At 45.3% G+C, this 143020-nt stretch overlaps 4 protein-coding genes across 7 annotated transcripts in view; 1 reads left to right on the forward strand and 3 right to left on the reverse strand.

The window, feature by feature from the left end:
- Positions 1–16350: 16350 nt before the first annotated feature.
- NODAL (nodal growth differentiation factor) lies at positions 16351–27851 on the reverse strand. Its single transcript, XM_079955144.1, has 3 exons — positions 26995–27851; positions 23455–24269; positions 16351–20433 (listed from the first exon to the last, which is right to left on the reverse strand). Exons 1-3 carry the CDS (start codon positions 27302–27304, stop codon positions 20281–20283), a joined length of 1278 nt encoding a protein of 425 aa, XP_079811270.1. The 5' UTR covers positions 27305–27851; the 3' UTR covers positions 16351–20280.
- Positions 27852–39427: 11576 nt separating this feature from the next.
- On the forward strand, positions 39428–64839 carry ASH2L (ASH2 like, histone lysine methyltransferase complex subunit). 2 transcript variants are annotated; one of them, XM_079955052.1, is made up of 17 exons: positions 39429–39597; positions 42898–42967; positions 44414–44559; positions 47270–47358; positions 48263–48357; positions 49363–49458; positions 50422–50517; positions 51898–51973; positions 52869–52886; positions 55631–55724; positions 57226–57443; positions 59204–59371; positions 60589–60782; positions 61265–61357; positions 61456–61554; positions 62175–62234; positions 64694–64839. In XM_079955052.1, the coding sequence occupies exons 1-17, from the start codon at positions 39461–39463 to the stop codon at positions 64799–64801; spliced, it is 1857 nt and encodes a 618-aa protein (XP_079811178.1). In that variant the 5' UTR covers positions 39429–39460; the 3' UTR covers positions 64802–64839. The 2 variants fall into 2 exon arrangements, with proteins under 2 accessions (XP_079811179.1, XP_079811178.1); XM_079955053.1 differs by lacking the exon at positions 52869–52886 and having other exon boundaries at positions 39428–39597.
- A 4234-nt stretch (positions 64840–69073) lies between these two features.
- Positions 69074–77302, reverse strand: STAR (steroidogenic acute regulatory protein). Its single transcript, XM_079956170.1, has 7 exons — positions 77156–77302; positions 73853–73966; positions 73583–73710; positions 72346–72504; positions 71233–71417; positions 71033–71126; positions 69074–70148 (listed from the first exon to the last, which is right to left on the reverse strand). Exons 1-7 carry the CDS (start codon positions 77217–77219, stop codon positions 70026–70028), a joined length of 867 nt encoding a protein of 288 aa, XP_079812296.1. The 5' UTR covers positions 77220–77302; the 3' UTR covers positions 69074–70025.
- Positions 77303–94538: 17236 nt separating this feature from the next.
- The window catches only part of LOC307203860 (G protein-coupled receptor kinase 5-like), a 78647-nt gene continuing 30165 nt past the window's right edge, over positions 94539–143020 (reverse strand). Inside the window, exons 2-16 of one of the 3 annotated variants that reach the window (XM_079955065.1) lie at positions 127920–128015; positions 123461–123573; positions 116720–116797; positions 115612–115712; positions 115159–115251; positions 115003–115066; positions 110641–110781; positions 107345–107535; positions 105684–105721; positions 105119–105208; positions 104556–104764; positions 102652–102789; positions 102036–102173; positions 100988–101119; positions 94539–100088 (exon numbers count right to left, since the gene is read on the reverse strand). In XM_079955065.1, coding sequence (XP_079811191.1) covers positions 99999–100088; positions 100988–101119; positions 102036–102173; positions 102652–102789; positions 104556–104764; positions 105119–105208; positions 105684–105721; positions 107345–107535; positions 110641–110781; positions 115003–115066; positions 115159–115251; positions 115612–115712; positions 116720–116797; positions 123461–123573; positions 127920–128015 — 1712 coding nt within the window. In that variant the 3' untranslated portion in view covers positions 94539–99998. Of the gene's footprint in view, positions 100089–100987; positions 101120–102035; positions 102174–102651; positions 102790–104555; positions 104765–105118; positions 105209–105683; positions 105722–107344; positions 107536–110640; positions 110782–115002; positions 115067–115158; positions 115252–115611; positions 115713–116719; positions 116798–123451; positions 123574–127919; positions 128016–143020 lie in introns of those variants that run through there. The other 2 variants (XM_079955066.1, XM_079955067.1) reach the window with 2 other exon arrangements.

The raw sequence follows: 143020 nt of genomic DNA on the forward strand, positions 1-143020 counted from the left end.
GATAGTAAATCATAGAATTGTTAAGTTGGAAGGGATCATGAGGGTCGTCTATGCAATGCAGGAATATTTTGCCCTTTGTTAGAAACAGAGATATGAAAGCTAAGAGCCACAGTAAATGTCACCTTAAACCTAGGTTATGGGCACAACAACGGAATGTCTGGGCGCACTTTTTTTATAGAACAGGAAAACAAAGCAGAAAATGAATGAACTCAACTAAAATATTATGTTCATTTTTCACATGGTCTAGTCCTTCCTCTGCCCGCCCCGCCACCCCCCCCCCCCCAATATTCTTAAGAGGGTCTCTTCTTCAGTCTCCAGAGAGTAGCTGGAAGTGGGGAGACAGAAAAAGGTCCTCCTTTCCTTCCACTGCAGTTTTAAGCTGAAATCTTCGCTGCAGTACTGCACTCAGTGCTCAGAAACTGCTCTCGCTAATGAAATTCCCTGTCCCAAAATGCACCGAGAACAATGGGAGTTTTGAACACTTCTTTTGCCCAATGTGGTTCCCCATCCCTGAATTAGAATATCTCAATCTTTCCTTGGAAAATGTATAAGTTTCACACACACACACTACACTATAAATGGCACAATTCTACAAGCCATTTTTAAAAATGCTTCTGTTACCGTAGATTGTGTTTCCTGTAACTGATGAGAGATGGAACTTCAGTGATCTGTTTTTTTTCTTTGTTTAAAGCAAAAATGGAGAGAGTCTAATAAAGAGATTAGAGATTAAAGAGTTTAGAAAGGCTAATCTGCTAATGGCATAAAAAACAACAGTTGACAGAACTTTCAGATATATATGTACAGTGTTTTTTTCTGGGGGGATGAAGGGGTATGCATACTGCTAAACATTTTGTGAATCTAAGTTTGGGCTTAGGGGCAATATTTCAATATAAGCAGGAAAATGTACCCCTAAATGTTTTGGTTTTTTTAGAAAAAGAGCACTCTGTGTGTGTGTGTGTGTGTGTGTGTGTGTGTTTTAGGTGAGCTATCTGCCTTTGTGCATTCTCTTGTGAAAATGTCCTGAATTAGCTGTCAAGACAAGAGTAAGATGCTATTTGTAAATGAGTTTGAAGAATTTAGCAGCAAAATCCTGGATGGTTCAGTTAGTTATTTTTAACACTGATATTCTGCCCTTTGTCCAAAGACTCCAGTCCAAAGACTCCAAAGGCTGCAACAATAAAATATTAGCATCAATCTCAATAAAGACAGGCATCAATCCAGTGTATTAGATTTCTGTAATACAATCATCACTTAAAATTAAAGAAACTGGGTTTTTTCCCCTTTTCTCCAGGGAAAGGGGGGGTGGAATCCCCTTCTTTTAATTATATCTCCCTTTCTCTTTCTACTCTACTTTTCTGACATCTCTTAGACTTTCACTAACATTTTAATTATCATCCCATTTTTATTTTTTACCTTTATTTTCATTTTTTATTACAATTATTAAATATTTCAATACACCTTTTATCTTTTACTTCACACACACTATTACAACTATTTTTCTCCCTCCCCCTCTGCCCACCTACACATGTGCTCCTTTTTGCTCTTCAGAATATGGCAATTTTAGGCTATGCTCACCTGGTTTAGCCAGCTAAGCCAGTATGAATGATTATAAATGGTCATACTGGTGCCAAATGTACCGGTATTTCCTTTCCTCTGGACCACATTACTGAGGCTGAGAGAGGGGTCTTGTCATCTGGGCAGCCCACGATCTCCATACACGCTGCCCAGCCCTGGAAGTCCATTATCTCTTGAGACAGATGAATGCCAACATAACGGCTTGCAAGTTGCAAGAACTTCCATAAAATCCCCAACACTGCACTTCAAATATTCTTGTCTGAAAGAGCCATCAAATGCAATTTTATAATGCCCAAGTCATTTATATCCTGTCATTTCTTTCCCTCTGTCTCTGAAATCTTCCTTTATGTCTTTTATTTATCCCCCCCCCCTCTTTTTTGCATGTGTTCTCTTATCCCTTTCCTCTTTCAGTTTAGGAAAGGTTCCAAGATAGAGGTCCCTACAGATGGAATTGAGAATTGGGGGACCACGTAGTACATGGGTAGGCAAGCTAAGGCCCAGGGGGCTGGATGCGGCCCAATCACCTTCTAAGTCCGGCCCACAGATGGCCCAGGAATCAGCATGTTTTTACATGAGTAGAATGTGTCCTTTTATTTAAAATGCATCTCTGGGTTATTTGTGGGACATAGGAATTAGTTCATTTTTTTTCCAAAATATAGTCCGCCGCCCCCCCCCCCCAAGGTCTGAGGGACAGTGGACCAGCCCCCTGCTAAAAACCTTTGCTGACCCCTGGCTTAGTATAAATCATGTGTTATTATATCAGTGGTGACTGGAGCCCATTGGGTCTGGTAGGGTGGAAAGGAGGGAGGCCAACAGCAGGGGGAGCCAGAGCTAATGAGAAGTGGAACTACTGCAAGTGGAACCAACTATTTCTATTTTTGAGCTCCTCCCTGCTGAAGTCTACAGGGGCAACACTGAGGCAAAGGAGAAGGAAGGCAACCCTCCGCTCCTTGGACTGGTAAGACAGGCACATGGGCACTGGCTGAGGGCAGACTGAGTTTGGTGGGGCAGGGCTCCATTCACCCAAATGGACCCTTCTCCACTGTTGGAACTTCCTTAGCTCCATTAACATTTCTAAGCAATGTATATAAAACTACAAACAGAGAGAGAGAGAGAGAGAAAATAAGAGAAATAAAAATTAGTCACAAAGCCGCACCAAATGCTACCTTAAAATGCAAGCTGCAATAGGAAGTTCATCAAGGAGTGTGCCTGCCTAGGTTCAAGTGGGAGGAAGTTCCACAGGCTTGGGCCCACAACACTGAACACACAGTTTCTAGTAGTTACAACATGTGCACCTGAGCCATGGGGGATCACCCGAAGAGACTCCCCCAAAGTGACCTGGCAGGAATATAAGGGGTTAAGATGATGAGGAACAGAGACACACACTAAGATATGCAGGGCTCCGATTGGTATGCTAAATCAGGGGAGGTCAGAAGGCAGATCAGGGATCTACTGGGAGACCTCTAGGATGATTTGCAAAGGTTTCCAGCTCCCTATGTTTTAACAATGGCAACAAAAACAAAGCCTGCCTCCCCTTCTAAATGAGGCTGCTGCAATCAACAAGGTTGGTGAGAAACAGGAATGAATAGATAGATAGATAGATGATAGATAGATAAAATTTTGACTCTGCTTTATATTTTTTAGAAGAAGAAAAATACCTCAAAGCAGTTTACGACCTAAATTAAAGCATCCAATAAAGCATTACATAATATCAAAATAAAAGATTCCAGATAATGGTCAGATGAGAAACCCACATTTAAAGCAGGATTTAATTAACAGGAAAACAAAAATTCTCTTAAACATAAAAAAATTATGGATAAAAGTCATTTTCAAAAAACAGTTATCTCAAAATGCCATAATAACTGAACAGAATCGGTAGAAGCTGCCCCCACACTCACCCTCTGTGACAGTTTCCTCTCCTCTGGATCCAAAGCAAACATTTAGTCTGCAGAATTAGATAGCAGTATATTAAGCATCATTTATAAGCATTTATTTATATATAAATAAATAAATAAATAGCATGATCACTGCAGATGGTGACAGCAGTCACGAAATTAAAAGACCCCTGCTCCTTGGGAGAAAGGCGATGGCAAACCTAGACAGCGTCTTAAAAAGCATAGACATCAACTTGCCAACAAAGGTCCGTATAGTTAAAGCCATGGTTTTCCCAGTAGTGATGTATGGAAGTGAGAGTTGGACCATCAAGAAGGCTGATCGCCGAAGAATTGATGCTTTTGAATTATGGTGCTGGAGGAGACTCTTGAGAGTCCCATGGACTGCAAGAAGATCAAACGTATCCATTCTTAAGGAAATCAGCCCTGAGTGCTCACTGGAAGGACAGATTGTGAAGCTGAGGCTCCAATACTTTGGCCACCTCGTGAGAAGAGAAGACTCCCTGGAAAAGACCCTGATGTTGGGAAAGATGGAGGGCACAAGGAGAAGGGGACAACAGAGGACGAGATGGTTGGACAGTGTTCTCGAAGCTATGAACATGAGTTTGACCAAACTGCGGGAGGCAGTGGAAGACAGGAGTGCCTGGCGTGCTCTGGTCCATGGGGTCACGAAGAGTCGGACACGTCTAAACGAATAAACAACAACAACATAAGCAGCTCATTCAACCACTTTCCATCCGGAAGGATTTGTGTGCAAGCTTTGGAAGACCAATTCATGTGCTGAGCATGTGCTCAGGTTTGGTTTATTTGCTCCACTTCTATCTCCCCTGTCCTCCAAGGGGGGGGGGTTCCTCTCTCTCCCCATTTCATTCTCACAAGTGGTTTTCTGCTTGTGGTTTTCCAGCCGGATGACGATGTTTTATCAGCTGGGAAGCTTGATGTCTTCTTGATGAATGTTTGGTTCCGGTCAAGGTATTATAGGAAGACATGATCAAGGCAAACCAGTGGCTTTTATAGCTCATGATTGTCCACACTGGCTGGCTCCTAAAGAAGACTGGCAAGTTAAATTAATGGAACATGCTGAAATGGCAAAACTGACAATGAAATTAAGAGGCAGAGAAGACAAAGAATTTAAGGAAGAATGGAAGATGTTTATTGCATATATACAGAAGCATTGTCTCCTTCTGTAATCTTCTTGGAACTCTAGCCCAATGGTTGCCATTAATTTGATTCTGAATTGATTCTAGAATGTATTTCAATTAATTGATTGTGATTTTATGTAAACTGTACTATTTTTACTGTTGTTAGCTGCTCTGAGCCCGGCTTTGGCTGGGGAGCGCGAGATATAAATAATTTGTTATTATTATTATTAACAGGTTAATAATACATTAGCAGGGTTTTAAAAGTACAATGAATGGATAATAGGTGATTTAAATATGTTACAAACGTAACAATGGGCATGCAGTATGTTGACAAATAATGGTACCAGGGAAGGGATTAGAGGGAAGTCAATTTGTTTTGTTTTGTTTTCGTTTTATGTTATTTTGTTGGTTTTTTTATTTATTTCTGTTATTTTTGAAAAATCAATAAAAAAATTTTTTTAAAAAAAAAAAACCAACCAAACCACTGGCTGGCTCTAGCTGTCCTGGGTTTCAGGCAGGGGGTGTTCTCTAACCCTACCCAGGGCTCTGGGGACTGAATCTGGGACCTTCTGTGTACAAAGCAGATGCTCTACCACCAAGCTAATGGCTTTACTCCAAACCAACAATGCTTGTGTGGCATTAGGATGGGACTCCTTTGTCCCCCCGTGAAGTATTTTCCACCCAGTCATGGCTGATAGACGCCTTCCATTCAGTTCACTGGGACTTAAGCATGGATTGGTCAATAAACTGGGGATTTACTATCAATCCGGACTACAAACTAGTTTAACTGGATTATTCCGATTCAACGGGACTTAACAGGGCTTAAATCCAAATGCTGTCGACTCAATGATGTTGAGATGAGCAAGGCTATAGTTCAAGAGTGACACCCCCCCCTCCCCAATGAGATGGCAACAATCTGATTGAGGGAGCATCGCAGAACAACCGTGCAGAACAGAATGATGGATATATAAATCCAGCACTAAAGGACTCTTAATCTTTCAGTGACATGTTGTGGAATATACCTGCAAAAAAAAAAACACAACCAAAAATTTAAAAAACCTCACGAGTCTGAATGAACTTTAATGGATTACAGTCCTTAGTACAGTGGTACCTTGGTTTACAACCATAATCCATTCCAGAGGTCCGTTCATAAACCAAAACAGGTTATAACCCAAGGCACACTTCTGCCAATGGGGTTTCAAAAAAAAAAAAATTCGTAATCCCCCCAAAAAGGGTTGTAATCCAAAAAAAAGTTCACAAACCGGGTCACGCACTTCTGGGTTTGACATGTTTGTAATCCAAAACATATGCAAACCAGACTGTTTGCAAACCAAGATACCACTGTATATTATAGGTAAGCTTGTGGGAAAATTCAAGTAAAATCGCTAAAGGAGAAATCACTCTTGAACTGAGAAAGTCTGCGTGTGCATTTACACTGTAGCCACATCGTAGCAAGAAATAAAAATATGTTTCTGTATTTGATTAGAATATGACCTGAAGTTTGAAGGTCTTTCTCTTTTTAAAATTTTATTTAGTTTTTCAGATTTTAAAAAAATTACAAACAATTATCAAAATATCAACATAGAAAGGGAATTTCGAAGACTCTCCTGAATGTCCCTCCTCCCCTTTGTGGGTCCTTATATTAACCTTTTTCTCCTGCATCCTGTCTATTAATCAAATCTTTTAAATCTCCATTATACCCAAAATTCAACATTAAGATACAAGTGTTATTCCAGTCCTACTAATAATTGTAATTGTTTGCAATGGTTTTTAAGGTAAATTACATATTTCCCCCGTTCCTTCTTAAAATTTTGGTCTTCAGGAAGACCATGAAGTTTGAAGGGCTTTCACATAGGAGATTAATGGAAAGAAACAATATTAGGATCTACACAGAATGAAATACTAATAACAACTCTTTTTTCACTTTAAAGATGAACAAATTTATTGTGTTTGAATCTTAGCCACACGAGGAAGCATCCTTTATACATGGATATAGAAAAGTAAAAAGCTGTGATCATGGGGGTCAAGTTGTCATAAATGTAAAAAGTAGAGACCGATAGTATTCAATTAAAGCTTATATGTATAACAAATAAATACAGTGAACATAGATAATAGGAGTAATTGGTGGTAGCATAATCCTCATAACTCATGCAGTGTCAATTAATGCCTGTAGTGAGACACAGACATGGGGGAGATAGTATTAGTATTATTGCAAAGCAAAGGATAGAAAAAGAACACAAATACTTAGCCCCATAAAGGGCTAATTTCAAAATGATTACGCAAGAAAGAAAGCATAGGTGATAGAATAATTAATGGGATAAGGAACATTAAAGACAAAAGCGAAAGAAGGAAGGAAGGAAGGAAGGAAGGAAGGAAGGAAGGAAGGAAAGAAAAGAAAGAAAGAAAGAAAAAGCAAGCCTCAAATCTTTGACTAAATAATTAAGGCAAAGGAAAAAAACCCATACAAAGTTTAGGAAATCATGCAAAGCTTAGGCTCATCTGAAGAATATTTACTTCTCAGTTATCCAAACAAAAGAAAATCTGGGTCAATCAGGTTTCCTCTGAATTTACCACACAGTCTCATATCAGTGCAATGTTATGCTACCAATGCATTCCTGTTCATCAGAGAATTTTGATGACCCACATTTCACATGCCCAAAAGGCATTCAAAGAGGTGTGACAGCAATTTATGAAAAAATCAACAGTGCTAAAAAGGCCTCTAGGGAAAGGAAGATACTAACTGGTGGTCAATGGAGTCCAGCTCAGCAGGCATGTATTTCCCTGGCAGGGGGCACAAAGCTCAAAAAAATGCATTTGAAAGCAGGTGTGTAGCTGGGTTAGTAGCCTTTGCTTAGCACATCCCTGCTTCAGAGTGAGAGTAATGGCACTTGCGTGCATTTACATGCAAATGTCTCTCATCAGATCATTAGCACTTCAAACATGTTCCTACATGCTAAAGGTCCAGCGCAGTTTGGGAACATTTGCATCAAAGCTAGTCAGGCCTTTGCCCCTTAATCCTCAAAATAATCTGCCTTGTCTGGGTGTATAAGATTTAGGCTCATTATTGATGAGGTGGATGAGGTTAATCCTGTTGCTCGGTCCCTGCTCCTGCCAACCTAGCAGTTTGAAAGCACGTCAAAGTGCAAGTAGATAAATAGGTACTGCTCTGGCGGGAAGGTAAACGGCGTTTCCGTGCGCTGCTCTGGTTCGCCAGAAGCGGCTTAGTCATGCTGGCCACATGACCCGGAAGCTGTACGTCGGCTCCCTCGGCTGATAAAGCGAGATGAGCACCGCAACCCCAGAGTCGGTCATGACTAGACCTAATGGTCAGGGGTCCCTTTACCTTTACCTTTACCTACCTCGGGTTACATACGCTTCAGGTTACAGACTCCGCTAACCCAGAAATAGTACCTCAGGTTAAGTATTTTGCTTCAGGATGAGAACAGAAATCGTGTGGTGGTAGCGTGAGGCCCCATTAGCTAAAGTGGTACCTCAGGTTAAGAACAGTTTCAGGTTAAGAACGGACCTCCGGAACGAATTAAGTACTTAACCCAAGGTACCACTGTATACATATCGAGTCTGTTTTGACCTTCCAATAACCGTTTGAAGGTAGGCAGTAGTTTGAGCAGGTATGCTTTCATAAGAACTGAAACACAGAGGCTGTGGAGGTCATCTGCTCTAACCTCTTTATGGATCAGCAGTGCAGGATGCAGCTGCAAACCATCCCTGCCAGATGTTTCTGCAACCTCTGTTTAAATGCCTCTGGAGAAGGAGAGCCCACCCACCTCCTGAGCCAGTCTGTTCCACTGTCAAACAGCTCTCACCGCTGGGATCTTGCTCTCCTAACGTTTAGCCAACATCTGTTTCCCTACATGGTCCATGGATGTGGGCCACAAACATAAGGCTATGGGCAGTATAAGGATAGCAGCAGAAGTCTGCCAATCCCTGCTTCCCATAAGACACAAATACAAGATGGGTGACACCTGGCTTGAGAGCAGTACATGTGAAAAGGATCTAGGAGTCTTGGTTGATCACAAACTTGACATGAGCCAACAGTGTGATGCGGCAGCTAAAAAAGCCAATGCAATTCTGGGCTGCATCAATAGGAGTATAGCATCTAGATCAAGGGAAGTAATAGTGCCACTGTATTCTGCTCTGGTCAGACATCACCTGGAGTACTGTGTCCAGTTCTGGGCACCACAGTTCAAGAAGGACACTGACAAACTGGAACATGTCCAGAGGAGGGCAACCAAAATGGTCAAAGGCCTGGAAACGATGCCTTATGAGGAACGGCTAAGGGAGCTGGGCATGTTTAGCCTGGAGAAGAGGAGGTTAAGGGGTGATATGATAGCCATGTTCAAATATATAAAAGGATGTCACATAGAGGAGAGAGAAAGGTTGTTTTCTGCTGCTCCAGAGAAGCGGACACGGGGCAATGGATCCAAACTACAAGAAAGAAGATTCCACCTAAACTTTAGGAAGAACTTCCAGACAGTAAGAGCTGTTCGACAGTGGAATTTGCTGCCAAGGAGTGTGGTGGAGTCTCCTTCTTTGGAGGTCTTTAAGCAGAGGCTTGACAACCATATGTCAGGAGTGCTCTGATGGTGTTTCCTGCTTGGCAGGGGGTTGGACTCGATGGCCCTTGTGGTCTCTTCCAACTCTATGATTCTATGATTCTATGGTGGCCTCATGTTGTGCACCCCCAGCATAGCTGCTTGAAGCCAGCTGGAGTGGCAGGTGTCCACTAACACCTCTGCCCTGAAGAGAAAGGGGAACATATGGGCCCTTCCTCACTCTAGGATGCATAGGAGGAATGTATGGGGAGGTCACATGTGTGACACATGTGTAACTCTCCTGGTATGTCCCACAGAGGAACTTACAGTCTTCAAACAAAAACATCTTTAAGGTCCCAGGCCACAGAGAGGTTAGGCTGGCCTCAACCAGAGCCAGGGCTTTTTCAGCTGTGGCTCCAATCTGGTGGAACACTCTGTCACAAGAGACTAGGGCCCTGCGGGATTTGACATCTTTCCGCAGGGCCTGCAAGACGGAGCTGTTCTGCCAGGCCTTTGGTCGGGGCACAGCCTGACTCACTCCTTTAGCAATCTTCACAGAACTCTAGCCCAATGGTTGCCATCAATTTGATTTTAATTAATTTTATAATGAATGGTTTTAGAATGTTGTACTATTTTATTGTTGTTAGCCGCCCTGAGCCCGGCTTCGGCTGGGGAGGGCGGGGTATAAATAAAATTTATTATTATTATTATTATTATTATTATTATTATTATGGCTGTGCAGCTCAGGTAGGTGGCATCCATCTATCTATCTATCTATCTATCTGTCTGTCTGTCTGTCTGTCTATCTAGCAAGTTTAACAAAAACAGAAAGGAGAGAAGCAAGACAAAAAAATGGGAAAAGGGAAAAAAGAGTGGCAGACGAAATTAATGGACTATGCAGAACTGGATAAGATGACAGGGAGAATTCGAAACCGGTGGGACCAGAAATGCTTGAAAGACTGGAGTAAATATACGAACCATTTGAAAAACAATTGTATTCATTGTTTTCTAATATTCTAATGGATTAAATTAGAAAACAATGAATTGTTGGACTTAGAGGGGTTTGATAATAGATTTGGATGGCATGCGTACTTATGGCACGAGAAAAAGAGAGTCCATAATGGTTTTGAGAACCACATCTTCCAAGGTCCTTTAATTGAGGTATGGGATAGGTATAAAAAAACTATTCGAACCTAGAACGCCACGCTGGCTATCACCTCTAGAAGTTATGAGTGTAAAGAAAACTAATATGAAAAGTAAGTGGATAACATATGGTGAACTGCTATTTAAAGAGGGAGGAAAATGGAAAATAAAACCTTATGAGCAGGTTAAAGAACATGTATATGATTGGTTGCATTATTTCCAAACAAATGAGATGTTTAGAAAAGATGGTAAAGAACGAGGTTTTGAGGACAAGGATTCTAAATTTCAGAGTGAAATTATAGATAATGATGGTAAAAATCTATCCAAAATGTACAAGCTGTTGTTAGAATGGAATTTAAAGGATGAAGAAGTTAAATCGGTAATGATTCGTTGGGCCAGAGATGTGGGCTATAATATACAATTTGAGCATTGGGAAAAGCTATGGAAGGAAGGTCTAAAATTTACTGCATGTATGACGTTAAAAGAGAATGTGATGAAAATGTTTTATAGATGGTATATGACACCGGCAAAACTAGCAAAAATGTATAAGACATGTACTAAGTGTTGGAAATGTAAAGATAAAGAAGGTACTTTTTATCACATGTGGTGGGAATGTAAGAAAGTGAAAGACTTCTGGGAAAAGATATATAATGAACTGAAGAAGATCTTAAAATATACATTTATAAAGAAACCAGAAGTCTTTCTGTTAGGAATAGTAGGAAATGAGATAAAAAGAAAAGACTGTAAATTTTTTCAATATGCAATAACAGCAGCAAGAGTGTTACTGGCCCAGAAATGGAAACAACAAGAAATACCGACGGTGGAAGAATGGAGAATGAAACTGTTAGACTACGCAGAGTTAGATAAACTGACAGGGAAGATTAGATACTTAAGAGACCAAAAGTTCATCGAGGACTGGGGGAAATTTGTGGAATATCTGGAACATATAAGTGAGGGACAGATGACGCTAAAGGGATTTAAAGAAGCACTGTGAAAAAGTAAGGAGTATTGTCTAAAGGGAATAGGAAAAAAGAGATAAATAATGTCAATATAAATCTGAGAAATGTGTAATTTAAATAATAACTATGGATGATTTACGGAACAGCTGGAGGAAGTCCTAAAAAAGAAATAAGTTGTGAAAAACTTGATGTGAAACTAATGTTTTGTTTTGTTTTTTGATGTTAATTAATAAAAATTTATATATATAAAAAAAGAAAAACAATTGTATTCAAATTGACTACGCTCATAGGATTACAAGAGGTTTTGTAAGGAGAACTATATGAAATATTGCAGTAAAATTTATGATAAGGGACTTTAAGTTATGACTATTAAAGTAACAGTGAAAATATTGAAATGCAAGGCTAAGTGATGAAGGTTGAAAATCATTAGATGTGGTTGATGGAAGTCCTAGGCTTACAGCCAAAATGTTGTATAAGAGGAGAGGAGATGTTATGTTTTGTTTGGAAAATATATATAAAAACTAATAAAAATATTTTTAAAAATGGGGAAAGGAAACATCCGCTCGCCTTAGAAATGCAATGACCATCTAATCATCCATGTCATCCTAAACATGTAAGTCAACATATAGGTAAAAATTGCCATCCAAATGTTATGATAGATATCTGAACAAAACTGAAACAAAATATTGTACATTCAGCAGCAGCAAAGGGCAGTGAGGTCCTTGAACCATTGCAGAATGGATGGCGGGTGTTTGTCCTTCCAGGTTTCAATCAGAAGTCTCTTGGAAACCATAAGAGCTTGCAAAAACCACTTTGGTCGTCCTGCTGTTGGTCCCTGCACCACAAGCATATAATTTAAAAGTACATGGCCATCTGCAAATACCAAGGATTTCTCTGATACATAATAAATGTGGACAACTATTTTGGACCACAAAGAAAAATAAATCGCACCTCCAACATCTATCTGTATTACCTATGAAGATGTTGGTGAATCCAATCTACCAAAAGCATCTGTTGAATCTTCTTCCTTTTTATGACGAAGCCACAACACAACCCCCATTGGATCTCTTTGCTTGTGGTAGATGAGGGAAATGAACAAATTTCTATGCCCCACAAATAACCCAGAGGTGCATTTTAAATAAAAGCACACAGTCTACTCATGTAAAAACACGCTGATTCCCAGACCGTCCACTGGCCGGATTGAGAAGGTGATTGGGCTGCATCCTGCCCCCGGGCCTTAGGTTGCCTACACCTGAGATAGACAATTCAATTCCTAGATTTGGGGGAGAAGGAGGGGGAAATAGTGGGTTCATTCCTTTCTGGGAAGTCATTTTGGGTAACAGCTCTTGCAAATGAACCTCTAGCCACTCCTTAATTGCTAGAGGCTCACAGTGTGAAACTGCTGTCTGAATATGCAGCAATGCTACCCTCTCCTTTGTGCTGACAGGCAGGCCTCAGGGGTGAGAACCAGACACGCTTTGTTTATCTGCAAAGGCTGATGTGGATTGGAGCTAATCAGCCTTGAAAAACATGGTGGATTTGTGGGGAGGCAGTGCCAAAACAGCACCATCCTTCTCACAATGCGTGCTCCTTTTAATCCCCCCCCCCTTCCAATTTGGGGCCAGCGCAGATCATGGTGGAGAGAAACTGAGAGCTGGGCTCTATAATTGATTGGTCCTATAATGTTCATCCTTTATCCAGCCACAGATGTTGTTGCTAGACCAAAAAAGCTCAACAACTTTGATTCTCCAAAAAAAAGCTCAACAACTTTGGTCAATCCAGTGGGTAGATCATCGCCAATTCTTTTATTGTGGGAGTACCAACACCTGACCAATGAGGAATTTGTCAGCAAATGGCAGAAAACCATGGCTAAAAAAGCCACCTCTATTGGTCTGTCACCCCCCCCCCAACTGTATTACCTGGGTTATGAAGGCACGCTAAAGATGTTAAAGCAAAGATTATGGGATAATGCACACAGTGACTTGCGATCTCGATCACACGCAGTCTGTAGTCCGCTGGCAGTAGGAGTACAATATGGGCATGTCTTTAAGTTAACATCTTACATTAAAAACCTGACAGTACCAAACTATCAAAGGCTTTTCACCAAAGCCAGACTAAACGTCTTTCCTTCTGCAGTGTTGGATGGGAGGTTGAGAGGAGTTCTCTACCAGGACAGACTTTGCTCGTGTGCTCAAGACATTGATTCCATAAAACATATTTTGTTGCTCTGTGCAAAATATGAGCAAGCCAGGGCTGAACTGATATTACCCTTGCTGGTACCTTTCCCGGGAAAATCAGAGGCTGACTATGTCAGGTTCCTATTGGAAGACCGGACAAGCGCTAGAACATTAGCAGGGGCAAAGTTTTTATTGGTGGTTGCAAGAACCAATGATCCCTATATTCTGAACAAAATGCTTGTTTAACCTGGAGGTAGGCTGTATGAACTGTGTATTGCTTTGTAACTATTTGTTCAGTCTCTGGACCGTAATAAAGATTGATGATGATGATTTATTGTGGGAGTAGATCGCAGTCTCTTGGGAGTTGAACAAGCCTGCTCTAGATAACGTTGGGTGCCAACTCCCATCAGCCCCAGCCAGAACAGTCAATGATCAGGCATGAAAGGAACATAGGAAGCTATGATTTTAAAATCGGTTTGAGAACTGTAACTCTGTGAGAGGAATAAGGGTTTCCCAACAAGTCTCAGCACCCTTAACAAACTACAGTTCCCAGGATTCTTGCAGGGGAGAGGCATGACCGTTTAAAGTAGTAGAACAGCGCTTAAACTGTGTGGAGTGGATATGGCTAATCGCAGAATTTTAAGGGATCTTGGGGGATCAGTTAGCCCCTTCTTCATCACCTTTACCTTAGGGCAGGTAAAGTTTCGTCACATCTTTGCAAATACCATTACAGTATTATTCATTTATTCATTTTGTTTCCTTTATCCCACCTTGTTTTCCCAAGGAGCTCAAGGGGGCACACATGGTGTCCCCCCCCCCCCCCCGCTCCTCATATAATTCCCACAATGACTCTGTTTTTTTAAAAAAATAATATTTATTAAAGTTTTAAAGGTTACAAAAAGAAAAAGAAAGCACACCAAGTTAAACACAAACTTGCAAAAAACAGAAAAATAGAAAAATAGAAAAATAGAAAAATAGAAACAATTAAAAAAAGAAGAAAAAAAAACACAACAAACCTTCCCATAACTTATCTTTCATTTGCTTGTTTCCTTGACCTCCTCACACCTCCCTTTTTTGTATTCTAGTTCGGTTAGCTATTTCAACAAATCCTTTCCATCCTTCCCAATTTTTATCCTATAATTTATCTTAATAAAATGTAACTTTACCTTTCCTCCTTTCATCCATTAACAGTCTATTTTTACTTAGTCCTTTATAATATTTCTGCTAAAGCCTAATACCCACAATGACTCTGAAAGGTAGCTAGCCTAAGGCTGCGAGGCAATGAATAGCCCAAGGTGAGCTTTTGAACCCTCATCTTCCCAGGTCTTAGTCGGACACTCTAACCCAGGAGTAGGCAACCTAAGGCCCATGGGCCACAAGTGGGCCACAGGGGTCATTTTACCAGCCAACAAGCCACCCCCGAACCGAGCTGCCCACTCGGCGAGTCCCTGCACGCTTCGCTAAACCGGCGGCAGTGCGGGGGGGTGACTCGCTTCCATGGCGCCGGAAATCACATCTGCGCAGACACAGACACTGGAAATCGTGGGGGTGCCTGCTCATGCGCACGTGCAATCCGGCACACGGAGGGATCTCCACTGGAGTGAAACTTGCCAACCCCTGCTCTAACCACTACACCACACTGGCTCCCAATATACTCTCAGTATACTCTCTGAGTACTCCTTTTGAGTACTGCTGGTTACTGAACCATCACTGTACAGTCAATACAAACTACGGACTACTAGGGAGAAGCTGCTACTGATTTTAGGCAAGGGGTAAACAAGGGGCAAAGCACACTTTGTTTTTGTTTTTTTTAGGTGTCTGATGGGGAATTTGTACAACTGGAAAACCAGCTTAAAAAAAATAATCTGACCCAGTTCTTTCAACTGTCTCCTCAGGACTTGGATCCCAGACCACCTGCCATCTTGGCTGTCCTCTTCTGTCCCAGTTTGTCAATGTCCTCTTTAAAACATGCTCAGGACCCGGCAGATTAGTACAGTCATGGCTTGAACAACTCAAGGGTGCAAGCATGTTTCAAATCACCTTCCTGGGCTGGCTCTCTCATGAGAAGTGACCCTTAACTCAACTTTCGACAGGGGGTGGGGGTGTTTTGGCGATGATTAGCTGTTTATGAGCATGAATGATCTTTCCCCCTTGCTGCAGAGCTCAGCCTCCCTCAGGTGTCTGGATTCTCACTTTCCAGGATGACAAGACTCCCTGGGGAAACAGCTCCTTCCCAGTTACACAAACATCCACTACACAAAAGACCCCAGACTTAAGATCAAAGGGCATGACCCATAGCACAGTCTTCTGCATGGTATCCTGAAAGGGGGGGGGTGGAATTTAGCCTTGAGGACAGGGAGCAGGATTAGGCTTGGCTTGAAAATAAGAGATCATAAACTGCAGTTTCCCCCTTTTTGCCCAGAATTGGTTTGTTTCTTTTCTTTTTCTTTTATTACTGCCCCTGGTAAATCACTGACCTATGTTTTGCAGGTTTGGAGGGGTGCCTGGATAAACATAAGGATGTAAGAAGAGCCTGCTGGATCAGGCCAATGGTCCATCTAGCCAAGAACCCTTTTCTCACAGCAGATCTACGATACGATGCGATACGAGAATCTTTATTGTCATTGTCCCATACAGAACAACGAAATTGAAAAAATCTACATAAGACATTCAAAAACCAACAAGCCTGCTATCCCAGCTATCCTAACCTGGTTAGCCCCCTAAAAACTCTGATACCCCATTTTAAAATACAATATACTCCCATAGAGACTCCTTAAAGGTAAAGGTAAAGGGACCCCTGACCATTAGGTCCAGTTGTGGCTGACTCTGGGGTTGCAGTGCTCATCTCGCTTTATTGGCTGAGGGAGCCGGCATACAGCTTCCGGGTCATGTGGCCAGCATGACTAAGCCGCTTCTGGCGAACCAGAGCAGTGCACGGTTCGCGCCACCCACGTCCCTAGAGACTCCTTAAAAGGTAAAGGGACCCCTGACCATTAGGTCCAGTCGTGACCGACTCTGGGGTTGCGCGCTCATCTCGTTCTAAAGGCTGAGGGAGCCGGCGTTTGTCCACAGACAACTTCCGGGTCATGTGGCCAGCATGACTAAGCCGCTTCTGGTGAACCAAGGCAGCGCACGGAAACGCCGTTTACCTTCCCGCTGGAGCGGTCCCTATTTATCTACTTGCACTTTGACATGCTTTCGAACTGCTAGGTTGGCAGGAGCAGGGACCGAGCAACGGGAGCTCACCCCGTCGCGGGGATTCGAACCGCCGACCTTCTGATCGGCAAATCCTAGGCTCTGTGGTTTAACCCACAGCGCCACCCGCGCCCCTAGAGACTCCTTACACCGCGTTTAAAACCAAAATCACATTTGGACAGAAACTGTTTCTCAGGTGGCTAGTCCTAGTCTTTATAACCCTGGACCTTCTTCCAGAAGGCAGAAGCTGAAAGAGATCATTTCCGGGGTGCGCACTATCCTGCGCTACCTCTGCAGCTTTCTTATGGCACCTGGAAGCATAGGTTTGATCCAAGGTGGAAAGATTGCACCCAATTATTCTCTCCGCAGTCTTTACAACTCCTAGGGGAGTGTGACTGGTTTGGTTGCACCAGGGACAGAGCTTCTAGGGCGTCTCAGCAGGGACCACAACTATGACATCCAATAGAATTTTTTTTTGGGGGAGGGGTTGCTCCAGGGCACAGGGCACCACTGAAATTTGAGGCGCCAAGGTCTGCCCTGCTCACAGCAGCCAGCCAGGTGCCTGTGGAAACCCTGAAGCAGCATTCAAGCACAAGAGCCCTCTCCCGTCTTTTGCTTTCCAGCAAAAATACATACTCAGAAGCAGTGCTGCCTCCAACTGTGGCAGTAGAGCAGTAACCCCTCTTTTCCATGAATTTGTTCAGTCTTTTTAAAATTGGTAGCTACTAGGTGCTGCATGAAGAAGTGCCTTCTTTTAGCTGCTCTGAATCTTACCAACATTCAGATTCATTGGATGTCCACAAGTTTTAGCACGGAGAGGGAGAAAGAACTTTTATCCACTGCCTCACCTGCAGAAGCTCCCAGATTTAATCCCCAGCATTCTCAGAAGTGGAAAACCAGGCAGGTGGAATAGAAGGGACGATTGTGGAAGAGAGAATGGGTGGCTGGCTGGCAGAGGAGCACTCCACGCTGCAACATTTTGTTGCAGGAGCCATTTGTCCAGTCCAGTTACAAACCTCATCCCTTTCCATATCCACACACCCCTCGGCCTTTATTACTTATTTATAAAAAATATATTTACAACAATGTAAAAACATAAAACCATACACCGTGTTCTGTAAGCCCTGGTTTTTTATTTCCTTCCCTTGGTGCTCTAACTTGAAATGAAATCCCAGTTTTGACAACAGAACAAAGAAAAGCCCAAATGAATGGGACTGGAGCAAGATCTCCCTGGCAAATTGTAGCCCAAAACTGAGAAAACATGATAATGTTTGTAAATTAAAGGCAGCTGTGCATATTTAGCTATGCTGAAATGTTCTAATCTCAGAATGCAAGGGCAATTACATTGATCGTTTCATATGTAAAATTTTGTTTTCTGCTGAATTTTGGACCCTAGAAAGAATGGGGCACAATCTAGGTACTGCAGCGGAGATGCAAAAAAGGCAGAAAATAAAACACAGAAATCCTCCTTTCATCTCTGTATTGTCTTTATTTGAAGCATTGATGACAACCATACCATCCAAGATCTTTGGTTGTTACATAAAAGGTAAAGGACCCCTGACAGTTAAGTCCAGTCGCGAATGACTCTGGGGTTGCGGAGCTCATCTCACTCTATAGGCCAAGGGAGCCAACATTTGTCCACAGATAGTTTTTCTGGGTCATGTGGCCAGCATGACTAAGCCATGTGGCACTTATTATAACATCTCCATGGTGATTACTGGCACCTTCCCCCCTTTTTCAATAAAAAAGCCCAGCACTCAAGAGGCACTGCGCAGAAGTAACCCCCTTTTCCTCCTTAGCTCCCTCCCCTGTTTCTCTTCCAGCCATGCTGCCCCTGTTGGAAACTTATCCCAACAGGGAGGCAGAAAAATACATTGAGGCTGGATTTCGCAACGGTTGCCACTTTCCTGTTTCGGTTCGCCTGTTTCTAGAACGCTCCCGGTCCCCCGCAACCAAAAGCCATTGCCCTTCGCATCTGGGAAAACCATTTCAGAAATTCCAGGGGAATTTCTGCCGGACAATCAAGTGGTGATGGAGCATTTCCACTAACTGGCACATGAGGCAGTGCAGACACCAGATGCCTTCACGGTCCTCCATAAGGCCATTGGGGCCTGTGGCGGCGATCCAAGGGAATTCTCAGATCACTCCTTCCGTATTGGCATGGCCACCACAGCAGATGGACTGTTCAGTTACATCTCATGATGGGGAAGGGCCATAGCTCTCAGTGGGTTGAGCAAAGTAGCTGATAGAGAAGGTGGTCCTCAGAAAGCTGCTGACTGCCAGTCAATATAGCCAAATAGTCTGACCTGCTATACAACACTTCCCTTTGTACCCTATGATTTTAGTTCAGGTGATCTACACTGAAATTATGCATTTAAATCCCAGTGACATTGTAGGGGGAGCAGAATCTGTATTACAAAATGTTAACTCAGAAATTTGTTTATGATCTCATTTAAACTTTTAAATCTTCACAGAATAATCACACAAGACAGACAAAGTTTGAAAGAATGGAAGTTAGTTTCTTTAATACTAAAAAGAAGCTGGAGGTCAGCAGTATGACAAACTGTGGATTCTTTAATGCACATTTACTTGGGAGTAAGCCTCACTGAAGCCAGAGGAATTTTCTTCCAAATAAATGCACATTGAATTGACCTACATGACAGAATGGTTTAACAATCAATTCCACTTCCCAGGGAACTCTGGGTACTGTAGCTCTGTGAGAGAAATAATGGTCTCCTAACAACTCTCAGAACCCTTTGCAAACTACAGTTCCCAGGATTCTCTGGGGGAAGCCATGGCTGTTTGAAGTAGTGTAATAGTGCTTTAAACATAATAGTGCAGATGGGGCCTCTCATACCTTGAAAGGAGGGCTATATACCTTTTAAGGAATATATCACTACTTTCTCAAAACCAGTCAAGGAGGCTCTTTACAGACATGTACAAAACAACTGTCTTCACTAGTGGTTCAGCATGCGCCTATCATCCCACCGATCTCAGAAAAAAATTGGTAGACCTGTGTTTTGCATATAGGGGCTCTATTTATAAATAATCTCTCACAGGTGGGTCTTTTGGAAAGAGCTACAGATGTTTGAGCCAGCATGGACCACAACTGATGCCTACTCTGGAGCCCCCTTTAAACCAACTTCTGCACTGGGCAGGGAATTTCCCACAATTCCCTGAATTAACATTACATCAGGGGCATTGTGGGAAATTAAAAAGATGGCAGCATCGAGGCCTTCAAGCCACCAGACAAGCCCACCAGGGAGGCCTGTTGACATAGAAAGGGGCTCAGCTGATATTACTTTGCCAAGGGACCCCCAAAAAACCTGGAACCAACCCCAGGCGTGGGAGAGGGGTTATTTCTGTGAGGACCCTCTGCTTCTGGGAGCAGACTAAGTTCCATAAGAAAAGCATGACCCCTGTCATAATCCTCTGCCTATTCCATTCCCCCATTTTGATAAGGATTATATAGACAATACCCTAGAGAAACAGCTTGATCTCCAAGTGGCAAGGAGTCTAATTTTTCCTCCATTTAAGGTCAATGTTTCTTGGGCTTCTGCTGCAAGAGGAGAAGGTGCTTTGAGTTTTAGGGAGCTGGTATCTGGAGGAGGCCCCATCCACCAAGTAGCTAAGACTCATATGCATCAGTTGCAGCCACATTCCTCGATGATCATGTCGTCATGGTGACGGACCCTCACTTTCCCTTTCTCGTAGTACATCATAGACAGAGGGCTCATTTTGACAGGGGCACAAGATGGGCAAGGCACCCGGTTGGGTTGGTATAACTTCAGCAAGCTCTGAAAGGGAAAGAAGGAAGAGGAAAACATCATATCCAAGAACTGGCACAGTGTAGTTAAGGGCAGTAGGGCAGGGCGCAGTGGGGCTACACAACTTACCTGACCTCCCTAGCTGCTTCATACTACGACAGAGAGGGGCAAGTGAGGTGGTGAGGTCACTGCAGTGCAAATGCAGATTGGAGCACCAGATTGCCTCTGATGATGTGTTTGCACTGCGCTGACCTCACCGCCTCACCTCTCTCAATCCAGAACGCAGGAGCAACTCGGCTGGAGGGCAGTCAGGTAAGCAGTGCAGTCCCACCATGTCCAATTATGACCTGGCAGAATCTGGTGCAAATATTTTGTGACCCCCCTGCCCTACCCCACCCCAAATACATAAAAGAGTCTGGAATTTGACTAAGAGGAGGAATGGCCAGCCCAATCAGAAAGACCAGTGCCATAAACTATGGAAGGGATTTGACCCAGCCCCTGATACTGAGGGCTTGTGACAGGCCCCCAAACTGGGAACACCCACTGGGCTAGTTTCTTCTGAGGGACCAGCCTCTTCTACATCAAGGAAACCCAAGAGCAAAGAAGGAACCCAGAGGAAACTTGCTGATTGCTGACAGGGCTGGAGGAATTCCTCTTCAAGGCTCTCCATACTTCAGGAAGGAGCCAAGGAGTGCCACTCTGCCCCAAGAGGGATATAAAGCCTTGGCAGAGATCCAGCCTCCAGAGCTTATTGGAGCAAGCTACTAACTTGGAGCTCTCTCTGGTGATGTGGCCATGCCTGCCTAGGGCATTCTTGTGCCTTGTGCATGGTCAAAGCAGGACAAAAACACCTCCATTTTGAGGGATTGCAGGGCCAAGGAATGCACCAGCTCACAAGGAGCATTAATTTGCCCCCACCTGGAATGTTGTTGCTTAAAAATTAAAAATCCAAGGCTTTTAAAAAGCCAGTGAAATTTCTTCCTCAACAGTGAGAGCCTCTTTATAGAATTGTGAAGGGGGGTGGAGTCTGTCCAAACCAAAGCCGAGGAATTTGTGACCTTCTAGAAGTTGGGACTCCAACTCCCATCAGCCCTTGCCAGCACAGCCAACAGTGAGGGGTGAAGGGAGCTGTAGTCCAGCACCATCTGGAGGACCACAGCTTCCTCAGCCTGCAAGAACTGGCAGTCGCCCCTCCCCAAAGTGAAGGTGTTCCGAACCCCACACACTTTAGCTGTGAGCATAGCAGGCTGCTGAGATTGCTCAAGAAGTAAATCAAGGAAGCTCTTCATGTAAGGAAGGTGTCTGTTATGGGTGGACACAGGCTTCTTGGGTCGAGCTACATATGGCATTGATAGGTCCTGATCAACACCCCAGCACTATTTCCCTACCAAAATAGCCCCCCCACACACACTATATGTGCTCCCAGAGGTGCTTTTGTCTTCTCTCCAAAAGGCACCTCTGGGGGCAAATAGCCTTGGGGGCAGAGATGTGCAGTGCAATCTGGTACCACATCTATGCAAAAGTTAGCCCCAGTGAGTTCAGTGGAGCCTGTGCTGGGAATTCTATTCCACCTTTTGCTGCAGATATGTTGGGATTGTTACATGTCACATGTCTGTTTACATTCCAGCACAGGTTGCTGGCTTGAGCAGAACTTCTGCTCTGCATTGCTTTTGTTTTTCAGTCTCACTCCGAGAAGATGACAAGGGGAGAAGTCATGTTTTCTTTGTCCTGATTTATGTATAACAAATGTGTGGCCTTAGTATTGTATCTACGCCTCAAGCCTCTTCTGTTGTGCTGTTTACACTGCTGAGTAATGTGTGCTCAAGTCTGCTCTGCAGCTTGAGTCACTGACGAATGTCAGAGGAGCAGAAGTGGATCTCTGCAGCAGTGGAGAGGAGAGACGCTCCAGCTGGGACGCTCCAGCTGGGACCGAGCCAGCTGGCTTTTCATCCCCAGTTCTGACAGCCTGAACTTAAGTAAATGTACAGTATTTAGGACCAAAGCCTAACTTCTAGAGAGAGCTGGAGAAAGACAGTAATTAACTAACAACATGTTAACATGTTAACAGGAAATCAGGCCTGAGTGCTCACTGGAAGGACAGATCCTGAAGCTGAGGCTCCAATACTTTGGCCACCTTATGAGAAGAGAAGACTCCCTGGAAAAGACCCTGATGTTGGGAAAGATGGAGGGCACAAGGAGAAGGGGATGACAGAGGACGAGATGGTTGGATGGTCCATGGTCCATGGGGTCACGAAGAGTCGGAAACGACTAAACGACTAAACAACAACAATGTTAACAATTCATCCCAAAAAGCCAGTAGGGGAATAAAACAGGACTGACATTTCCTGATGGGGTGGGGAGAGAAACAGAGCCTTAGGACACAATCGTAGCCCAGTGCTATGTCACTGGGATAAGGCCTCCTTCTTATGGTCCCCCTGGAGGTAGCCCTAGGGTGGGACTCGTCATGCCCCCTCAGCCCTGCAGATTAGTAACAGGTGGCTTTTGAAAATGATGCTACCCACTGCTTTTTTCCCTAAAAAAATGTTTAGGGGTACTTTCATTATCCTACTCATATTGAAATACTGCCCCTCAATGAGGCCAAACCTAGATTCACAAAATGTTTAGGGGTATGTGTACCCCTTAATCCCCCCAGAAAAAACACTGATGCTACCTATTGCCTCAGCTGTCCTTACGATTTTTTTAAATTATACCACTGCCAGTTAGTGCCAGTAATACTGAGCTACATGGATCAATGTCCTGACTCCTCATGCCCTTTTCTTTCTCTTCATCATCACCAGTATTTATACATAAATGATCCCCAGTGTTAGTTAAATCATTGTTCTATACAGAACTAAGAGCTGAGCATACAAGCAACTAATGGATAGGAGAAAAAGAAAGGTTTTTGCAGGTGTATGAATATGGGCTTCACTTTCCACTGTTCTCAATGTGCTGTTTATAAAGCATATAAGACTGGACTGTGTAGTTGGATATACTGCATTGGACCCAGTTTCTAGTTTCCAAGACTCCTAAAATGCAAACATAAAGACAAACCTGAATATATGCATGATTTGTTGGCTTGAAGGTTTCATCAACAGGCAACGGGCACTCTCCCTCACACCGGTAGGCATTGTATTTCTTGGGGTGCACAATCCAACTTCCAAAGCCAGTCTGCTCAAAGTCCACAATCATATCTACCCTCCTGCACAGAGATCTCCCTTCTTTGCCAAAGTTGGCGGTGGAAATATTAGCCGCTTTAATCCTTTGCTTCTGCTTCCTGTTCCGCCGATGCCGACGGCCCCCAGTCTCCTTGAAAGTGTTGTCCATCATTATGTACTTGGACATCTCCACCGTCCTGATGAGACTTGGGCCCTGAGAGGGCTCCACCAGTTCCTTATCTTTGGAGAAGATAACCAGTAGGACTCTGTCAGTCATGCTATGGGTCAATACGTGGGCCTGTTGATCGTCATTGCACCCACATTTTCCCTGGAACCCACCAGCTGATCTTCCGTCATTGTCCTGAGATAGGTTCTCCTCCACCCAGTGCCGCTCCTGATCATCTGGAGCACCCATGCCAAATGAGACCCCCTGGTGGAGCCAGAAGCGGAGTATGCTGGTGGCATTGAAGACTTTCCAGGAGGAGTGGCTGGAGTTCCTGCTAATGAAAGAACCAAGGAAGATCTTGTCTGTGCAGGTCTGGTTCCCATGGCAGGTGCGCTCATGGCTGTGGTAGATGTTCAAAGTGACACTCCTGTACTGGGGGAAAGACATCAGGCAGACCCGGAACTCTGCCAGCCTCACATCAGAGCTGCTGGAAATGGAGGTCAAGTCAAAAGAGAAGTCCCAGTGGTCCTCAAACTGGAAATAATCTGGAAGGCAGAAGAATGGCACTGGTTGGGATGAATGGAACAAAGGAACACCATTTAATAATAAAGTCTCTTAACTCTATGACTCTCAAAAACAGTCTTGGGGAGAAGGCAGGATAAAGAGGACATGGGGTGGGAAAATAAAACAGCATCTGTGAAGGCCAGCATAGAACTGTGCCCCTGTGCAAGAGCACCCACTGCATTTTCTTCACTCAAAAAATTTCCTCTGAACTTCCGCCTGTTGCAGCTGAAGTTGCCTGTGTGCAGTACTGATTTGTTAGCACCTCTCATGCCACTAATCTACCCACTTTTCCCTGGAGTCTTTCAGCTTTTTCTTTTTTTAAAAAAGGGGGGATTGTATTATTATTATTATTATTATTATTATTATTATTATTATTATTATTGAAAAAACCAGCACAAACAAGTGAGAAAGAGGGGTCCAAGAGAACTGAGGGGGACTATAGCACATTGGTTAAGCATGTGTTTTGGTATATAGTTCCTTGGCATCTCCAGTTAGAAGAATTATGATCCTCTCCCTGGAAAGTTGCTACCAGTCAAAGTAGATAACAATAAGCTAGATAGACAAATCAAATAACCTTTGTTCTTACAATGGTAAATTTGAAATGGACCTGTAATTCTTGGCATATTGTTGAGCGTAGCAGTGACTGAGCTGTTCTCAAACTGGGAAGAGGGGATTTCCAGGAGCAGCCAGGAACATATCTAGAAGAATAGGATATGAGGCAGCATGGTGTAGCAGTTAGGGTCAGACTACAATCTGGGATACCAGAGTTCAAATCCCCACTCAGGCAGAAAGTGCACTGGGTGACTTTGGGCCAGTTACTATCTCTCAGCCTAACCTACCACACACAGGTGATGTGAGGATATAATGGGGTGATGAAACCTTGAATTCCTTGGAGGGAAAGCAGGATATTAATGTACTAATTACTAAAAATTAGTAATAAAAAAACACTTCACTTTCTTGCTGAGAAAGAAAGACCATAGAAAATTAACAGACACATAAATGAAGCTTAGATGCTCAGGAAATTATCAGAACTCCATTAATATCAATGGGTGCTAAGTGAACTCAATTTTTTGAAGAAAAATCAAGCCTTTACTGCCAGGTACCATGGAGCTGGTTTTTATGGTGGCAAAGAAAGTGAGATATGAATTAGTAATTTCCTTGCCTTAATGAAGCCACATCTATCTGCTTCAGCTCACCTCCCCAGGAACCTTCCCCCCCCCATCTGCAATATGGGGAAAGTACTGGCCTCCCTCACAGGGTTGTTGTAAGTATTACAGGGCAGCTTATATGAATGGCTGTTGAAAACTAGAGTGGTATATAGAATAATAAAATTGTAGAGTTGGAAGGGACCCTGAGAGTCATCTGCATGAACAACAGCTGAGTATTATAATTCTCCATTTCTAAGATATGGGTATCTTAGAATCCTTACTTTCCTTAATGTGTGTCCCTAACAACATCACTTCCAGATTAGCTGCACAAGCTCCAGCTGTCCATTTTATCTTCCCCTGGCCCTGCTGTCTTGAAGACAGCGATTAACTCATTGCATCAGCTAGTTAAGTGGTTGATTGGGTTATGGAAGTTCAAAGACTAAAGGCACGTAGCTCATTAAATTTCATTGTACTCCTCACACCCGTAGACCCTTTGATGCCCCCTCTTTGAAAGTGTTGATAACTAATTAGGACATTTAAAAAAATACCTTTCTGCTTTTGAAGTGCTAACAAAAGACTGAGGGGAAACAGTTGGTATTGACTGTATAAAATTATATTCCAACTCAAAAAGCTGAAACGGAAAGGCAAGAAAAGGAAGACAAATTCACCACCGCAGAGGCCATGACTGTTGCACATCATTTGCAAACATGTTCCAGGGTTTGAGGGGGGAGGTGAGGGTTGATATTGGGCTGAATGCACAATTAGTTTGACCTGATAAAAGGCAGCTTCCTATGGTCCTACGTGGGTACAGTGTAAATAAGTGGCGTTTCTAATCCCTAGAATAAAAATCAGCCATGGTGTATAAATGTATTCTAGAGTTCCTGAACCCCATAACCATCCACGGATCAGACAGAACACGCACAGCCATAATGGGAGAACAGTCAAGTCTGTACACAGAAAACTGTTCTCCCACCCCCACCGGTCTCTCTCCACCTGTTTCCCTTTCTTTGAACGCAGCTCAGACAATAGCATCTCCCAATACCATTCCAGGGAAAGTTGAGACGCCGCTTTCTCCTCCGCTGGCCATTTCCAGGTGCCTCGCTCCTCCCCGAGTGTAAGGCAACTTTTGGAGCGTGGCAACCTCTAGCTGCACCCTTCCTGGGCATCATGCGACACCCCCAGCCTCGCTTCTGCCCCCTCTCCGCTTTCCCATCTGGTTCCTGCCAGATGTCCTTAGTAGTAAGGGAAAGGGGATGTGGATTGCATCTCTCTCTTGGGGGGCTCCCTCCGTTGCAGACGTCTGGGGCCACAATCCACAAAAAAAGAGGCCCGGGAAGGAGAGGCGGGAGGCGGGTTGACTTAAGGCCAGAAGGACCACCACCCAGGGATGCTGATAAGCATCCATCCATCCATCCATCCATCCATCCATGATGTCCTTACAAACCCTGGGCAGGAAATCAGAATGGAAGTAACTCAAAATGGAAAGGGGCGAGGGGAGGCTTTTTGTGGCGGTGGGGGGGACGGAAAGGGGTCAACCGAGGCAAGGAGCAGGACTTACGTCGCGCCCCCAGGCTGAGGATGGTGTCGGATTCTCTCCAGGCCGAGGCTTCTGCGCTGGGCTGGCTGGGGGGGCTGCCCACGACGAGGGCGCGGTACAGCTGCAGCATGTACACCGGGGAGCGGAGCGCCGGGGGCTGCGGGCGAGGGCGGGCCGGGGCTGCGGCCAGGCCGGCCGGAGAGGAGGCGGCGGGCCGGAGATGGCCCTCGGCGGCCTCCTGCAGCAGCTCGACCGTCTGCGAGCAGGCTGCGCCCAGGAGGGCGAGCGCCCAAGACATCAGCTCCAAGAGCGAGGGGGTCCTGGGAGGCATCGCTGCATAGATTGCTCCGAAGTCTCTTTCCCTCTCTCTCTCAACTTCTAACCTAAGAGTCTTGTTTTCTATCTTGTGTCACCTAAATCCCCGTTCTCTCTCTCTCTCTCTCTCTCCTGTGCTCAGATCCGAATTGACTCCGAATTCAGGGAACTTAAGAGGGTTGACTCGGCTCAGAATTGTCTCGCTCCCATTCTCACTCTCTTTTTTCACCCTCGTCTAAATGAGAAGTCTTCAATCTTCTTTCTTTTCCTCTCTCTTCTCCCTCTCCCCGGAGGGGGTGTCTGCTCAAGCCCCTTACTCCGCTTCTGCTCGCTCCGAATGCTCCTCTCTCCTTCTTCGAGATGAGCACTTTTATACCTGCGGCTGCCTAATCTTGCGAGTCTTTGATGTCAACAAGCTGTCAAACTTTCTCTTGCCTTTTTTCCTCTGGTCCCTGTTCTCATGCAACTTCCCCACCTTCTCCCTCGCTCTCCAATGAGGAAAGAAGCAGGCAATTAATGACCGCTCTCTCATTAGACATCAGCCTCAACGTGGAATGTGAGCGAAGTGATTCTTTTTCACAGATGCTTGAAGATAGCCAGATCCCCCTGGCGGGTGTTATCCCCCCCTCCCAAACGCCTTATCCGACCCCCTCCTTCAGTCTTTGCATCCTGATTCTCTAATACCTTCATCTTTGACACTTTGCTGAGAAAGTCGAGATCTGGGTGGCAATGGATGAGTTCTGATCGTTTTTAATCGGGGGAGGGGGCTTGTGAAATGAGGCGTTTGTCTCTACAAATCTTCATACGTTTCTAGGAATCCCCCCCCCCCCCAGTTTGTGATTGTAATTTCTTTTAAACTGTCTTTAATGTCGTATTCTAAATCGTTGCAAGCTGCCCTGGGACCTTAGGGTGAAAAGGGTAGGGTAATAATAAGCTAAATAAATAAATAAATAAATACTTGTTTCTCTTCCTTCCACCTTTCGATTTCAGGACAGCTTGCAGTGTCGTTGCTGTTTTAAAAATATTTTTTATTAAAGATTTTCTTGGTTTACAAAAGTACGTGCATTGCCTTCTTTTTCAGGTTGTAAAGTCTTTTCTGCAGCTCAGTTACATTTGTTATGCGACAGTAAGTGTTGAGTACAGTACGCACTGTTAAAGCAACTAACTTCCTTTCCTTCCTATACACTGCAAAAAGGTACAAAGGAAAAACCTGTATATTTTGACCTTCTCCTCCAAAGGGAAATTTATTCAGGTAATGCAATCTTAAATCACTGGTGACAACAGAAACAGAATGACTGCCTTTGAAAGGGGAAAATAACCTATTATAATATATAACCTATTATATAATAACAGCAAATTCATCACCCCATGCCATATTTCTGCTTGGATGTTATGAAGAATGCAACAGACGGACAGAGGTTTTTGAGGATGCTTTTCTCAGCAACATACCACCAAAACTCCATCACATGCATTTCTGTGTAGTGTATAGTGTACTCCTTAAGGCCAACACTTTTAAGCAGAAAGAAATATGCCTTTGTTCTGAAATGCAAGGCTTCCGGAGAAAGCCTTTGATAATATCTCTTGGAAGTTCATGAAGAAGAATCTCCATGGGATGGGGGTAGGTCAAAGGTTTGAAAATGGTATAAGTGCAATATATTCTGAACAAATGGCTAAGCTAATTGTAAATAACGTGGTTACTGATGAACTTTCCATAGAAAAAGGGACACGGCAGGGGTGCCCGATATCCCCATTACTTTTTATATCAGTCCTGGAGGTTTTGTTGAACATGATTAGGGGGGACCAGCTGGTAAAAGGAGTTCAGGTCGGAGCTAAACACTATAAATTGAAGGCATTTGCAGATGACTTAGTATTGACTTTACAAGAGCCAGATACTAGTACAAAAAGAGTTTTAGAGTTAATTCAATTCTTTGGTCAGGTGGCAAGATTCAAGTTGAACAAACAAAAAACTAAAGTTCTGGAAAAAAAACTTAACAAATGTTGAAAGAGAGAGATTCCAAAACGAAACTGGGTTAATGGTGGCAAAGGAAGTAAAATATTTGGGGATTAACATGACATCTAAAAATGTGAATTTATTTAAAGACAATTATGATAAATGTTGGACAGAGGTAAAGAAAGATCTAGAAATATGGTCGAATCTGAAGCTTTCCTTGTTAGGCCGAATTGCAGTGATCAAAATGAATGTATTGCCTAGAATGTTATTTTTGTTTCAGACATTACAAATTGTGGATAAACTAGATTGTTTCAAGAAGTGGCAGAAAGATATATCTAAATTTATCTGGCAGGGCAAAAAGCCCAGAATAAAATTTAAGATACTTACTGATGCAAAAGAAAGAGGGGGTTTTGCCCTGCCGGATCTGAGACTGTACTATGAATCGGCAGCTTTCTGCTGGTTGAAAGAGTGGCTACTTCTTGAGAATGCAGATATTCTGGACTTGGAAGGATTTGATAATAGGTTTGGTTGGCATGCATATTTATGGTATGACAAGGTTAAAGTTCACAAGGGTTTTAAAAACCATATTGTTAGGAAAGCATTATATAATGTTTGGATTCGATACAAGGATTTGTTGGAAAATAAAACTCCTAGGTGGTTATCACCTATGGAGGCTAAGGAGGTGAAGAAACTTAACATGGAATCCAAATGGCCAAAATATTCTGAAATTTTAGAACAAGAAAGCGGTGAGTTTAAACTACAGAGTTTTGAGAAATTAAAGCCCAAGGTACGAGATTGGCTTCATTACTACCAAATAATGGAAACATTTAAACAAGACAGGAAAATTGGCTTCCAGGTGGAGAAATCGAAATTGGAAACAGAATTGTTAGAACCCAATACTAAGAATGTATCAAGAATGTATAATCTGTTGCTGAAGTGGAATACAATAGATGAGACAGTTAAATCAGCCATGATTAAATGGGCACAGGACATTGGTCATGACATTATGTTTGCTGACTGGGAACAGTTATGGACCACCGGTATCAAATTCACGGCAAGCAATGCCTTAAGAGAAGATATTATGAAAATGATTTATAGGTGGTACATGACCCCAGTCAAGCTTGCGAAGATTTATCATCTGCCCAATAATAAATGCTGGAAATGTAATGAGACTGAAGGTACCTTCTTTCACCTTTGGTGGACCTGCCCAAAGATTAAAGCCTTTTGGGAAATGATCTATAATGAAATTAAGAAGGTACTCAAATGTACCTTTCACAAGAAACCAGAGGCATTTCTCTTGGGCATGGTCGGCCAATTGGTGTCAAGGAAGGATAGGACTTTTTTTATGTACGCCACTACAGCAGCAAGGATCCTTCTAGCAAAGTATTGGAAGACACAAGAACTCCCCACACTGGAAGAATGGCAGATGAAAGTGATTGACTTTATGGGATTGGCAAAAATGACTAGCAGAATCCGTGACCAAGAGAAAGAGACGGTGGAGGAAGACTGGAAGAAGTTCAAAGCTTATCTTAAGAACTGTTACAATATTGATGAGTGCTAAAATGTCAAGGGAAAGGAAGATACAGAATTGCAGTGGAAATTGTTTGTTGAAATAAGATGAAATTGAGAAAGATAATAAGTTTTAATTAATTGGAGTAAAGGGTTGCTGAAAAATTGTAAAATATGGATGCAAAAAGGGTGAGGTATGGGGAAGTCCGAGAAAGAAGGCTTATGAAAATGAGGTTATGAAATTATATCTGTGTGTTTGTTTTTGTTTGTTGATGTGTGTATGTTGTTTTGTCTTAAAATTGGAAAAATAATAAAAATTATATATATATATTAAAAAAATGAAATGCAAGGCTTCCTTTCTCTGCAACCTCATCCTGAGTTAGCCACCCTTGAAGCTTGACCAGGAGTTCATTTAGAACACGAATGGGAACAGAGGTTGCCCATCACCCTCAGCTATTGGCCATATTGACTGGGACTGATGGGAGCTGGAATCTAGAGAGAGAGAGAGAGCCACAAGTTTAGTCACCCTGATGTAGACGCTGTGCAATGTGAGGTTAGAAAAGAGCAATGTGAGGTTAGAAAATTAGTATCAAAGTATTAAATTTGACAAATTACTGCTTACTGTTAAACAATCTTCAGCACAGGATGAGATACTTCCTTGAAGTAGCTCCCAAAGCCAGTTGTTGTTGTTTTTTAAGCATATAATGCAAACTTTTGTCATGTTTCACAATATTGTGAGGTGGGTTAGGCTGAGAGTTGATCACATTATCTTAGATCCCAGGGGTCATCTAGCAATGCAGGAATCTCAGGTAATGACTGGCCCAAGTTCACCTACTGAACTTCATGGCCAAGTAGGGATTCGAACTCTAACCACTACACCACACTGGAGCTTAAGAAGGTGGCCTCTAGGATGGCAGTGAGGACTGTGGTCATTCCCGGTTTGCCTATATTCAGGTAACAGCAGAAGCTCTGGCAGCTCTTGTTTCTCCCCTTCCTTACTGTTCTTCTCAGTAAGAAGTTATATCCCTTGTTTAAAATGTCTGGAAGTTTACAGCACAAGCCTAGTCGATGTTCCGTGGGGTTTGCTCCCCTGTAAGTGTGCACAGGATTGCAACCTGTCACTTTGCAATCAACCTGCTCAACAGCTTGAAAGAGCTTTCTGCCTCTTATTGGGACAGGTCCTTTCATCTCCAAAAGCAAAATCCCAAGGTGAAACAATGGACTTGCATTGATCTACTCTGTTATCCTCCCTTTGATCCCAGCTGATAACATAACACCATCAGACCACCCATTCTGAACCCAGTCCCGCCAACTGGAGTTGTGCTGTGCAAATTACTTATCTGGCACCCACAGCACACATACTCTTTATTAATTCATTAATTTTGAGCATTTTTATTACCCCAAGGGTTTCCCAAGAAATATTCCAGCACACAGGCTTTACAGTCTAAAAGGCATGACACAAAAAGAAAAGGTGTTGGCAGGAAGGAGGAAATATGCGAACCGGGGCACTAGCTCTGAGTTTCATATTTGGTTAGCTTCCAACAGATGAAGCACTTTCTCAAAAGTGGCTTCAGGGCAGCTGAATATTGAGCAAAGATCTGACAATGTCTGGTCAGTCCTTCCAGGAAGTACTGGGGGGGTCCAGGTGAGACCACACGCCCAGCCAGAACAGATGGGCCAGCTGTCACAGGCTGGTCACAGTTCAAAACAGGCAAACCAAGAAATACCCATGCATCACAAGCTTCCTGGGAGTGGCTGTGATGCAGCTGGAAGGTGGTGCCTTTGGGGGATTGGGGGGGCACGTGGGGACAGATGATGCCACCCACCCTAGAGCAGATGGTCCAGGTGCTCCCCCTCACAGGGCAGTTGGTTCCAGTAGCCTCTGTGAGAAAGAGAGACCCAGCCAAGCAGATGAAGTCTGCTGATAAAATCCTGTAGGTAGAATCACAAAACTTTGAATGAGGAATAAAGTTGCTGAAAAAGAATTGGGGGGGGGGTGAACCAGGAGTGGATATTGGTGCAGAAGGACTTGTGAGCTTAGTTCCAACACCAACCACAGATTTCTGGCCTGAGCATGTGCTCAGAGGCACCCTGTTCCGTAAAGGTAAAGGGACCCCTGACCATTAGGTCCAGTGGCAGACGACTCTGGGGTTGCAGCGCTCATCGCGCTTTACTGGCCGAGGGAGCCAGCATACAGCTTCTGCGTCATGTGGCCAGCATGACTAAGCCACTTCTGGCGAACCAGAGCAGCGCACGGAAACGCCGTTTATCTTCCCGCCAGAGCAGTACCTATTTATCTACTTGCACTTTGACGTGCTTTCGAACTGCTAGGTTGGCAGGAGCAGGGACCGAGCAATGGGAGCTCACCCCGTCGCGGGGATTCGAACTGCCGACCTTCTGATCGGCAAGTCCTAAGCTCTGTGGTTTAACCCACAGCGCCACCCGCATCCCTATACCCTGTTCCTTAATTCTTTGCAATTGTCTAAGCAGAGCTGGTGCTTTGCACCCAGATCTGGTTCTAGTAAAAATCAAAACAGGATACTTTGTTAAATCAAGGAAAATTCATCCATGGCCCATGGATGAATTGAGTGTAAGGACAACGCTAAACCATGTTTGGGCATTTGTCTGAACAAGCAAGTGCTTGAAATGTGGATGAGGACCAGTGGCGTAGCGTGGGGGGGTGCAGGGGGGGCCAGCCGCACTGGGTGCAACACCTGGGGGTTAGGGTTAGGGGGCGCAAATCCACGGGTTAGGGGGTGCAAATTACTTGCCTTGCCCCGGGTGCTGACAACCCACACTACGCCACTGATGAGGACAGCTATGACCCCAACGCATCTTCAGACCCTCACACATTTAGGCTTGTATCTGGTGTAGCATTTTAAGCATCCCATCAGTGCAAAGATTTCCACTTGCACAAGAGTATTTCCTCCCCCTTCCCCATGCCCATCCCTGTGCTACTTCCAGATTTAGCCTGGGTTTCCCCCTGAATCCACCAGAGCAGATTTGGGGAGGGTATGGGGTGCACAAGGAGAGAGGGAGAGAGGGGAATGTTCTGTTGCACAAGCAGAAATTGTCGCACAGTTGGGATGCTTACTTATCACTACACTGGGCACAAGCCTAAGGGCACACATCTGAAAAGATGATACGTAATCTGGTAAAGCTGGGACAAGTCGTGCATACTCATAATGTAATGTGCTGGAGAGGATGTAATCAGAGAGATTCGTGAATTTGGTGGACTTATAAGCCAGTGGCACACAGTATTTCATGAAATTAATGTAACCACCTAAACCTAACAGACAATACCTTCCAGCTGCCTTAGCTGAAAAGAATGTGAGCTGAAAAGAATGAGATTGCTACAGTAAACCCAAAGACTTAATAAGCTTTAGGATATCGGCAGCTTGACAGGTCACAGTGAAAAATTGGAAGATGCCTGACTGCTTAACTCTGACTCACAGGTAACAGGAATTATGGCAAGGAGCAATTACTGACACACAAGTGTTGCTCAGTCAAGGGAGAGGCAGATGATTTACATTTCTACACTGTACTGAATGGCTTCATAATCTTTTCTAAACAAATAAAAAGCAGGAGTTCCGGCATTTTTCAGAGGCAGTACTGTATGCATCTGAATAACAGTTTCTGGAAACCAGAGGAGGGAAGAATGCTATTGCGTTAAGAGTCCGGCTTGCAGACTTTCCCAGGCATCTGGTTGGCCACTGTGAGAACAGAGTAACTGCTTATCTGCCTATCTGCACCGCAGCCATGAACCATACAGAGGTGATACCAGGTAAAAACTCAGGATGCAGAAGGAAAGCAATACTACAAGCAGTGCTTTTTTCTGGGGGGGGGGGACACACAAGCCTCTTTCTCTATGAGACAGGAAGATTCAAGCTCAAATGGTACACAGATCAGCAATATTTGAGGGGGCTCTGTGGGTCCCAGAATATCTCAAAGACAGTTTGCAGACCCTCCTTCACACTCTCAATTCTTCTTCTTCTTCTTCCTTTGAGACAGGAGCAGAGGTATTGCTATTTATGGATTATTTTTTACTAAAGGAAATAAAAAAATAATAATAACTCCTTTAAGAAATGCATTTAGGGTTGTATCAAACTAACTTTTACTCAGAGTAGAGCCATTGGGATCTAATGAATTAGAAGTTAGCCATGTCTATTAATTTCGTTGGGTCTACTTTGAGCGTAACTAGTATGAGATACAATACTTGTACACCACTCTGGGCAGCTCACACCACAAAACATTGCACTTTTATAAAACAATTATAAAGAAGAGCTTTTTTATTTTAAAAAAAATTGTTAAAAACATTGCTTTCTCATAAAATAAAAGCCATTCAGATTAAAAAGGCATGCCCTGATTGGTGAAAAACAGTGAGGAAGGGGGCAGGGTATTCTATAACGAGCTACTGAGAAGATACTTTCTCTTTTTCCACTCAGCCATGCTTCAACTCTAAATATACAACCTGCTCCTGCTCTCACCCCTTGCACTTTCTGTATTCTAAACTTTCCTGGGATATATGTTTACTGCCACCAAGTGGTTCAATAATTTCCTTCCTTTTCCTGGCAAAAATGTGTGAAGATTTCACCACTTCACCCCTAGACCAGCTTGCAGTAATTTGCCTGAGTTGACCCAAGACCAACCAACCCCCACCAAAAAAACAACCCCCACCAAATATTTCCAGTCAATATTTGTGTTGTTGCTATTTATGTTTCTTAAATCTCAGTGCCATTGCCTCTGGGGGTGTTGTGATTAAGCACCACAATAGCTACTGACAACAGCTTTAACTACTTTGGAGCATGGGAGAGTTTTCCATGACCAAATGTGCTCACATGTGGTGGTTAGGCAAGAGGAAACCGGTGGTGCTACCTCTCATGCTAACTTCTTTCTGTTCTTGAACATTTAAAACATATTGATTTATAGGAGTATGCATAATCACTAGGTTTAAATTAATACTAGCAATATGCCAGTAGTGGAAAACTTGTTAACTGTGACAAGTGGAATTCTAATAACTTTCTGGATTTTCTTCTTTGGAAATATTTATATTTAGAAGGGGGAATCTGTGGCACTCCAGATGTTGCTGGATTCAAACTCCCATCAGCCCCAGCCAGCATGACCATCATTCCTAACCATGAGCCACAATGACCGGAGCCAATGAGAGTTAAAAATCCAACAATATCTGGAGGATCAAAGGCTGACTGCCCTAGATCTATGTCAAAGAGAAGGCAGTCCAGTGTATTACTGACAGTCAACCAATATGGGTCTGAAGTTCAACAGGAGATGGAGCATCAGGTACAAGGTTTGCAGGACCATGGACAGATCCCTGGCTACAAGGAACTTGATTCAACTCCAAATGATGCTCTATGTGCCTGGAACTGGGCACTTTGGCTCCTATTTCTCACCCAGTGAGCTGCAGAGCAGGCATTGAGCGGATTAGGAGGTGTTTGGCATGATGGGAATCAGTTCCTCTTGCTGAAGAGTAATAGTCTCTGATACCATCTTCCCACTAATGCATAAAAGACTAAAAGAAGGTGCATCTGAAGCTCTAGTGAAAACTTCAGAAGACACTTAGGGTTGTATCCAATGTTAACCCTGCTCAAAACAGACCCACTGAACTCAATAGATTTAAGTTACTTTTGCCTATTGATTTCAATAGGTCTAATCTGAGTAGAACTAGCATTGAATACAGCCTTGAATTAATGTGCACAGGGGATTAATCCTCTCCCCAGACCATTAACCTGCTGACAATTCCCTTCCCAAGCTGCTATTTTCCTCTAAAGCGTTGCTACTATCTTCTCCCCCCTCCTTTCAGAACAGTGCCTATTTGGACTGGAACCATCACAGCTATTATTATTATTATTTATTAGACTTGTTAGTCTTTTGTGACCCAAAGGTCTCCTAGCAACTTCCAATGCTGTTAAAAACACAAATAAATAAACAAAAATAACCCGAAAACAAGCCACCAAAACAGCCACAGGAAGTTTGAGCAGCACTACAGCGGTACCTCAGGTTACAGACGCTTCAGGTTACAGACTCCGCTAACCCAGAAATAGTACCTTGGGTTAAGAACTTTACTTCAGGATGAGAACAGAAATTGCACGGCGGCAGTGGGAGGCCCCATTAGCTAAAGTGGTACCTCAGGCTAAGAACAGTTTCAGGTTAAGAATAGACCTCTGGAATGAATTAAGTTCTTAACCCAAGATACCACTGTAATAGCAAAACAGCAGCATCTCAGTCGATCAAAAGCCTGGGAGGAAAAGTAAGTTTTTATCTGGTGCCAAAAGGACTTCAAAGAAAGTGAAGAGGGCATGGCCCTGTCCCTTGTCCCCACTCTCTGAGCCTCCCACAGAAGCTATCATTGATTTAAAAAAGAAAAGATACGGGACTCTTGGATGTATTTAATGCTATTGTCCTACTTTACCCTCAGTCAGCGATAATCAATTCAATGCACCTCAGTAACTTAGTCTTTATAATGAATTGGTACTTCAAAAGATTCCTGCAATGTTCTAGACTCAGAAACAATGGTAGTTATCAGTAACTTCAAAGAGAGGCCTAATGTATGAATGAATTAGTGAAAATGAAGCAATTTGAAGATGAAAGCTGCTTTCAGAGGCAAGACATTTGTTATTGGGTGACTGCCTGCTGGTGACTGAATATTCCTAGTAAGATTATGAGACCAAGCTGTAGGGATGAGTCACTTCCCCGGGGGGGGGGGGGTGAGGTATCTTTGAAAATATAATTTAAAAATCCAAGCTTTCTCCTGCCTACATCCTAGAAACCGTATCTTCACATCTTGATACCATAATGGTGTATGGCTTTTCTTTAAAAAGGGAAGGGCTGTGGGTCAGTAGGGGAACATCTGTTTTGCATATAGGTGGTCTCAGGTTGAATGCTCAACATCTCCAGTTGCCAGTCGGTGTGTAAATAGTACTGAGCTAAATGGGGTCTGATTCATTATGAGGTCGTTTACTGCATACCTTACCATATTCTATGTTTTTTTAAAAAAAGTAAAAAAAGCGAAACGATCTATTTAAATGTCCAAATATAAAGCAGTACAGAATTCCCAATTCAATAAAGACACAGCGTTGTATCTAATACTAGTCCTATTGAGAGTAGACCCACTGAAGTTAATGAACAAGGCTGCCTTGGGTTCCTTAATTTCAACAGGCAGACTCTGTGTTGGGCTAGCACTGGATATAACCCCAAACAACAATTTGAGTTACAGTTAGGCTTTGCTCTAAATAGCCTCTTCTGGTTGTTGTTATTTTACTAAAGTGGTTGTATTTTTATCAAGGCAGTCTATCTATCTATCCTTCTATCTATCTATCTATCCTTAAAAACATTGTTATACAATCTCTGGTTTATGAAAACTGCAGGAAAATAAATGGTATTATTTTTAATACAGTTACGTATTGATACTGGAACTGAATAAAATGTGGAGGTTCAATGAGTCCTCTAATCTCTAGAAGCGCCCCCCCCCATTTGATGGGAAGCAATGGAAAAGAAAGCAGAGGACTAGGAGATTCAGTGGGCAGTTAGCTGCTTCTGTTACCTGACTCCCTTGAAACTGAAAGGTGCTGCCTTAAGAGCAAAAGGCCTGCTCAGGAGTATGGGACATAAGCTAGAAAGTTTCTCCCCTGTTGTCCAGTTTTCTGGGTGGCAGGGAATTTTGGAGGAATGGGGAATGTAGAAAAAAGTTGCATGTAGTGAGCCTCCATCTGCAGTCTGAAGTCTAACACTGTAGTAAGAACCTGTCCAGTGCTTGCTGTTTGAACTTTGAAACCACCAGTGCAAAAATAAACTCTTCAAATAAATAAAAATAAAATAGATCAATTACTGGCGTTAACCACAGCCTAAAATATATGGGAGCTACTTTGCAGACTTGTTCCAAGGTAAGGGTGGTAACCTGTGGCCCTCCAAACAAACCACAGTTCCCATTCCTCTCAGATTGGCCATGCTGACTTGGGCAGATGGGAGCTGGAGCCCAATAACACCTGCAGGACCACATATTTGCCACCACTGTTGCAAGAATTACTGAGATAACTATAGAATCAAATCCCACTGAGTTCGAGCAGCAGGCTGAAAATTGATGGCACGAATGGCAGTACTGGAGCCTGGAGCTGATTCCTTATGAATCAGCGCAATTCTAGGTAGGCCTACAGAAAATTGAGTCCTGTTGGGTTCAATGAGACTTAGACCCAGGATCAGAGGGAAAGTTTTAGTCACTGCATTCAGCTTTAGATGCAGTGTTGAGGGGGTGCTGTTTTTATTGTAATTATTGGTATGGCTTTAATAGATTTTTAGTATCTACAAAATATGTGTGCGTTATGTGTGTAGTTTTAATTCTATGAATTTTTAATTGCTTTTAATGCTTATTTCCCCCCTCCCCTTTATGTTTTTTAGCTGTTCAGATTGTTTTCTATAAGCCGCCTTGAGTCCCTATCAGGGAAAAAGAGGGGATATTAATAAATATATAATATTAATACATTCCCGCCCCTCCCCTCGCTATAGTTTATTTGCTGCGGCATGCCAAGTCCAGAGACTTCTCTGCAAGCCTGCAGTGGATCGCATCGCCTGTTTAAGAAAACGAGAGTGACATTGCCCCTTTAATATAAAGGAGGGGGGAGGAAGGAAGCGTTACAGTGGGAGAGTATCTCGCGAGAGTTCAGGCAGGAGTTCTCGCGAGAACCTGTTTCCAGCGGGAAGATGGCGGCGGCGGGAGCGGCTGCTCCAGCGCCGGACGAGGGAGGCGAGGAAGAGGCTACTCCTCCGGCGGCTCCGGAATCTACGACCGGGGAGGCCTCGGGCTCAGCGGAGCAGGGGACAGGGGACTCCGAGACCGGGTGAGGCCCGGCGATAACGGCTGAGGGAGTAAAGCGGGCACCGCCGCTGCTATTGGCTAGGGAGCCTCGGCTCCCGCCGCCTGCTCCTATTGGTCGGGGCTCTCGGGCCTGCGTCTCATTGGTCAGAGCGGTGCCGTCCTGCCCAATCAGCTGCGTCCGTCTTTCTGCCCGCCCCAACCTTGCAGCGATTCTGCCTGTGCTTTTCTCGCAGGCGCTGTTCTTGAACCCAGAACCCCATTGCTGCTTCCCAGCAGGGGTTCATGCTCCCTGCAGGCGCCAGCTTTCTGCACTGCCTCCCCCCGCCCTAGGAATGGGGCTGTACCTGAGCAAGAGAGTTCAGCCATGGAATTGCAGGGTCGGAAGGGGGCCCCCAGGGGTCATCTAGTCCAACCCTCCTGCAATTCAAGAATCTTAACGAAAGCATCCAGGACAGATGGTCACCCAGACAATTGCTTAAAAGCCTCCAGTGAAGGAGAGCCTGCCACCCTCCAAGAGAGTTGGTTCTACGGTCAGAAAGTTATGGTTGGAATCTCCTTATTGGCAATTTGAATCCGTCAGTTTGGGTCCTGCCCTCTGGAGCAGCAGGAAATGAGCTGGCTCTGTCATCCATGTGGCATGTGCTCACCCTGCCATTCTCTTGGCCCTGTTCAGAGAATTAACAATAAAGTTAACCTCCAGCTATGGGGGAGAAAGTTTCTTCCACAGAAACCCGAAAAAGCCAGAGCCATTCATTGTAGATTTAGAAGTTACCTTAGCTAAGTGGGCCTGTGTTGTGATTCAATCTAAGGGCACTTGTTTCCAAGCGTAATCAAGTGTGATGTAACAGCTGGAGCATCAGGGTGGGGCAGGAGGTAAAAGGTAAAGGTACCCCTGCCCGTACGGGCCAGTCTTGACAGACTCTGGGGTTGTGCGCCCATCTCACTTAAGAGGCCAGGGGCCAGCGCTGTCCGGAGACACTTCCGGGTCACGTGGCCAGCGTGACATCGCTGCTCTGGCAAGCCAGAGCCGCACACGGAAACGCCGTTTACCTTCCCGCTGGTAAGCAGTCCCTATTTATCTACTTGCACCTGGAGGTGCTTTCGAACTGCTAGGTTGGCAGGCGCTGGGACCGAGCAGCGGGAGCGCACCCCGCCGCAGGGATTCGAACCGCCGACCTTTCGATCGGCAAGTCCTAGGCGCTGAGGCTTTAACCCACAGCGCCACCTGCGTCCCACGGAGCAGGAGGTACCCAACTGCAAATTCCCACTTGGCCATGGAGCTCGGTGGGGACATTGGGTTGGTTACTATAATTAATAATAATGATAATAATAATAATAATTTGTACCCTGCCCATTTGGCTGGGTTTCCCCAGCCACTCTGGGCGGCTTCCAACAAAGATTAAAAATACATTAAAATGTCGCACATTAAAAACTTCCCTGAACAGGGCTGCCTTCAGATGTCTTCTAAATGTCAGGTAGTTGTTTATCTTATTGACATCTGGTGGGAGGATGTTCCACAGGGCGGGTGCCACTACCGAAAAGGCCCTCTGCCTGTAGCTTTGCTTCTCGCAATGAGGGAACCACCAGAAGGCCCTTGGCGCTGGACCTCAGCATCTGGGCAGAACAATGGATGGCGACCGTTCGGGGGTCACATAACTATCTCTTGTGTTGCCTAACTCACAGGGTTGTAAGAATAAAATCAGGGTGAGGAACCATATAGTAAACCAGTTTATTTCACATTTTCCACAGATACTTTTGCGCTTAAAGCAGTTTGTAGAAAATAAAGCGGTAGTAGAGTAACACTAATAAAAATTAGTAAGGGAGGCTTGGAGGATGTTGACAAATCAGGGGGCCTTCTTAGTTGTGGTTCCCTGTGTGTGGAATGCTTTATCCAATGAAGTCCACCTGACACCTTCACCAACATTTTTTGACCCCAGGTAAATACTTCCCTTTTTCCCCCACCTGGTCTTTAGTGTGAGCAGTCTCTCCCCCCCCCCCAAAAAAAAATGTTTATGCCTAAACGCAGACGATCAGAAACCCTCTTCCATTACTAGCTCTGTCCTGAAGGCTCCTAGTGCAGGAGGGTGCAGGATTTCAAGTGGAGCAGCCATCCCTGCATGACAGCCTGTTTTCTCCACTACGTATATGCTGCCTTGAATGCCGTGATAGAAAGACAGGGCATAAACGTAATGCTGTTGTGCATGCCTGATTCAGCAAGTATGTGTGTGTAAAAGGAAGTTTTTGAGTGCAATTTCCCTTCCTAGATCAGAAGCAAGAACAAGAGATTTGATGTGTATGGGCAATTTTTTTTCAGTGGAAGAACACATGTTTTGCATGCTGAAGATCGCAGGTTCAGGCTCTAATTCAGTTGATAGGTGATGGGAAAGACCTCCACCTAACACTCTAGCAGCGAGCTTGTGCCAGTCGTGGTGGGCAGTGCTGGGTCAGATGGAGAAATAGTTTGACATGGTATAAGGCAGTTTCCTTTTTCCTATCCTGGCCCCTGTGTATGCTTACTTGCTCAGGAGGCAGTCAAGTAAACTGTACCAAGGTACCAAAGCTGAGTGAGACTCCTATCTCAATGTGCTCTCTGGACAAGCATCTGACTACTGAGTATGAGAAGGATCCTGATGACAGAGAAACTTTTTTTTTAAACTTTGTTGAAGAAGCTTTCTGTTCTAGGAATAAAGGCGCACTTCTACATTTAGGCCTCCTTTTCACTTTGTGGACCTGTGTCAGGTCAGGGCTAATCTCTGGTTAACAATAGATTAAGGTCAGATAGGGTCAGCAGACCTTTTCAGCAGCGGGCTGGTCCACTGTTGCTCAGACCTTGTGGGGGGCCGGACTATATTTTGGAAAAAAAAATATGAACGAATTCCTATGCCCCACAAATAACCCAGAGATGCATTTTAAATCAAAGCAAACATTCTACTCATGTAAAAAACATATTGATTCCTGGCCCGTCCGCGGGCCGGATTTAGAAGGCGATTGGGCCGGCTCCGGCTCCTGGGCCTTAGTTTGCCTACCCATGGATTAACTACACAGTTTTGAATGATGCAGAATGGCTGAATGGACAGCAGAGTGGTTTTTGTGTGTGCCTTGCTTTTTTAATGTATATTCTTTTTCATAGCTGTCCTGCATATCAACCTTCCTTGGAGGTTTTAAAGCAGAGGTTGGGTGGCTACCTGTTATGGATGCTTTAGTTGAGATTCCTGCATTGTAGGGAGTTGGACTGATAACCCTCCAGGTCCTTTACAACTCTGTGATTCTATAATGCCTAAAAAGTGTACAAAACATTATCATGACTTTCTGTGTCCTTCAGAGGGGATGCATCCCTGGCCGATGTCACTGCCACCATGGAGACGGAATCTTCCAGTGGAAAGGATGCACTGGTACGTGAATTGAGTCTACTCTGCTGGGATACCACATGCATGGGGAGAGCTATGTGCCCTGTGAATGAACTGTTTAGGGATTTGGAAGTAGTCTTTCAGTCCCTGGATGTCATATTGGGCACCACATAACAGTAATGCATCCACAAAGCCTGTTAAAGGAGCCCCTGACATGATTAAAGCGCCAGTCGTCATCATGTTTGTTGCCAGACTATTTTGTAGTTGGTGAAGGAAGGGGAAGGCATGTTCTTCAGCTCTCCAAAAGTAAAGCAAAATATTCATTGCACAAATCTCATGCACTGCTTAGGCTACTTAGGGATTGCTGATGAGTGGAGTTGCAAAGGAACAACATGGCTATTATAAAGGAATGGGAGAAGATGAGAAGGTTTTAAAGGTGAGAATTTTGACTTATTGGCAGATTGCCTTTTAACCAGAAGGATAACAGCATACTGGGGCGGGGGGAGGGTTTGAGATTCCACATTGCTTACCACTGGACAGATGAATCAGATGACGACTGGCACTTTATGCACTGTTCATGGTGGGGTTTCTTCGAACTAACACATTCTGTTGTAACATGCTTTGTACTGGTTTTTAAAAACCATCTGCCAATAACTGTTTGTTAACTCTGAAAACAGCGCCCTAAGGTAAAATTTGGCTACCTGTCTATGAAGTGCAACATCTTTGTCTTTTACTGCTCCTGGATAGTGGGCTAAAGTGGATCCATGTATTCCTATCCCAAGGTGGGAAATTATTTCAATGTGGCATGCTAATACAAACCTAGGCAAAGTGAATTCCTGAGCCTCTGTAGGACTGGTGTGATCAAAGTTTACCCACAAACTTTTCTTCTCTTACTTCACTATATAGTTTGTTTTTTTATGTTTGTTTGTTTTCCACCCAATTTATACACTTATGTGACTAGAAAATTAAATAATTGCATCTTAACACAGGGCAGTCTCTAGTCGACTTACAATTAATTTTTACAGTTACAAAGTTGTTAAAAACCAGAATTTAAACGATCAAATTAATACATAAAATAGCAGCTTTTATAGGGTTCTGAAAGTTTGGAAAAGGAAGCTTATTGTACCAAGATATAGAAGTGATCTATTTCTGTATCATGGAAAACTAATGTTTAAAAAAGCCCACACTTGTTGCAATTGTTCTTAAATGAGATGAATGTCATAACTTGTGTCTTCCATTCTGGCAAAACTAGCCTAGCAAAAGGCATTGAATGTGTCCATTAGTGTTGGACTAAGACTGAAGAAATCACAGCCATACAGTTCATGAAATAAGTTTGGATCTCTCAGCCTAACCTACCTCATAGGGTTGTTGTGAGGATATAAAGCAGGGGAAGAGCTGTGTGTATCACTTCAAGTTCCATGGAGGAAGGGTGGGATAGAAGAAGTTGTTCTTAGCTCTTCCTTTGGTACACTTGCACTGATGTTGTTCCAGGAGGGTGTTGGCGACAGTTCTGAAGTTATGGATAATCAGACCAGCTCAATAGATGAAGAGAACGGACGACAGCTGGGAGAAATTGAGCTGCAGTGTGGAATTTGCACCAAATGGTTTACGGCAGAAACATTTGGCATTGATACCACGTATGTAGTATTTGCAGTTTTTCCTCCTTTTTGGGCCATGTGATTCCCGTTTGTACTCGGATTCTAGTTTGGTCCTCCTAATAGACACATCTTAAAGAACTTTCTAAATGTTCTGTCAATTTCTGTATGAAAAGTTTTGTAATTCCAGAAGAGGGCAGTATGAGCTCAGCTACCTAATCATTTTCTAAATGTATTTACTTGGAAGTCAGCACCACTGAATTCACTGGGGCTTTAATTTTCTATGACAGCACAGTGTTAGTTTTTTCTCTCAAAGCCATGCTTATAAAACTGCTAGCCATAAAGAAAAATGCTACGTGAGGCATTGGGCAGGATTCACCTAATAGGTCATGTGTGAGGACTTCCGCTTGCATCATAGGGCTTCCCCATGGCTCTCATGCCCCCCAAAATTGGCTCTGGGGCAGCTCCCCCAGAGCAGTGCATGCGGGGGTGGGGGTGGAGGGGAGATTGTTTTGTCTGGCAGATGGAATGTTCATTATGAAATTGAAATTGCAATATTTATTGTCACTTGTACAACTTGTATACAGTGAGATTACACGAGCACCCCCCACTCAGCTCTCTTAGTAACAGTTTTGTGCGTGAGTAAGTGAAGTATTGAGAGCTCAGAGCCGCAGCTTATGAATGCACCTCCATCTTGGAACAATTATAGTACCGCCCATTGGCTTCAGTCCTATACCTACCTGCGAGAAAGCTCCATTGAAATACTGATACCTTCTCCCAAGTAGCCATGCACTGAGTTATGCTGACTTTAGAAATTCTACATCTGAATCTCTCTCTTGCTTTTTAGCCATATGCCTTTATAGCTTTTTTGTGAATACGTGTGCAGCAAGGTATTCTCAACGTAAACACCAAAAGACTAATATATGATAAATGATTTTCCCACTGTAAAAAATAAAAGGAGGAAACAACAACAGAGTAGCAACTGATTTTCTACACAGAAATAATAATCCCTTAGACAAAACTTTGATTCTGTTTTGTTGAGTTTTGCATGTCATTTTCTTGATGTCCATGCTGAACATTATTGAATAGTTCATGTTACCAATAAATATCAAATGGATAAACTGCAGGCTTGCCCAATAATTCTTCCAGCTCTCAGCTTGTGAAAGAAATACTCAATATCCACTCATTTATAAATTTTCAATTAATTTAGCCTTAAGCTAAAACCTCGGTTTCATCTCGGCTGGCGTGTGATTTGTGAAGCGGCAAAAATTTTGTAGGACTGCTGGGTAAAATAGGCATTAGTTTTATGATTTCTTTAATATTCTGCTGCCTAATGAACTTGCTGCATAATGAACTGTGGCAATGACCTTGCTTCTCTGTGTTTGTGTAGCATCGAGCACACATAGAACTGTGAAGTGATAATAAAACAAATTGTGCCAAACACAACGCTGTGGAGCTGCAGTCCTTAACCTACTTAATTTGAGAAAACCCATCTATTTCAGTTATCCTGAGTATACTGTTTATGAATTACAGTCCTGGATGTTTACATTTTTTTTTTAATTCCATGAAAAGTTGAACTTCTATTTGCTTGCTGGTATTTCCCTGAAATGCTGACAACCTTGGCTTAAACTGAGTGAGCAAAGGCTATTTTGCTGGCTCATTCTAAATAAAAGGATCCAAAGAGGTTGAGCTGAATTGCAACATTCCATGGAGTCAGTAAACAAAGTGGGGCTTGAAAAATATTTTTGTAGCTATGTGAATTCTAATGAACTGGTCTTAAAGCTGTGATTTGTAGGCCATCTACTCGGCTCAGTTGATCTGAAATGGTCCCACAAAGTTAGTATCTTCCAACTCCATCATTTGAAGCCATTCTTTTCCAACTTTGCACTGCAATGCAGCAACTTTCATGCACAAAAAGTGATGTTAACCAAGCAGGGGCTTCAGGTGGCTCATGCAAGTGAGCCAGCCTGCAGGCTGTGTTGCAAGATAGCAACCCCCAAGGTACAGTCTCTCTTGTGGGGTTGAGGTGGGAATTCTTTGCTGCATTGAGACTAGGCACCTGCTTAGACCTGGAACACAGGAAGCTGCCTTTATACCATCGGGCCACTTGCTTAGTATTGACTATACTGGGTAGCAACACTCCAGGGTTTCAGGCAGGGGCTACGTCAGGAGTTACCGGGGACTGAAACCGGGATCTTCTTCACGTGAAGCAGAGCTTGTCACTGAGCTACTGCCTTTCCCCAATATCTGGAATATTTAAATGCAGGTACATTATCTTAAGTAGATTGTAGATCAGTGTTTGACCTACAAGGAGGTTGGGGTGGAGGCAGTCAGCCTATTCATGTTTTGTGATGACTTCCTTAGCTGCTGTTTTTAGAAGAATCTGGGGGTGGGATTACTTGGCTAAAATGGGAAGAGGTTGAATATGGGTCATAATTTGAAGAGCATAGATTATGCATAGATTAGGCTATAACTCAGTGTCTTTGTGGAAAAGTTGCGTGAAATTTTGATATATTTTGTTTCTTAGTTCTGCCTCTCTAGACACTTCAAACTCACTCTAGAACCCGAACATCAAGAGTGGTTAAAAACAGGGTGGGGAGGCTTTAAGGTAGTTTTTCATCTTGAATTCTTTAGTATTGTTAGCTCTAATTCTGTAAAATTGATGGGGATTTTATTCTTCTGTCACAAGCCAGTACTCGTTACTTATTTTAAAGTACAGTAAGAAAAGGAGCACTGCATTTTTGTTTTCCAGAGCCTGTCTGCCTTTTATGACCAACTACAGTTTCCATTGCAATATTTGTCATCACAGTGGGAATACATACTTCTTAAGAAAACAAGCAAGTAAGCAAGCAAGCAAGGGGGAAATGGGAAAGTGTCTTGTCTTTTATTTGTTCCTATACTTCTAAATCTATAACCTTCAAAATGCGGGATTATCTAGGGTAGCCGCCATCCCTAGCACGCATATAAACTTGCTAAATCATGATTTCACCTTTTCTCATTATGTATATGGCAGTCTTAAATATAACTGTGAGAATATCCTCTTTCATGGCAGAACGCTAACCTGTTGAATCTCAAAAATCCTTGGCTAGAGATGATTTCAGTTAACCGGGATATGAATGATATGAATCAAAGACCATGTTGCCAAAAGCTGCTGATAACCCAATTCTAATATGCTACCTTGAAGTCTCTACCAAATGCAGCAGATTCTAAAATGCCTCCTGCTTTCATTTGGGACTAGATAAAATAAGTTTCCAAATTCTTCTAAAGCTTTGCCACTAGAAACTCTGATTTCACTTAAATATTGAGTGTTTTGGTTACCTTTTCTCTCCTTGTTGATTTTATATAAAAATTGTTCACAGGAAGAGCCAAATGAGCCATGGCCCTTATGTCCTGCCTTGATGCCATTTTGAACAATTTCGAATCTTCCATTGTGAGTTTTGTGTGACATTCTGGGAGACATCGAGCTAATTGCCAAAAGCAAAGAGAGCTTGAAGCGTTTCTCATCTGACCCGGCATTGTAGTTGCTGCAATGTGGAAAGTAATTCCACATCTCCCAGAGCTATAAGTTGTGTAGCCCACCCAATTGCTCCTTTCCTGTCAAACTATTTCACCAGCTCTCTACATCCTTCCCAATTCACCAAAAGCCTTTTTTTCACCTGATGCTTCCATAATAGTAGTATGTTTTGCTTGTGCAGGGCAGCCAAAGATAGCCTGCTTCATTTCTGTATCTGTTCTTTCCCTGAAGATCTGAAGGAAATGTGTCTTAGTGCGCTGGCAAACTTAACCTGGCAATCGAGGACCCAAGATGAACACCCGAAAACAATGTTTTCAAAAGATAAGGTAGGGGTTAATTGTCACAGTTGTAGCTCTTGGCATTCTGTATGCTTTGAAGCACGTGGAAGAATTTAGGGGACAGCTAAGTTAGAACTCATCTCGCAGATACCAGGTTTCCTCCGGAGGGAATTTTTGCCTGTGGAGGACAGTTATGCAACCCCTTATCTTCCATATGAAATGGTACAGTTCAAAACAGGTGTGCCATATCAGTGAAAACTAAACCGTATCTTTGTACAGTGGAACCTCGGTTTTTGAACGTTATCCATTCCGGAAGACCATTTGACCTCCAAAATGTTCGAAAACCAAGGATCAAAGGGCTGTTGGCAAATTAAATGGGGGGGGGGGATGAGAAACGTGCCTCAGAAGCCGTTTGATTTCCAAGGCACGTTCGAAAAAGGAAGCATTCACTTCCAGGTTTTCGGCGTTCGGCTTCTGAAACTTTTGGCAGCCAAGATGTTTGAAAACCGAGGTTCCACTGTATTTGGTATGTACGTTTGCTATCCTCACAGAGAGCCTCAAATTATCTCCATTATTTTAGTTCGTGGAAACTGTCAAAGGCCTTGGTTCTTAACTGTGCCTTCATCAGTAATGTGCTTTTTGCGTTGGAAAACACAGATTATACCCTGCAAGTTATGCACACTGCAGTAAGTTTACATGGAACTGTGCCTTGGTGAATTTAGTTCATGTTCTTTAGTCTTTGCCCACTAATATATTTTGTCCAGTAGCTTAAATGCTAGAAATAAGTAGATAATCATGTAGATTGGTGATTCCCAAATGGTGGTCTGTGTAACCCACCCAGGGGGTCTGTGGCACCAGTCACATAACAAAAACTACCATAGAGATATCAGAATTCTCCAAAGTAGGAGGTCCACGGCTTGACTTTTGAAAAACGGGGTCCGCAGTACTTAGCTGATTGGGAACCACTGATATAGATTACCAAGTTTCTCTCCAAAGCCCCATTTTATATGTTTAATAAAATACTCTGCCTTTGTTGCCTTTGATTTCAAACAGGATATTATACCATTCATTGATAAGTATTGGGAGTGTATGACGACACGACAAAGACCAGGGAAGATGACTTGGCCGAATAATATTGTAAAAACAATGGTGAGTCATGATGATGATGATGTTAATTAATACCCCACCCATCTGGCTGGGTTTCTCCAGCCACTCTGGGCAGCACCCAACCAGAGCCATAGCTAAGTGATTTTGCACCCCTGGCAGAACCGTTCAGATTGCGCCCCCTAGCCACGGACAAATTAGCTCTTCTTTCTGCCTCTCCTCCAACCCCCCCGCTCCACCCATTCAATTCACCGTCTATTTAAAACCATTTCTTATGAGGCAATAATCAATATTTATATTTATGGACAGATTTTTAGCCGATTTTGCACGCCCCCCCATCACCTGCGCCCCTGGCGGGGGCCCACCTCACCATGCCCTAGTCCTGCTCCCAACAGAAGATTAAAAACACAATAAAACATAAAACATTAAAAACTTCCCTAAACAGGGCTGCCTGCAGGTGTCTTCTAAAAGTCAGATAGTAAACATCTGATGGGAGGGCGTTCCATAGGTCGGGCGCCATTACCAAGAAGGCCCTCCGCCTTGTTCCCTGTAACCTCACTTCTCGCAGTGAGGGAACCGTCAGAAGGCCCGCGGAACTGGACCTCAATGTCAGGGCTGAATGACGGGGCTGCAGATGCTCCTTCAGGTATACTGGGCCGAGACAGTTTAGGCTTTAAAGGTCAGCAAGAACACTTTGAATTGTGCTCGGAAGCGTACTTCAAACATGTATGAAGTGGGACATAACAAAATTGCAAATTTATTTTTTATTAAAGCTTGGTTAAGAAGCTGATTTTTTTTTTAAAAAAAAATAAATCATTGGTTTGAAAATATACCTGTTACATTACTGTACCCTTTAATTTTTTTAAATAAAATCCTCAGTCGGCCTCTATTTTATCTCAGCCACCATAAGCGCTTGTCTTTATGGCAGGAAAAACCCCACCACATAACATCCCAGGTACTTTTCACAATGCCATTAGCACATGATTTTGTTTGAATGTTCTACTCTAGTGTAAAGAAAGGGACGTGTTTTTGGTAAAAGAGCATCCAGACCCAGGAAGCAAAGATCCAGAGGAAGATTACCCCAAATTTGGACTCTTAGACCAGGTATGTCATGGGAATAAAGTGAGTAAGGTTTATTCATTTTTAAAGCACAGTAAGCCTGCAACTTACTGTATTTTTCGCCCTATATGACGCGCAGGGCTTGCGGGCGGCAGCCGGCAGCGCGGAGCAAGGGGCACCCTTTGGAGGATGCCCCGTGCTTCGCGCAGGTGTCCGCAGCCTGCCGCCCTGAAGCAGAGTGCCCCGCACGCCGGACAGACATCCGCAGCGTGGGGAGCCCTGCAGGAGTTCCCCGCAGGGCTCCCCATGCTGCGGATAGCAGCCTGCCGCCCGGCGCGCGGGGCGCCCTGAAGCAGAGCGCCCCGCGCGCCGGACAGACATCGGCCAGCCCCACAAGCTCGGGGGACAGCGGGGAGGTGCAGCACCGCCATCCCACTGTTCCCCGACCTGGTTTTGGAGGGGAAATAAAGGGGGAAAAAAATTCCTTTATTTCCCCCCCCCCCCAAAAAAAAGTAGGTGCGTCCTATGGGACGGAGCGTCCTATGGGACGAAAAATACGGTATGTGGGGGGTTATGTTATGGGAATTGTGCCTAAAGCCAGAATCATGTATAGTCAAAATACACTGGCAAGTGGGATTGCCAAATCCCAGGCACATGGCCCCTTTCTGCCCCTTTTAAAATTTTGTGAATTTTTTTTGGCCAAGTTCATAAAACTGAATGCATTCAAGTTAAATGTGCCTGGGTTGTGGGCTTGCTGTATCTTAAGATTTTTTAAGTGCTGAAAAAATAGTCCCTGCGCACAGAGTGATAATCCAACTGATACCAGATGAAAGGAAAAGCAGTTGGGGAGGGAAGAAGAAAGTGAGTGTTAGAGCATCTGTGCCTTTCCTTGGTTGAGAGATGCGGCCAGGTTGCTCCCCCCCCCCACCCTTGCTATGATGATATTCTTGAGAGGCAGCCTCTCGGTGGCCCTGGGCTTCTGACTGGTGACAGAGGTCAGCATTGGCCTCCCTTCAGCTCTGCAGTTTCAGGATAGTGATGACTGCTATCTCAGTTACTTGATCATTTCAAAATATTGCTGAATTATTATTTGTCAAAGCTTTTGAGCAGGTTGCTTTAATAATCTATTGAACAACAGGATCTTGGACACTTGGGGAGATGAGGGCCTTTGTCGGACAGAAATCATTTGTATTGTTACATTTAACAAATGTACTTGGCACAACTTCAGACCTAAACATACTTAACCTGGGAATAACCCCACTGAATACAGTGGGATTTCCTTCAGAGTCAATACGCTTGGTGGGATTGTGCTGTAAAAGACCTGCTTTATCTTCAAAATGCTCAGATCTTGAGCAGTGAGATTTGATCCAAACAGCCCAAGGCGTGTAACTTTTAATGGTGTGTATTTGATTTTTCCTTCTTTAGGATCTTGCTAATATTGGCCCTGCATATGATAACCAGAAACAGAGCAGTGCTGTATCTACCACCGGAAGTCTGAATGGCAAGTTCCTTTTCTTTTCCAAGTGGGGAAATCTGAATGGCACATTTTAAATTCTCAAGCCCTAACAGCTTCTTCATTGCTCAAATGGAACCCCCTTTACATGGCATTCCTGTGCATGTTTCCTTGGAAGTGCCACTATGGGATTGCAGCCATAACTAGCTTAATCTTGAGATACCCTAGAAGTCTTACTAACTGAGAGATATCCTTAGAATATTAAATTTGACCAGTTGGCCCCCCAGAATTTAGCAAAATGAATCTGTGGTTGTATTTCACTGGATGCAGCTATGTTTTCAAGAATTTGTAAATGCTAAAAGCTAGAAATTTCTCAACTCAGATCTGGATTTTATTTTTAAAAGATTAGCATGGCTGTTCTCTTGCACATCTCCCATTGATCCCAGAGCAGGCTGTGCAGGCAAACTTTCCAGAGGATTGTGCTTCATGTAAGCTGAGCCTAAAGTACTGCAGATCTTGTTCAAGATCTTCAATATAGATGGGTGTCTTTTTCTGATATTTAGCAAGTTGCCTGGTCACTATAGCCGGAATTCTGTGCGAGCGAGTGGGTGGGCTGCTGGAAGAGGGAGGAGTCACTTGACTTCTTGTCTGTTGCCTGTGGGTTTGCTGCAATCCCATACTGGCCACAGAGGGAAAGTGAACCCTTTGATTTGTTGCCTTCACAGAAACCAAAGAGGTTCACGGTGCAGAGATGCCTCCCTCCTCTATCAGCTCACTTGGTAGAAGTTAGCAGGGGGAAAATGAAAACCAGGCAAATAACTTTTGCAGACTGGTAATGTGCAGGGCTAATATAAGTGTTTTTATCTCCATTTCATGCCGTGGTGTTTTCTTTTTTCTCTCATTAAAACTTGACAACTACATGGTGCAACTTCTGTTCTTTCAGGTGGAGCCTCTTTGGGAGGTGAATATTTACTTTTCAGCTTCTTAAAACTTAAGTATTGTGGTTCACAAAAATCTTTTCTTTCTCTCTTCCTTCCTTTCTTGTCTGCCAATCATTTTACATGCTAAAAATCATTAATCCCAGGGCTGTCATAAACCGTTAAAATGGCACATCAAATTACACATTAACGTGAAGCATCAAAAGCTTTAAAGGTCACATTCTGCCTTTCACTTGTCACTTAAACCACATTTTCTCCAAGTTTATTTTATTCTGCTCACTTGGCCTCTGTTGGGAGGCCTTGAGATGTCCCTGGCTCTTCAGCCTCAGCAACTGTAAAATAGGAATACTGATAATCTTCCCTACAGGGTTGTTTCAGGGCAAGGAAACACTGGTGCCCATTTTGAGCTGAAACAATCAAGCTGTAAGGATAAATAAATAAGAAATGCATGGGGGAAATGGCTTTTAAGAAATTGATTCGAACATTTGCACCTTTTGGTTTTCTGCCTAATTAGAGGTGTTAAAACAATTACAACTAAAACCAAGTTTGTGCTAACACTGACTTTTGGATTCAGACAACCAGTTTTTACTTTACTTATTTGATGAGCTTTACTTATAATCACTGTAAGCTAGGTTGTCCTGAGAGAGAGTTTGTTGTTCTTAGGCTCAGGACACCTTGGCTGAAATCACTGCTCCCTGTGACAAGTCCCAATTTCTCAGCCTAGCCTATTCCTCAGAATTGTTTTGAGGCTAAAATTCAGACTCCCAGTGTTGCTGGCTCAGAGCTCATTGAAGGAAGGCTGGAGTACAAACCTGATGATGATTCCAAAGTCCAGTTTGGTTTTTTTAAATGAAAGCTGTTTTCACGGTTTTAGAATAGGAGCCAGTCATGAGGTTTCTATGAGGTTCCCATTCTGCCGTGCTGAGAGAGAACTGGTACCCTGGTTTCACCCTGAGAAGGGGCACTGTATAGTTAGAAAGTGGAAGGTCTCTGTTTTGATTTTTCACCCAAATTTAGAAAGCTAGAACAAGCATTTTGAGTCATGGTTGTGCAAAATAAAATGCAACCTTCAAAGGCCGCTTTTCTTTCATTTCTAGAGAGATACTGATTTCAAAGCTTGCTACACTTGTAGTTATGGCAGCTTATGCTACTGTTTGAAGGTGGTTGTCTGCAGTACAAAAAACTTTTAGCTCTGGGTTCATCAGGAGCAGGGAGCATACATAATGGAGACGTCTACTGTTGATGCTCATATTTTGTGCACATCGCTTTGAATGAATCTAGAACAGTTCAACACCCAGAGTCATCTAAAGTGAATTGGAATCGCCCTCTGAACATAAGCATGGGGAAAAAATCCTTGAGCAGTCACTTCTTCCATTCAAATGACTCAGTACAAAACTGGTATTAAAAGAGACAGTCACATGCAACACTGAATTTCCTTCATGTGATGCAGTAAGTGTCACAATTGTGACCAGTTTGGAAGCTGATGGCTTTGTAAAGCCAAACTTGCAGGGCCTTGGAAAGGAGCCCATAGCTGCTTTTTGCGTCTTCACTGAGCTAAGCCAACGTTTGGTTGTTATGTTGTCCAGGCCTGGCCTTGTGATTGAGCTCTTTCCAGACTACTATCGTGTACTCATGTACTTTTTGAGTCACGCGCACAGGCTTGATAGCCTCACATAGAGGGGCATGGGTTCTGTCTCATTTCTCATAAAAACCACCCCAAAATATGTTATGGTACAGGTAATCAACAGTTAAATAATTTTTAGTATGATTCCTTTGGGAAACTTCTTTGGCACCTTTCAGTTTGTTAGCAGCTTTTTGTAGTGTATACAGCTGTTTATACCTTCTCCAAGTCCTAAATGGTCTGAGCCCGCAATCTCCAGTATTGCTGCAAATGCTTCCCCCACAAAGTAGATGCTGTCGTTTCACTGGCACACATACAGGTGCATACATACCTGCAAGGCCCTTGGATAAACAAGCACAAGAAGGGGCGGGGGGAGAGTTGCATGGACTATCAAGCAGTTGGTACCACCAACGATCAGTTTCTAACACTGCAGAGAAACATCTTGTGCTTTTGGTTTTTCTAGTTTGCTGTCTTTGAGTGGCGGTTGCTTATAGTTGATGCGGAGATTGTGTGTCCAAGTGTATCTTAACTATTTTGTGCAGTGCTCAAATTACAGGGGGACTTGAGCGGGTGGCCCTCTTACCTTTTGTGTTGGTCCCCATAGTAATTGTTTTTAGAAGATTGCCCAGATCATGGGAAGGCTTTTTTGTCAAAACCTGGAAGACGTCATGGTGTAAGGGTTGTGGGTTTCATTAAGGGTCCCCTGACTTTTTCTCCCCATGATTTGAGCACTGATTTTGTGTAGTGTTGAAATGAATGACAATCTGATTGTAGCTTATTTATTCCTCCTCCTCTTCCCTTACTGACTCAACTCCCTTTTTCATTTTATGTGTTTCGAATCTCCATGAAAGGGATGACAATGACTGGCTTTTAAATTAATACATGCCTGGTGACACTTGAAGTGTTAAGGTTCTTCTGTCTTAGTCAAAATGCCACTTTGATTGATGCTATACTTAGTACAGTCCAAGAAGCAAACAAAATGTAAACAGTTTTAGATATGAAAATTCTGCTTCTGCTTGAAAAATGTCTGGTTTTGTTGAGATTCAAACGCATCCAGGGAATGTTGAATTGATTCATTCTCTGTCTCTTTCTCTTTGAGTTGTATCTTCAAATGACAGACATGTTTGTGGCATTTTCTTCCCCAAGGGGGTATTGTGGCAGGAACTAGTGGGAAAGGAAGAGGAGCCAAACGCAAGCAGCAAGATGGAGGGACTACAGGTGCAACCAAGAAAACCAGGAGGTAAGAAGGAAGAAGATTGTCTTTAGTATGCAGATAATCAGGGAAAGTGCGTACTGTTGTCCCCATGTTAACTTTTAAAAATAATTTATTGACTATAGTTGTATATTGCTTTTGTGCTAAACTACACAAGATGGTTCAGTTTAAACAGTAGAAAATGGGGGGAAATCTGTGATAAAAGAAAATGGCAAACATTCTAGCTGGTGCAAAATGCAGCACCCTAGATGCAGGGACACGGGTGGTGCTGTGGTCTAAACCACTGAGCCTAGGGCTTGCCGATCGGAAGGTCGGCGGTTCAAATCCCCACGACGGGGTGAGCTCCCGTTGCTCGGTCCCTGCTCCTGCCAACCCAGCAGTTTGAAAGCACGTGAAAGTGCAAGTAGATAGTAAATAGGTACCGCTCCGGCGGGAAGGTAAACGGCGTTTCCATGCACTGCTCTGGTTTCGCCAGAAGTGGCTTAGTCATGCTGGCCACGTGACCCGGAAAAACTGTCTGCGGACAAATGCCGGCTCCCTCGGCCAGTAAAGCGAGATGAGTGCCGCAACCCCAGAGTAGTTTGTGACTGGACTTAACTGTCAGGGGTCCTTTACCTTTACCTTTAGGTGCTAGTAGCAGCCAGTAGGTTGAACACGTGACACTGCTTTTGAACCAGTTGGACTGTGATAAGGCCATATTCCCTTAAAGACCGTCTGCCACGATTTGGCACTGCCTGTGATCTAATATCTGCCCCTGAGGTTCTTTGTATGCCCACTGGTAAAATGAATTGGCAAGCCCACAAGAAATGGCCTTCTCAGTGGTGGCCCCACAGCTGCTATTGGGTGACAGAGAAAAGGCGGAACTACTCAACACCTACTTTGCTTCCGTCTTCACCCAAAAGGAAAGCGATGCCCAACCTGGTGATAACACAAGAAATGATGCAAGAAATGAGCTGCAGCCCAAGATAAGAAAAGAGGTAGTAAGGGAAGACCTAGCTACTTTAAATGTATTCAGATCTCCAGGGCCTGGTGGGGGTCTCTCCTTCCTTGGAGGTTTTTAAACAGAACTTGGATGGCCATCTGTCATGGATGCTTTAGCTGAGATTCTTGCATTACAAGGGGTTGGACTAGATGGCCCTCGGGGTCCCTTCCAACTCATAAGATTCTGTGATTCTAAAGATCATACAATTCATTGCAAATTTAAAAGTGCCGTATATATTTTCTTAGGTGATCTTTGGGGTTTGGTATGCTCTGTTTCGTGCCTACCTCTTCTGCAGTTGTTTGCTTGCTAATTTGGGGGGAAGCATCCTGCAGTGTTGAGCATGCTTCTGAAACAAAAAGCCAAATATTTGATGATGCACTTGGGCGGGGGGGGGGGGGGGCTTCCTTCTTACATCTATATAAGTAATAGCAAAAGCAGGGCAGGGGCTCGGGGAAGAGAAATGTTGTTGAATGACCAACTTTTTTTTCTTAACTCCCATCAGCTGTGCTTCCATAGACTTTCAATGCCTCTTTCTCCATTTCCCAGTGATCCTATGTTCTCCGCCCAGCGTCTTCCGCCCCACGGGTACCCGTTGGAACACCCCTTTAATAAAGATGGATACCGTTACATTTTGGCTGAGCCTGACCCTCATGCCCCTGACCCAGAGAAGCTAGAGCTAGACTGCTGGGCAGGCAAGCCTATTCCTGGAGATCTCTACAGAGCCTGCCTTTACGAACGAGTCCTCCTGGCTCTGCATGACCGAGGTACGGAATAGAGCTCTTTCCACACTTACAGGTCAAGGCGGCAGGAGATGTAGCACTGGTGGAAAACTGAAATAGATTTTCTCCTTCTTAAGCACTGTGTTGCCACAGGCTTCAGGCTACCAAGAGAAGAGCGTTCTGCATAGAGGCTTTTCAGACTTACATACTATGCTCATCTGTGTGACGTTTACAATGATGATGTTGATAACGGCAGCATGCCTAACTTGACTCCGCTGGGTGTCACAAGTCAGTGCCCATCCCCTGGCTATTTCTGCTTCAAATATCCAAGCTGGAGAGGTGGTGTGGCCCACATTGAGAGGAAGCTGAAGGATTCAAAATGGCATCCTATAACAGAGGCAAAGGTCTCAAACATTATTTGTGTGCACAAACATTATTTTAAATCTCAGTCCACAGCGTCAGTCTACAGTGTGCTGCAGTTTAGTTTGTTACCCAGTGCAGAGTACAGCGGTGCCTCGCAAGACGAAATTAATCCGTTCCATGAGGCTCTTCGTAAGGCGGTTTTTTCGTCTTGCGAAGCAAGCCCATTGACAGCTTAGCGGATTAGCGCTATTAGCTGATAAGCGGCTTAGGGCTTAGGAAAAGGGGGGGAAAGGGAAAAAACCCCGCAGGAACTCGCAAGACATTTTCGTCTTGCGAAGCAAGCCCATAGGGAAATTCGTTTTGCAAAGCGCCTCCAAAACGGAAAACCCTTTCGTCTAGCAGGTTTTCCGTCTTGCGAGGCGTTCGTCTTGCAGGGCACCACTGTAATGGGCACTGAGCTCTGTATCTGCAGCCTCCCTACCCGTCTGCAAGTAACAACAAGAATAGACTCAAGTTGCACAGATAAGACTGCGGCCTTAAACAGCCTTGCTCTGCACATAATTTTAAAAGCTGCCCTTGAAGAAACTTGAACTGGTCCAAAATACAGCAGACAGATTACTGACAGGAGGTCCTTTTGAAACTCATATAACCCATTTCTCTTCAGCGTTTTAAGCCCTAAATGACTTGGGCCCCAAATATCTGAAAGATAACATCCTTTCCTACAGACCCTCTCAGGTGTTAAGATCAGTAGAGGGGGCCTTATTGGTAATTCCACCACCCTCAGAAATTAAGGGGTTGTTGTGGCCCAGAAGAGGGCATTTTCTGTGGAAACTCCTGAGGAATTGTGAAATTTCTCAGAGGGGTGTGCCTGGCACCTTCATTATATCATTTCTGATGAATAGACCTGAGACCTGTGTTTTCAGAACCCACCTTACCCCTGTGACTGTAGTTGGTTTTCACTGAGTTTAATATTGAATTTATAATTGTTGTAACCTGCACTGAGACATGATGATGATGATGATGATGATGATGATGATGATGATGATGATGATGCAGATGCAACAGAGAAGAGATCTTAGAACATTTCAGTCCTTGGTGCTTGCTTCACTTGCTCACAGTTGATAATTTAAACACGCAGAAGGCTTTAAGTATTCTTCCTCTCTCCCTAACTCCAAAAAGTGAAGATATAGGGAACCAGGCAGAGGGCCTTCTCGGTAGTGGTGCCCACCCTGTGGAACGCCCTCCCATCAGATGTCAAGGAGATTATAACCTTTAAAAGACATCTGAAGGCAGCCCTGTATAGGGAAGCTTTTTAATGTGTAATGTTTTATTATGTTTTTATACATGTTGGAAGTCGCCCGAGTGGCAGGGGCAACCCAGTCAGATGGGTGGGGTACAAATAATTATTTATTATTATTATTAATTATTTACAACAACTGCAGCTCCCCAATTGAAGATCTCAGATGACAGATTGACAGTCATAGGAGAAAAAGGCTACTCCATGGTACGAGCCTCACATGGGGTGCGGAAAGGAGCCTGGTACTTTGAGATCTCTGTGGATGAGATGCCTCCTGAAACAGCTGCCAGACTTGGTTGGTCTCAGCCGCTAGGTAAGCCCGCCGGCCCTGCGCTTTATTTACTGACATTTAGTACCTGGCCTTTCTCTCATCATAGAACTCCAAGGCAATGTGCTTTGTTGTTGTTGTTTAGTCGTTTAGTCGTGTCCGACTCTTCGTGACCCCCTGGACCATAGCACACCAGGCACTCCTGTCTTCCACTGCCTCCCGCAGTTTGGACTCATGCTGGTAGCTTCGAGAACACTGTCCAGCCATCTCGTCCTCTGTCGTCCCCTTCTCCTTGTGCCCTCCATCTTTCCCAACATCAGGGTCTTTTCCAGGGAGTCTTTTCTTCTCTTGAGGTGGCCAAAGTACAGTGGTGCCCCGCAAGACGAACGCCTCACAAGACGGAAAACCTGCTAGACGAAAGGGTTTTCCGTTTTGGAGGCGCTTCGCAAAACGAATTTCCCTATGGGCTTGCTTTGCAAGATGAAAATGTCTTGTGAGTTCCTGCTGGTAGCTTCGAGAACACTGTCCAGCCATCTCGTCCTCTGTCGTCCCCTTCTCCTTGTGCCCTCCATCTTTCCCAACATCAGGGTCTTTTCCAGGGAGTCTTTTCTTCTCTTGAGGTGGCCAAAGTACAGTGGTGCCCCGCAAGACGAACGCCTCACAAGACGGAAAACCTGCTAGATGAAAGGGTTTTCCGTTTTGGAGGCGCTTCGCAAAACGAATTTCCCTATGGGCTTGCTTTGCAAGATGAAAATGTCTTGTGAGTTCCGCTATACAAAGAGCCTCACGGAACGGATTAATTTCGTCTTGCGAGGCACCACTGTATCGGAGCCTCAGCTTCACGATCTGTTCTTCCAGTGAGCACTCAGGGCTGTGCTTAAGGTTCCCAAATAGTCTCCCATCTTGGCGCTTACCAGGCCTGCTGAGTAAGGTTGCTGCATCATACGCCTTCAAGCCTTGCTGTGGGATCCATTCTAGGATCTCCAAAGGGCTGTTGCATCAGCGCAGCTAACACAATGGCAGTCCTCTGGGGACTGAGGCATGACTCTTCCTGCCTGTTGGCCCTCACAGCAGGGCTGCCATGGTACATCACTGCAGGCAAGGAAATCGGGGCCAGCACCGCCACCTCCCCACCCAGGTAGAAATTGGCGATAAACTTTTGTCCTCATTCCTTCTCCCCCTTCCCAGGAGACCTCTGACTCTATATAGATAGCATGTAAGTCCAGGCAGGTACCTTATTGTGAACCTCCGGTTTTCTGCAGGAAACCTTCAGGCTCCCCTTGGCTACGACAAGTTTAGTTACTCCTGGCGCAGCAAGAAAGGCACCAAGTTCCACCAGTCAATTGGTAAACATTATTCCTCAAGCTACGGCCAGGGAGACGTGCTTGGTTTTTATATCAGCCTTCCAGATGAAACCGAAACTGCCAAATCGCTACCAGATACTTACAAAGATAAGGTAAGGAAGGGGTGTGCTCTTTTAAAGGAGAGGCTTGAGCCAAGCTTTGACCTTGATCACTGTGATCTGTCCTGAGAATACATATGCTATAATAAACTATTATAGTAGACTCCTCGGGTCTCTTACTAAGCTCTAATACATATTTGGACTAGGTAGTTTCAGTCCTTCCACTTCATGGCAAAAAGGCTGAATGGGAAAGGTACAGAAGGTAGCATTTTTTGCTGGTCCATCTATTCAAGTACACACACTTTTCATTTTTGCCTTGCCTTGCTTTTCTCACAGTCCCATTGTGCATTCCTGGTGTTACCACCTCAGCCTCCGAGTCTCAAGGACCATCTCACTGAAGTGCCTAGAGTTCCACACACAATTTGGCAAGCGTGGAGGTTTTCTGCCTCAATAGCCAGTGTTTGTGCTTCACTGTTTTAGTTGCGTTTTTGTGCCTTGACTAGGTGTTTGTCCTACTCCACTGCTTACCTTCTTAGGCTTTGATCAAGTTCAAAAGCTACTTGTACTTCGAAGAGAAGGACTTTGTGGATAAAGCTGAGAAGAGTTTAAAACAAGCTCACGGAAGCCAAGTAAGTTGGCATTTGGAAGGAGAAGCCTGCATGCAAGCCCTGCCCAATAAAGGAGAACTGCAAGCCTCCTCGTGTGATCCCTGTCTGTCTCTTTTCAGATAATCTTCTATAAAAATGGTGCCAGCCAAGGAGTTGCATACAAAGATATTTTTGAAGGTGTTTATTTCCCTGCCGTCTCTCTGTATAAAGGCTGCACGGTATGTACCCGTGGGAGGCTGATCATGAGTTCATCTGATAACTCTTGGATTTGAAACAAAGAGGGTTGTCTGGATCCTTAACAAAAACCAGGCCCACTCTGGCATGAACATTAGCTGTGTGCTTGGGGTAAGCAGGTGTTTCCAGCTTTTCACAGTTGACAGGTCCAGGTGCTAATGTGCAGGTGCCAGATTCTCCCTGGTCTCTCTTCCTCACCACCTGTTTACACCAGTGCCAAGGGCTAAGGGGCCTGCCCCTGGGATACTCTCTCCTCTGGCTGCCCATTTGGTTTCTACGCCAGTGGGAGGGCCCTGTTCCTCTACCAGCCTGCTCTCTGGCCTGCATGGAGATCTTTGTCACTTTATGGCTTCCAGACTAGCACTCATTCTCAATTAGTTTTTTTTCCTTCAGCTTCCCTAAAGGAGGTATTTAAATTGTGCTTAATTGTCTACTTGTGCCTCCCCCCCAAAAAAAAATTTCTTCATTTTCCTGTTTTACTAGCAGTTACCCAGACTCACCGAGCCTGTTAAAATTTCTATAAAGTATCCTTATCAACTGGGTGTCTTTCATAGCACCATTTCCCCCAATAGCACTAAACTAATAGATCCTTTTCCTTTTATAGGTTTCTATAAACTTTGGACCCTACTTCAAATATCCGCCAAGAGATATCAGTTACCGCCCGGTAAGTAGGAATATGAGAATGATTTTTACATGTGACTTTCTTTGGCAATGGAAACTTCAAGTCTTTGTGTGTTGAGAGTCTAAGATTCTGTGTGTTCAAAAAAAAAAAATTCCCAGATTCACTGACCCAGAAACCTAAATTTCAACAGTAGGAGTAAAATATGTGAATTAGACCAAGGATGTAGAACCTGCTTCACTACACGGATGAAGGAAGGAATATGTGGTAAATGAAACTATATCCCACACCATTCGTGTTCCTAAGCATTTGTCATGAGAGCTAGAAACCTATAATTGGAGCTCGATTCCAAGGAGTTGTGGCAGTTACCACATTCTGTAGCTAATGTAGGCCTATTCATTTCAGTGAATTTTGCTCTGAGTAAATGTTAGTTGGATACAATGCATACTGCATTGCACTTCAGAAACACTGAGTAAAATTAGCTCTGGATTATGATTGAATTGCCACTTTAAAAGAAGCACAAATTAGGTGTTACACTCCAGGTCAGCTCTTCCCTTGACCCCAAAGAGTGTGTGTTTGTGACAGGCAGTTTTCATTGTAGGGTTAGGTGCCTCCTTGTGTTACTGGACCTTAGCTCTCATTGTCCCTGACTGCTCTGGCCAATGGGAGTTGGGAGTCCAGAAACATCTGGATTCTCAATGCTTGTTTTAGAGGAACACTCCTTGGATTACAATTGTTTTAAGAATCCCATTTCAATCAATCAATCAATCAATTTCCTTTATTCGACCGATAGTCAGAGATAAAACACGATACAGAATTATAAACTAAAACATCATAGGGGTACATAAATAAGGTAGGGCCACAGTACTAAACCTCTCACAGATAACCCACATCAAGGCATTCAGTTATACGTTTCCGACACTTAAGTGCCAGGAAAAGGAATTTAGCCACTGACAAAGTTGTTTTCCTAAAAGACTTATTTAGCAGATATGCTGTCTGCTTTCCTCTTTGTCGGGGACTGAGCTAGGGTAGGTATGGGGTTATAAGATACTGTCTTAAATCGTTGTAGAAGGGACAGCTCAGTAAAATGTGCTCTGTGGATTCTACCTCACCCAACGCACAATGGCATAATCTCTGGTCATATGGGACTCCTCCATATCTTCCCTTCAGAACCGCCGAGTCAAGAACATTCAGCCTAGCCGCAGTAAATAGTCTGCGGTATTCCACGTAGTGGATATCCGCCAGGTAGCGAGCTGGAGCAGCCCAATACATCTGCTCCCCCAGAAACAACCCAGGTTTCACACGGGCTATGTCCTCCTGTCTGGCAATATCCCTTAATCTTTGGGCGATCACCGCCTTTGCGTGGCTATACGTCATGGACTCTATATAAAGGGAGGACAACCCGCACTTCTGCACTTCCTCCACTATCTCCCCTTCCCATGGAGATTTAAAGTTATCCCTCAGAATCAAGGGGGCCAAACCCACCGGTCTGAAACAGAGCTTGAGCCATAGCCATAACTTCGCTTTCAGGGCCACATACCTAAAGGCTTGACAACCGGTTTCCAATCTCATGATCGCACCTGCCACGGAGGGGGGGATCCTGAGTATGGCCCTGAGGAATTGGGTTTGGATAGATTCCAATTTTTCAAAGTCCCTACGTGACCCCAAGGCAATGCCCACCAGCAGAAGAGGGAGGACTTTCATTTTAAAGAGTCGCAAGGCAACTTTGACAGTTAGAATCCCATTTCAGTTACCACCTGACAGGGGGGAAAGTTTGGGCTTTGCCAGGGTAGGTGTGCAACAGGAATTGGGAATAGGTGGCCCCTCCATTAGCTGCTGCCAGCATAACCCATTCATCGAGAAATGATGGAACTTGCAAGATCTGCAGGACCACATGTTATTTGCACCTGGTACAGAAACCTGGAGCATGCAGGCCAAAATACTACTCATCTCCATTCTTCTTTCCAATCCCCATTGCAACAGGCCTGTTTCTCAGTCGTAGGAGCCACTTGCCCACAGAGCCTCCGTTTTCTGCATCCAGACCCTGGTCCAAGGCCTCCAGGGCTAATTCTGATGGAGATACTGCGGCAAAAAAATAGAGCTGATAGTCACCAGATGGTCCTTTGCCCCAGTTCTCCTGCTGATCACTTCTAGTGCCTTCATACAGATACTAAATAGCACTGGAAATGGATGACCCATCTGTCTTCTGCTGCTGCCTTTTTATCATCTGTAGTTTCACTTTCACCAGAACGTTTGGTTAATTAGATGTTGTTGATGTGCAAGCCGCATTAGATGCTTAATTAATGGAAAGGCAGAATTTAAAAATTCAAAATAAACTATGGATGGGGAAGCTGTGGCCCTCCAGACATTTGATTTCAGCTTCCATCGAGTTTCAGCCAACATGGCTTAATGGTCAGGGATGCTTGGAGTTGTAATGCAACAAGACAGGTCCCCTGAGATAGCTGACTTCTTCTCTCCCACCCACCCCCCTTCCTTCTCCACAGATCAGTGACATGGGCTGGGTTGCTGTGGTGGAACACACGCTAGCAGATGTCCTTTACCATGTAGAAACAGAAGTTGACGGGAGGCGCAGTCCACCTTGGGAACCTTGAAAGACATTGTATATATTGGGTTTTTTGTTTTTTTGTTTTGTTTTTACGAAAAAATAAACAGTATCACTTGATGTAAAGTGGAAAAGAAATAAATTTTGGCTTGGTTTTTTAAAAAAAATTCTGGACTAATTGCCGCTCTCTTAAACCTCCAGTGGAATGCTGGCTGAAAATGGGGAGGGGAGATGGAGTATCCTGAAAAGGGACATAGCTGGCTGGTGGGAATCTTGAACAGGAGCAGCACACATGGCAAGGCTTTGGTACGAGTCCCAGTTGTAGTGGGCAGTAGAGGGGTCCCGTTTATCAGACGTGGATACATGCTTCAGTCAGAACAACAGCGGTTTGCTCAGACATAAATTCCTGAGCTGCAAAGTGAAGTCGCGGTAGAGAGGAAAGGAGGAGGAGGAACTTGTGTGATTTTAATACCAGACTCTTGAATGCTGATATTTCCTGCTGAGAATCTGAGGCTCCTGCTCCTGCCTGCCTCCCTCCACCAGGCCTAGTATGGGGCCTGACAGGCTACAAAAGGACTGCTGCTGCCCAGCAGAGCCTTCTGTTTACATTCCTTTAAGCTGCTTTTTAATTGTAGTTTTTCATTTTTTAAAAAAATGTTTTAAACTGTTTTTACGTGTGTGTGTTTTGGCGGGAGGGGTTATTTGGCTGTTTCTGTTTATATTTTGATTATATATTTTGCGTTTTTATGTTGTAATTTTATCTTGTGAACCACCCTGAGACCTGCGGGTATAGGGCGGCATATAAATTTAATTAATAATAATAACACAAGCTATACAGTATGAACTAGCAGATAACATTTGAGAGAGGTTGCTGTAAAACAAGTTTTTTCACTCTGGCACAATATGCACTTTTACAAATGTTTAATTCTCTCTCATAGAGTGTTTGTTGTGGGGGAGGAAGGGAAAGGAGAATGTTAGCCTCTTTGAGACTCCTTAAAGGGAATGAAAGGCGGGATATCAAATCCAAACTACTACTCCTCCTCCTCTTCTTCCTTCTTCTTCTTCTTCTTCTTCTTCTTCTTCTTCTTCTTCTTCTTCCCTTTTACCACTGAAGTATCATGGAGATAGAATTCTTTGCAGTTTATTTCCTTGCGTTGGGAGATAAGGAGCTGCCTGACACCATGTACTCCAGTATTGCCCATTCCATAATGCTTCTCCAGGAACTCTGGCATAGGTCTTGCCCATTGCCTTCTTAGCTTACTGTTCTTTTAACTAGAGGGGCAGGGTTAGTCCTCTCCGAACTGCTACCCTCCAGGTGCTGTGGACAACAGCTCCCTTCGGCCTGGCCATCGGTCCTGGCGGCAGCGGTGATGTCGTCTAGAACATCTGGAGGGTGGCAGGTTGCGAAAGCGAGCACTAGAGGTGAACCTGCAAAGTGAAAGTGCTCTGCCACTGAGCTTTGGACCCAGATGGTACATTGGCCATCCATGTTCAGAAGCTGCAAGCTGTAGAAAAGGGATGAGGAACCTGTGGCTCTTCAGCTGTCATTGGACTCCAGAGCCCATCTTCCATAGCAGTTGTCCATGCTGCCAGGGGCTGATGGGAACTGGAGTCCAATAGCATCTGGTTGGCCACAGATTCCTGTAGCATACAAAATAAAATTCCTTTATCCCTCTCTGTCCTAATTCACTGACTGGGTCATCCCTGAATCAGGGGCAGGCCTTTTCAGTTACATGAGCTTCAAAAGTCTTAATCCTGTAGGCAAAAAAGAGAGCAGTGACACGGAACATTTTAAATCATACTCAATTTTTATTTTCAGAAGTACATAAACTTTGAGCACAGTTTTCTGCTACTCTTGCTAAATACAATTTTTAATGTCTCAGATCAAAGAAGCTGTTATTCATTTTTGCCTGGCATTAGTGTCTAAACACACAAAATCTTCACACTGCAGCATCTGCCAGTTTTTGAAAAGATGTTAACTGAGAATGCAAGAGTAAAACAGAACAGGCTTTTCATGTTTAATATACCTGACTTGAATAAATATTAAATAAACACTTTGTCCAACTGCAAACAAGGGAAGAAGATACCTACAGAGTTTGTTTTTTAAAAAAACAAAACTGGTTATGATTAATGACATATTCAAGGGTTCTGGTAGCTGAAATGGTAAAATCTATTGTGAGGCAGGATAATGTGCCAACACCAAGCCTGAGGTCAGACTTTGGGGATCACAGATTCACAAAGTGAGTTTAGGAGCTTACCTATCTTATTTTAAGCCTAACAACAAACAATATGGAATACATATTTGCATTGAAACTAATTTGTTTTTAAAGTAACTCTCATTGACGAGGGTGAGGCTGCTAGTTACTGAGATTTGTGTTTGTGTGTGTGTGTTTTAACTGCTCGCCTGCTATGGTCCTGAAGAATATAGTAAGCTGCCTTATGCTGAACCAGACCCTTGGTCCCTCTTAGCTCCATATTGTCAACACTGACTGGCAGCAGCTCTCCAGGATTTCAGACAGAAGTCTCTCCAGCTGGAGATTAGATGTAGAACTATCTGCATGTAAAGCAAATGCTGTCCTACTGAGCTTATTGCTCTTCCCCTAAAACACAAGGGGTTGAATACAGTGCAGTCAACCAAAGCTCGTATATGTGGACAGGGAGGGAGAGAAGGAGGAAAGGCCTTGGCCAGAGAGCCAAGAGACTGGTGGGGAAACAGGGATGCTACAAATGCACTATTTTTATTCAGCAGGGTCTTGCTCCGTGGAATTTGTGGCTTTTAAGCTACAAAGGATGGTTAGCAGTTAGTCACATGCATGGCCTGCTGTTAGGGACATCTAAACAGAACAAGTGCCTTGCTACCAAGCCCACTAAGATGAAGGGTGAGTTCAAACTGCATTGATCTACAGTGGTACCTCAGGTTAAGAACTTAATTCGTTCTGGAGGTCCGTTCTTAACCTGAAACTGTTCTTAACCTGAGGTACCACTTTAACTAATGAGGCCTCCCGCTGCTGCCGTGCCACCGCCGCACGATTTCTGTTCTCATCCTGAAGCAAAGTTCTTAATCTGAAGAACTATTTCTGGGTTAGCAGAGTCTGTAACCTGAAGCAGCTGTAACCCGAGGTACCACTGTACTTGTGTGTTGGACATAGGTTACAGCCAGCATTGTATGGCTCATGCCCATGTCCCATCCTTGGAGATACTTTGCCCTGCTGTTCCTGGTTGCTGGTGCTGCCTTTTTCCCTGTGAGAAAGCAGCAATCTCTGTAGGCCTTGTTCTGGTGCAGAAGGGCCTTCCAGAGAGGGGGGGGGGGCGGAGAGACACATGGGGAGAGGCAGTAATGACACTGGAGGAAGTAGCTGTACTCAGGGTGGGGGGCACATGCAGAGACGGGGAGAACATCTTGCACCAGGTCCCCCTGGAAACCTGGAACAGGCACTGGCTCTTTTCTGATCCCATGCACAAAGGCTTTCCGATAGGCTGTCACTATGGGCACAATACTTAAGAGAGAGTTAGGAACATAGGCAGCTAAGATGGAGCTCCAACTCCACTGTTGGCGGGAGCTTGCCTCTGAATGCCAGCTTCTGGGAACTGCAAGTATGGAGAGTGCTTTTGTGCTCAGCTCCTGCTTGCGGGCCTCCAAGGGGCATCTGGCTCGCCGCCATGCCAGCAGGATCCTAGACTTAGATGGGTCTTTGGCCTCCAGGGGGGCTTTCCTTACACCCTTCCATTGCACAGTAAGCCGGATCACTTGTCCAACTAGCCTAGCCTTTCCTCTCGCTGGCAGCGCTTCTCTGAGATCTTGGGCAGCGGTCTTCCATGTCACCTGCTCCCTGAGCCTTTCTCGTTTAGTTGGCAGGTCCAGGGACAGTGCAGGAGGCCTTCTGCATGCAAGGCAGCAGCTCTGCCACCCAGCTGAGGTTCCCTCAACCAGTCAGTTCAGCAGAGGCCAGCTGAGTGTAAAATAGGAGGTGTTGCATAAACACAGATTCACAAACTGGCCCAAGCAGACTGATTCTAAATCAGGCATGGAGAAGCAGTGCAGTGGGTAGAGCGCTGCCAGATTAGGCTGCAGACACCTTGCTTCAAATCTCATGCAGTTCTGAGATGCTCTGGTGGACCTTGGGCCAACTGCTACCTCTTGGGGTTTCTCCAGGCTGTTACTGTTTTGTAGGAGGGATTCAAGTGCATACCTGGAAATTTAGGCTTGTTCCAATGAAGTGGATTAAATGAGGATGAATGCTAACTGTCACCACCCCATAAACAAGTCTAGAGGAATCCTTGGTAAACTTTGTGCAAGCAAATCAATAAACAGGCAGCAATGGAGGGAACATGCATACCCCATGCTTCTGGAACAAAAGGGTGGGACAATAAATGCACTAAATTAAAATGTAAATGGCACTAAATTCTACTGGTTTTTAAAAAGTAAGATCATAGCTTAAGTTGTTCTGTGAGCTCAATTAACTTGGCTCTGTTTTCAGGGTATTTCAGATACACCTTTCAAAAGGAAACCTCTTTAACAAACCCAGGGCTGCAAAATACAGTCCTGCACTTTGTCATCAAAGGATCAGTGAAGCAAGCACTTAGGATGAATTTTTCTGCTGTTCAATCCTTTGAACTGGGGGTGGAGGTGGGTGCAACCTTCAGCCCATCTGCCTAATTTCAAAAGTATTCTGAAAGCAATCATTTTGAACCTCTGAGAAGAGTGATTTGTCCCTCCCCTTGCAATCTTAAGAGAGAGATCACAGCTACGCCATATCACAGCTACTTTAATCCTCAAGGAGAATCCTGGGAGCTGTAGTTGGTCAAGGGTGGTGGGAAGTCTAGTTCTGTGAGATCAGCACCCTTAATCAAGCACAGTTCCCAGGATTCTTTGGGTGAAGCCATGACAACAAAAACGGCGTAAGTGCTTCAATGTATGGTGTGGATGTGAGAAAAGAGAGGGGGTGAAATGAAGGAGGGAAACAAAGGGGTGGCCTACTCTGCCTTTTGGCTCTGGCAATGCCCACTGCTGAATGTGACCCACAACAGACCACCCCTGAGAACAACAACCACCAGGAAGATTTCCCACTCTTCCTTTTGGGAGAGGATAAAAAAAGCTGCCTCAGAGGAGCAGGCAGGAAGCTTGTTCTATTGGCAGGAAAGATGGATGTCCCTGTACCAATTTTCTGGAGCAGGAGCCTCAGCTGCCAGGGGAAGAGCCTTGAGCGAGTGGTCCATGAGCCGGGGAAGGGATTCATCAGCCACAAGGAGTGTGTTGCGTGTGTGCGGCCACTTCAACAGCGCATGGCCTGCTGCATGGAGGCAGAATTGCTGCTCAAATGGTTGCGCAGATGCTTAGCGAAATCCACCTGGGTTTGAGAGAGGACTTGGTTGATGAGGGACTTGGGCAGCCATCCCTGGGAGAGAGGGGGGGGAAAGAGCAACATCATTATGTGTTCAACTTAAAGGGTTAATTCTGTGACAGTCTCCCTGCTATGCACCAAGGTCTGGAGTAATAAAAAAGAGGCAAAACATCTCTGTTTATTCCTCCCCCCCCCCCTCAGTTCTCCTCAGTAAAGTGGTATCAGGATTTATTTTTCTTTCTGGACTCGGGGGGCTCAGCCACTTTTACACTTGTCCTGCTTCTCCTTCTGCTTGTCTGCACTTCCTAGGCATGGGTCCGAGGGGTTTTCCCATGGTTTGCCATAAGCATCAATCCACAGGAAGCCCAATTCAGCAGCAAATAGCGGGTTTTCGCAGGAAAAGTGGCTGAGCAAACGAAAATCCTCTCGGAACCAGGCCTAGAAAGCACAGATGAGCAGACGTGCGGACGAGCCCTCAGGGCAGTTTTACAGTCTATCCCTCTTCCCGGGGAACTTTGGGAATAATAGCCCTGTGAGGGGTGTATGGGTCTCCTAAGAACTCTCAGCACCCCTAACAAGCTACAGCTCCCAGGATTCATTGGGGGGAGCCAGGACTGTTAAAGTGGTACTATTGTGCTTTAAATGTATGCAGCCACAATTCATCTTATCATCAAACAATGGAGAGTGGTAGGGGGGAAATGCAGGGGGAATCCTTGGCACAGTGCTATGTATCTTCTTGCACAGTTCATCTAACTAAAAAATACCCCCTTAAGAGCCCCAGAAAGTGGGTCCCTCTTAGTGACACCTGAGACGACTCCCTGCAGAATTGAATGCACAGCTGTTTATGAAAGTTGCACCACCCAAATCATGGCAAGAGGATGATCTCTGGCAAAACCAATGGATGCAGTCATTTAGCTCAGTCCACCGGGTGCCTGTACCTTGAGGTCGATGCTGAGAAGCCAGGTTAACTTGGTCTGGGAGGGGTCACCAAGGAGAGGCCGAAGGACCATACATGTGGGGCCATTCTCAGCTCTGTGGGAGGACAGGAGAGCATCATGTTAGCATATTACACAAAAAAATGGAGTACCCCCCAAATTCAATCAAGGAGAAAGCCATCAAGAGGGGGACGACTCTTTACCTAATAACCCCTTTCTGTTCAGGCATCGCTGCATAGGTGGTGGACATGCCAGCCAGGACACAGGTTGAGCCTCTCCTCTTGGAACAACGGACACTCACAAAGTCTCGCGGCCCAACTATGTTGCCAGGGGTTGGGGCTGCAGTTTCGTGAGTGATCACCGTGTCGTTGCCGATCTTCTGCAAGATCTGGAGAAAGATCGCCAATAAAAACAAAGGGTTGTCATTTTTCATACAGGGATACTTACTGCACTTCCTTGCTGGTAGCTGATGCAATTCCTGCTATGGCCGACAAAATCCTTTCCTGTCTCACTTTTGGAAGGAGCACAGTGCTGATTACTTTGGGGAAGGGAGAGACAAGAGGCAGAAGGAGACTCCCTTTGTTCCTAACACATGATCGGTGCTACCAACATGGACAGGATGCACACAGTGTAAAGGTCACCAGCCACAGCCGGGTGCGTAATAGTGGCCCACAAGATGTAGCAATGGCATCAACTTGGATGGCTTTAAAAGTAGTTTTGATAAGTTCATGGAAGATAAGGATTTTAAGGCTACTAGCCATGATGGCTAGGTTCTGCCTCCAGTGGGAATCATGAGGGGGCCCTTCTTCTGTCCTTTGAAGGAGGGAGCCAATTCCCCATGAGTCTGTATGGTCTACGAGCCATACAATTGGGATACCCCACAAATACCATAATGCACCCGTGTCTGCATGATTACAGATCTGAGACACTTAACACAAGAGTCTAAAACTGGCCAGCAGAGCTGCCCAAACACCTCATTAATGTTCATGTTTTAGAGGTGTGGAACACTGAGATCAAGACATTGGTTAGCCATGCTGAGATTTGTTTTAAAGACTTGTGATTTTAATTTGTTGTCGTTGCACCACAAGAAGCAAGCAACGCTTGGTGATTTACTGTGAATCATCCAAGGAATCTTTCAGTAGATCCCAATCTTTCTTAGACCATCCCTGCTCTACAATATACTTTTTCTACTAATAGCTACCCAAAAAATCACTGATCAGGCAAAGCAATGTGCTTTATAACTCCTTGGAGAATTGAATGCATAAGCCATTGGCACAGTCTCCTTTCGCCAAGAATGCGTTTCTGTGTGTGTTTACCTTGACTTCTTTGACATTCGGGTTCCAGTCTCCCATCTGCTCCATCCTTTCCACTAACTCGCCATAGACGCAGTCCAGGGGTTTATCAACCACCACCTCTAGTCGGAATACTTTCCCCACATCCGGGAGCACTTTGCTCAGGACTTTGTCACCATTGTCCTGCAGGGAAAAAAGCAGAAGGGGGTCTAAATTGTTAGCATCACTGGCTTGCATAACCCAAAGCATGAGAGCTAAGAGTATTGTTAGGTAGTATGTTGCATCCAGCCCAATTCCCAGGTGATAACCTTGCAACAGGGCTTTTCCAATGTGCTCTATATGGGGCTGGCCTTGAAGCTACGACTGGCCCAGAATGTGCTAGACAGAGGGATGGCTAATGTTAGAAAAGGGCCATAGCTCAGAAGTAGAGCACATCCTTTGCAGGCAAAAGGTCCCAAGTTCAAGCTCTAGGTAAGGCTTGTCTGAAATCCTGGAGAGCTACCACCAGTTGGTGTGTGGACCAGGGATGGAGAACCCTGATGTCCTGCAGATGTTGGACTCCAACTCCCATCAGCCCCAGCCAGCAGGACCAATAGTCAGGAGTGATGGGAGCTGAAGTCCAGAAGCATCTGGAACAAACCATGTTTGACTATGCCTGAATCAATGGATTAGGGTCTATAAAAGTTGCATCAGTAGGACCACAATATTTGCTCCTTTTTTAAGGGTGGAAAGGTGCAGGTGGGGTGGAAAAGTGAGCAGCATGAAGAAAATTAGGCCCATTTCGATGCAAAATAATGATTTTCCACTAGAAGGACCAGCTGCAATAAGCCACAGACTTGCATGACATGCTTTTTTTTTCTTTTACACTTGTGAGAAGATCAGAAGGAACCCTTTCCAGCTTTATATTAACCACAGTTCCTCCTGACATCCAAACTCAGAAAACAGTTGTTTGTTTAAACCTGAACCATGGAAAGGGAAGAAGGGAAGTCATTGATATCTTAAGGATGTAAAATATGTATTTGAAATCGTAAAACAAAAAATTTAATAAAAAATATTTTTAAAAAGAAAATAAAAGATACCTTGGTTTGTGAATTTGAATTTGAATTGTGAATTTGAAATATATTGACCCTAACTAAAATTCAGCTGTCCATCTGAAGGCTGCAAAGTTGGCAACCCCAACTGACATCTTCCCTGATCCTTTGCAAGCAAAGTAGAAGGGAACGCCAAACAACAACCCCCATGAACAATGCAACATGCATACCATCACTGTCTCTGTTTTCCAGCCCTCCTGCTCTCCAAGAATTTTAAGTGATTTCTGAAGCGCTTCATCTCCTTGCTTGATGTACGACATCTCCATTTCATTGAAGAGATTCTCTTCCAGTCTAGAACCTGTTGGAAGTTGGAGCAGGTTTTAATTTTATTTTATTTTTATTAAAAGAAAGATTGTATTTTCAATGCCACCAAAAATTCAGCAGCCCCAAAATGCAAGGATAAAACATGCCCAACAAGAGCCGTGCCTCGTTATACATACTTAGCAAAGAGCTCCTTCTGCGCACATTATTGATCCACTTGCTGGGACCAGGCCTGGTAACCGCAAATTTATTCAGCTCCTGGACAATTGCAGCAGCTGCTTGTCTCTTCAAGCCTGAGGAGAAGAAAGCATAACAGTGGTATTAAAAGCCATATCTGAACCCGTAGAAGCAGGCCCTTTGAGGTCCAGAGAGGCTTGGGATATTTCCAGCTTTCGATGTTCCTAACCATCATTAAAAAAACAACAACACAGACAACACAGAAAAATAAAGCACCCAAAAGAGTGAGCTGATCTGAGAGGACATGTTCAACACAGTCTACTCTTGTGCCACCAGAAACAATATATTTTTATTAATATTTATGAATATTTTAAACTCTTTAATGTGACAAGATTTGGACAGTTAACACACACAGAGAGAAATCTTTTAATGAGTCTAATCTCTTACTTGCTTAAATCTGCAGCTGTAAACTGAGGGCTGTAAATTGAACTGATACACATAAAAACAAGTTGTGAAACTTATCAGATGCCGAAAAATTAACTAGTGTACAGATTTGAGCCCTTTGGACTTGACTGCCCTTCCATCCACCACAAATAGTCCTGAATAGAATGACTGCCAGAGGTTCTTCATGCAACCCTCCTCCCCCGAACCCACCTGCACCTCCAGCTGTAAAAAAAAACCAACCTAAAACTAAATCAGCAGGGACAGCCTGTGTCAGGAGTCCTGTTTGCATTTTATTGTTTAAAACAGTTCTTGACTCCCCAGATGTTGTTGCACTACAAATCCCACCATCCCCAGCCAGCTTAGCCAGTGGTCAGCTCAGGGATGATGGTAGCTGTAGTCTGACAACATCTGGGGACCCAAGATTGTTTTAAACGCTGCTTGAACATTTCTTCATTTCCAAGTTCCTTTGTTGCCTTCTTAGCTTAAGAAGGGAATCCAGGCAGCCTTTTGGGGTTGCGGGTACAGTAGAAACACTACTCTGCTGATTTTACTACAAAGCTGCCGAACTGATTTCTCCTCTGCTCCAATGAGAACATTGCACAAATTCTGGTAAAGGCATGGTAAATTATGTACCTCTATATCTCTTGCTTATTTCTTCAAAGAAAACACTTAAAGTGACTTTAATTTATCAGAGTTGTGCAAGAAATCAGGATGCATTACAAACATGCACACAGATTGATGACTATAAAGGCTTTTAGAAACAAGGAACCATCATATGAAAACTGACTCCACTGACCCCCTGTTTGTTATCTTGATTTCTTATTTTTTTTCCGGTTAAGTTTCACAATTTCCGCATATTTCATAAGTTTTTGTATCCATTCTTCTTTTGCTGGGACTTTCTTCCATTTGGGGGCAAGTAAAATTATTGCCATTGTAGTCGCATACATGAATAAATTTCTATAAAGTTTGGATAGTTCCCTCCCTATAATTCCCAAAATGAATGAGCATTCTGGCTGGGGCGATGAGAGTTAGAGTCCAGCATCTAGAAGTCATCAGGTTCCCCAACCCCAATTTAAACTCTCTACAGCTGGGGAGAGGAAAGTACGCCCTAGTTACATTCATAGCCCCCTTAGCTGAGATACTTTAACTGGACATGGAAGCGCAGCCAGAAACACCATAACCAGACACTGGAGAGACCTGTCAGGAGTAAGCATGGACCAATGGCACCAAATAGTATGGGAAACAGCCCTACTAGAAAAATTAACCAATAAACTGAAACTGACATGGGGACAAACAGAAGAAGACGCCTTTACCCCGGAATGGCTCCCCTTTACCACATACACAGCCCAACAAGACAATGACAATAACCCACCAACAGCATACAAATCAATATGGCTAACCTGATGCAAAACACCCACCCACCCCACTCACACATGAAAAGAAAGACCACCACAGCCAACCACAAATGAATAACCACACCCTAGGCCAACCCCAAACTCTCTCACCACCAAAGAAACAGCACGAGCAACGCTGACACCAAACCCTACATACATTAAACAGAATAGAAACATCGCCACCCGACCCCACCCCCACCCATCTTCCCTCCCTCCACCCCCTTTTTTCCTTTTCTTTTTCTTCTCCCCCTAATGTCTCAACAAATGAAATGGATTTGTAAAAATGTTACATGGAAAAAATATGAGGCATTACACTTACTTCTGTAAAACAAGAAAATCTTTAATAATAATAATAATAAAACTGGACATGGAAGCTGTGACCTTCTGCATGCTGCAGCTGAGCTCATCTAAAACCAGTAGAGGCTGGCCACTTTTTCGAGGAAATGGAAGCCTGCCCTTGGCCAATCTCTACCTGCCTGCTTTTCCTCCTCAAAACCAGTCCAAGGGTTTGCATGGCCTCTGTAGTCTCCCTGTGGAACTCAGCAGGGAGGTAATTGGAGACAAAACTAGAATTCCTTGCTTTGCCTGTCATTGGCCACAGCTCTCCCTGCTGGTGGTTTCCCTGCTTTCCACCTTACTTGTCTCAATGGGCAGCAGCCACCGCTAGATTCCCCTGAACTACAAAATGTAAGCTTTCCATTTTTGCATGCCATAGACAGATGCATCTAAGGGCATGGCTGGGTTATGTAAAGGCACATAACACACATTTACATGAAATGTACATAGGCTAATGCACAAGCATCAATGCCACTGGTAAATAAGGAGAGTTGAGTAGCTAGGGTCAACATTACAGTGCACCCTCCCACTATAATCAAAGTCCCCACCCCCACCCCAAATAAAGAAAAGTTCTAAAAAGAGGAAAAGGGCAGAAATCCAGGAGCTCACTGCAAAAGACCACAAGCTTCCCAGGCTAGCCATTAACAACATGTCAAGCAGCCAGAAAACAAGAAACATCCATGATAACTTTTTATTTGATACAACAAAAATTGCTTATACATCCATTTTTCACCCACTCAATCCCAGAAGATGGCTTGCTAGAAAAGGTTGAAAAGCAACACAAGGAATGAAAAAGCTACTAACTGCAGCGCCAGGGGAGAGGAGCCGTTCATCATTTCCTTGATTTAAATTCTGTTTGTGCCACAGTAAGAACATACAGAAACAACTTTTAAATCTGGAAAACAGCAGGAAGGCAAAGGTTTCAGCCCCTGCACAATGGATGTGATCTGAATAACCCCCAAACACACACCAATAGTTGCTATTACCTTTAAAAGAAACTGTAGGAGATTCATCTGATCACATTTACACTGTGTACCCACTATAAGTCATGTTTGAAGCACATTCTTTCCCTCAAAAAGATTCTGATTCTGAAGATGATGATGATAATAATGTTGTTTGGTTTGTACTCACCCATTGTGCTGTGCAGGTGTCTGTAGGAAATGCCGGCACACAGCTTGAAAGTTGCAGGCAGCATCACAGAAGTCTGAAAGAGTTGCGGAGGATCCTGGCTTCCCTGTGTCTCTGAGCGCCTCTGCTGCTGTTTTGCTGGTGTCTCCTCTCCCCTCCGCTCTTAAATAGCCAATGAAGGATGCTGGTTTGTCAGCAGAGAGATAAGGAAAGACATCACTTACAGCAGGCTGGCTGACACCAAGGCCAAACCCATCGCCTCATGAGCTTGCGGTGGGGGCAAGCAGATGGGAGGCGTGGATCTCGCAAGAGGGCAGAGGGCAGGCCGCACAATCCCCAAACCCTTTAAGCTGGTTTTCCTGCTTTGAAGGTTGCCAGATGCCTTCCTAGCAGAGTTGCCATGCTTTTTAAGCAGCTCCGTGAACAAGCCAATTACAGCAGCCAAAAGTTTTTCCTTTCTCTTTACTGTCTCAGTATCTTGAGCAAACTTTTTCAGCAGGGGGCCGGTCCACTGTCCCTCAGACCTTGTGGGGGGCCAGACTATATGGGGGGGGGTGAACGAATTCCTATGCCCCACCAATAACCCAGAGATGCATTTTAAATAAAAGCACACGTTCTATTCATGTAAAAACACGCTGATCCCTGGACCGTCCGTGGGCTGGATTTAGAAGGCGATTGGGCCGCATCGGGCCTCTGGGCCTTAGTTTGCCTACTCCTGATCTTGAGCTTCTCAGGCAAGCGGGCAGACACAGTGCCCAAAGCAAAGCTGGCATCAGAAATAGCAGTAGGGACTGGCGCCCATTGGGACAGGTAAGGCAGAAAGCAAGGAGCCCGAGTACAGTTGGAGCCAGCATCAAGTGCAGACAGGGCAGAGCAGGCCTCCAACAGGCAGATCCAGCCAATGCAGCCTTTGTCCCCATCCTTCTTGCTGCTGAGCAAAACAATAGGACAATTCCCTGGACCACTTGTAAGTAAGAAGGCAAGCAAGTTGAAGCAACTGAGGTAGCATCCCATTCCAACAGCAGGTTAAATACTTCTGCTGGAAGTACTGAAGCAGAGACTCTGGGCTTATCCACACTAACCTTTTGCCCCTCTCTTTCCAGGCACAGATCTGCGCTTTAAAGTATCTGATGGCTTTAATTCTTTATTTTTATTTTGCCCTGGAGCTTTTCCCCATGAAAACCTGCCCTTTAGAGCTCGATCAGAGCAAATGGCCATTCAGTTTTTCTATGGATTGCCATTTGCACTGATTCAGCTTTAAAGAGTGGGTTTTCACAGGGATGCACTCTGACATAAAGCTTTAGAGCTTGGACTGTGCCTGGAAAGAGTGAGGGAAGGTAAGTGTGGATAAGGCCTCAGCTGGCCACCTGTCAAGGAAGTGGCGGCAAACGTACATAGGAGGCTGCCTTTTACTGAGTCAGACCACTGGGTCCATCTTGGCAGTGTCTCCACTGACTGGCAGCTCCACCTCTACACAAGAAATTGATCCTGGGACCTTCTGCATGCAAGGCAGGTGCTCTTTTGCTAGAGGACCCCAAGTTATTATTAATAATATTATAATAATTTATTATTTATAACCCGCCCATCTGGCTGGGTTTCCCCAGCCACTCTGGACGGCTCCCAACAGATTAAAGGCAGAGTAAAACATCAAACATTAAAAACTTCCCTAAACAGGGCTGCCTTCAGATGTCTTCTAAAAGTCAGATAGTTGTTTATTTCCTTGACATCTGATGGGAGGGCATTCCACAGGGTGGGCACCACCACCGAGAAGCCCCTGTGCCTGGTTCCCTTCAGTCTCTAAGATTCTACCTGTGGTGTCATGGACGGAGTGTTGAAGGTTGAGTGGGTGAGGCCCAGGATTCAAATCCCTGCACAGCCATGAAATCCACTGGGTTTTACATGGTCAGCAGAGGCTTGGGTCCAAATAACATGAGATGCTAAGGATACGAAGCACATTTTCCCCTTCAGAGAATTCTAGCTGCTGTTGTTCACTGCGGGCTGCTGGGAATTGTACCTCTGTGACGGATAAACTGCAGAACCTAGAATTCTTTGAGAGAGGGGAATGTCATTTGAATGTGCTTTAAAGGTATTCTTCTTCTTTGGCAATCACTCGTAGCCGAGTAAGATTGTCTTCCATAAACACGGTTTTAACAATGAGTCCGTAAGTGACTGTGGAGGCCAATTCTGGATCCACACATCCTTCCACAGTGGGGACATTGGTTTCCTGGTGGGAGTTGATCACTGTGTGGATTTGTCAAGCATGCCTTCCTCTTAGCACGTTTCTCCCTTGTGTCCTGAGTTTGAGTGTCTTCAGCCTTTGGTAAAGGCTGTTCTCCAATTGGAATGCTCACAGGCCAGTGTTTCCCAGTTGTCAGTGTTTATACTACATTTTATTAGATTTGCCTTGAGACAGTCTGTAAACCTCTTTTGTTGACCACCAGCATTACGCTTTCCATTTTTAAGTTCAGAATAGAGTTGTTGCTTTGGAAGGCATTTGCACAACATGACCAGTCCAACGAAGTTGATGTTGAAGAATCATTGCTTTGACACTGGTGATCTTTGCTTCTTCCAGTACACTGATATTAGTTCGCCTGTCTTCCCAAGTGATGTGTAAAAATTTCTGGAGACACCGTTAATGGAATCTTTCGAGGATTCCATATATTTAAAGGCATAGTGTATACACAGCTTGTATGTGACATTTGGAAAATTGGTTTTTTCTAAAAAGATTAATAGCGGTCATGGGGCCTCCCCTTCTCTGTGTTTCTGACAATAGTTCATACTCCTGATGGGATTGGCACCTCTCCCCACCCCACCAGGCCTAACAGCTGCTTGGGGGGCTGTCCCTGAGTGCTTGTGTTATGAGAGAGGGAAAAGAGCTTTTCTCTGCTGTAAGAAGCTGAGCCAATTTTTGTTGTATAACATTCAGCCAAGGGCACTGCCACAGGCTGAGTGCGGCTCCAGCTCAAACTGCAACATCAGAGCACCCAAGCTGTGCAGAGCCCCAGTTTATGGCAGGAAGGGGACAATAGAGAGGTCTTAACATGGGGGGGTGGCAACCTGGTGCCCTGCAGATGTTGCTGGAATACAAATCCCATCAGCACCAGTCAGCATGGCCAGTGGTCCAGGATGATGGGAGCCTGGGAGCTGTAGTCCAGCAATACCTGGAGGCCACAGGATCCCCACTGCTGTCTTAACCAGTAGGGCAGAATAGAGCATTCTTGCTCAAGGGGAAGAGCTTGTCACTATTTTTATTGCAGTTATTTATATACTTGTGAGAGTCATTTGTTTTTGTTTTTTAAAGCTGCTTGTCAGCTATATAATTTACAAAGTGGTTTGCACGATCCAAAACAAAAGGACAATGTGATGGTGACTGTTGCATGATACATCATTAGAACTGCTGTGCCCATGAATAAGGGTTTGTTTTGGCCCCAAAAACTTCCATTGTGTTCCAGTAGTAACACGTTATAGTCATACAAGCAATGCAAGGCAGATGGATGGGGGAATAGAATTACACCACAGTCCTATATGTGAAGTGAGTCCTACTGAGTTCAGTGGTGCTTCCTCCCAGGTAAGTGGGTATAAGATTATAGCCTTAAACTTGGTGCAGTAAGAAGATAGGAAGCTGCCTTGTTCTGAGCCAGACAGTTGGTCCACCCACCTCAGTATTGTCTACACTGACTGGTAGTGGCTCTCCATGTTTTCAGGCAAGGTTCTGCTCTAGTCCTACTTGGAGACACAAGGGATTGAACCTGGGACCTTCTGCATTCAAGGCAGGTCCTCTACCACTGAGCTATGGTGCCATTAGGGCAAGACTTTGGGGCAGACCTCCAGAGATCCACTCAGCAGAATGACCAGAAGGGCCCTCAAACAAAGCAGAGATGACTGGACACATTTTGCATTTAACCACATTGGGAGCCTTTTTTTGCGAGGAGTTTCTGCAACATGTCATTGATGCAACAACATTGCATTAGTTGCCCATCCACAAATTGTTTAGTTGTGCTGCAATGCTCCCCCATGGTCATTGCACAACTGCCTCTGGAGGAGCTCTTTTGCACTACAGTGCAACAAAAGCAGGACAAAAAGCCCTAACTTGGACCATTTGGGGTATAAACAACTATAGTGTTTCAGAGGGAAGTTAAATGACTGGAAATGAAGCAGTATGTCTTCCCTTAAACTTTTGCAAGTTTCGTGTTAAATATAGGATTGCAAATAGCCTCCTTCATTCCATCATGAGCACAAATCATCATGAATGCACCATAAAAGGACATCTTGAGAGTCCCATTACCACCCAAAGAGGGAAGGGGGTCCGGTCCATAAGACCATCATTTCACAGTGGCATATTCAGTCTGTGCAATCAAAGTTGATCCATGCAGTCTTGTGCAGCAAACCTTATTTCTTCTGTCTCAAAAGCCCCTTCCTTTTTTGCAGCAAGGAAAGTGATGGGAAAATGCACTGGAAAGTGTGGAATAACAACTGCTTGGTGCAACGTTGTATAACCTTTCCGCAAACAATTCAGTATGAATGCTGAATAAATAGCCAGTGTTGTTTAATTGGTCCACAAACTTTATGCCATCACATCAGGATGAATTCTCAATCAAACAGATCAGCTGGAAGCAAACTGGCTGCCCCTATGTCTTGAGGTGCTTTCTTGTTTGTTATGCTACAAACTTTTCAATGGCTTGTATGGGTGATACTACGATGCACCCATTCTTCCTTGTGTTGTTCTGCTTTTTCAAAGTAAATATCTGCCCACAAAGAGGATAGAGTGGTAAATGTGTCAGATACATTGCACCAGCTTGTTATAATGTTCCCATTTGCTTCTGTTTTGGTACATAAGCAGCTGGTACAATTGTGCAATTTGTGTTTGTGTAATGTTCTGTCTTTAGCTTCTTCTAGACTCCCTCCCCAACCCTCAGCACAGGAGTTTTCAACTCTGGGACAGAAGAACCCAGATCAGTCACAACCTGATCTAAAATGGCTCACACCCAGAGCATCTTAAACTTCCAGGTCAGTCTTGGTCTGTCAAAGGGTCCAATATGGCCTGCAAGGCCATTTCCCCAAACCACACCCACCTGTCAATCAGCTGGTGTCACTGGGTGACCTTAGCCGATGGTAGAGGTCCAATCCTGCTGGATGCTGTTTTGCCAGTGCCTTTCCTGCAGAGAACATGCTGGTGAAGCAGACCCGACCCTGGCGAGTCAACGATTGACAGGTATGTTGATGCCTACTTCTTAGTCACCTGACATCATCATGACACCAGATGATTTTAGTAAAAAAAACATCGCTTATGGAACGATTGTTTCCATGCTAAATTTTAGCTGGCCAGTTCTCTAGATATCTCTGTGTGTGCTGCAGGTGGGGTGGGGGCTGTGGACCACGAAGCAACAACATGCCAAATCCTCCTTTTCTGCTTTGAATCCCACACGTGCACAAAATATCTGTGAAACGAGTGGGATTATCTCCCCACAACAGGCAAGCGAGATGCTGAAAGGGAGAAGATAACAGTCAAGGCTGAGTTGACATTTCGCAGATGAGTTACAGCAGAAGGGATGCTCTCTCCAAAGAGCCAATGAACCAACAGCTGCTTCCTTTGACGTCAGCTTTCATGCGCTTTTTCTAGGAGCCTGACCTTCCAGGTCTCTGTCCCAAGAACTCTGAGAGTTGCCTAAGGCCAGCAGCTCCGTTTTCTGTGCAAAGTCAGAAAGCTGCCAGGTGGGGGGATATGGTCTTCTTATGCAATTCCATTATTAATTTCCCCAATTATTTTATCCCTTTAATTATTACTGTCCTGCTCCCATTTTGGTGGTGCAGACTTATCCTGTTCCACTTTCCTATCAGCCTACCATGTGTGTTACTGGAAGAAATGCATGTTCTCTTCTGCATTGTGATGCTTGCGAAGGCTGCATTGAGCTTGCTAGATGTATCCTCATCTGGAGGTACCGCTTATTACTAGAGCAAGATGGGTGGCTTAATACCTGGCCCACCTCCAGACTGTCAGTATGGTATTTTGCAGGAAGGATTCAAGCACATGCCATAACTTTTGTTGTTGTTTAGTCATTTAGTCGTGTCCGACTCTTCGTGACCCCATGGACCAGAGCACGCCAGGCACTTCTGTCTTCTACTGCCTCCCACAATTTGGTCAAATTCATGCTGGTAGCTTCGAGAACACTGTCCAGCCATTTCGTCCTCTGTCGCCCCCTTCTCCTTGTGCCCTCAATATTTCCCAACATCAGGATCTTTTCCAGGGAGTCTTCTCTTCTCATGAGGTGGCCAAAGTATTGGAGCCTCAGCTTCAGGATCTGTCCTTCCAGTGAGCACTCAGGGCTGATTTCCTTCAGAATGGATAGGTTTGATCTTCTTGCAGTCCATGGGACTCTCAAGAGTCTCCTGCAGCACCATAATTCAAAAGCATCAATTCTTTGGTGATCAGCCTTCTTTATCAGCCATAACTTTGCATTTAAAGTGGAACAAAGTGCTCTATTGCCCTGGAGCATCTTTTTATTTTTAATGGACATTTGTGGTTAGGAAAGTGATACAAAAATGCACTGAGAAGCATGTGATGAACAAAGGATTAATTGGGAAGATGTGCAAATACCACACAAGCAAATCATGATGAACGCTCCTTGTCATGATCCAATCCGTAGGCCAACCGTTTCCCACTCCTGCTTGGTCATGTTCACTTATGCAATATGAAGTGCAGTCAAAGTTTTCTGGACTGAGCTGTGATGGTTGGTTTGGTGACTGGGCAATCCTGTATGTTGGGTAGAGGGCTATTTTGGTCCCATTGACCTCTGCGATTTCCGTGAATTTTAACAATCTATTGGTGTAAAGCACAACAAAGATAATTACAAAATTGTATTATTTGCGGACGATATCCTTTTATTTATTACAAAACCAGAAGATACAATTCCAAAAATTATGGAGAAAATAAAAACCTTTGGCAGAATATTGGGATATTCCATAAATTGGACAAAATCAGAGATTTTACCAATAGGGCCAAGGGCTACATTGTATAGAAATCATCAATTTCGGGTGTGCAAATACTTTATTAAATACTTGGGTATAATGATTTCATCAGATATAGACCAAATTGTAAAATTAAATTTGAATCAAATTATAAATGATATTTCTTTTGATATTGAAAGCTGGGGACCTCTAAACCTCTCCCTTTGGGGAAAGTTAATGTCCTCAAAATGAATGTTGTTCCAAAGCTTTTATACATTCTTAGAGGATTACCAATATATATTCCCAAATTATATTGCTCAAACTTTAGGAGACGTCCATATGATACTGTGCCTAAGTATCTAACAGTTATCTTTTATCTTTGTTTTTCTCCAGTGTGCCTTCAATTGCCAGCCTTGCCTGTACCAAAGCCAAAATACCATCCCAGGCACATTATGGCTCCTTTCCTGTATGGCTGCTGTGTAGGGTATCCTGTGTGCAAATAGGTGACTTTGTCTTGGCTCTTGTCGGCTATATTATGTGCAGCTGTTCCACAGCCAATATTGAATGGAGAGTGTGGCAGGCTGACAACATCATGGGCTGCAACAACTCTGGCATTGTAGGTATTGGAATCTGGGGCCCCTGTTCTGTGCACAGAATTATTATTAAAAAAAATAAGCATTATATGCACAGCATTAAATGATGAGGAGTCCCTACCCTCTGAAATAATCATTGTCCAGGACTTGAGGCCATTAGCCTCCATTACTAATGCGGTGACCGTTTTTGTATGGCCTTTGCACTCTATAACATCTTCAAGCCTGGAAAACACGATGATTTAATCTTTACCTTCTTTTCCATTGGAGCCATCATGGACTTAGCAACAGGAACATTTGTACTTATTTCCATTTCTTGAAATCTGTATTCTATACTGGCAAACGAAGGAATTAAGCTTCCTGAAGTTTTGGGAGAGCCTTTCATCCCAAAGGACCATCATGTTGGAATTTCTATTTATGGTGGGGTTTATTGCTGCAGCTTCACAGCTCTTAAGTTGAACCAGGACACAGATACTATGTTAATGTTATTGGGCAAAATCTTGGCCACAACTTTATTGATTACAGAATGTGAGTGGTATTGGCTTAGGCATTGAACGGACCCGACTATACAGTGATGCCCCGCAAGACGAATGCCTCGCAAGACGAAAAACCCGCTAGACGAAAGGGTTTTCCGTTTTGGAGGTGCTTCGCAAGACAAATTTCCCTATGGGCTTGCTTCGCAAGACGAAAATGTCTTGCGAGTTTTTCCGAGTTTTTTTCCCTTTCCCCCCCTTTTTCTAAGCCGCTAAGCCGCTTATCCGCTTATCCGCTAAGCCGCTAATAGCGCTAAGCCGCTAAGCCGCTAATGGGCTTGCTTCGCAAGACGAAAAAACCGCTAGACGAAGAGACTCGCGGAATGGATTCTTTTCGTCTTGCGAGGCACCACTGTATCTGATTTCTGCCCATTGCGCAGGGTGTCCTGTAAGGGTAAACCACCAGAAGGGGGAGTCCCGTTGATGCAGACCAACTTGAGCTCCCCCAGGGGTTCCCAACGGAGTCATGTCATGGCCCTATCCCTGCCCCGGGCTTCGAACAAGATCCACACCCCCAGATTCCTTTAACGGAATACGCTTAAGCTTGGAGGGGCAGGTGATGGCCACACCTCCCCTCTCCCACACAAGGTCAAACAATGCCTAACCGCAAACCCTTTAAAAAGTTGTGACGATTGCTACGAGGTAGGCGAAAACCAAATGGCCCATGCCAGTTTTGCCACGTGGAAAAATTCCTACCAGGCCCCTCAACGGCAACCAACCAAGGTCCATAGCAAGGCCAATGAAGAAAACCTTCAAAATAGGGAGGGAGTGCTGGAGATTGAGGAAGCGAGCCAAGAGAAAGCCCTCCAGCTCGCGCCTCCATTTAAATGGGTCCGGGCGGATTGGCTGGCTGGTCACTGATGCAGCCAGAATCCCTCGGGCGAAGCAGAACTTCGACCCCCACACCTGGAGGAGAGTGGGTGGCCGCGCAGTCCACTGCAATTCCTCCACATGGTGAAGTGGAGCGGACTTCTAGGTGACAAATACTTTTGGGAAATCAGTGAAATAGACACTTCCAAGGAAAAAAATTTTCACCCACCCTGGGAATTGTAGTTCTGGGAAGGGAGCAGGGCTCTCCTACCAATTCTCAGCACCCTTAGCAAACTACAGTTCCCAGGATTCCTTGGGGAAGTCATACCTGTTTAAAGTGGTATGATACTGCTTTACATGTATAATGCAGATGTGGTCTTAGTGCTTGTAAGGGTGCTGTCTAGTGTTCTGTGCACCTCGCTCAGTAAACATTCTCCCAACATGTGTGTGCGCGTGCACACACACACCTTTTTTATATCATTCCCAATATATGTAACAAATCAGGAGGGAGGGAGAAGACAGCAGTGCTGGAGCCTTCTGTGACGAGGGTGTGAAAGACAGGCCCATGGCGGAATAATCTGATGTCACACTCACATGTTTGCAGCAAGTTCAGTCATCTAAGACATCATTACACAGTGTCCAAAATTGCTTTCCTTTTTTTCATGTGACCTCCCCTTTGACTCATATTGTTACTCATTTTCAACAAGCTTTCAATGTTTGTCAATCCAAAAGATATTCCCCCGTGGGTAAGAAATGGAGTTTTTACATTACAAGCAGGAAAAGATATATGCCGGGGTGTGTGTGTGTGTGTGTGTTATGTTAGGTGTGACATTGTTGTTGTTGTGTATGGGGAAGACTCCATTCGAATAACAGGCGGCCTACAAAGAGTAAAGACCATCAGATAGGAGCTGTTGCTGGAACCAGGATGAATTTGGCCTGACTTAGCAAAGGAGATCCTGTTTCCTTATTTCTAAATGAGGAAAGGTTTTATTCCCCACACTTTGAATTTTAAGATTGCCATCTCTTAGGGACAGAGGCTGTTAAACATGCAGAAATCTCCATATGAAAGTTTCCTCCTCTGTTGCACTTGGCTCATTTTGTCCCGTAAGGAAAGTCTAACAGTGGAGGCCTGGTCATGTGGGCGCAGGGGGCCTCACCCAGCGCAGTCTGCCCTCAGCCAGCCCCCGCCTGCCTGGCTTCCTTCTTAATACCAGAACCGTCCTCAGTCTCAGCCTTGACCTTAGAGAACCCAGCAGGGAGAAGGGCCTCTCAATGGCTCTGCCTCTCTCTTATTGATGGCCTCCCTGCCTTTCGCGCCACCAGCCCAGCTGTCACTTCCTAGGGATTCTCAGTCCATTTTAAACAAAGTGTGTTCTCCTTCATGGAGAGCACATGTGCGGTGGGGTCCAACAAGACACCCCCACTAGGTTACTGGGTGGAACCATTTGGATGGCCATGACTGTGACTGGGCCAAGTTGGGGAGATTTTGATGCTGCCATTTAGAGGGTTGGCCCGAAGGTTATATATTCTTGGCATGCAGCTCTTTCGGCCTCTTTTGCTGCATGCATCGGATTGCCTGCCCACCCTCCCTAATTTAGGGCTGTTGCATTTGGCATTTCTATGCCTGTCATGGGGTCGTCTGCTTTTGGGGCAGGGGCCTGGTAGGAATTTTGTCCATTTTGCAGATTGGCTGGTGCCATTTGTTTTTTGCCTACTGCATAGCAAATTGTCTCACCTTGTTAAAAGATAAAGGTACCCCTGCCCGTACGGGCCAGTCTTGACAGACTCTGGGGTTGTGCGCCCATCTCACTTAAGAGGCCAGGGGCCAGCGCTGTCCGGAGACACTTCCGGGTCACGTGGCCAGCGTGACATCGCTGCTCTGGCGAGCCAGAGCCGCACACGGAAACGCCGTTTACCTTCCCGCTGGTAAGCGGTCCCTATTTATCTACTTGCACCCGGAGGTGCTTTCGAACTGCTAGGTTGGCAGGCGCTGGGACCGAGCAGCGGGAGCGCACCCCGCCGCAGGGATTCGAACCGCCGACCTTTCGATCGGCAAGCCCTAGGCGCTGAGGCTTTAACCCACAGCGCCACCTGCGTCCTCTCACCTTGTTAGGCATTGGTTAAAACTTGGTTGGTGGAGGGGTAAGGGTTGGCTCTTCCTGCCCCTCCAAGTCTGCTGCTGCAAGGTTATTCCAATAAAGGAATCCAGGGCTCACCATGCTTTTGTCCATATCCCTGGCAAGGGGCTTGGGCCGTGCAAGCCCCTGGGAGCATGCGGGGAGGGTGACGGTATGGTGCCCAGCCCCATTCTCTCCCCAATATTGTTTTCCCTTGCTGGCTTTCGCTGGAATCTGGAAGTCAGTTCTGTCCCGGGGCGGAGACAGATAGTCGTAACCAATGCCTAAGCAACCACTCACATTATGTATTTTAATAAAGTTGTGGCCAAAATTATGCCAAAAACCTTAAACAAAAATTCTGAGTGACTTGTGATTTATTTAGGGGGGTGGCTTGGGGACCGCAACACGCAACAGCATCCTGTTTGAATGTACCATTCAGTGGAAGTGAGCAAAGGTGCTGCATGGTGGCCCAGGGTGTTTGCCTACTTGCTAGGGTGGCCACGTGCATTTAAGATTACAGAGAACGCCTGGTTTTTTTTTGGGGGGGGGAATCCATAAGGGGAGGGCAGGGGTCTTGATGTCCCCCTTAAACAGTACCTGGATGACAGACTGAGTACACTCAGTCACAGTCTTCGCCACTCTGTTGAGATGTATTTGTTTGCTAATTATTTTTAAATATGCACACACATACAAATTAGCATACAGTATGCTTGTTTCGTGAAAATTCCTTCCTTTTTGTGAGGTGAAGGTGGCTGCTCTGTTTCTTGCAGAATATAGGATGTCACCCACCTGGGGTGAAAAAGGAATGCTATTTCCACTGAATCCGAGAAAGGAAAGAAGCTATGCATATTTTATAAACATAAAAAAAAAACACCTGACAATGTGCTCTTATTCATGCATAAGGAATACAGGAATCTGTCTGGTTACCAAGTCAAACAGTTTGCCTGCCTAACCCGATATTGCCAGCACTGACTGGTGGTGCCCCATCACCCAGGGTCTCAAGCAGAGGGTCTTTTCCCTTAACCCGGTCCTTTTGAGACCAGAGATGCTGGAAACTGGACCTGGGGCCTTTAACATGCCTAGTACCTTTCTCGAACTCCCCCCTCTGGGTGAATCATATGTGCTTGAAAGCACACAACTGCCCTCTCAAAGCACAAAGGATGTTGCATCAAAAAACTAAATAATCTCCTTTCCTCTCACCACAGATAATTCCCTGCCAAACGTTTGAGGGAGCAAATGCGCTTGGCTGCGCAGAGGAGGATAAAAGGTTTTTAACAAGCAGATAAGAAAGCAGCCATTCTATCTGCCAGTTGCACAAGCACATCACAGGAGAGGCCCATGGCGGATGGAGCTTCTTACACTATCAGCTCCTTAACTGTGAAAGCTGCAACGCTGGATTCAGCCTTCTGGAAGAGAACAAAAAGAATGGACAGTCGTCACAAAATGCCCCCACATTGTCCAGTTGTGGAAAGATGCAAGCCTGGATCTTTCCCTCATAAGGACAATTCCTTCCCTTCCCTTATATTTGCCTATGTGGGGATGCCTTGATAAAATTGCACAACTGTGAGAATTTGTCAAGAATGTATAACTTGCTGTTGAAATGGAATACTCAGGATGAAATGGTTAAATCTGTTATGATCAAATGGGCACAAGATCTGGGACATAACATTATGATGGCTGACCACAGGTATGAAGTTTACGGCATGTAATGCCTTAAGAGAGAATATAATGAAAATGATTTACAGGTGGTACTTGACACCAGTCAAGCTTGCAAAAATTTATCATTTGCCCGATAATAAATGTTGGAAATGTAAAGAGGTTGAAGGTACATTCTTTCACCTTTGGTGGACATGCCCAAAGATTAAGACCTTCTGGGAGATGATCTATAATGAAATGAAAAAGGTATTTAAATATACCTTCCAGAAGAAACCAGAGGCCTTTCTCTTGGGCATGGTCGGCCAATTGGTGCGAAAGGAGGATAGAACTTTTTTTATGTACGCAACAACAACAGCAAGAATACTTATCGCAAAGTATTGGAAGACACAAGATCTACCCACCCGGGAAGAATGGCAGATGAAGGTGATGGAGTACATGGAACTGGCTGAGATGACTGGCAGAATCCGGGACCAAGGAGAAGAGTCGGTGGAAGAAGATTGGAAAAAATTCAAAGTTTATCTTCAAAAATATTGCAAAATTAAGGATTGCTAGAAAGATGTTGGGAAAAGAAAATTATGTGGTTTTAGTAGAAATGACATAAAGGATTAAGTTAAAATGAGTTGATGAAAGAGAGAATGTAAAATTATAGTATATTAAGACAAATTATTAAGATTAAAATAAGGTTGGAAGGATTTGCTGAAATAACAAATTGAATTAGAATACAAAAATGGGAGGCGTGAGGAGGTCAAGGAAATAAGTGAATGTAAGCAAGTGATGTACAGGTTTGACTTGTTTTTATATTTTTTCTTCTGTTTTTTCTGGTTTTTGATGATGGGTTTTTTAATATGTATTTTATATGTATTGTTTTTTCTTTTTTTCTTTGATTGTTATTATTTTCTCTTTTTTTCTGTAATTTTTAAAATCTTAATAAAAATTTATTTATTTTTTAAAAAAAAGATAAAATTGCACAACTGTGAAATGCTAGAGCTGTCCTCCTTCAGAACAGAGTTCCCTCCTTAGTGCCTCTACACTGGGCCAGGGGGCACATCTAGTATTGAGAAAGCACCATGGGTGCCAGTCACAAAATGGCCCCGGTGGGTGTGTGGCATCACACAAAATGGCTGCCTAACAGCTAAACATCTAACACAGCAAATCTGGCGAGAAACATGATTAAAAGTAAAATTACCAAACATCTGGAAGAACAAAACTTCCTGTAGAAAAACCATAAAGGCTAATGACTTGGGGCCCAAGTATTTGAAGGAACGCTTTAAATGTATGGTGCAAATGGGGACAAAGTCAGAAGGGCCTTCTCTGTTGCCCAAACAACCTTCAAATCCAGCAAAACAGCACAAAGGAAAGTTTGAGATTTCCCAATAGGCCTGGTCAGGGTAATTTGTCTTGACTGAGGAGGCAGCCAAGGCTGAGGTGCCTCAGAAATGCTGGATGGCAGGAAGCTTCTTTTTGCATCCTCTCTCCTGCCCCCACCCCCAACTCATCATAGTAGAGCCGATCACTAAGGGATAACAGACCTGGGAAGTAGGTTAGGGACATCGCTTATTAAGATGTATCTACCCAGGGCTTGCCAACACCGCCTTCCCTCCAAACCCTTGGCCAACCAACCTCCCCCTACCTAGGGCTGCCATACATCTGGAGAAACCCATATAGGTCCTCTTTTGGGGAGCCGACATGCCCATCTGGGGCATGCTTGGGTGACTTTGCATGCCACAGCTGCTGCCAGCCCGTTTTATCCTCCCTGCAACCTCATGAGGTGGGCTACACTGAATAATAATCATTGGCCCAGTGAGTTTCATGGTTGAATGGGGGCCACAGCAACACTACAAATCTGTTACTGGTGTTGACAGCTGTTAGGAGATCCTTATTCAGTGGTACCTTGATTTACAAACTTAATCCATTCCGGAAGTCCATTCTTAAACCAAAACCGTTCTTAAACTGAGGCGCGCTTTCCCTAATGAGGCCTCCCGCCACCGCTGCCCTTCCACCGTTCGGCTTCCGTTCTTAGACCAAGGTAAAGTTCACAAAACGGGACACAACTTCTGCTTTTGCGGAGTTCGTAAACCAAATAGTTCATAAACAGGGCTGTTCTTAAACCAAGGTACCACTGTAAAGTGTCAATAGAGATTGATAAATCTGTCAGTTCTTTCCATTTTTTAATTTTTCCAGTCTTAAGTTCAGCTGTCCTATCTGTATCAATCTACATATATTTTTTAAAATAATATTTATTAAAGTTTTAAATATTACAAAAAAGAAAGAGATAACTCCAATTTAAACAAAAAGTTGACAACACATCACAATAATGAAAGAAGAGAATAGGAATTTTTTTTTATAAAAACCAGAAAAATAGAAACAATTAAAAAAACAACAACGAACCTTCTCATAACTTATCTTTCATTTGCTTGCTTCCTTGACCTCCTCGCACCTCCCTTTTTTGTATTCTAGTTCGGTTAGCTATTTCAGCAAATCCTTTCCATCTTTCCCAATTTTTATCCTATAATATAATGTAACTTTACCTTTCCTCCTTTCATCCATTAACAATCTATTTTTACTTAATCCTTTATAATATTTCTGCTAAAGCCACATAACTTCATTCCAGCCTCCTTCTAACATTCCTTAATTTTACAGTGTTTCTGTAGATAAACTTTAAATTTCTTCCAATCTTCTTCCACCGACTCTTCTCCCTGGTCTCGGATTCTGCCAGTCATTTCCGCCAGTTCCATATTTTCATTTTAAAAATCCTCCTGAAAAGTTATCGGCATCTTAGTATGCAGTTCTCCTAAAATATACATTTTTGTATAGTTTTGAGTAATATACACATTTTGGTGAACCATTTTCCCCAATACAATGCATTTTGGTATGTTATTTCCATGACTGTATGCACACATCTTCCTGTTAAAGGTTTATTATACATTGTTTGCTTGGAGAACTACATTTAGAGAAGGGCAGATTTCATAATTGTGTTTCTGCTTTGCATAATGGTTCAAAAGGTAGTTCAGTTATGTAGTTGCATTATAATGCCAGCAAAATCAAATTCCTCCACTATCCCTAGATATTAAAAATAAATGTATGGCTGCTGTGGCTAAATGTTTCCAAGCACTTTACTTCCAAAAAAGCTGGGCCCTCGTGGCTGTAAATCTCAGCCTAGTGGACAGTTTGGCCTTGGCTGCTGAACTGACCGTCATCAGGAAGAACTTGACGCAAACATCGGGAAATCCATAACAACAACAGCAAACCACATGAGGCATCACTCTTGTCTGTGCAAACAGCAATGCTGCCAGTTTTACCTCCAAGGCTCTGTGCCGCATCGCAGCCATTTTTTCCTACAAGTTAATCTATCACAGCCTCCTTACTACAGACTTCCGGGTGTCTTTTGAAGATCTCCTTATGCCAGTAGACCTATCCACTTATAGAAACTTCCTTGATTAGCCAGTCATTCATTCATTTATAATTACTATGTATGACTCCCCCATCACCCTAAGGTCCAGAGGCAGGTTGCAACAATCAAAACACAGCGCAGAAACGAAGATTGATGGATGACAACTGAACACTAAATAAGAAATGATGCAGCTATGGGGGGGGCGGAGATTGACATATGTTTGCAACAGGAGCGGGAAACCATATTTTAGGAAATTATATTAAAGAAATTTGGTTGGATTTGTAATAATTTGGAAAATTAATAAAAATAATTGGCAAAAAACCCCACAATCGAAACACAGCATTAATGTGAAAACAAAATACTATACAATATAAAAAACCAGTTTCGAACAACTAAAAATTGCAGAAAATGGAGAGTTCCAAAACAACACGCCTCAAGTGTCAAAAGCCAGGGCATAGGGACTCTTCTTCAGCACTCCGGGAAAGCTGTATCATGACAGTGCCTCTGTGGGGAGGGAGTGCCATAACTTAGGGGCTGCCACAGAATATGCCCTCTCCTGGCCCTCTATGCCCCTGAGCCCTTAAGGATGAAGGAACTACCAAGAGGCCCTCCTCTCTGATCTTGGCACTTGAGAGGGTCTGTAGAGAAGGAGGCAGTCTGTGGATATTTGGGGATCTGAGTTGTCTAGGGCTTTAAATTTATTTATTTAGTTTGGTACCCAAAACCCCGAGGACACGGGTAGCACTGTGGTCTAAACCACTGAGCCTAGGGCTTGCCGATTGGAAGGTTGGCGGTTCAAATCCCCGCGATGGGGTGAGCTCCCTGCTCCTGCCAACCTAGCAGTTTGAAAGCACCTCAAAGTGAAAGTAGATAAATAGGTACCGCTCAGGTGGGAAGGTAAACAGTGTTTCCGTGCGCTGCTCTGGTTCGCCAGAAGTGGCTTATTCATGCTGGCCACATGACCCGGAAGCTGTACGCCGGCTCCCTCGGCCAATAAAGCGAGATGAGCACCACAACCCCAGAGTCATTTGTGACTGGACCTAATGGTCAGGGGTCCCTTTACCTTTACCTAATGATTTTGGACCCGGAGCAACCACCCGTGCCCCCCCCCCTTTATGCCACTGGAAACAGCAGGATTCAAGGTTGGGTGTGGAATTCAGATATTCTCCTTATTGCAAGCTTCTAGTCATCATAGATGCAAAGATATGCCTGGAAATGTGTGGGTGATGCCTCCTGGAATCCCAGTCTAGAGAATGAGCAGAAATTCAAAAGATCATAGCTTCAGTGAGCAAGGAGAGAAGGCGTGAATAAGTCGCCTGCCTGACTCAGCACACAAAACTCCGCTTTCATTGGTGCATTGTTTTATTTATTTCTTTTCAGTGCAGATTACACACAGCCCTGGGAATAAGTAACAAGGAGAACCCCCCTCCCCAATAACCCTACTGTATATATTGTTCTGTAAAGAAATTTTAAAATCAGGAAAGAAAAAAGCCCAGTTCATTGATGTAATTTCCTTTCTCACCCCTTCCCTCCCCACCCAATTGGGATAAAGTGATACCCACCCTTCACTTAGAGAAGCTGAATCTTTCCCCACCCCCAACATTCCCCCATTAAAAAGAAAAAGAAAAAACATCCCTGCAACATCTGGGTAACATGACCACATGGCTTGGCTTGCAGCTTTTAAAGCTTAAAAATGTACACCTAGGCATTCAACATACAAATATTTACAACTGTACAAAATAAAAAGCCAAAATGTAAACCAAAATGCACCAGAATCAGAAATAAACAGTGAAAAAGGAAAATAATAATAAAAAAATAATATATCCTGCAACAACCAACCCTAAATACATGGATGCAAAAGGAAAGAGTGATGGAAATATAAGGTGTGTGTGGGGGGGATGTCAATGTCCTTTTGTGGAGATCTGTCTGGGGTGCAGAGAATCACCAGACCCACAAGAATTCCTTTTGGGGAGAGAGAGAGATCTCATCCACACCACGCAATTAAAGCTCTCCTGTTCCACTTCCAAGTGTTGTGGTTTCCCTCAGAAATCCAAGGGTGGGTTATGGGTGCTGATGACCTCACAGACCTACAATTCATAGCAGCCTTATCAACCTGCAGTTCGCAGGATTCTCCCATGATTTTTAAAGTGTGCTTTAAATGAGAGGTGTGGGTGTCACTCAAGGTTCTTCGTTTGACATGTATGGACATCACACGGTGGACCAGGATGGCTGGAGAAATGCAGGGGTGCCCCCCCCCATAAGCTCCTGTTTGTGTATCTTTTGGAACATCTTCTTGTTCTCTGAAGCCGGGGGGTACCCACAGAGGCCCACAATTTCCATTTTGGCAATTTAGAAAAGGCATTTTTTTTTTAATGATAATCCCAATTGAAGTCTCTCTCTCATATATACAACCCACCCAGCCACCCACTCAATTCAAATCTGGCAGTGATTGGCAGAGAGGCGTAGAGGAAGTCTGGAAAGTTGCCCATTGGTTGGAATACTCTAAAATACATATCCTCACGTTTTTATAGACATGTATGGACTTCTATGCCCAACTTCTGACACACACTGAAAGATGCATTGTTGTTCTGTTGAGGACGGCATCCGACAGGTTTCGTAAACTATCCAGGCCTTGTCTCGGCCCAAGTGCGTGCGTGTGTGTTTGTGTGTTGTGTAGAGGAATCGAAGCCTTAAGGAATACAAGGAGAAAGGAACTCAAAACACCCTAAAGCATCTACCTGCAAACACCTCTAACACTTTTTTAAATCCTTAAAGCACCCTATCATAATCCCAAATCAGAGCTTCCCTTTTCTGTTATGTCAATCCACATTGTTCCCCGCTTTATTTCAGCCTAGAACCAGGGGGTGACATTTCCGGACCGATGCAAGAATCACAGGTGTGCATAGTGTTGAAGCTGCCAGATAAAAGCCACAGGCTTGTTCCTCCTAGCTACAACAAAGGGTAATTTACCTGCGTTTAGGGCAAAAAATAAATAAAAATCCTTCCAGTAGCACCTTAGAGACCAACCAAGTTTGTTATTGGTATGAGCTTTCGTGTGCATGCACACTTCTTCAGATACACTGAAACAGAAGTGACCAACACGGCTACCTACCTGTAACTAGACCTATGGAAGGCACCACATTGAAATTGGAATACTTTATTGTCACTTGTACAACTTGTATACAGTGAGATTACAGGAGCACTCCCACTCAGCTCTCTTGAGCCGCATGAAATGGAAGTCCATCAACCTCACCAAGAAACTTGCACAGGTACAGACTGACATCTTCTTTCTGACTAAATGCAAGAACCTGGACATTATACCTAAGGGTCATAGAATTAAGAACCCTCTACAATCCACTTATCCTACTGGAAATGCAAGGAAACTATGCCACAGTTTCTCCACAGGCTTACCACACCTATTAGCCATTCCCACCACCCTTCTGAGTAATACCCCTCCCCACCCTCTCACTATATATAAGGGTCTGGTGACTTATGTTTCAGTGTATCTGAAGAAGTGTGCATGCACACGAAAGCTCATACCAAGAACAAACTTAGTTGGTCTCTAAGGTGCTACCGGTAGAAGTTTGTTGTTGTTTCGACTACGGCAGACCAACACGGCTACCTAACTGAGTTTAGGGCAGTTATGCGACAATCTGGGAATGTGGGGTGTGCATCTGGACCCTCTTACCACAACTCCTGCACTCACGCATGCAAACTTTCACCCTGTGGTGAGTCTGTGTTGGAACCAAAAAGTTGGAAAGGACTTTCCAAGGTCCCCTTGTCCAACCCTTGCAATTGCTACGTCATCCCTGGTGGGCAGCCGTCCAGCAGGTGCATCGCAGATCAAACTGCTTTTTAAACTGCAGGAGCTACATCAGGTGTGGGGAACCTCTGCCCCCCCCCCGATGCTGCTGAACTACAACTCCCATCAGTCCTGGCAAGTATGACCAACAATGATGGGAGTTGTAGTTCAGCAGCATCGGGGGGGGGGGGCAGAGGTTCCCCACGCCTGCTATAAACTGATTCGTTTGAGAGCAAGCTACAAAACAGGGGTGGCCAGTCAGCTGGCTTAATGCAAATTTGCTTAATGCAAATTATTCTGCCCCATACCCAGAAGACTGCACTGATTTTGGCAGGGGCAGCAAAAAAAGGAGAGGAGGGGAATAGAGCAGTTTTGCTTGCAGGGGGTGTCATAGCACCCCATTGCCTCCGTATTTCCAGCACCAAAAAACCCCACAGGTGTCAGGGCCTCAGGGCCTTTAAGATGCAAACTCTCTGTTGGGGTTTGCCATGGTGTGAGGTTTCAGTGCATGTGTGATCTTTGCTTTTCTTATTTAAATAAAAAAAATTGAAAAGCTCACAGTCTCTGCAGCACCCCAGCTTCCCCCCCCCACCCTCAGATAGTGATTCTGCCCCCCCCCCCCTTTTGCAGCAGGGAGATAGTCACTCTGAAAAACCAGAGCGCAACTCCTGTGCCCAAGGCTAACTGCCGAGGAGCTGGCACTTCTCCCTGGCACCTCACTCAGAAAGTCCTTCCTGCCCCAAGGCCAGATCTGTTGCTAAGCGAGTGGGGTGAAACCAAGCTCCACACTTGGCGCAGCAGGTCTCAAAACAGCAAAATGATAAGATAAAGAGGAGAAATTCTGGGTTTATCTGGGTCTAAATAGATCTATCTTCCCTCAGCCTTCGCAAAAATCAGTGGCCTCAAGCACAACGCATTGGATCTGGTCCCCTTGCAAGTTGTTTTGGAAAGCAAAGGCTCTGCAGTGGCATTCAGTGTCAGAATGCCACTAAGAGCAGACCCATTAAAAATAACAGATATGCTTAACTTTGGTCTACTAATTGCAATGGATCTGGTCCACTAATTGGTCTACTAATTGCAAAGTCAGTGCTTTTTTTTCTGGGGGGGGGGATGCAGGGGTAGACATACGCCTAAACATTTTGTGAATCTAAGTTTGGCCTCATTGAGGGACGGCATTTAAATACGAGTAGGAAAATGAGAGTACCCCTAAACATTTTTTTTTAGAAAAAAAGCACTGGTTAAAGTTATTTGGATACAGTGCTCTAGCTTTTTTTGTGGGGGGGGGAGACACCCCAGCTTTTACCTCTAATAGAATCCATGCACTCTGTTGGCCCCTGGACTGAACTTTTGTGGCCTCTCTCTCTCTCTATGGGCCCAACTTGCACCCCCCACAGAGGGAAAGCAAGCAAGGTTTGTGTGGAAGTTTCAATTCCTTGCTTGGCTCACTGCTTGCTCACTTGGAGAGCAGGTCAGGTGGCAGGGTGGGTGGGGCACCTGCATCTCACACAGTTGTTTGCCCTCTTCTGAACACTTCCTCGCTCGCTGATGTGCTAGCTTACTACATGCAGGGTTGGGAGAGAAGAGAAGCTATGATCAGGTCAGTTGCACAACGTAAATCAGTTCCCAGGCCCATTTTAAACCTATAACAGAACAAGCTGGTGGAATCCTGAGGTGGTCACAAATAGACTGTGCTGCTTCAGATGACATTGACTTATGTGCCCTTGTGGTGAAACGTCCCCCCCCCCCCAAACCCTTCATGCAAGTAGAAAAGAAGCACATCTGAGACAAAGGTTCCTCTTCCTGCTGTGCTAATTTTCTTTTTGCGGGGGGTGGGGGTGCGGTATGTTTAATTAAATGTAGCACAACATTCAAGAATATAATCAACCACCTGCCATTTCCTCCTCACCTCATCCTGCTACATGTTTAACACACACAAACACAATCACACTCAGCAGAGAACCTGCAATCAGTTAATTCATTTGCATTCTGATGCTGGGCTGAGACCCGAATCCAGGTGTGGTAACCTTGTTTTGATGGGAGACAGAGAAGGAGAAATGAGAGACAGTGAGAGAGACAGGAAGAAAAGAGAGGAGAAGGGAGTCAGTGGAGGAGATTCTGTAAGGAAAAATGAAAAGGGAGTCCTTTTGTGTTGCAGGTTGGGGTTAAAAGTGAGGTCTGGAAATGTTGACGGCCTGTTACGTTATCCGGCCTGGTGTACTGTCCACAGCTACTCTCAGCATGGTCTACCTCCACCAGTTTTAATGCTGATCCTTTGTTAATGCATTGATGCCTCCAAACGGGACTTGAGAGTGCTCTTCATGCCTCTTTGTCCCCCGCTGTCCTTTGGCACACAGCCCCAGGCTCTAGAGTTGTCTCGAGAGGGTGGGATTCCTGAAAAATGCTCCATAAACAAAAACAAACCTGTCGTTTGATACACACACCTTTGTGTGTGTCTCCGTTTGGCATTCCGAGTTTCCAGCTCCACAAAGGCCAGTGGAACACCAAGAAGTCTTCAGCTTTGACCAGATGGCATTCCTCTTCTCTCTCACTCTTTCTGTCTCTCTCTCTCTTCCCATTTTTGGGCTTCACAATCTCCAAGGAACAGAAAACCCCTCCCAGGCACACCTGTGGGCTCGTAATGAGTTGTGGTAGGAGCTGAGATGGAGAGAATGGAGCATGGGACAGGGATGGGTTCTCTAGGCAATCAGAGGGTGGAGGGCAAAGGGGGAAGACCCTGGTGGGCAGCAGCCTGGTTTCGGGGTAACCGAGTCATCCTTGGGGATCCCCAAGGGTGTGTCAGTGTCAGTCCGTGTCAGCACCAGGAGGCGTCGAAGGCTTGTTGCTGCTGCTCTGCCCATCCTGCCGGTCGGAAGGCTGTGTTGCCCCACCTCCTAGCCAGTAGTAGAGTCCAGCGCTACGCGGGGACGCCCCGGTGTCAGCGCTGTGCCGAAGGCAACCCTGAGAAGGCACAGAACAAGTGGTGGCTCCAGAGGCCCTCTGGGTCAGGAGGGAGCCTGTGCTGTGGGCCGGGCTGGCGAGGGAGCCGCTGACAGGTTGGAGTTTGCGTTGGCGCTGATGGTGAAGTCACTTGGCTGCAGGGAAGGAAGCAGAGACAAGAGGCAAGCTTTAGGGAGAGCCTGTGTTTTTTTTGGGGGGGGGATGCAGACGTACGCATACCCTTAAACATTTTGTGAATCTAATGGGAGAAGAAACTATTTTTTTTAAAGAAAAAAATAGTTTCTTCTCTAGCACGGTGAATTGTCAGTTCCGTTGCTTCCCCCGATGGTGGCCCCATTTCCTGTCACGTGTTTCCTGAGTCTCAGACAGAATGAAGAAGAAGAAGAGTTTGGATTTGATATCCCGCTTTATCACTACCCGAAGGAGTCTCAAAGTGGCTAACATTCTCCTTTCCCTTCCTCCCCACAACAAACACTCTGTGAGGTGAGTGAGGTTGAGAGACTTCAGAGAAGTGTGACTGGCCCAAGGTCACCCAGCAGCTGCATGTGGAGGAGCGGGGAAGCAAACCCGGTTCACCAGATTACGAGTCTACCGCTCTTAACCACTACATGACACCGGCTCTCTGAGAGCGCCCCTAAACATTTTTTTAAGAAAAAAAAGCACTGGGGAGATCCATTCAGGTGCACCTGTGCCAACACTGGCAAAGGGCATCTCAGAATGCACAGGAATACTGGAGGGGTCTCTGAGAGACGGGGACCCATCCTGCTACTGCCACTGCCATCTTCACCTTTGCCCACTCAGTTTGCCTCCCATATAATGAATACTACTTGCTAGGAATCACAAGCAGGGAAAGTGCTGGCTGCTCCACTTGGTTTGCATGCTGTTGCATGCTGTTTCAGGCAGTGCTAATCAGGAGTCCTGCTGAAAATGCAAACCGAATTTCTCTCCCCCCCCCCCCGCCCCATCCCTAGTGGAGAGAGGTGGCAAGAAAAGAGCAAGGGGCCGGAGGGAGCGCATGAGTGGTGGGCCTTACGTTACGTCGGAAGAGCCTCTGCAAGAGGCTACGCTTGGGCGGGTCGGGGAGCTGCTTCCAGTCCAGGTCGGGGGAGCGGGTGCCGTTTGGTCCAAAGGTGTTTAGATCTTTAAAGCATTCTGTCTCAATCATCTAGAGAGAAGAGGAAGAGGATGCCATTGGTGGAGGAGGTGGTGAGCTGAAGCAGCAACATCTGGAAGTGGAGACCAGGCTGGGCGACACCACACCTCAGGCTTATCTGCCAAGGCTCCCTTGGGTTAGCTATCCCCAGACAGAGCTGGACACCCCCAACAGTGGGAAACAGCCCCAGCAGCTCTGCGGAAGAGCATCTCCTTTGCAGAAGGTTCCTGGTTAAATTCCTGACACTTCTGTATCCTGATCCCCAAAGAAGGGATGGTAGCTTAACCCACCCTAAACCACCATTGTCCAATACAGTGGTGCCTCACAAGACGAAAAGAATCCGTTCCGCGAGTCTCTTCGTCTAGCGGTTTTTTTGTCTTGCGAAGCAACCCTATTAGCGGCTTAGCGCTATTAGCGGCTATTAGCGGCTTAGCGGCTTATTGGCTAAGCGGCTATTAGCGGCTTAGAAAAAGGGAGAAAAAAGGGGGGGAAACCGCAAGACTCGCAAGACGTTTTCGTCTTGCGAAGCAAGCCCATAGGGAAATTCGTCTTGCGAAGCGCCTCGAAAAACGGAAAACCCTTTCGTCTAGCGGGTTTTTCGTCTTGCGAGGCATTCGTCTTGCGGGGCACCACTGTATATGTCACTGTCTTATCCTGAGCTCTCTTCATCAGCATAGGAATCAAGCTCAGAGAGCTTTCTCACCCCTTTAAAAGGAGCGACTTGTAAAGTAAATGTTTGCCAGATATAGCCCCCATGAACATGCATTTGGGGGAATAGCCAGTGGCTTTGGGAAGGCAGGCAGATACCTAGCTTTAAAGACAAAGTGACTGGGTGTTTTTATTTCACACCAACAGTCAGTCTTCTCTCTCACCTCTGTCATCGGTGGCTTCCCTTCCCTTCCCCTCCCACCCCAGCCCAATTCCTCACCTCGTTCTGCCATGGAATGGAGACGCTGCCAGTGGCAAATTTGGCATAGAAGTCATTGTCGGTTTGGTCTAAGTTGACACCCTTCACAGTGGAAAATTGCTCAATGTCCAGCACATCTTTGCAGTATACGGCTCGGGGCTGTTGGATAGAAAGATGGAGACTCAGCTAAGTTTCCAGTCTCAAGATCTTAAGTATCAAGATGTCAATGGCTTGTGTGACATTAAATGGCTTAAGGTGTCATATCCCATGAGCTGCTGTGATGTCACAGAAGCCTGGTAAGGCAAGGCCAGAGAACCAGCTCTTAGGGAAACAGAGACATCTTAGAAATGGAAGCCCGAGGTCTATAAGCAACTTCTGCTAAATTAAACAGTAGGGCTGTCCTTGACGACCAAGAGAGAAAGCAAGGCCCTTGATGATAATCTTAAGGCCTGGGCAGGCGGCCCGTAAGATAACCTCATCAGAGGCCATTTAGGCCTAAATGTGTCAAGGTCAGGAGTGAGAGCAGCATCTGAGCACCTGCTCCCTCTTCCTCGCCGCAAGCTCATTCTTGGCAGAGCAGTTGTATGGAAAGGACTCATGTGTGAACCAGCCATGGCCTACTTTGGCCTGCACTTACATCTGGCACAAAGGAGGGCTTCATGATCCCAGCTTCCAGGCGCTTGAAATTGATAGTCTTGAAGAAAGGGTGGTGCTTCACCTGGGTGGCCTCGTCTCCCTTCCCTCCAAGCCGCTGCTTGGGGTCCTTGGTCAGGAGCTGGGGAGGCAGAAAGGTGCCACGATCAGTAAGGGAAAGCACAAGAGCAGGGAGGGGTGTGGTGTGCTGTGAAAGCTAGGCTGCTAAATCACACATAAGGGCTGGGGGGAGGCCACAGCTCAGTGGCAGAGCACTGGGTTTGCATGCAGAATGTCCTGGGTTCAATCCCAGGCATCTCCAGGTCAGGCTGCAAGAGACTCCTGCCTAAACCCCTGGAGAGCTGCTACCGGTCAGTGTAGACAAACCTAAGCTAGATGGACCAGTAGGCTATGTTTGTAAGGCTGGGTAGGCGCTTGCTTGCTTTGCAAAGGAGCACTCTCCACCTCTTGAGAAATGCTGTACTCATAAGATCACGGAGGAGAAACTTTCCATGGGCCATGAAAATGGCCAGGTAGAAGATGTGGCTCTCACCCTGATGTTGCTGGACTACAACTCCCATCGCCAATGACCAATGGTCACGCTGGCTGGGGCTGATGGGAGCTGAACAATATGAAAGGGCCAGGAGGAGCAAGAAACAGAAAGATGAGTAAGATGGTAAGATGAGTCTTGCTGGATCAGACTGTCTGTTGAAGCATCCTGCTCCTCCTCTAAGGCTTTTATACTGCTTCTCGGTGCTCCCCGCTCTGTCTAATCTATTATCCCTTTAAAATGATTGTGTATCTTTCATTGTAAACTACAGTGGTACCTCGGGTTAAGTACTTAATTCGTTCCAGAGGTCTGTTCTTAACCTGAAAATGTTCTTAACCTGAAGTAGCACTTTAGCTAATGGGGCCTCTCGCTGCTTCATCCTGAAGCAAAGTTCTTAACCCAAGATACTATTTTTGGGTTAGTGGAGTCTGAAACCTGAAGTGTCTGTAACCTGAAGCATCTGTAACCTGAGGTACCACTGTACTCTGATCATTTCCACTTGAAGGGCAAAACTTAAGTTTATTAAATACACAAAAGATGCCTTTCCCCATTTTAGGCAGCTTGTAAAAAACATTTTCTGTTTCAAACAGGCCCTTGCCTATGTTTGGTTTAGGTTTTTTCATTCCCCTGATGCCTCCCCATCCTGCCGCTAGCCAGGGAGTTATTGGCAGAGTCTGGCCTCAAGCATCCAGATTGGAATGTTGCATCCCAGTAAACATCACTGCTGGGTAAGACAGGGTGGAGGGAGAGGACATCAAACAACAACAAAAATCAGAGTGTTTGTGCACACACTCCTAACAGGGTTCTGCCTTGCTCGAGGCGTAGGACCAGAGGCTGCCCCAACTGCATTCCAGGATCAGCTTTCTGATGTTTAGGTAGCAAGAGCCTATCTAGATGTAGCCAAAATGGCAATCTCCATGGACCAGAAGCGCTGGGGGAGCTCATAGGTTTGCAGACATACCCCCGCCCAAAAAAGAGTATTTAGGAAGCAAAGAAACACATAAGGGGAAGTGGTCAACTCCCCCCGAAATAACCTAGTGAGGAGGACTAACAGGCTGTTGGGTGGGGGCAGAAAAAGAGGAATGTTGCTGAAGACCTGGAGAGAATCATTCCATACGGAAATGTTTTGCTACATCTCCCTCTCCTTTCCTTTAAAGTCCCTATAGAAACAAATGCTTCACACTGTGTGCCCTGAAAACTCCTGCAGGGTTGGGCTCTGGCAAGCATCAATGGACAAACAGTTCCATAAGAGTAGGGCAAGCTGCATCCCTGCCTCCCACAATCCCTTGCGCCCACCCCAGGACATCTACCCTGATTCTACAGAGCTTTGGCACAGCCTCTCACTTTCCCCAGCTCACCGCCTTGCAGATGGCCTTGGCATCTTCAGAGAACTTGTCTGAGTACTGCTCCTGGTCCTCCTGAACCCGCTTCTCCACTTCCTCCCTCTTCACCCGCTCCTTGCGGGCGCGGAACGGTGACTGGCCCTCGATCATCTCGTAGACGAGGCAGCCGAGCCCCCACCAGTCTGGACTGAAGGAGTAGCGCTCATTGTTGATCACCTCTGGAGCTGGAGAGGGGAGAACGGTCAGAGATGGGGACAAGTAATAGCTCAGCGGAAAAGCACATGTCCCAGATTCAATCCCTGGCCTCTCCAGGAAGCCAGCGATGGGGAAGGCCTTTGTCTGAGACCATTTGAGGGGGACCTCAAATTGTGTTGACCAAACCCTGGATTCATGCAGGCCTTAAATTCAGGTCTCCTCAATCTCATTGCCTTAAACTGCAGCCCACCCACCAACCCACCCTGGCTCCTAGTATGGTAAGACTGCCTTCTGCTTTCAGCAAGGAGTTTGCAAAGCTACTCCAAGAGGACTGAGTCAGCTCCTCCACAGGGCAAGATCTGAGATTTTCCTTGACTACATACCCATGTAGCCAACAGTTCCTACACGGCCACGGATGGTGTCTCCCTCTGGAATCTTGATGGCCAACCCCAGATCTGAGATCCGGATATGACCTATAGGGAATAAGAGGGAAAGAGGAGATAGATGTCATGGTGTGAGCCACATGTGTCAGCAGCAAGCAAATTGGGGCCTGGAACCTCAGAGGGCAGCCTCAGCATCCAGTTCTCAACAAAAGAGGCTTAAAGACTCCCTCAAGGCAAATCTTTAAAAATGCAGTATAAACACCGACAACTGGGAAACACTGGCCTGCGAACACTCCAATTGGAGAACAGCCTTTACCAAAGGTGTCATGGGCTTTGAAGACGCTCAAACTCAGGACAAAAGGAAGAAACATGCTAAGAGGAAGGAATGCTTGGCAAACCTTCACCATGATCTATCCAGAAACCTATGTCCCCACTGTGGAAAGATGTGTGGATCCTGAATTGGCCTCTACAGTCACTTACGTACTCACTGTTAAAACCGTGTTCATGGAAGACAATCTTACAAGTAGATGAGGGATCACCAAAGAAGAAGAAAAAGAAGACTCACCATCATCATCCAGGAGAATGTTCTCTGGCTTCAAGTCTCTGCAGCAAAAATACAGACACAACTCAGAATGAGAGGCAGGTAGACAGGTGAACTTCTAGGTTTAAGGCTCTTCAACCTTTTCAAGCACATAGGATATTTGTGGGGGGAAGGAGGGATGTACAAGTGGCTCCTAAACCAGCATATCTGATATAAGCAGCTGCTCCCATAATCCACCTGCTTCTGAGGTCCTACTCTTTGTGCCATCACCATGAGTGGTCAAATGAGTGAGCAGGAAAGATGGAGAGTTTTCAGCAATAGCACCAAGGCTGTGGAACGTCCTCACTCTGAAGATTCGCCTGGCAATCTCCTCACTGTCTTTCGTTTGAGAATGTGGGTCCCGTCCCAGGTGGATAAGGCAGAGACTCACACAATTATGCCAGCTCGGGAGCAGTTTATTATAAACTCTCCAGAAGAGATTAGCGTCCTGAACAGGGAGGGGAGCAGCAAAAATGTCCAGCCCTTGTGGTACAGAAAGAAGCTCAAAGTTTCCAGGAACTAAGGCAAAATTTAAACACTGCTTTGGACAGAGGAAGCTTGATTCAGTAACTTACAGCTGCATACGGGAACAAAGTTTTGGCTTATGGGTCTTTCTATTTCCACTGTTCCGTTTGTGAATGTTGTTACTAATGGAACCAAAATGGAACCAGCCAAGCACAATAGGGAGGTTTCAGCAACACCGGGGAAACCCAAAGTTTGCAGAAGTACCAAAAAAAAAAAAAAAAAAAAAAGTGGCTGGGGGAGGGATCCCTAAAACAGCCCAATGAGGACTGGCCATGTTCAGTGGGCACAGAACACTGACTCACTGTGGGAGGAGGAATGAAAAACTGGAGGTGGAGGAGAAAATTATTAGTAATATAAGTGTTAGGAACCCCTGACCTTAAGGTCAAGTCACGGATGACTCTGGGGTTGCGGCACTCATCTTGCTCTATAAGCCAAGGGAGCTGGCATTTGTCCGCAGACAGCTTCCAGGTCATGTGGCCAGCATGACTAAGCCGCTTCTGGCAAAACAGAGCAGCGCACGGAAACACCGTTTACCTTCCCGCCGGAGCAGTACCTATTTATCTACTTGCACTTGACATGCTTTCGAACTGCTAGGTGGGCAGGAGCAGGGACCGAACCACAGGAGCTCACCCCGTCGCTTGGATTCGAACCACCAACTTTCTGATCGGCAAGCCCTAGGTTCTGTGGTTTAACTCACAGCGCCACCCACATCCCTCAATATAAGTATTAGTATTTAGTATTAGTATATCGCCCTTCATCCGAAGATCTCAGGGTGGATCTCCGCATAAAAATATAAAACACAAAACATATAATAAAAACAAGAACAAACAAAATCAATAACATGTCCCCCCTCACACAAACACATTTACAAGGACATAGACTGTTAATCAGGTTCGAAATGCAACCAGAGAGACACAGACCAATATGCCAGGCCTGCCACCCCCGTCTGGGCTGACACTTTTCACCCTCCAGCCACACGAGCAAAGGAGATGGAGGGTTTCTCCATCTTGCCCCGTGTCAGCAATGCTATGAGAAAGGCCTTTCCCACCCACGCCTTCGCCCTGCTCCCAGGCTCTCCCTATGCGCTTCGCCTTCCTGGAGCCTGACCGCTTCTCTCTCACCTGTACACAATGCCCTCCCGGTGCAAGTGCTCGAGGCCGCAGCAGATCTCTGCAGCGTAGAAAGTGACCCGCTCGTTGTCAAAGCCGGGGTTGCCCATGTTGTAGATGTGAAACTTCAAGTCGCCTCCGTTCATGATGGTGAGGACCAGGCAGAGGGCATCCTTGGTCTCGTACGCGTAGGCTAAGCTCACCTGTGGGCATGCAGAAGAAGAAGAACCCTGTTAGATCAGGCCAAAAACACCCCATCATCTTGTTTCATGCAGCAGCCAACCAGATCCCACCAGGAAGCAAGGCATGGAGGCAAGAGCCATCTTTTCTGTATGCCTCCCAAGAAGTGGCATTCAGTGGCTTAGGAGTAGAAGCTGTCTTGAGCAATGTGAGACCACTGGTCCAGCTAGCTCAATATTGTTGACACCATTTTTGCCCCTTGGGGGATAAAGCATCAGCAGGCAGTGGGTTAGAGGCCAAATCCAGCAGTGAGAAGTGCCTGGACATTCCCTCCCCACATACACTATCTCGTCCCACTTGCCCTTTCCCCCATCTCACCATGCTGGGATGGAGAGGTTTAAACCCACCCCTCTCCTGGTGCACTGAGATTGCACTGTGCCTTGCTGCCACCTACTGGTCCAGTCAGGGGAGAGGAGGTGCTTAATGGGATCTCAGCGATGTGCCTCCTGCTGCTGGCCAGCTGATGGATGCAGGAAAGAGTTGAGAGGTGCACAGATTAATGCAATCCTCAACTCCTTCCAGTGGGGAGCCACTCTGGGATGTCAGAAGTCCCAGGACATCCATCCCTCTGGTTCCCAGCAGACTGGTGGGATGTTGGTGGTGAGACTGGTGGTGAGTTGTTGTTGGCAGCCGTCTGCCTTGAGAGACAATGGAGTGTGCCTCCAGGGATTAAGTATTTAGGGATGAAGTCAAATGGCTGCATTAACAGCATCGAAGTGACCAACTTTGGGCGCAAGCCTGGGCAGTGTGTATGGAGGGTCCTTGGCTGCCCCGAGGACAAGACCCCCGTCTCAGTCTTGCTGATGTGGTCCAAAGGAAAGCAGAGCAATACATTTGGCACCAGCTTGGCTGGAGTTAACAGAAGAAGGTGTACAAGACACAATCCAACCAACTTTGGGACTTCAAATCTGTGTAGGGTTTACTCCTTAGCCTTTTTCCTCCTGAATATTAGAGTTCAGGTTCAGAGTTTTCCTTCTCCTAGACAGACTCCTTTCCCAGGCTGACAAACCCCATCTGTCCCCTCTACAGCATGCCTTCTTGACCACTGGAACCACTCTTGGCCTTGTCCACTCGGTCCATGGGAGCCTGTCTTCGCATGCAGGGGAAGGTCCCTAACTCACCAAAGGTTTGTGATCTGTTGGCTACCCTCACCTGATGGACCCAGCCAGTTGAAGCTGTTCTCTGGTGGGGCCAGTGGCCACTGTTGCATGCTGACAGCTTCTAGGAGCCACAGGTCATAGCTGAGTTCAGGATGGGGACCAAAGGTGAACAAATTACCCCAGAAGGTGCAAAATGTGCCCCCCACCAGAGGTAATACCCCTCCCTTAACACTACATACACAACCCTGGAATCAGCCGAGGAGTGTGGATCAGCTGTTTTCCAGCAGCATTCAGTGGAGGATTATGCCACCAAGCTGCATGGAAGTTGGTCAAGTACTGCAAGCAGCTTGCAACCCCTACATGGTCTGCGCTGACAAGGAAGTGGCTCTCCGGGGTTTCAAACTGGAGTCTTTTACCCAGCTCGAGTTACCGTGGATTGAACCGTGGATTTTGTATGCAAAGCATGAGCCCTACCACCTTTTGCAGATGTGCTGCCTTGGAACTTGGGAGATTCCTCTTATATCATAGAATCATAGAGTTGGAAGAGACCACAAGGGCCATCGAGTCCAACCCCCTACCAAGCAGGAAACACCATCAGAGCACTCCTGACATATGGTTGTCAAGCCTCTGCTTAAAGACCTCCAAAGAAGGAGACTCCACCACACTCCTTGGCAGCAAATTCCACTGTCGAACAGCTCTTACTGTCAGGAAGTTCTTCCTAATGTTTAGGTGGAATCTTCTTTCTTGTAGTTTGGATCCATTGCTCTGTGTCCGCTTCTCTGGAGCAGCAGAAAACAACCTTTCTCCCTCCTCTATGTGACATCCTTTTATATATTTGAACATGGCTATCATATCACCCCTTAACCTCCTCTTCTCCAGGCTAAACATGCCCAGCTCCCTTAGCCGTTCCTCATAAGGCATCGTTTCCAAGCATTTGACCATTTTGGTTGCCCTCCTCTGGACACGTTCCAGTTTGTCAGTGACTTCTTGAACTGTGGTGCCCAGAACTGGACACAGTACTCCAGGTGAGGTCTGACCAGAGCAGAATACAGTGGCACTATTACTTCCCTTGATCTAGATACTATACTCCTATTGATGCAGCCCAGAATTGCATTGGCTTTTTTAGCTGCCATGTCACACTGTTGGCTCATGTCAAGTTTGTGGTCAACCAAGACTCCTAGATCCTTTTCACATGTACTGCTCTCAAGCCAGGTGTCACCCATCTTGTATTTGTGCCTCTCATTTTTTTTGCCCAAGTGCAATACTTTACATTTCTCCCTGTTAAAATTCATCTTGTTTGTTTTGGCCCAGTTCTCAAATCTGTCAAGGTCGTTTTGAAGTGTGATCCTGTCCTCTGGGGTGTTAGCCACCCCTCCCAGTTTGGTGTCATCTGCAAATTTGATCAGGATGCCCTTGAGTCCATCATCCAAGTCGTTGATAAAGATGCTGAATAAGACCGGGCCCAAGACAGAACCCTGTGGCACCCCACTAGTCACTCTTCTCCAGGATGAAGAGGAACCATTGATGAGCACCCTTTGGGTTCGGTCAGTCAGCCAGTTATATACCGTATTTTTCGCTCTATAAGACGCACCAGACCACAAGACGCACCTAGTTTTTGGAGGAGGAAAACCAAGGAAAAAAATATTCTGAATCTCAGAGGCCAGAACAGCAAGAGGGATCGCTGCGCAGTGAAAGCAGCAATTCCTCTCGCTTTTCTGGCTTCTGGGATAGCTGCGCAGCCTGCATTCGCTCCATAAGACGCACACACATTTCCCCTTACTTTTTAGGAGGGGAAAAGTGAGTCTTACAGAGCAAAAAATACGGTATGAGGCATCCCCAGTGGGCATTAGCAAAGGACATCAGGGAAGCTCATGAAAACTGCAGGGCAGGAGTTGGAGGAAGGCGGCCTGCAAGCAGTCAGTCTTGGGCGCATGTGGGATATCAGCAGCATCCCAGGCACACACTCACCACGAACCGGCTGTTGACCTTCTCCAGGATCTGCTTCTCGTTCAGAGCCATGGCCTCCCCTTTCCGCTTCTTGATGCGCTTCTTCTCCAGTTTCTTGCAGGCGTACATCTTCCCTGTCGCCCGCACCTGACACGCGCACACCTGAGGACAAGGTGAAAAGTGGGCATGGCGGGGCAGACAGATTTGGGTAGAGATCCATACGTGTTCAGACAAGGCACTATGATAATAATAATAATAATAATAATAATAATAATAATAATAATAATAATAATTTATTAATTGTACCCCTCCCATCTGGCTGAGTTTCCCCAGCCACTCTGGGCGGCTTCCAACAAAGATTAAAAATACCATAATACATCAAACATTAAAAGCTTCCCTGAACAGGGCTGTCTTCAGATGTCTTCTAAGTGTCAGGTAGTTCTTTATCTCTTCGGCATCTGGTGGGAGGGCGTTCCACAGGGCAGGTGCCACTACCAAGAAGGCCCTCTGCCTGGTTCCCTGTAGCTTTGCTTCTTGCAGTGAGGGAACCGCCAGAAAGCCCTCGGCACTGGACCTCAGTGTCCGGGCTGAACGATGGGGGTGGAGACGCTCCTTCAGGTATACTGGGCCAAGGCCGTTTGAATTGTGCTCGGAAACGTACTAGGAGCACTAGCACTCATTGAAGAAAAACAGGCAGCCAGAGGGAACTCTGTTTACTCTTGAACCTCCAGAGTACAAGTTATTCCAGATGTCAGGTGGTCCAGGGAGACTCAGTATGGATAAGACTCCTTCCCTCCTTGCAGATCCTTTCAAGGCACATGTGCAAACCACCAAGTCCTGCATTGGGACTCAGCGAACAATCCCCTTCAAATGTGGGTGCAAAGTGCAGGGGAGGCTCTCAGAAGTCTCTCCCCGCCCCCGCAAATTTCACAATCAGATGCAGCAAGAAACTCATGGCTCCCCTGCCCACCCACGCCACCAGAATACTATCAGGCAAAACTGCACATTATACATGCAACTGCCGTGTAAGTGTAGCTTGATGAGAACCACTTCAGAAGCAAAAGGGAGAGGTGGAAAGGGCAGGTCTTTCTTTCCTTCCTCTGAATCACCCCTCCAATGTTTCTGCAAATCTGCATTTTAAGCCTGCAAGAGAGAGCAATTTGGAACAAGGAAACGGCAGGCAGGGGAAGAATTGAAGGGAGCCCCCCCCCCCGCCCAAAGCTGCTTTTAAAATTAAAGAGCTGTTGGTCCGCAGTTCTACGTGCTGGCATACAGCGTGTGACGTGGTCCTTTTGTTTCACTCGGAGTGATTTGGGGCATGATGTCATTTATTAGTAGGACCTGCAACAAAATGTTGCGGTGTATCCTTCCTCTTAAAAGGAGTGCTCCTGTTTCGGGCTCTTGGCCACTCATTCCCCACAAGCGCGGCTAAGCCATTCTTCCCACCACAGTGGCTAAATCCTGTCGGCACTCACCACCTGTCAGGGAACTGACATCAGAGCGAGAGGTGGAGGCAAGGCTCCAAAACGATGCAGGAGAGGGGACCAGCAGGGGGGAAGGAATTCAGCATAACACCAGTGGAGAAGAGAAGGAGATGGAGGATTTGGAGACAGGGCTCCAAGACCCTTCACCAGAGACTAGTGGGGAGAGCGCTGACACGCCTCTGCCTTCCCCTTACTTGCGCAGACGAGTTCCACGCAGGGAAAGTAGGAGGAGACTTGGCGTTAAACAGCTCTTATGCTGGAAAAGGTTCAAGAAACGCCCACTGACGGATTCTGCAAGTGACTGACCGACCACGGAGTGTGGGCTGTCAGCCAAGGCATGGTGAACCAAGCAATCTAACTGAAATTGAAGGCAACTTACGCACAAGTGACCCCTTACAACCACTACACCACCCGACCTCGCTGTTAAAAGGAGTTATTCATATTGATTTTTAATTGTATTTTGATTGCTTCTTTCATTTCCTATATTGTACTGCATTTGAATGCTATGGAATTTGAATTGCAATATAAAAAAAACAATATATAAGAGATAAAAGATGCAACCAGAATACATTTAAATACCATGCAGCATCTAGCTAGCACTGAACACTCTAACTGTCCAATCAAGCAGAAAAATCCTTAAGTGGCCCACCAAGACCCTCAGCAGATTTCAAGTGGCCCATATGGGGCGGGGGGTGGAGTTTGGAAACCGCTGATCTAGATACATTTCAGGCCTCAGCTGGATATTGAAACTGCCTTGGTCTGATGGATGTTCTGTGCCAGGAGAAGGACAAGGGGCCTGGGAGCCTGGTGATTCCCCTCTTGAGGGCCTTTGATGACCATGGTATCCTTCTGAACATGCTCTTGAAGTTGGGAATGAGAGCACTGTGCTTCACTTCTGCCAAGACAGCTGGCTCCAGAAGGTGGAGCTAGGAGACCATTGCTGAGTCCTGTGGCAGGTATACCGTGAGGATCCACAGGATTCAGTCTTCTCCTGTGCTTTTCTAACATGAAAGCCCTGAGTGAGATTATCTGGGGACTAACCCGGACTATATGGAACTGGCGGAAATGACTGGCAGAATCCGAGACCAAGGAGAAGAGTTGGTGGAAGAAGATTGGAAGAAATTTAAAGAAACGCTGTAAAATTAAGGAATGTTAGAAGGATGTTGGAATGAAGTAATGTGGTTTTAGCAGAAATGATATAAAGGATTAAGTAAAAATGGATTGTTAATTGGTGAAAGAACAGAATGTAAAATTATAGTATATTAAGATAAATCATCAGGATAGAAATAAAGATGGAAAGGATTTGCTGAAATATCTAATTGAATTAGAATACAAAAAAGGGAGGTGTGAGGAGGTCAAGGAAATAAGCAAAGGAAATAAAGTTATGTAAAGGATTGATTTGTTTTTGGGTTTTTTTAATTATCTGCATCTTTTTTCTGTTTTTTTTCCCTTTGTGTATTGTTCTGTATTTTTATTTTTTTTAAATATGTTCTTTATTTTTCCTTTTTGTAACCTTTAAAATCTTAATAAAAATCTATTGGGAAAAAAAAGAGATTATCTGGGGACTTGGGATGAGGAACCATCAATATGCTGGTGGCGCCCAGCTCTCGCTCTCTCTCCCCTTTACATCTGAGCCAGGTAAAGTGGCAGAAGTGCTGAATCAATGGCTGGGATCTGTCACGTGTTGGATAAGAGGCCAGAAATCTGAATCTTGATCCAGACAAGATGGAGGTAAATGGTGCATGGTTCATCTACCTGAGGAGGTCCTGCTTATTCTCTTTAAGGCTGATTTGCATCCTCCCTAAAGCAGGTGTAAGAAAACCTTTTCAGTCTGATGTCTGCATTCCCTTTCGGGCAAACTTCCAGGGACAACACACCAGAGGTGGGAGGGGCCAGAGGCAAAAGTGGGAGGAGCAATGGGTGACAGTTTTACAGGTTTACCATACAGACCGCAATTGTGAAAATCCAGACATATGGCAGCCCATGTTGGCAGTGCCATTTTTGCCATTTCTCGTTTAAAAAAGCTCAAAAACTTTGCCAAAAAAAGCTCCTCAACAATTTTTCTGGCTGTCCAAATGTTTGAAATATGGCAGCCCTAAATTTTACCTTTGAACAGCAGTCAAGTTTCTACACGTGCTCATGCATCACTCTCTGTCCTCCATCTGAGTTTAGGGACACACTCCAGCCAGGCAAAAAACGCTCAAGGAGGGTGCAGAGCTGAGTCAGTAAGGTGTGTGGTCCAGGGAGAGTTCCAGAGTCCAAAGAGAGAGGCATGGGGGGGGGGGGGCTTGGTCCTAGGCCTGAGGTTCTCCACCCTTGTCTTAGGAAGAGGTCTTCCCCGTCACCTGCTACCTGATCCTTTAAATGAAAGACATCAGGTACTGAACCTGGAACCTTCTGCATGCAGAAGCTAAGGCTCCTTGCTATAGTCACTGCTACTAACCACCGTGGCAATTCGCCTTTTGACAGGGGTCGTCTTAGCAGCCACTCCCAGACTTTGGAAATCCCTCCCTAGAGAAGCTCAGTTGGATCCCTCCTTGTCCTTCTGCCAGCAGGTGAAGGCTTTCTTCTTCCAACGGGCTTTGGGGCTGACTGACTGCTTTTAATGAAAGGGCTGGCGCTGTGCTGTTTTTATGGTAATTATTGGCATGGTTTTAATAGGTTTTACATATGCATATAGTTTTAATTTTATCAATGTTCTTTTGTGTTTTAATAATTGGTTTTCCTGTGTTTTTAGGGGGAAAGGCAGGATATCAATAAATACATAACTAAAAGTAAGTAATAACAACACCAGTGTTTTAAGCATGATAATCATGTATCCTGTGCCTTCGGGAGCCTAAATTTTTCTGCAATGCCCCACACCAGAAGCAGCCCCTGTGGCTGCCAATCATCTCCCTACCTCTCCGAAGCCTCCCTTGCCAAGGATCCGGTATTGTCTGAAGGTGTCTTTGGTCACTGATTGCCTGAAACAACAAAGTACGCGAAAACCCCATTCAGGTGAGCATCAGTTTGGCAAAGGAACAAGAGGGGTTTTGGGTGATGAAGACCACCTTACCTCTCCAGGTACTTCCACTGGAGGAATCTGTCAAAATACATGCTGTCCTGGTAGTTCACGAAAGGAGCTCCACTGAGGTACTCGTGTAGGTGCCTGTGAAAAAGACACAAATTAAGACTGGGCCAACTCTTCAAGGCTTGGAGACAGACTGATGAAACGGAGCCAGTGGTACAGATTGTACCCACGTGTACATGTGCTTGGTGCTTGCCATCAAGATCAACAGAGCTCCTGCCCACCTTGGAATTAATTGACAAAGAAATTTAATTTGGTCCCTGTCTGTCTCGACCTGCTAAGGAAGGTGAGGCTGCACTTATTAAGCAGCAAGCCCCAGTGAGTGCATCTGGGCATCACAATAAACCGTGGTTTGATATGAACGTGGCTGTAGTACTGTAGTGTCAAGGAACGAAATCCACCCACCACTACCCACCCATCTCCCCAGGGCCTGGCACTCACTGCACACAGCTGCTGAAGAGGTCTTTGCAGGCGCTTCTCTGCAGATTCTCCGTGCAATGGTTCACAAGAGACTGGCTGATCTCTGCTATGTAGCCTGGGGACTAAATAAACAACAACACCAGCCATAAGTGATATACGCTTGAAATGTCTTGAGTGCTGGACTTCATTTCTGCCTCCACCACAATACTCAGATCTGGAACATTGTCTGATCCCCACCCCCATTTGGCCCAGCTTCCACTCCTCCCCAGCTGATGTTCTCCAGGTGCTGTTGAACTACCACTCAATGGCAGAGAATCTGTTTTCCAGGTAATTTTCCATATTAAGTAGAATGCAAATGGATTTTTTCCCCTATAAACAATTAACACAGAAAGGCGTGCTAAGCTTCATGCCCACTGGCCAAAAAAGGCTGGTAATCCTCAGTACAGATCCAACGCTGATGGTGATCTATTTCATTTATGAATCACTTCCCATGAGGCATCCCAAAGCAATTTACAATACAGCAACACGCACACACACTTGTGTGAGTGTGTGTTACATACATAGAAACAATTCTGTAAAACAATTAAAAATATAAAAACATTTCAAAACAGCAGCAGCACACACATAAACTCCATACAAATTCAAAACAGATATCAACTGGAATAAAGAGTTTGAGAGAGGAATGTATTTCGAAGGAGCCAGAAAGACAACAGAGGAGGCACCTGCCAGGTATGCAGTGGGAGGGAGTTCCAAAGGGCAGGCCCAATTCCAACATCAGCTTGATTATATCAGGGCTGGGGCATGGAAAATGGGCTGCAGTGAGTCAGGTCCAAAAAGCAAATCCTGATCCGAGATGGGAGGGCAAACTGGTGTCAAGAACAAAGAGCAAGGCTAGGTACACTAGAGCTCAGGTTGGCCTTGTTAGCTAAGCAAAGCAGCATTTACCTAGGATGCCCTTTTATACTTTTCCCTGTCAACGAGGAGTCAATGGCCGGCCTCGGTAGAGTCAGCTCAGGAGCCAGCCCGTTTCCTGGGAAGCTGCAGTGAAGTGAATCACCACACGGGGGAGCCGTCAGCAGTTCTCGACACAGACGCTTTTACCCTTGTCCCACAGAAATAATATACTTACCTTGCTGTTGAAAAAGTTGCGAATTATCTCTTCTCCCATTTCCTTCCGCTTCTCGTCTGGGGAAACCTCATATTCTACCTGGGAGAGGAGAAAAGGCAACAGGTTGATCAGACCTGAGAAAGACATGCACACGCGAGCTGCAACGTTGATTCTGGAGAACACCCACACATTCCTTTTCTCCTTCCTCTTTCCCCTAAATCCCTCCTCGCCTGCTGATGGCTCTCTTTCAGCGTTTTGGGACTGGCACCAGGAGAAGCCGTAGCTCAGTAGCAGAACACATGCTTTGCATGCAGAAGGTCCCAAGCACCAATATCTCCAGAGGCATGTATTTTTTAAGGAAGTGATGGGAGAGACCTCTTCCTGATGCCCTGGCGAGATGCTACCAGTCAGAATAGACAATACTGACCAAGATGAACTAACAGTCTACCTGATTAAAAGGATGCTTCCTCCAGCATACCATTCCTGCTCCCATATTGCTTTTGTTCGTCAGTGGTGGCCGGTGCCCATTGGGACTGGTAGGATGGAAGGCAAGGAGGCAGACAGTAGGTGGCACCAGACCCCAATGACAAACAGAACCAACTCCTAGATTTCTCCCCATCCTCCCTGGTGAGATCTACAAGGACAAAACTGAAAGGAAGGAGGGGTAGCGTGATGGGCAGTGCCCCCCATGGGCTGGTTGTTAAGTAAGGAAGCAGGCAGGTGGGGGCTGGCTGAGACAGACTTGAGGCTGCTGGGGCACTGCCCTATTTGCTCAGAGAGACCAGCTCCATTGCAAATGCTGCGGCTCTTCCTCTTATCATCTCAAGTGCTTTTCTACACATACTCCAGCCTTTGCAGACCTGGTGTCCTTTGCATGTTTTGGACTAGGCTTCCCATCACTCCCAAGCCAGCACAGTTGCCATCCAAAGCAGTTGGAGGGCACCAGGATGGCAAAGGCTGGCACTTATGAATGCATGCTGTACATTAGCCTGGTACTGAACAACTCACCTGCTCATAGCTACTTTATGCTGCGACAGACCTTTGGCACCTCGCAGTTTTTGAGTTGCGGGAACTGGAAACCTTGCATGCAAGAGGTCCCCTTTATGAATACATATGCACACACAAAACATGTTCTTTTCCCTACTCTGGGGTCCACCTCCCTCCTTCCTGGCCCTTTTCCACAGGATGAAAGCTGTTTGCCTTGTACTACAGAGAGGAGCACACTGCTGCTATAAAAATCTGACCTGCAGCTCCCCTCCCAATTGTTTTGGAACACAGCTCGGTGCTAGGAGACAAGAGAGGGAGAGAAACAAGAAAACGCCCTCTCTCCCACCCACCCAGCCACCCTCCCTCTGCCACACACAGAAATGACAGGGATGAGGATAAGGCAAAGGGTTAATTGGCCTGGCATGTCCTGGAGAGAACGGACCACAACGCAAGAGTGCATTCAAGTCAAATATGGAACTGGGGTGAATAGCCAGAGTTGAAGAAGTAGCCAATCAGAGGAGGAGCAGGTGCATAGAGTTTGGTTTGTTCTTTTTTAAAACAACAACACAACCTTCCTCTTTCTTAAAAGCAGGACGTGCCAATGTAGGAAGCGGCAGTGGGATAGCCGGGATGGCTGAGGAGTCATTGCTTCTCAAGGCTCAAGTGACATATATGTTCTCCTTAATGAAAAGGCCGCAGCGTAGCAAATGGGAAGGAATGTGCAGCATCTCCTGTGGGGGTAGAAGAAAGCTCTCTGAGCTGACCCTGGGCTGCAGGGGTGCCTGTAAGGAGCTCCCTCTGTAGCTACAGTGGAGCAGGGCCACCCACAGCTAGAAAAGAGAGACGGGAGAGTACAGTTGATATTATTATCCAGTTGTGCCTATTCAATGCCTGGTGCTTCTCTATTTATACTCCTTGCTGCTGTGTGATGAATTTGTTCTTCATAATGTACCTGTTTAACTGCTCCCCTTCTTGAAGGCTGGGCTCAGCTGTTGGAAGGGCAACAGCAGAGATCATTCTGTGTGTTAAAGGGTTAATTCTGTTAGCAACAAAGTCAACTTCGGGGTGAGGGGATGTGTGGAGGTGTTTGCTTAGGAACCAGGCAGAACAGCATGAAGTTTCCTGGGATAGCGAACATTCTGATTGGCTAGGTAGCTCAAGCGGTTTTTCCTATGTGTGTTTGGTTGACTATCACCCTGCCATGTACAAGGTCTGAAGTGAGAATGGCAAACCTCTTTGTTTACTGCTCTTCATATTCTACACTGCTTTTGTTCAGTTTCCTCAGTTAAATGGTGTCAAGGATTTCCTTTCTCACTAGACTCTTTCTGCATTATTTAAGTGAATTCTTTTTTGGCAATGCTTGGGGGCACCCTAAGTTGTGCCCTTTTTTGAGAGCTCAGAAGGCTAATTCACGTATCACGCGGAGCACAAGGACCAGCTGTCTCTACACACCTACAAGTGTTTGTTTGGAGGTGTGTACCCTTATCGATTTGTACAGCTCAACTCTTGCAGACACAGACTGTACACTTGTTCACAATGACCTAGGAGTGTACCACTCAACCATCTGTGTACAAATTACCCCAGAAGGTTGCGGAAAGGATCCCCAAACTTTGAGGAAGGTAAGATGGTTCTTTCCAATCCTTCAAAGCCAAAGCATCCGACAAAAACTCTCATAACTTCCCTTGTAAAGAAAGGTCCCTGGCTCAGCAGGGCTTCAAACCGAGCTTTTTAACACACTGCGAGTTTTCATTGCTAAGCCTTTTGCTAGCTGCAACCATCACAGCCTTGCGGAGGATCGCTTTCCCAGCATGTGTTTCCCATTTAGCAGCCATCTGACCAGATCGGCATTCCTGTCATTCACAAGCAGCAAGCTTATGCAAATAAGAAAAAGGCCTAAATTTTGTGTATGCTGGTTTAAAATTTGCTAGCAGGGCCCGTGACTTCTCCCTGTTACACACAGGGACACAAACTTAAGTGGGTTCGACAAGCTGCCTTCAATGCAGACGGAGGAGGAGTTGGGGAGAGAGATGTTCAATTGCATAAACACAGTTCGGTAATGGGAAACACAGATCATTTTATGAGGCTTATGTTCCCTCTTAAACAGCGTCGAAAAGTGCCTCTTGGCATCGTATAAGCTCAGAGTAGGAGCAAATGGATTTCAGATCAAAACTTTGTGTGAGCTAGCAAGAAGAAAGAAAGAAAGAAAAATAAATTTCCTTTAAGCTTAAAATGAGTTGACATGACCTGGAGCAATAGTTTGTTCTGCAAAAAAATGCTTCCAGAACCAGCAAGCCTTGAAAAGAACGAAGGGGGTGGTGGGGCGAAGCTCATGAAAACACTAGGATATTATTTCGGATGAAGGGCTGACTTTTAAATTATACGTCATCTGGATGGAATTTTTGCACCGTTGACTTTAGAATGGGTGAGAAACACACTCTCCTCTCCCAGCGGAAAAGGTCGCTCTTCAGGAATTCATTTTTTCGCCTTCCCCTCATGACCAAACCAGGAAGGCAGCAGCAGTGGGGAAGTGAATTTGGTGAAAATAACAGGGAAAAGGGGTCTGTGAAAAAAATCGAGATCTGAAAGAGTTGTGGCTTCCTACAGACTCTTTTTCAAAACAGCCCATGGATTCTAGAAATGGAGGAACGATACACACATCCCAGGCAGGGGTCCAGAAACCCTACAAGTCTAGCAAAGTGGTTAGATTTAGGGCTGGCACTACTGTTAGGCAGAGTGAAGCAGCTGCTTCAGGCAGCTTGATTTGGAGGCCATGAAAGAGCAGCAAATTGTCCGTTATTCAGTTTATTAATACTGTGTTTTTACTCCAAATGAAATACAGTTTGGGGATTTTTCTGACCCAGATGCCAACATAACCTGATCAGCCTTGGGTAATACCCACCTTAATTCTGTCTGTGTTTTCTGTTTTCCCTCAGGCAGCAAAATATCTTGGGCCAACGCTGACTAGAACGTTATTTGCATGCAGGAACCTCAATTTCTAATCCCTGTTCACTATGAAACTCACTCAGCAGTCCTGAAAAAATCATTATCCTGGCTCAACCTACCACACAGGATTATGAAAATATTTTATTCTCTTGTTAGTTATGCTGTTTTATTTGACTTCATTTAGTAATGTTTTCTTTTGAAATGTTTAAGATTTTTGTTAACTTTGTTACGTTAAATGGGCATTCTGTAGTTGAACTCCTTTGTAATGTTTTCTTTTGAAATCTTTAAGGTAATATTTTACTTTCCTGTTAATTATGCTGTATGTATATGTTATATTGGACTTTTTAAGTAATGATTCACTCTGGATCAATTGATTTATTTGATGTTTTAATGTACGTTGTAAACCGCTTTGAGATCCCCCCCTTAAAAATATAAAATGGTATAGAAATTAAATGAATGGATGATGATGTTGAAGAAGAGGAGGAGGAGGAGGAGGGAAAGGAGGAGGAGGAAGAAGAAGAAGAAGAAAAACCCCTTGGAGAAAGGGTGTGGTTAAAATGCCTATGTACAGAGGTGTACAGTGAACTATATATTCCACTATGTAGGTAGGTAGAGCAGGAGTCAACTATCCTTTGGGCCCCCATTTGCAAACTGGAGAAACTGTTGTGTGCAACAGACACACCCTGCCATCTAGTCTATTCTATTGGCTAGTGCAGAATGTTTCTTTCAAGTCTAACTCTAGTGAGCGGAGGGAGCCCTGCAGATGTTGGAGATGCAACAGCAGAGATCATTTCGTGAGTAACTTAAGGGTTAATTCTCCTATCAGTAGGTCAGATAACCTAGAGGGATGGAGGTATTGCTTAGCAACAAGGCTGCATAACAAGATCTTCACCTGTTCCAATTGCCTGTGTAGTTCTGAGGGAGTTTCTATTCTGTATGTTTGGCTGAATGTCTCCCTTCCATGTACAAGGCCTGACCTAAGAAAGGCAACTCCTCTCTGTTCCTTTCTCCTGAAATTATACACTTTTTTGCTCACTTTCCTCACTCAGGTGTTATCAACTTTTTTCTCTAGACTCCACCCATGCGCACAAGTGGGCACATAGCAACCCCTGAGTTAAGAGTGTGGGATCAAGACTGATTAAAAATTGCATGGCTGAGTTCTGCTTCAAATCCCTACACCGTCATGAAGCACCATGCATGACTCCACATGGGCTTATTGTGAAGTTAGAGGGGGAAATAATAATAATAATAATAATAATAATAATAATAATAATAATCTGGCTGAGTTTCTCCAGCCACTCTGGGTGGCTCCCAATCAAGAGTTAAAAACAGTACAGCGTTAAATATTAAAAACTTCCCTGAACAGGGCTGCCTTAAGATGTCTTCAGGTAGTTGTTTATCTCTTTGACATCTGATGGGAGGGCGTTCCACAGGGCGGGCGCCACTACCGAGAAGGCCCTCTGTCTGGTTCCCTGTAGCCTCACTTCTCGCAGGGAGGGAACCGCCAGAAGGCCCTCGGCGCTGGACCTCAGTGGCTGGGCTGAACGATGGGGGTGGAGACGCTCCTTCAGGTATACCCATCCAAGGCCATTTAGGGCTTTAAAGGTCAGCACCAACACTTTGAATTGTGCTCGGAAACGTACTGGGAGCCAATGCAGATCTCTCAGAACCGGTGTTATGTGAAAGCCATGTGCAATGCATGTACAATGCATGAACTTCTTGGATGGGATATTAGCCACTTAATTCTCTTTTTATCCAGCTCTCCATCCAAGTAATTCAAGGTGGCATCCATTTTAACATCACAAAAATCCTGCAAGGGAGATCAGGCTAAGATATGATTTTCAACAAAAGATTTATATCTTTTTAAAAGAAATAGTGGCCTCCCCAAGAACACCCACTGAGCATTCAGATCAGTTCTCTCTTCTCGGAGGCTGGGTTTGCATGTAATACTAAACCAAGCCTTGGCTTAGCTCAAACTAAGACATGTGTGGGTTTCTAGAGCAAAGATTTTGGTCTTGGTATTCCTCCCTCAGTCCTGTCGCCACCCCGGACTGTGGTTTGTCTCGCTCCAGATAAACCATGAGCTGCGATCAAAATGGCTGTGTTCCACCCTCACGGTCAGAGGCAGATGGCAGGAATCACAAGCGGGAAGAACACTGGGCACTCAGGTCTGGCTTGCAAGCTTCCCACAGGCAGGTGGTCGGCTACTGTAAGAATAGGTTGCTGTACGGCAAGAGTTTTGTTGGCCCAGAAATGGAAGCAAGAAGAAATACTGACGAAAGAAGAATGGCAGATGAAATTAACGGACTACGCAGAACTGGGCAAAATGACAGGAAGGATTCGAAACCTGCGAGACTAGAGATTTACAGAAGATTGGAAGAAATATACGAGCTATTTGAAGAGCAACTGTAATCAACAAATAATGCTAGTAGGACTACAAGAAGTTTCGTAAGGAGCAATATATGAAATATTGGAAAGAAGAGAGATATTAGTTATGATATTTAAAGGTAATAGTGAAAGTAAGAAATGTAAATTAAGTGAAAAAGATATATATGTGAGAATAGGATGCTGTAAGTTGGTCCTTGGCCTGATCCTGCAGGGCCGTGATGTGCTTAAGACCCTTTTAAGCAGCAATATCGAGGATTGAACTTGGGCCCTTCTGCATGCAAAGCATGTTCTCTACCCTAGTTCTACGCTCTACCCATTTCAATAGCCTTATATTTAAACAGAGACTCCCCAGAAAGCATCGCACAAGCGAGCCCAAGGTGGACAGCTCTGAGCAGCAAACATGCCTCTGAGCCAGACCCGCTCTAGGCATGCCACTTGCCTTACCACAGCATCCAGGAAGTGGATACATCGGAGGAGCTCCAGCCGCGTCTCGCAGAACTGTCGGAAAAGCTGCCGGCCAATCGGTTGCTTGTCACACAAGCTGCTGTAGTCTCGTTCTGCAAAGGAAGAAATGGAAGAATGGGGTTGTTGTTTTTTTACGGGCAGGTGGAAAATGACATATCAGCTGTCTGTACTGTTTTAACTGGAATACAAAGAAAGAAGCAGTCTCTCCACCCTCAAGCACCACTGTGTTGTAGTGGGCAGACAACTGGGCCAGGAGCTACAATTCAGAACTTAACAAACAACAGTCATACCGCATGTTATGTCCGCTTCATGTTACGTTCTTTCAGGTTACGTCCCGCGGCGCCCGGAAGTACCAGAAAGGGTTACTTCCGGGTTTTGCCACTCGCACATGCGCAGAAGCGCAAAATGACATCACGCACATGCGCAGAAGCGGCGAATCGCAACGTGCGCAGATGTGCCGCTGTGGGTTGTGCTCTCTTCCTGTTGCAAACGGGCCTCCGGAACAGATCCTGTTCGCAACCAGAGGTCCCACCGTATTGCCCTCACAGAGCTACAGTTCTCTGAGTGGTTAAATAATCAATCTCTTTTCCTAGGGAATTGTAGCTCTGGGAGGGGAACGGGGGCCTCCCAATGACGCTCTGCACCTTTATGAAACTACAGTTCCCAGGATTATTGGGAAAAGCCATGCCTGTGCAGAGTTGGCACAGCAATAAAACTGCTAGCACATTTGCAAAGCTAAGTGAGGTTTCAAATTGGATTCCTGCACTGCAGAGGGTTGGCCTAGATGACCCTCAAGGGCCCTTCCAGCTATGCAATTCTAGTAAGGCCTTAGGGTGAGCCCACTGAGATGAATGAACACGACTAAGTTAGGGTCATTAATTTCAATGGCTCTGCTCTTAGTAAAACTTAACTGAATAGCATGCTATACATTTTGGGCCGTGCGTCAATCGGCAGACTCTGCTCTTTAAAGCTGCCTTGTGACTGTTAATGGGAGTTCTAAGGAATGGCCAGTCCCGAGGGGTGTGGAGAAGACAAACAAAAATTGAACTGCTAGGAAAGCGATAGCCCCTCCATCTCCACCCCACCCCACAAATATGCTTGCAGGTCGCGCGTAAAGTCAGCATGGCAGACGCTTCCCAGGGCTGCCTCCTCCTGGGTGTTGCACGGGGCAGCTGCATGCTGTGCTCAGCTGCGCACTTGCGCATTCCAGGCCTGTGACCTCTGGCTGCCACAGCCATGACACGCTGCGCCTCCTTGCTGAGACCTCCGTTCCTGCTCCTCTCAGACCCCCTGCCCTCCCCCTTTGCCAAGGAGGAGAAGGCCTCTGCGGAAATGCACGTCCGAGCCGCAGGAACATGCGCGCTCTCATATCCCAGCCCTGCGCCCCCCGCCTTGAGAACAAACTTGAGCATGGGGAGGGAGGCATGCTCAGAAGAAGTCCCTCACACTTCTCAAGAGCCTGGGGGAAGAGCAGGCATCTTCGAAACACAGAGGGATCCAAACAGAGTCAGCCTAAGGCGTTTTGCTGCCTGAAGGGCAAGAGGGCAACCTCCCTTTCCACACACGACCCAGGACCCATCTGCACTACACATTTAAAGCACTACAGTAACACTTTAAACAGTCATGGCTTCCCCAGAGAATTCTGGGGACCGTATTTCCTTCTTTTTTTTAAAAAAAAAAAAAATATTCATTTTTCATTTTCATTCATTACATAAATTTCAAATTCTTAATGTTCACTATATATTCCTCCCTCCCTCCCCCCCTCCAAGACTTCCCCCAACTTGTGTTCCTGGTTTGTTTCTGTTTTCACCCGCTTTGCTATCTCTCAACAGAAAAGGTTACAGTGGTGCCCCGCAAGACGAACGCCTCGCAAGACGGAAAACCCGCTAGACGAAAGGGTTTTCCGTTTTGGAGGCGCTTCGCAAAACGAATTTCCCTATGGGCTTGCTTCGCAAGACGAAAATGTCTTGCGAGTTCCTGCGGGGGTTTTTTTCCTCCCCCCCCCTTTTTCTAAGCCGCTAAGCCGCTTATCAGCTGATCCGCTAAGCCGCTAAAAGCTGCTAAGCCGCTAATAGCGCTAATCCGCTAAGCCGTCAATGGGCTTGCTTCGCAAGACGAAAAAACTGCTAGACGAAGAGAATCACGGATTAATTTCGTCTTGCGATGCACCACTGTATTAATAACATAACATAACATAAAATCTAAAAACATAAAATTAAAATCAAATACATCATCTTGTTTCACTATTTTCTAAACATTTTCTGATGCTAATAATGTGAATGCCTATTTAAATCCTGCCATCAAGTCTATTGCCTTTCTTTGTTTCTGCAAATATAATATGAATGGTTCCCAATCTTTTTCAAAGTCTCTGTTGTCTTTTTCTCTTATTCTTTCTGTCATTTTTGCCAGTTCTGCATAGTTCATCCACTTATCTTGCCATTGTTCTTTAGTTGGTGGGACTGTATTTCCTTAAGGGTGCTGGAAATGGCTGGGCGACCCCTTATTTCCCTCACAGAGCAGCAACTCCCAGAGTTCCCTGGGAAGAGGAGTTGATCATTAAAGGTGATCAATCTGGAACTGTAGTTCTGTGAGGGGAATAGGGGGGTCTCCTCACAACACACAGCACATTTAACAAGCTACACTTCCAGGATTCTGTTTGAATGGGGCCTAGGATTCAGCGGCGTAGCGTGGGTTGTTAGCACCCGGGGCAAGGCAAGTAATTTGCGCTCCCTAACCCAGGGCAAGGCAAGTAATTTGCACCCCCTAACCCGGGGCAAGGCAAGTAATTTGCGCTCCCTAACCCAGGGCAAGGCAAGTAATTTGCGCTCCCTAACCCAGGGCAAGGCAAGTAATTTGCGCTCCCTAACCCAGGGCAAGGCAAGTAATTTGCACCCCCTAACCCGGGGCAAGGCAAGTAATTTGCGCCCCCTAACCCAGGGCAAGGCAAGTAATTTGCACCCCCTAACCCGGGGCAAGGCAAGTAATTTGCACCCCCTAACCCGGGGCAAGGCAAGTAATTTGCACCCCCTAACCCAGGGCAAGGCAAGTAATTTGCGCTCCCTAACCCAGGGCAAGGCAAGTAATTTGCGCCCCCTAACCCGGGGCAAGGCAAGTAATTTGCACCCCCTAACCCGGGGCAAGGCAAGTAATTTGCGTCCCTAACCCCTAACCTGCCGCCGCTGCCAGCTTCTTCTTGCTGCTGCCTGGGCTGGGGTATTTATGGTAAGGTAGCCACGGCGGCAGATCCGTGTCAGGTGATCTGAGGCAAGTTGGCGCTGGCGCTGCCGCCCAAATGACGCCGCTTGCCCGGAGGAGGAGGAGGGCAGAGAGGCAAGGAAAATGCAACATGGCCCAGCAACTGCAGCAGCAGCGGCGGTGGCGGCGGGGCTGTGAGGAGGGGCTGCCTGGCGCGTCCTCCGCGGCCCTGACGCGCGGGGACCGCAGCAAGCACTGAGAGCCGCTGCCTGCCGGACGCCTTCAGCCCAGACGCGCGCACAGCTCGTCGGTTCCGCGAGACATGGGGCTCTGCTACAGCCTGTGCCCGAGGCTCTTCGGCGACTCCGGAGGCGGCAAGCGCGCCCCCCCCCCCCCAGATGTTGCGCCCGGTGCGGCCGGCCCCCCCATCAACCCCCACACTATGCCACTGTTAGGATTCAGCACTGGTGAACTGAGTCCTCCACTACAGCAGAGGGCAGCAGGCTAGCTTAGGGGGCACAGTATTTGCACATGTAGCAAATACAGCACCGTCTTCCAACACCTTGCCACCCCACCAATATCTGGTGCCTGAGGTGGCTGCCTCATTCTGCCTCTTGGTAGGGCCAACTCTGCTGGGCCCTTTGGGGTCAGAGCTGACATGCACGCCTCAGCCTCCATCTCCAGTTTGCAATGTTACATGTCAAACAGATGCCCGAAGACAGCTACTTACTCTGAGTAGACAGGCTCTACTAGTAGCAGACCTTGTACAACTTCCTCACATTAGCAAAGGCACTTAAATAATCCAGGCAGAGTCCAGAGGAAAAATAATAATCCTAATAATACTTTACAGAAGAAACTGAAGAAAAACGGCGTATGATTTGAGAAAAGGGAGTTTTTCTCTTTCTTACCCTCAGGCCTTCTACACAGCATGGAGACAATCAACCAAACTACCGAGGAGGTCTCGCCTCAGAACTACACAGCCATCGGGGCATGGGCTACCTCGGCAAACATCATGCGCCCTATCGCTAAGCAGCAACTCCACCTCTTGGCTTTAATACTAACAGAATTAACCCGTAAGCTGCGCACAGAATGATCTCTGCTGTTGCACTCCCACCACTCTGCAAATACTCTGGCGAGCAAGTCTGGCTGGTTCTTGCAGCCCCCCTTTCTGCCACCCAGCCTCCGTCTCCCAAACTCTGAACAAAAGCTCAGCTGGCTGGATGTGCCTGACTCTGCCACTTACCCAGGCCTTTCCGAAGGTCATCGCACTGACTGATGTGCGGGAATTTGAGAATCTCTCTCCATTTCTTACTTCTCCCTTTCCGCTTCCCTCCGCCTCCTGCAAAGCCAAAAGGGAAGGGAAAAGATAGATGAGGATGATTAAGTTTTTTAAGGAGAAAAAAAAATTTTTGTCATTTTATTTACTGGAAATCTGTTATCTTCCCTCCATGGAGCCCAGAGTGGTGTTTATCCAAACTCGACTTTGACCAGGACCATGTGGGTCTAGCTTTAGAAATGGGACTACAGTTTAGATTGAGCCAGGAATGGTTTTCTTCTTCTGTACCAGCCTTTGCCAACCTCATGCCCTCCAGATGTCTAGAACTACAATTCCCATCAGGCCCAGCTAGCATATGCATATCATGGGTGTTATGCATCAGAACATCTGGAGGAGGCAGCTGGTGAAGCATCCTTTGCAAATCTCGTCCATCATTTGAGAGGCTCTTTCTGGGGTGCCTCCGTTTCAGAGGTTAGGCATACAAGGTTCCTGGAACTTGTAGATGTGTGGATTCTTAGCCAAACCCTATGAAAAGCCAGATTCTATAACTTACAAAAATTATGGCAACAGCAAAGGATTGAGGGGGCCCCTTAGTGCTGTCTGGAAGCTTCAGTTTTCAGTTAACCACAGTTTAGCATTACATCCGAACCCTAAACTGTAGTTAATCTTACCTATAGTTTCTTGAAACAAGTCAGCTTCACAACTCGTGTTTTAAAATTGACTTTTTAAGAGAGAGAGAGAGGAGGAAGGAAGGAAGGACAGTATGTCAGTTTCAGGTAGTTGGCAAACTGAATATAAAAAATAGAAGTGAAGTCTTTTGAACTTATTGCAGTCAGCCTGGAAAAGGAGAGGGGAGAGAGAGCATTTGAACCCCAGGTTTATTATGAAATCCAAATGCAGTTGTTACAGTGACAGAGTTGCCACCCATGAATTTATAGGTGTCATAATATGGAGGAGTCCCCTTTGAAGTAGGATAATCCTTCCTCAATTGTTCGTAAACAATAGTACATTAGTGCTCACCCCCTTATATTAAATTCATATTTCTATATTTTCCACTTTTTTAAAAAAAACATTCACTGCCTATTGGAATGATAAAATTACAGAAGCAACAAATCCATATGTATCGGGACAGAACAAGACAGCAGGCTTTTTAAACACAATAATTACAATATTTTTCTAATATTATTTTTATTATCAGTGGGGGAGGAGAAGATATTTTGAATTTAAGGAAATAGTGAATTTTTGAGCATTGAATAATGATGAATGGTTGGACTTAGGTAGATCATTTTATGCATGAAATACCAATCCCTTCATATTATTAGTAACACACACACATATATAATGTGTGTATATAAATTTGAATAAATTCATAATATAATACACCCACAACTTATGCACATTTAACTTGTGTGCATCAGCTTGGCATTTTTTAAAAAAAGAATTTAAAAGGGGGCAGAAAAGGGATGGGCACCCAGGAAGAAAAGCTTTGGCAATTCTACCCGCCATTTAACCCAGTATGTTTTGACTATACGCGGGTTTGGCTTTAGGCGCTATCCCTGGCACATAACCCCCGCAAAAGTTGCAAGCTTACTGTAATGTTTAAATTTCTATGTTACAATTTGTTCTCTGGTTTATATATTCAGTTAGAAATGTTCAAGATGGCATATATAACAATAGAATACAAGAGCATAACTAAAGGAGACATGTATGTAAATTACCAAAACACACAAAGGATAAGACTTCAGTCTAGATGCTATAGAACATATTATTTTCTACTGTCCATTGTAAGCTATGCAAACACATGCTGTGCCCCTTTTTTGGATAGTCTAACATCGCGGCGCAATGAAAATATCAGATCCTATCTGTCTGACATTAACCCGGAAGTATTTGCAAGGGTAGGGACGCAGGTGGCGCTGTGGGTTAAAGCCTCAGCGCCTAGGACTTGCCGATCGAAAGGTCGGCGGTTCGAATCCCTGCGGCGGGGTGCGCTCCCGCTGCTCGGTCCCAGCGCCTGCCAACCTAGCAGTTCGAAAGCACCTCCGGGTGCAAGTAGATAAATAGGGACCGCTTACCAGCGGGAAGGTAAATGGCGTTTCCGTGTGCGGCTCTGGCTCTGGCCAGAGCAGCGATATCACGCTGGCCACGTGACCCGGAAGTGTCTCCGGACAGCGCTGGCCCCTGGCCTCTTAAGTGAGATGGGCGCACAACCCCAGAGTCTGTCAAGACTGGCCCGTACGGGCAGGGGTACCTTTACCTTTACCTTATTTGCAAGGGTGGCTCAGTTTTTGTCAGTAGTATCTCTTAGAGCAGTGAATGGCATTATTTAGTGGGAAGAGACCGCAACGGAAACCCTCATTATTACATATTTTACATGGCTGTTTATTTGTACATATTTTTTTAAAAAATTATATATGGATGTTTTATGATGGCCTGTATTTGTAATGCCTAATAAAGGTTTGGCGAAACAATTAAGCCTTCAGGCAACAACACAAGGACATTGGGAGCTGCCTTATGCGGAGTCCGACTCACTGGGCCCTTTAGCTCAATATTCCGGACACTGACAGGCAGAGGACATTCCCAGTCCTTACTATAGACACCAGGGGATGAATCTGGGACCAAGCACACCATCTTGACCCCATGACCGAGGGGGCTGGGCCTGCGCATCGTGCAAGCATGCTATGGGGAGTGATGCCTATTTTTCTGGAATTGCAACAAGTGAGAATCACCCTTTTGCTTTCAAGAGCGGTGACCTTTGGGGGGCTGCTCCGATGACAAGGGACTTCACTTTCACGCTGAGCCTAGGAGTCAGAGATTAGAGGTGGTTCCCATTTCCTCTAAGAACAATGCACCATCCTCTTCTTTATCTTGCTGGCTGCCTTGTGGAGACCTGGGGCTCGCCAAAGACAATGCAGGCGCAGCGCTGCCTAGGAACTCACTGGCAACAATAACCCAATCCTAGCACTTTGTCACTGACACAGAGAGAGCAGAGGCAGACTTATATTCAAATAACCCATACACATCTACACAATACGCATGTATATATTTACAGGACAGACATATATATGAAGAAAAAAACAACACACCACAATATAGTAACTGGGGTTTGCAGCACTGTAGGATTAAACAGCTCTCTTTCTCAATCTCTCTCTCTCTCAGTCTGTTGCACCTTTTCTCTTTTTTCCCATAATTGTATCTCCATTTTTTTTATTTTTACGCGTTTTATTGGTTTTCTTACATGGTAAAGATTATACATTCCAAATAAAATAAAAAGAAACAACAGATTACCAGATAAACAAATATGTATAAATCCTTAAATTCCTAAAGAAGACTTGTATTATTTAAATCTTTTTCTTAATTCACAATTTCTTAATTTCTCCATATAGGCAAATTACTATCAGTGTACTGGAAGAAGCAAAGATCACCAGTGTTGAAGCAATGTTTCTTCAACATCAACTTTGTTGGACTGGTCATGTTGTGTGGATGCCTGATGATCGTCTTCCAAAGCAACTACTCTATTCCAAACTTAAAAATGGAAAGCATAATGCTGGTGGTCAACAAAAGAGGTTTAAAGAGTGTCTCAAGGCAAATCTAAAAAAAAAAAGTAGTATAAACACTGACAACTGGGAAACACTAGCCTGCGAGCGCGCCAGTTGGAGAACAGCCTTTACCAAAGGTGTCATGGGCTTTGAAGACACTCAAACTCAGGACGCAAGGGAGAAACGTGCTAAGAGGAAGGCACGCTTGGCAAATCCACACCGTGATCAACTCCTGCCCGGAAACCAATGTCTCCATTGTGGAAGGATGTGTGGATCCAAAATTGGCCTCCACAGTCATCTACGGACTCTTTGTTAAAACCGTGTTTATGGAAGACAATCTTGCTTGGCTACGAGTGATCGCCAAAGAAGAAGAAGCTTTGACCCTCCTTCCCCTCTGCAGCAGCAGCAGCAGGAGGAGAAGGAGCTGACCGCTGGAGGCATGTATGCTGGGCTCCACGCTGTTGGGACACTGGGGGGCCAGCAGAACAGATGCTTTACGACTGATCCAGGAATTGGTGTTGTGTTCTATGTGTGCCCCAGGATAGATGTTGCACCACTGAACTCAGGAGAACCTTGCCGATTCTCCTTCTCCTTCTTTACCTATTACCTGCTCCTTCCTTTCTGTTCCCCACATCACCAGTGTTAAGTTGTGGGTGAACATATCAGACGACACAGCGATTCTTCAAACAGCTCTTGTTTATTCACAGGCCAGAACTGAACTGAACTGAAGGGTTCAGCCAGCCTGCTTATATAGAGCTGCACCACAACGCAACAGTAACCATTTTCTGTAACTATCCAATCACTGAACGTCACCTTCGATCCCTTATTTGCATATGTGGACCTGAACTATCTACAGTATCCCCCTGCTGGCCCAGGGTGAGAACTTCAATACATAACAACCAGGACAACCAGCCAGAGGTGATTTTAGGGTCAGGGCCATCTTTAGCATATGCGCCGCTGGGGTGCAAAGATCTGCCCTGCGCCCCCTTTTTTAGAGGGGGGCGAACTCAAAGTTGCTGAGCTTTTTCAGGAGGGGGAAGCCAAAGTTGTTGACAGGATTGCTCTCACCTGTAACAACAACACAGTGGAAACAACTGCTTTTGTTTGATGCTATGGAGTAACAGAGCGACGGAGGAGGGGAGCGGCGACTTTTCCTCCATAGCTTTTCACTGCCACCAATCGAGAGGGACCGGTATACAGTAGGTATACATTTTGCACCACACCCCTTGCATCCCCGGGTAAAAACGGCCCTGTTTAGGGTAGCATGCCCAGTGTGGTCCATCTGGGTGCCACTCTGCAGGGGGTGCCGCAACAATGCTGTAGAATGGAGTGAGAGGTGGGGGGGGGGCACCAAATTTTAGTGTTACCCAGGGTGCTGCTGAAATTTAAGGGCCCAAAGCAGCTGGATGTGTGTTGCTAGAAAGGTGTGGCTGAAACATGGGCAGCCATGCCATGTGGCAGGAGAGTGGGTCCATTACTCATTTCTGTGGCCTTCTCTGCAAAAACAAACAAACAAACCCCAACCCTCCTGGAAGAGAGAGACATGTGGGTTACATAGGCTGCGTGTACACCATACATTGGGTGGAAGACTGTAGCTCAGTCTAAGAGCATCTGCTTCCTCATGCACAAGGTCCCAGGTTCAATTCCCGGTGTCTCCAAGTAGGGCTCAGAGAGAAGCCTGCCTGAAAAGTGACTGCCAGTCAGTGCAGATAATAATGAGCTATATGGGCCAATTGTCTGACTCAGTATAAGGCAGCTTCCTATGTTCGTAACATATAAAGTGAACAACTTTCTCCAAGAATACCGGAGCTGTAGTTTGTTAAGGGTGCTAAGAATTGTGGCTCTCTAAGAGGTAAACTGGGACACGGGTGGCACTGTGGGTTAAACCACAGAGCCTAGGACTTGCCGATCAGAAGGTCGGCGGTTCGAATCCCCGCGACAGGGTGAGCTCCCGTTGCTCAGTCCCAGCTCCTGCCAACCTAGCAGTTTGAAAGCACGTCAAAGTGCAAGTAGACAAATAGGTGCTGCTCCGGCGGGAAGGTGAACGGCGTTTCCGTGCGCTGCTCTGGTTCGCCAGAAGCGGCTTAGTCATGCTGGCCACGAGCCGGAAGCTGTATGCCGGCTCCCTTGGCCAATAAAGCGAGATGAGCGCCGCAACCCCAGAGTCGGTCACGACTGGACCTAATGGTCAGGGGTCCCTTTACCCCTTTAAGAGGTAAACTACAGTTCTCTCAGAATTTTTGTGGGGTGTGTGGGTGTGTGTGCTTTAAATGTATGGTGTGTATGCAGCCTTAGTTTATTGATTTATTTTAAAGATCAGGAAATGGAAAAACCTGCCTGCTGGCTATGCCTGACCCAGGTTGATGTCACCATTTTTGTGGTGGGGCTTTTTAATTATTATTTTTATGTTTACTAGACGAGGAGACTGCTTGGAGGGAAAGGGGAGTGGGTGGGTGGCACCGCATGGGCCAGCTTCCTACTTTCGTCATCGTTCTTCCTTTCCCCTTCTCTTATTCACACCGAGGCCTAAATACTTCACTTATGAAGTAATCCCTGTGGGTACGTGACATCAGCACTACTCAGGAATGCTCAGGGCTGGTTGCTGGCCAGTAACAACCTCTCCCTTTGACCGGCTGCCATCGAAGGACCCGTGACGTCAAGGTAAGAAAACAGGAAGCGAAAGACCCCCGCCAAAGCAGACGCTGCTCTGAAAAACGACGCTCACGCCTGCCGCGGAATCCCTTCGCAAAGCTTGTGGAGAGCCCTTGTCTCTCCAGGCTCTCTAGGGAATTGACTGGGTATGAACTTCCTGCTGGAATCAATCCACTTCCTCCAGTATGAATAGGCTGAGCGTCAGAGCTGGAACCAGCCCTTCTCAGTAAATACGTCTAGGAGAGCATTGTACAGCCTCCGCTGATCTTGCTCTCAGGGCCTCTGCCAGTTCTGCCTGGTTAGAGGCAGTTATGTACCAAACTGGCATGGATGTAGCTATAAAGAACGCAGGGAAGCAAAGGGTGGCAAGGGGTAAGAGAGTGTAGGGTTTTGGTGGGTGGACAAACAGATCAGTATCTGCCGGAGCCCTGGGCTCAGAAGGAAAGCCCAGGCCTTACATATTAAGAGTCCGGTTGGATCAGACCAAAGGCCCATGTAGTTCAACAGCCTATTCTCAGAGCAGCTGCTAACCCCAAGCAGGGACATTGGCAAGCAGCCACACTGCGAGAGACGGGGCTCAAGGTTGATGCTGGGCAATGGTCTATTGGCAGCAGCGCGCCAGGCACTCACTAAGGACTAACACAAGCCTTGCTTGGTGCCTCCGGTAAAAGATCTCCACTAGCAAAGCTAGGAAAGACCTCTGCTGCTAGTGGGAGTGAGTCATGGCAAGAAGAACTCCTTTTTTTGGCCAACGGTTAACATCAGCCAAAATATGTGGGCCGCTGAAGGTAAGCACAGTGAGGAGAGCAATGATCAGCACACTTAAAGTGGTCCAATCTGAGCTCCCTGCTCCACCTAAGGAGGGGGAAAGATAAGAAATTGCAGTCTGCAACAAATTGCAACCCTTCCAAAATGTGACCAAGCGCATTTCATACAATTCGCTGGGAAAGCAGGATCTGATCTTGCTCTTGACGACCACACCTCCTGCGGTCTTTACCTGCCCTCTTCATCTCCTCTCCACCCCCACCCCATAGGCCCCGGCAACGCCTGGCTCTTGGTTTATAACCTCCCATTCGTATGAATCAACCGCTGCTAACTCATCAAGGCAGATCAGAAAGAAAGGACAGCCTCTTTTGCCTCCCACGTTCTCCCAAACGGCTCCCATGTTCAGCTTTCCCTGCCTGCCTGCCTGCCTGCCCTGGGGTTTGAATGTGCTCCATGGAGAAACTGATGGGGACATTGCCCAGTGCACAAACCCTGATGCAGAGGCAGGTAGACCTCAAGCTCGCAGGATCTACACTTTGTGTATACATACGGGCATGTTCACACTGCACAAAAATGTGCGTTCAACACACACGGATGTGGGTGCTTTTGGGGGGTAATGTACACACGGCATCATCCCCCATGTCATTGATGCACTTGTGCACACAGTGGCTTCCAATTGTGCACACCTTGGTGTGATGACGTCATCCAAAGTGGCAGCTACTAGCCATGTTGTCTGCAACCACAGGTGGACGTGTTTTCAAATCAGTGCACAGTGTTGTTCTCTCTTCCCCTCCACTCCTTCAGTGTTTTCGTATATAGTCTTTCAAAAGGCAGGGACTGGAAACTAGTGTGCTGATACACTGCTATGCGTCTCTCCATATAGATATGTTGGTATACAGAGGCAGCCAAATATCTGCATCCTGTCTTTTTTTTTTCCTATTTCATTCATAGACAAGAGAAATATGGTGAGGAGGGGGAATGGCACAGCCCAACTGACAACGATGACATGGGCATGGTGCCATGTGAATTGAATTTTATTATTACAGTCACAGACCAGTTCCGGCTCACTTACAATATCAAGAAAATCATAAAACACAACAGGAATACATTGAATGGCAACTGGGTATAACAGAGACAATTCAGATATAGCAGCAGTTAAAAATATATATTGAATCTTGATCACTAAAATATAACCTAAAATTGTCATTTAAAACCTTAATCATTTTGGTAGTACAGCTTGTTCCCTTTTTTTGCAGTCGCACAGAATTTGACCACCGTTAGCGTAATCTCTAGATCTTTGTCCTCTACCAGCAGTTTTAGACATTGACGTTCAGACCCATTTGGATATTTTTGTATAACAGGAATGATAAATACAGAGCGTATATCCCTGTAGAGATGGCAGCGTAACAAGACATGAGAGACAGTTTCTACCTCCATCAAGCCGCAGGGGCATTCCACGTATGGCTTACCCTCGAATCTGCCCTGCAATAAGGCAGATGGCAGCACGTTGAATCTGGCGAGGGTAAATGACCGTCTGTATTTGGGTATTTGTAATTTTGACAAATAATTGGTGCCATGTGTACCCAGGGTTGCCATACGTCCAGAATTTCCCGGAGATAGCTGGAATGCTGCAATCAACAAATATGGACTCAAAAGAAAGCTCAGCCCAAAAGGTGCCTGTCTCCAGCACTGAAGACACATTTCTCAGTACAGTGGTACCTTGGTTTACAACCATAATCTGTTCCAGAGGTCTGTTTGTAAACCAAAACAGGTTGTAACCCAAGGCGCACTTTCGCCAATGGGGCCTCCCAAAAAAAATTGTCCGTAATCCCAAAAAAATGGGTTGTAATCCAAAAAAAGGTTGCAAACTGGAAAACACACTTCCGGGTTTGACATGTTTGTAATCCAAAACGTATGCAAACCAAGACATATGCAAACCAAGGTACAACTGTACATGCTTGAAAAAGAAAACAGAGTGGCCATATGCAATAAGAAGGCACAATACCTCTATCAGTAGTTATTATGTAGCAAAAAATACATTGGTTGCCGCTGCTTTTTCATCCTAGCCTTATAAGCAACTCTTGGTTGGTTGGTTTGTTTGTTTGTTTGTTTGTTTGTTTGTTTGTTTGTTTGAAAAAAACCTCCCACCTTGCTGCAATTAAAAATCTAGGCTCTCTGCCTAAGTTTGCCTCGAAAACTATGGTCCACCAGTAATTGTTGGACTACAACTCCCATCATTCCCTGCCATAAGGCTCCATCTCCTACGGCTGATGGAAGATGTCCAACAACATCTGGAGAGCCACAGGATTCCCCACCCCTGCCTTAAACTGAGAAGGAGAGAAAAACAACAACCTGGCCCATGTAGCACACCTAGAAATCAGAAGTGGGCCTACACTGCTGTTGGGACCACGTGAGATTGAAGATTACTGGTTTGCGTCCACTTGCAGCAACAACAGAACAGCCAGCAGAGCTCAGAGGCCACAAGTCACTTGCATTTTCATATCTGCGGAACTGATAGGGAGCTGCATGGCACATGTGAGCTAAAACATTTGGCTGGGAAATCTGTGCCTTTGGCTTTTGACTCAACTTACGCACCACGAGGTTGCTAAATGGGCTTTTGGGTTTCCTTTTTCCTAACTTGCAACAATAGCAGGGCTTGTGCGTGCCAACTTTTCAGAGATCTCCTCTTCCCCCAGTCTCCCCCGCCCCATGCAAATGCAAAACCCTCAAGGCCCCTTCCTAGCCTGGATCTTAATGGAAGCACGATAAGGATCTTATTAAGGCCTATTCATACCTCATTTCTGTCGTAAGCACAGAGCCTCGATAAGAATGCAGACGTCTGGTGTTCTAATAAAACGACATTCTTCCATATGTTTTAAATTGATTTTTTTTTTAATGGGAAAAGGGTGGGCATGGGTGGACTTTGCCAGGCCCACTCGCCCTTTCCTCCTCTTATTTTGATTTTAAGCATGCAGCGTTTTTAGAACAACACAGGACTTGCAAATTTGTTCCATTCCATGGGGAGTAGGTGGTAAACACAAGAATGACATACTGGGAAGGGGCTTAGACCATGGGTAGGCATACTAAGGCTCGGGGGCCGGATGTGGCCCAATCGCCTTCTCAATCCAGCCAAGGACGGTCCAGGAATCAGCGTGTTTTTACATGAGTAGAATATGTGCTTTTTTAAAAAAAAAATGCATATCTGGGTTATTTGTGGGGCATAGGAATTTGTTCATTTCCCCCCAAAAAATATAGTCGAGCCCCCCACAAGGTCTGAGGGACAGTGAACTGGCCCCCTGCTGAAAAAGTTTGCTGATCGCTGGTTAGACATTCCTGGGATGAAGGGGGCTGTCGCATTTCCACTCAACTTACAGCCTCTGAAAGTTAACACAAGGTCAGCGTAAAGAACAATCCAGGAATTTAGGAAACTGTGGTGGCATCCATTTTATTTCATGCACATTTCTTTCCCCCTAAAAATCCAGGAAACTGTAGAGCTGCTGTAGAGCTGTACAATGGTACCTTGGTTCTCAAACGGCTTAGTTGTCGAACAAATCGGCTCCCGAGCGCCGCAAACCCGGAAGTAAGTGTTCTGTTCTGCAAACATTTTTCCGAAGCTGAACATCCGACGCGGCTTCTGCTTGAGTGCAGGAAGGTCTTGCAGCCAATCAGAAGCTGTGCCTTGGTTTTCAAATGGTTTCGGGAGTCGAACGGACTCCCGGAACGGATTAAGTTCGGGAATCAAAGTACCACTGTACAAACAAATAGGCAAGAATTCAATGTTTATGTTCTTCAGTGCAAGCATTTCTGCTTGCCAGATAAAACACCCCCCACACTTTTCTGGAGGTTCTCCCAACTCTCCAAGGCAAATTTTGGGGAGATCAGGAGGGGGCTACAGGGGGGAGCCATTGAGCTGACTTAATCTGGTCTATAATCTGTTATGAGAGACATCACCTTGCCAACAAAGGTCCGTATAGTTAAAGCTATGGTTTTCCCAGTGGTGATGTATGGAAGTGAGAGCTGGACCATAAAGAAGGCTGATCGCCGAAGAATTGATGCTTTTGAATTATGGTGCTGGAGGAGACTCTTGAGAGTCCCATGGACTGCAAGAAGATCAAACCTATCCATTCTTAAGGAAATCAGCTCTGAGTGCTCACTGGAAGGACAGATCGTGAAGCTGAGGCTCCAATACTTTGGCCATCTCATGAGAAGAGAAGACTCGCTGAAAAAGACCCTGATGTTGGGAAAGATGGAGGGCACAAGGAGAAGGACGACAGAAGACGAGATGGTTGGACAGTGTTCTTGAAGCCACGAACATGAGTTTGACAAAGCTGCGGGAAGCAGTGGAATACAGGAGTGCCTGGCGTGCTCTGGTCCATGGGGTCACGAAGAGTCGGACACGACTAAACGACTAAACAACAACAACAACATAATCTGTTATGAGGCAGTTTATGATACTCCAAAGACATAACCAGAAGGCTTTCCAGACTTTCTGAGATGGAAGTTCCACTGAAATAGCCATGGGATCAGGCAACCTCACACAGGAAATTCACAGCCTAGCATAGACCGCTGCAAAACAGCAACAATTCATGCAAATGGACAATCTGTTTCTACAAGCCTTCAACGTAACATTGCCTACAAACCGGAGACCATGGTTTAAAATGGGCTTGTTTAGAAACCTGAGCAACATTTGTTTTGAACCAGCCTCAAGCCATGGGTTTTGAAGCTAGCTTGTTAAACCCGCCAGAGCTCGCTTTAAACCACAGGCTCCGGAACATATGAAAAAGCAAGCCATGTTTGCGGAGATGTGAAAGTAAAACTCTGTCAAAGTCCTTCTCCAGGCTGCATGGGAAGAAGAGAAGGAGAGGGTAGCAGGGAAAGCGAGTGAGGGGGTAGCTCCTTCTGGATTGTGCACCAAGTGTTAGGCCCTGGTTTAGTGTGATGGAACACTAAAGGAACAGTTGTGCAAATGTAAAGTTTGTGTGGGCAACAGAGAAGTAAAACATGCATTCTAGAATTGTCTCCCAAAAGGACATCTGAGCTAACTTGGTTCATTCATGGGGCCCCAGACTTGGATTCTCTTTAATAGCTTTCAACTCCCATTTCGTGTAACAGAAATGATATGTAACAGTTTTTCTGTTTTCTTTTTCACTCAAAAGCAGCAAAGGAAAAGGATACTGGTAGAAGGTTTGGGAGTTTTTTGAAAGAAAGGAAAACAGCTTTTATTTTCAAATCAGATGTGCTGTCCCCACCCTCAGACCCCAAAGTGCTATTTTTGTCCGCTAAGGAAAGAGTAAATGAATAAAGAAATGTTGGGAGAGACTGATCACGGATCTCTCGCATCCTGTGTCGCTTCGCCCTGCAAGAAGAGGAAACTCACGAGGATGGGGACATATCAGCCACATTTCAAAAGATTTGTTATTATTGGGTAACAAGCAGAGGGCAGGCGGGGAAGCTGGAAAAAGGTAAAGTGGCGTCTGTGTTTGGCTGCCTTTACGTCTCTCCACTGTGCCTTGGAGCAGGTCAGGTTAATGGCCCATGTCAATGGCCTGCTGGCCACGTCAGTGATGACGCCCAAATTTGCCTGTCTTGGACCAAATGATAGCGTGAGGAAGTCCCTTGGCTACCCTCCAAGTGATAGAGCTGCGATATCGGCAGCAATCAGTGTCACAGCTAATTTGGCAGGATGCATAAAGGTAGAAGGCAAGTCGGGATTTCCTCCCCCCCCCCTCTCTTTTCAGCTGAGACTGCTTAATAGGTTGTGATTTCACTGAAGAAGTAAGAAAAGAGGAAACAGTGCTGTAACACTGGGCAAAAGGAAAGGACTTTGGATTATTATGGATCAGTCCCACCTGCCTGTCCTGCTCTGCAAGCTATGCCAAGCCAGAGTTTTAAAATCTTCCTTGCAACTCAACATGCTTTTGATACACATCAGAGCTTCTACAGCAGAAATGAGGAAGCTGTGTGAGTGTTTCAGATGTCCTAGGACTCCCAACTCCCATCAGTCCCAGACAACACAACCAATGGCCAAGGAAGATGGGAATTGTATACCCCAGCAACATCTGGAGGTCCCAAAGGTTCCCCAACCTCTGGTCCAAAGAGCCTTCCTCTGCAACCAGTTCTCCCTCCAGCCTGGAGTTGGCTATCTTTCCAGAAGCAAAGGCCAACACAACATCCTTGGCCAACGGAAGTACCCAAGGCCAGAGCCTAACAGTGAAATCACAGGCTGGCACACAGGGCATCCCAGAAGGACTCTGGTTATCAGAAATCACAGGCCAGATTAAGAAGAGAAATACTAAAAGGGCTGGATCACCTCTTGAGAGGAAAGAGATCCTTCCATGTGCAAGATCAGGACATGGGCATGCCATTCGCAACAAACCTGTGCCCTGCCTTAGATTGGCAAGCAAGTCAGCAAAGTAGAAGTAACCTCACCTTCTGCTTCTGTTACTTTATCCGGAATATTTGAAAAGCACTAAACACCGCAAAACACTGTGCTGCTGTACAAAATTAAAATGGAACACATAACAATAGATAAAACAATTCTCAAAAAGGAAATCAGATGCTTCCCACAAATCAACTCATTCTTCTGGGGAAACCTGTTTTAAAAAAGTAAAAGCCTCTAGCATCCGACAAAAGTGTACAGTGTTGGAGCCTGTCTACCTTCACTGGGCAGCGCATTTCACTGCCATAGAGAACCCTGGGAACAAGGAGGGCCCTGAAGATGACTGCAGTGAATAGGCAGGTATATACAGGTGTCAGGTGTGGGTACACACACACACACACACACACACACACACACACACACACACACAAAGCCCGGCCACTTATCCTGACCAAGCCACATGCTTCTCAGAGCAGAACACACTGGCCATTTCTGTGCATCCTGGCTACTTGCCCACACTGACCAGTTCTGTGCAGCTGCTGACATCATGCGCAGTGTTAAGGTTTCCACACATCACCACAAAAAGTTTGGTTTTTGCTGCTGCTGCTGCTGCTGCTGCTGCTACATCTGCTAACCTTATCTCAGCATGTTATGAAACTGCCTCGTGGCCTTGCAAGTAAGTCCACAAAAGTTTTTCGCTTGCAAAATAAAACAAAACACTAACCTTTTGTGGGCTGGCAAAAGAGAGGTGTGGAGTTCTGTCCTCCTTGCAGCAGCCTGCTTTTCTTATACTGGCTAAGGGGGCTTCCCTCTTGGTTTCCACCCTGTCACAGAGGGTCCACACCTCCTCCAGCAGCTTGCTCGTTCGCTCATTCACTCACTCACCTACAAGCAAATTCTTGTTGCCTGTAGCTGACAGTATAGAGTGGTACCTTGGTTCTCAAACACCTGGTTCTCAAATGCTTTGGTCCTCAAACTCCGAAAACCCGGAAGTAAGTGTTCCGGTTTTCAAACGTTTTTCGGAAGCCGAACATCCGATGTGGCTGTCGGCTATTTCTGGGGCACCTGCACCAATCAGAAGCTGTGTCTTGGTTTTTGAACATTTCGGGAGTCAAACGGACTTCCGGAACTGATTAAGTTTGGCGGTTTTGTTTTTGCTATTTATTTTGCGTTTCTGTTTTTGAGGCTTTTTCAATTAATTTGTTTTTGTGACTGTGTGGAACCCAGCTACTGATTGATTGTTTGTGCGGCTGTAGAAATGGATAAAGCCCTCCATCCAAACAATGACTATCACCCGTGCAAGTAAGAAAAAAAATTAATTTAATTTTTATCATCTACAATACTGTCTTATTTATTTTATAGTACAGTACATTGATTATTGCTTTCATTTTATGGATCAATGGTCTCGTTAGATGGTAAAATTCATGTTAAATTGCTGTTTTAGGAGTTGTTTTTAAAAGTCTGGAACAGATTAATCCGTTTTGCATTACTTTCTATGGGAAAACATGCCTTGGTTTTGGAACACTTTGGTTTTGGAACAGACTTCCGGAACAGATTAAGTTTAAGAACCAATGTACCACTGTATGCTTAAATTCAAGTCGGCCTTATATTAAATCAGACCATTGGCTCACCTGGCCAGGCCTCTCATCAGCCCCAGCCAGTGGCCCTGAAGCTTGAACTGTCCTGGAGGCCCCTTTGTAACTGGCAATGAGGTCCAGGTAACCAGTTATCTTCTT

This window comes from Podarcis cretensis, assembly GCF_951804945.1.
Source record: "Podarcis cretensis genome assembly, chromosome: 15".
Lineage (NCBI taxonomy): Eukaryota > Metazoa > Chordata > Lepidosauria > Squamata > Lacertidae > Podarcis > Podarcis cretensis.

Coding starts and splice junctions, on each gene's coding strand:
- NODAL (XM_079955144.1), bottom strand. CDS start 27,304: ATGCCTCCCAGGACCCCCTCGCTCTTGGAGCTGATGTCTTGGGCGCTC. Junction 24,270..26,994: donor CCTCAGCCTGGGGGCGCGAC/GTAAGTCCTGCT, acceptor TCTGCCTTCCAG/ATTATTTCCAGTTTGAGGAC. Junction 20,434..23,454: donor CAAATCATGCATATATTCAG/GTTTGTCTTTAT, acceptor TTTCCCTTTCAG/AGCTTGCTGAAGTTATACCA.
- ASH2L (XM_079955052.1), top strand. CDS start 39,461: ATGGCGGCGGCGGGAGCGGCTGCTCCAGCGCCGGACGAGGGAGGCGAG. Junction 61,358..61,455: donor AACAAGCTCACGGAAGCCAA/GTAAGTTGGCAT, acceptor GTCTCTTTTCAG/ATAATCTTCTATAAAAATGG. Junction 61,555..62,174: donor CTCTGTATAAAGGCTGCACG/GTATGTACCCGT, acceptor TTCCTTTTATAG/GTTTCTATAAACTTTGGACC.
- STAR (XM_079956170.1), bottom strand. CDS start 77,219: ATGCTGCCTGCAACTTTCAAGCTGTGTGCCGGCATTTCCTACAGACAC. Junction 72,505..73,582: donor GGAAAACAGAGACAGTGATG/GTATGCATGTTG, acceptor TTTTCCCTGCAG/GACAATGGTGACAAAGTCCT. Junction 70,149..71,032: donor TTCTCAGCATCGACCTCAAG/GTACAGGCACCC, acceptor CCTCTCTCCCAG/GGATGGCTGCCCAAGTCCCT.